This window comes from Ursus americanus, chromosome 33 (genome assembly GCF_024610735.1).
Source record: "Ursus americanus isolate L20-20 chromosome 33, mUrsAme1.1.p, whole genome shotgun sequence".
Classification (NCBI taxonomy): Eukaryota; Metazoa; Chordata; class Mammalia; order Carnivora; family Ursidae; genus Ursus; species Ursus americanus.
The window spans coordinates 366,739-497,001 of NC_142159.1; the positions used below are offsets into that span (position 1 = coordinate 366,739).

The following is a 130,263-nucleotide window of genomic DNA, read 5'->3' on the forward strand; positions in this document are numbered from 1 at the left end:
AGATCTTGAAATCCTAACCACTGGCGTAAGAAAGGGATGTTAGGAGTGTCTGACTCACTTCATTGCTAGCTAATGAAAGTGACTGAGAACCTCACAAGCACAGAGAATAAAGCTGCTGTATTTATAAGAACACACTGCTTTCCTTGTCATCAGACATATGTGGCTCACAGTCCACTGAGGCTCAACACATCCAAAGACCAAGCTCATCTTGGCTTTCCATCCTCTTTCCCCAAATTCATTTCTTCCTTTTGCATTCCCTCCTCAATCGGATGCATCACTACTGAATCTTTCAGTTTTCCTAAAAATATTTTTTTCACCCTCCAAGGCCTAACAACCCTCTCTTTAAATTTCTCACTTTCATCTCCTCTTCCTTGTGCTGCAACTATCAGTATAGTCTCACCAAATTTGCCTCAGATACTTCAACAGTCTTAGTATGTTTCCATTCTCAGCCCCTCAAATCACACTCACGTTATCTACAAATTGTTATTAATTTAACATTACAATTAACATTATCATGTTATTTTGTTCAAATCCTTCAAAGGCTCTCAGCTGCCTGTGGATTCAAGTTCAAACTCCTTAGCATTCGTGGTTGGGTTCCTGTCCATCTATCGCTACAATAATCTCATCCACCTCAATGCTCCCCTTCATTGCAGCCTACCAAATTATCTGTAGTTCCCTGGAAACATCACTGTGTCCATCTATGCCCTTCATGTTCTCATTCTACCCGGACAACTCCTGGACATTCTCTTTTGGAGCTATGTTGACTCTCAGAGTTAATTACTCAATTTCAGAATTTTCTTTGCACAAAAGTTTTAAGACAATAGTCATTCAGAAAGAAGCTTGATCTAAATGGCTTGGTTAGTAAGAAACGAAAAACTACTGGGGCAAAATATAAGTGCACATTCCAGAAAATACAAGTGCAGTTTCAGTCTATGTATGGCAGGAAAACTCATTATGAGTAAACAAGAAATGGGTGAAAAATTGTAATTTATTGAAACTCAACTCAAAAAATATAAGATGCTGTAGTGTACAATATATTACACAAAGCACCCTCAGGTGCACATTCAAGTCAAGTAAGAACTCCATATCCCTTTCCCTAGCCCTCCCACCCTGGGATCTTAGTATTTGTTCCATATACAATCATGCACACTTAATTTGAAAAAGGAAGCCCCAATATATTTTGATGTATTAATTAGCACCAAACAAGAGTACAGTTCCATTTCTTTTTTTAATAAACAAACAAACAAAAAAACCCAATCAATAAACCAACTGGAGAGCTAATGGACTCAGCCAATACTGCTGACAGAGATATTATACATTCATGTAAATACACAGCCTATTCTACCCTAAACAACGGTGTGGCTGGTTCTCAGCCTTTGTTCAAGTTGGCAATTGTCCCCATGTTGCAGTGTTGGAGCCAGTCTGTTTCTAAAACAAAATTGCTATTTAGGAACTTCCTACACAAAGCTCATCTGTCTTTTTTGTTGGAAACAAGTCTAAAATTGGTGTGGAAAACTTAGATCTTTCAAGGACAACCACTGGCCGAAGATAATGAAGCTGTTTTAAGGCAAGCTCTCCACAGTCTGTTAATGCTTTGTCCAATACAACCCTCAGGTTTTCCAAGGAAGGAACTGTTCCTGTCTCCGCTACTATCAAAGGTGGGATTGCAGTCAGGTTCTCATGAATTGCAGAGTCACTGGAAGAATGAGGTATGTCAACTTCAGGGTCATTGTCATTCACCATATTATTTGCCATAACACTCCCTGTTAAGTCATTACTGGGTTGTGAAGAATTACTTAATGTTAAGTGCTCTGAAGGCTCCCAATCATCAAAATCGTCTTCTTTCTCTTCACTTTCCTGAATAAATTTCAGAAATGAAGATTCAAATCCCATAGGTTTATAAGTCTTCAAATCAAATGACCTGGGCTGTGGATGCTTCCTAAAATTTTCTTTTGGGACATGGGTTGAGTTTTTTACAGTGTTTTCTTGCCCTGAACTTTGCTGCCCGGTTTCGGAGTCTTTGAGCCTTGGTAAAGGCAGCTGGAAACTTGTGAAATAAGTCCCACTTTCAGTCCCGCTAGGATTAGGTATGGGATTTTCTATTTTACAAGGAGGAGGCTGAACTATATTACATTGTTCCAAAGAAGTGGTTTCCGAACTATGGTTACATTTCAAAGTTCCTCTGTAGAGCAGATTATCTGCATCAAACACCGGTTTGCTTTCTGTACATCCTTTCTGACCTCCCTCCCTTTCACCTGGATGAAGGGAATCCGTGTTCTGGGCAGGCACGCTAATGTCACCTGGGGAATGGCTGTGCTTTGTGTGCTCTGATTCACAGCTATTTTCTTCTTTCTTTATATAGGGCTCTGCTTCAGAAGGGGGCTCCTCCTTAATTTTGGTACCATACTTAACACAGACGACAAGATTTTCCATCTGTTGCTCTAAATAAGCACTACTCATCTGATGGGTGCGTTTATAATGCCTCACTATGCTGCTCTCCAACTTCACCACAGATAAGCATCCTTGAACCATGCAGGGGTACTGTGTGTGCTCAGACTGCTCCACACACATATGAAGGGCTTCGGCTCTTGTTTTGAAACTAATTGGAGCCTTCTTTTCTTTGATTAAACTACATTTTTTAGCCTTAGCATTAAAGGATCTCCTGGTAGTCTGCTGTTCATGCCCTTGAGCGAGCGCCGTTGGACACACCTTTTCACTCCTTAGTAGCCTTTCATTCGCCACTTTCTGGCTTCTAAACAGATCATCGTAATAGTCCTTATGTCGGTAATATACATGTTGAGAATAATTACTGCGATGGGTGAAAATCTGGCCACAGCCATTAAGATCACAATGAATTTCATAATCCGAATGTATTTCTCCTTCAATATTATGCTGTTCCATCAAGTGGTGCTTCAACTTGCTGAATGTATAAAAAACAGCAGGGCACTGAGGCTGGTTACAGGAAAACCGTGCTGCAGATTCAGCTTCGGAAAGCACTTTAGGCTCTTCAATATGGTCTAGGTTATGAGAGTCACTACAGTGCTTAGCAAGGGCTTTGGAACACAGGAAACGTTTGTTACATTCCTTATACTTGCAAGCAAATATCTTTTTACATTTGACAAGTTCCCGTTTGGTTCTTGCTTTGTCTTTCTCTAAACATAACTGTTCTTTGTTGTACTGATGTACAGTTCTGTAATGACGAATCAAGCCTTTCAGATTGGTGAATGAGGAGTTGCAAGTTTTATGGATACAATGGAATGGTTTGTGGTATTTATTCAAAATATAGCAGAGATTTCCTTTAGCAACAGTTCTCCTGCTACCTCGTCCCTCTCGTCCTTCTCGTTCTTCTCTATGGCTACCTATTGGTGACAAAATATCAGAGGTTTTACTTTCTGTTTCTTCACAAGATGACTCCAAATCTGTTTCGGAACTGCATTCATCCTTTTTAGTGTGACAGTGTGGCTTCTCAGAGTTACTGCTGGGATCACTGCCAAGTTCTGCCGAGCAATCACCTTTCAATCTGTCTACTGAGCATGGGCCTTCATGATCACATTTTTCATTATCTAACAGTTTGTGAGTTACTCTGTCACTGCCAATTTGATGTTTATTTTTATAATGAATCCTCAGGTGTGTTTTTCTTGTAAATGACCTTTGGCAAATATGACACTGGAATGGAGAATACCGATGTTGAAACATAGTTAACTGAAGGACTTTTTCTTTTGAATAATTATGTTTTTTAAGATAATGCATTAACAAAGCCTCTCTGGTCACAAATTCATATTTGCATCCTTGAAGCTCACAGAAAAAAGGCTTAGCCGCCAACTGTGCAAGGTACTGACTTGGCATATTCTCATCTTGATTCTGAAAATTAAGGTCTGAGATAGTAGGTGAAACCGATTGAAGAGACTTAGCACCGCTGGATGGGTACCCCTGCAATGACCCTGAGAAAGATCCATGTGTTATTGAGTTTTTCAAGCTTAAATGTTTCAAGCGTAACAAAAGTTCCAACATGGTATCCTCTGTACACGGCCGTTTAGAAGCACAAATGGAAGCTTCTGAGGAATAACCTTGATATTCTCGCTTGCATTTAGTATGAATATTGTGATCTAGACCTTCATCTGGAGAGTCACTGTTTGTATCTGAGCTGGGTTTAGGTTCTGCATCAAACTTTTCAGCTGTCTGATTATGTTCATTACCCGAACAGGGAAAGAGATCTTTTGTCTTTATCTTTTTGGGTTTGAAATGGTACGGATGAACCTTCCGTAGATGCTTCTGCATCCCTCTTGCATTTTTGTACGTGGAACCACAGCCATCGAAACCACAGGTAAACTTAGTCCCATCAAAACAAACTGCCACATTGGAACATTTTTCTTTTAAACTGGAGGGCACGAAGACTTTCTCATGAGATAATAATATATCCTGCATGGTTTCAGAGTGATCCAGTGTATCAATTAACTCTTCATTCATGGAAGCTGAAGAGCTATGACTTAACTGATCACTAGAATTACTGTCACTGTTTTCTTTCAGATTTTCTGCAGTTTCTATTTGAGAACTAGCTGATCCTGCGCAGAAAAGAAGATCCTCAGGTAAATGTGGTTTATCAGTTTGGTCAAGCAGAGGGGGCTGATCGATACAACCTTGCTTTTCACCTGGTGCAGCCTCCTCAAGTTTCACCGATTTCTTCACATCTCCGTTCGAACTTTCAACGTTATGCATTGAGAGGTGATCCTGGTATTCAATTTTAGAATAATAGAATTTTTTACAGCCAACAAAGTTGCATGTGTAAGATGCATCCCTAAAGTGTTGTGCTTCGTGGTGGTAAAGCTGTCCCAAGTCACTGAAAACAATATTACAGCCATTTAATTCACATTTATAACGCAGATCATCATGTTTTTGTTTATGGTTAAGTAGTTCATTCACTGATCCAAACCTTGCATAGCAATCTATAGATACACACATATAAGGTTGAGGACCACAATGCACTTGTTCATGCTCCCGCAGGTGAAAAGCAGACATGAAATGTCGTCGACAATAAGTACACTTCTCTCTTCTGTTTTTCATATCCAAGTAATGCTTGGCATTTTCATCATTATTTTGGTGTTCAGCTTTAAGATGCACACTTAAGTATTTAAACTGCTTAAATACACGGGAACAGTCTGTGCCAGGACATGGGTACAAATCTCTGTCTTGCAAGTGGCAATCTTCTAATTTGCTGAATGTGACATATTCATGAGACTCTCCTTTGGCTTGTTCATCCAATGACTGGTTTTGCTCCAGGGTTGCAGAGGGGCTCTTGGGACAAATCCCCTTTTGAGAGCCTTTCAACAGTAACTTCTTTCTAGAGCGGTCCCTTCTGCTTGGTGGCATTTTAACATGTTCCATCACATGAGGAACAAATATTTCTTTTCTCTTGAATTTTTTAATACAAACCGGACAGGTGTAAATTCCATCTTCCATATGCATCTTAGAATGATGAAGAATCCTGGCCTCTATACATTCCCGCTTACATAACAAACAGAAAAATTTGTACTGAAGCCACCTCTGGTACCTTTCAGAAGAACCAATGGGTTTTTTGTCTCTTTTCTCCTTATGCTGATCTGTCAAGTCTCTTCTTCTGTATTGTTTATCTTCTTTACCTTCCTCATAGTCACTGAGAAATGACTCTAAAACATCTGTGTCATTAATAGACATTTCATAGCCACTTAGATCATCATCAGAATCGGAGGCTTCTTGTCCTAGCAGTTGGTGGCAGTGTCGTTTTAAAGTTTTCCAGTCCCAAAATTCAGGATCAAAAGGCCAGTGGGCCTTTAAAGCCAGTAAGAGCTCACATCGGAGAGAATTTGGAACTGGTGCATTTTCTTCATCAAATTTTTGATCTGGTTGCAAATACAGTTCTTCCAACATATTAAATCCATCCAAACTGGGTTCAATTAAGAATTCTGTAAGCTGACAAGCTCGTCTGACTTCTAAATCTTCTGGTAAAAGACAAGCAATTGTTTTACAAACTGATGCCTTCATTTCTTCATCCTCACTTGATCTGAGTTGAAGAGCTCTGACACATAGTAAAATTGACACCCCAAGACCAGCATCCTGTGCCTATAAGAAAAAGAGGGGGGGGAGTTATTATTCTTTTTCATTATGGAAATACTACATAACTTTCACTGGTAAGATGTATACTCCTCAAAACTTTTAGAGTTCTTAAATTTTATCTTTAATCTTTCTTCCTGCAAGTTACATTTAGATCCTTCTTATCTCAACATGCAAAGGACTGGATTAGATGTTACAACCATGAACAATAACAATGTACATTTACAGAATGTCCAACTTTGTAAGGCACTGCATACTAAAGCACTCTCTAACCCTCAAGGAATCTGCTTATATGCCAAATGTATAAACAATAAAGGTACATGAATTCAAAGGAATTCAGGATAAATAAGGTCATTGAAGGATTCAAAAAAGAATTGTCTTAAGCTGGTTAGGAAGGACAGGGCTTAAATAAATGGGTATAAGAGGAAACACCTGTATAAAAGTGAGTCTAGGACTGAATTCAATTGAAGAAACACATGTGTAATGAACAGCTGGGTGTTTCCAAAATCTTAAGGCTAAAATAAAAGACTGTCCCCATTTCCTCCCCCGCCTTTTTTTTATAGAGGGGGAAGGGACAGAGGGAGAGAGAGAATCTTAAGTAGGTTACATGTCCAGCATCGAGCCCAACGTGGGGCTGGATCTCACAAACCCTGAGATCATAACCTGAGCTGAAATCAAGAGTCCAATGCTTAACTGACTGAGCCACCCAAGGGACCCTCCCCATTTTCTCCTAAAAGAATTAGTACTTTAGGGGCGCCTGGGTGGCTCAGGCGTTAAGTGTCTGCCTTCGGCTCAGGGTGTGATCCTGGCATTCTGGGATCAAGCCCCGCGTTGGGCTCCTCCACTTGGAGCCTGCTTCTTCTCTCCCACTCCCCCTGCTTGTGTTCCCTCTCTCGCTGGCTGTGTCTCTGTCAAATAAATAAATAAAATCTTAAAAAAAAAAAAAAAGAATTAGTACTTTAGTACTAATATAGTACACTATAGGTGTACTGCATCTCAGCTTCCCATGGGAAAACCAACAGATTTAAAATCTCTCTATAGCAACCGTTCTTAGAAACTAACCAAAAATCAGGAAAAAGATCTGGTCACATGTGATAAAAGGCTAGTGCATACAAGATGACTTATGTAAGAAGTTGAAATGGAATGTGAAAATATTATGAGCAAAGACAAGTGGGATTATATGGCAGAGAGGCTTAAAATACAGTACTTAAGAGCATAAGAGTTTTTTAAAAAAGTAATCTCAAAGAAATAAATAAAATTAAAAAAAAAAAAAGGTAATCTCTACGTCCAACGTGGGGCTCAAATTCACGACTCCGAGATCAAGACCAGTGTGCTCTACCAACTGAGCCAACCAGGTACCCCAAGAGCATAGAATTTTCAATCAGCCTTTTGAACCCCAGCTTCACTGCAGTGCCAAGTTCTTAACTCCTAAGCTGTTGCTGCCTCATCTATAAAATGATAACAGCAGTGGTAATATTAGATTTTCCTCTTAACATTATTATAAAAATGAAGTAAGATAATATAAAGTGATTACTACATTGCTGGCATATCGTAACTATTCATCAGAATACCATATAAAATAACTGAGGATAAATTCTACTGTTCAAATCAGTAATCAATTTGTTAAGCAATTATTCTGTGTTGGGTACCATTCCAAATTCTAGGAACACAAAGAAACAACTACCATCAATTTACAGAACTGTTACTACGTTCTAGGCACTTCTCCAAATACTCTTTTCATACATTATCCTCATTTTATAGATGAAGAAACTAAGGCTCATCACGTTAATTGCCCAATGTCACCAGGCAGTGAGTAGAGGAACAAGGATTTAAACTTAAAGCAATCTCTGTGCATAACCTTAGTTCTTAACCACTTTTAAGCCGGTAAGAATTCCAAAGGTTATCTGACACGGTTATAACCTATGCACCCTGGGTACAATATGCCACACCACTCCTGTTTTCAGCTACCTAGTTAAAAATCAATTTAGTCATGTCCATCAATGCCGTTTAATTCAGTTCTGCATTCCATATCCTAATTCTAATTTATTCACCACTCTTTTAACAAGTACTTCTTGTTATACCTGTTCAGAATGTGTAACAGTGTTTTTAGACTGTCTTTTGAAAAGTGCTTAGTGATTTCCTAGATTTTACCATTTCAACCAGACTTGGCTGTTTAAGAAAGAATGGACATTCTTTGCTGTTTATCTCAGTCTTCCAAAAAGGAGTTTAATAGTAATTTGTTGAGAACCTATGAGTTATTTTAAAACTTACCAGACCCTCCAAGTCCCCTGTGCTCTGATTTACAAATGATAATCTTCTATCACATTATGCAATTTGTCTAGTCCTGACTCTTCTGCAAACTAGGTTGATGATCCTTACAAGTTACATACCTCTAATTTTCAGCTTCTTCATTACTAAAGAGAAGGAATTAAACTAGACAAAGTCTTGTTTTGCAAACAGTAAGCACCATATGTCAAACCAAAAAGGGCCCCATGGCCAAATAAACTGGATTCATGATGATCCCTCTTCTTATTACTTTCACTTCAAAATACAACCTCATCCACATCCATTCTGTCATACTATTTTTAAAGTCTAACAACTCCAAGCACCTTATTTATTTATTTTTAAGTAGGCTCCATGCCCAACGTGGAGCCCAACTCGGGGCCTGAACTCATGACCCTGAGATTAAGACCTGAGCTGAGATCAAGAGTTGGATGCTCAACTGACTGAGCCACCCAGGCGCCCCTACTCTAAGCACCTTTATGTGATGATCTGGTTTAAGCTATTTATAGAAAACGGAAGCCCAGAAAATAAAGAAGTACTATTATAAAGCCTTCTCCATTACACACTCACTGTTGCCTTCTGCAAGAGGCCTAAACCCCACAGCTTTTCAGTATCATTAACCTGTTCCATCCCAAGGGCTATGTCACTGGTTACTAGCTGTCTCCCAATATCCCCTTTTGCTACAAAAACAGAATGCCTGATTTCTATCTGATTACAAAGTAACCTGAAATAATGAATATATCTCACCTCCCTTGCAGCTAAATATAGCCATGCGGGTGTGTATTGGAAGGAGTGAGGAAAAGGTGTATCATAGTGTGGTTTGTGTGGTCTGCCCCTCTCTCCTCACCCCCTGGCACCTTGCTGTCTAGAATGGAGGAGACATGATACCTAGGATTGGACTAGTTAGGTCTCAGATTATGAGATGGAAACCATGTGTTGATGGCAGACAAACAAAAGGAACCTGGGTTTCTGGTATGTGGAGCCACCAACAGCAACCTTGGCCTGTCTGCCTGGATTATCTACCCATATGAGAGGGGGAGAAACTTCCATCTTCTTTAGCTCACTACTATTGTGGGATATCCACCATTCACTGCAGAACTAGATCCCAACTGAAAGAGGCTAGATCATCTCTCTTTAAAAACCCAGAGATGAGTCTCTCAATTTGAAAGGAATTCTACACTCAGTCCCCTTCCACCTACCGGTCCACATCTTTTCTACCCTTCAGGCTAGTTATCATGAATTATTATAGTGGAAAGTACCCTAGACTAGGATTAAAGAGAAATGGGCTCTGGTTATGCAAGTGGACAGCAAATTCCTTCGTCTGTGTCAGAAACCCATTTTCCCTAGTCCTCTAGTAGCTTTCCCATTTTCTGTGGCTCCTCATGGTAATTCTAAGATGACCCCCCAGTGACCCTCACCTTTGTATGATCTCCTCTCCTCAAGTTTAAATGGATCCTGTAAATACAGTATCCATTCCTATGATTATGTCATATGGCAAAAAGGACTGTGCAGGTGTAATTAAGGCCCCAAGTCAGTTGATCTTAAGACAGGTGGATTACCTCGGTGGACCTGACCTAATCATTTAAGCCCTTTAAATTTAGGTTTGGAAGTCAGATTTACAGAAGGTCAGATTCGAATTAGGAGAATTCCTTATACTTCTGCTGGCTTAAAAATGCAGGTATGGGATGAGGGAGGCTTCTAGTAGCTGAAAATAGAATGTGGCTGACAGCTGTCAAGAAAATGAGGACCTTGGTCCTACAATCAAAAAGAACTGAATTCTGTGAGCAATAAGAATGAACTTAGAAGCGGATTTTCCACAAAGCTTCTAGATAGGAATGCAACCTGGTCAACACCTTGATGTCACCTTTGTGATGCTCTGAGCAGCAAACCTTGCCACGCTGTGCTACATTGTGTCCTACAACACCGTAGCTAACAACTGGGTATTGTTTTTAGTGCTAAGTTTGTGGTAGTTTCAATGCAGCAATAGAACACTAATACTTTCCTTAAAGATTACAAAACTTCTTTTTTTTTTTTTTTTTTAAAGATTTTATTTATTTATTCGACAGAGATAGAGGCAGCCAGCGAGAGAGGGAACACAAGCAGGGGGAGTGGAAGAGGAAGAAGCAGGCTCATAGTGGAAGAGCCTGATGTGGGGCTCGATCCCATAACGCCAGGATCACGCCCTGAGCCGAAGGCAGACGCTTAACCGCTGTGCCACCCAGGCGCCCCTAAAGATTACAAAACTTCTTAAAGGCCGGTTCTAAAACTAATTTTTTAAATAAAGCAAGTTCTGTAATTGCTTGCACATGTTTCTGTGATAGGAGATACAACTGGATTCACAGTGATTAAAAATAATTATCACCTAACTTATCTGACCACAAATTTACTTTTAATAAAATGTTCTACCTTTTCCTATCCTTACCATTGAAGACCAGACCAACATATTTCAAATAAAGTACAGGATATAGACGTTTAAAACATTAAAGGAGACAGTATGTATCAAAGATACAACTGTGCCTTGACTTTAGTATAATCAATCCTTGAATGTTGTCAGAGAAGTAACCCCTAAAACATACCCATTAACCATTACATATATGGGTATGTTGAGAGCTCAGTTATTAGCAAATACTAAAAACAACATAAAAATAGAGCACAGTATAAGATTCATTCTGAATCTCTAGGCTGGTAGTGTGTGTGTGTGTGTGTGTGTGTGTGTGTGTGTGTACACACACATATATATGGCTGAACTCAAAACACAAGGCTTTATACATGGCACCTCATTTCATTTTAGGAAATATTTATTTCCTAAAAATATCTACCTTGTTTCCTATTGGTTTGTACAGAAGTTTACAATTTGTATAGAGTTGATTCTGGAACCGTTCTATTATTTCAAAACTTAGAAAATGTATCACTCCATTCTTAAGGAAAATATAAAAAATACAATTAGATTTTCTTTTATAATAATTCAGTTAATATGCAAACAAACACACATGTAAAAAAAACAGAAAACTGTTTTAGTAAAAGTAGATATAGGGTAGTTGAGGTGACAGCCCCAAAACATAATCTTCCTTTCCTCCAATGGTCTGTCACTTCAAATCACTATTTTCCATTAAGAAAAGCTGTGGATTCCAGAAGATCAATCTGCAGAAATGGCTAATTATGTCCAATTCCACAATCTTATTAAAGCCCATTATTTCTCTATTTCCCTCATCTAAGAGGAGTTGCCTCCGAAGTTATCTCCCCACTCATTTCTTCGTTTTAGGACAATCATCATAAAAAAAGTAAAATTACTCACTTCAGTTTGTATAACTCTAATCAGGCAAAATAAATGCTGCTGTGTTTTAGCTATGACACCAAACTGACGACAGCGCTCCAAAAAAGTGTCTAAAGAAGGGTCAATTCTTCTTTGCAGTTTACTCCAAAAGAGAGTCAATTCCCTATGAAAAGAAAGATTAAGGTAAAACATTTAAAGCAACTGGTATTTGCTGTTCACCTCCCCACCCCATTTTGGTGTTTTGTTATTTATAAAAATAAGTTAATAGTAAGCAAAAACTAGAAAAAAAAGGCTATCAATATTCCCTAATTGTATCCTCTCAAACTGGTAAAACTGTTGAGAATCCTCCCTGAAAATTCCACTACTTTTTTCTTCTTTGCGGCGGAAAAAAGTAAAAACAGCAAAGACTACTTCCTTTATGTTGACATTTTGTTTTTTTAAGTGGGTTCCATGCTAGGCTCAGTGTGGAGCCCAATGAGGGGCCCAAACTTACAATCCTGAGGCCAAGATCTGAGCTGAGTGAGACCAAGAGTCAGACACTCAACCAACTGAGCCACCCAGGGGCCCCTTTACACTGACATTTTAAAACACTTAGATCCCATCTTGTTCCAAAAGGTTTTACCCCTTATACTGGTAATTATATTGACTGAATTAAACCTTATCCTAGTGGGCAGGGATCATCTGACATCCCTACACTGCTAACAAAATATATAAACTAATAAATATCCTAACAGTACACTTCTCCACACTAATCTCCTGCCCCTTTCCAGCTCTAAAATGTCATGATGCTACTTAGGCATGTATCTGGGGATGTTTAAATATTACTAATAAAATTAGTAAAATGGCACTCTTGGAAATGGCTAAAATACAAGAATCCTACAAATATTCATTATGGAAACAAAGAAAAGCTTGGAAAGATTAAGTTAATTAAAAGTACTGAATGGGTTAAGAGAAAACTCTTAAGGAAAAGCACTAGAAACTCAAAAATGCCTAGGATAAAAATGTTAACATGAATCAGAAATATGAATGCAAAGTAAGTTTAGAGAGAATGTTACCACTTAAAAAAAGTGACTTTTTTCTGTACACTCCAATATATACAGTAATATCTGTTAAATAATTTTCATTAAAAAAAGTATTTTCACAAGCCAGTTTTAGGACACCAATATCTTATTGCTATTAAAAGACTATTCTAGGAAGCTGGGCACAAATACAAAGCTTAACATACGAACATATCTTTTTTTATAACAGAAAATAAACATATTTAACAGAACTTATTTTGTTATATTTTTAAAGAGGTAACTGGGGTTTTCATATGGTGAAATTCTTACAAACATATAAAACTTGCCTCAAAGACTGGATATGGAAATGGATATATGCCTTAAAAAATAGTGATGAAAAGATAATGTTACGTGATGGCAAATTTGAGTTATAATAAATAAAATTAACTTAAAATTCCTTTAACTATTTGTGTGTGGTGACTAGTGTTGCTTTCCTAACCAGGAAAAGTAAAACTGAGACAGATCACCTTTGAAAATAGCTACTGGCCAGTCAAGTAATCGGGATGACTGTTCATTTTTAAACCCATAAGACTGCTTCTTTTAGATGTGAAGTACCTTAGTAATAAAAAGTTTTGAGAATAGTGCAAAATTCAGAATAACAAAGGACGTGGAGAATTATATATGCTCAGAGATAAAAAAGAGTTCTATCAAAATATATGTATAATATCTATCCTATTTGAAAAGAACAAAATTACCAAAACCAGTAAAACCTGATTATGAAGAGAAAAGCATAAGGAATACCCACAATCTAAAAATTCATCAACTACCTAGATGCTTAAAGTTAGGCAAATCTGATAAAGTGATAAGTAAGTTGAGAATTAAAGTCTCTGCAATAATTTTTTTTTAAAGATTTTATTTATTTATTTGACACAGAAAGACAGCTAGCAAGAGAGGGAACACAAGCAAGGAGAATGGGAGAGGAAGAAGCAGGCTCCCAGCGGAGAAGCCTGACATGAGGCTTGATCCCGGAATGCCGGCATCACGCCCTGAGCCGAAGGCAGACTCTTAACGACTGAGCCACCCAGGTGCCCTGAAATAATTTTTCTGAAAAATTATTTATTTTAGGGTACAGAAGCAGAGGGAGAGGGAGAGCGAGAATCTCAAGCAGACTCCCTGCTGAGTGAGGAGCCCACCGTGGGGCTTGATCCCATGACCAAAAATGATATGTGAGTCGAAATCACAAGTTGGACACTTAACCAACTGAGCCACTCAGGCACCCCTCAAATAATTTTGCTTCTCCCTCTGCTTCTGCACCCCACCCTCTGTGCGTGCACGGTCTCTGTCTCAAATAATAAAAAATATTTTTTTAAAAAGTAAAATAAATCAGAATGTCTAGGGCTCGATTTATTCTAAATTAAGTACTTCAAACTACAATTATCTTAAATCCAAATAACCATGACAAAAAATCATGTATTTTGTTTTTATACATATTTACACAATTAGAATTCAATAATTTAGAACTGCTATTACCCACCCAAATACATAAACTTGCCTGAATGAAACCAAAACAAACAGTATATTATTCTTGAAAATGCCACAATGCCATCCATTCAAATCTGCACACTGGAAAACTGAAACCACCAATAAATAGTAACTCAGAGCCTGCTGGATCATACATGCAGCACTAGGAAGGACAAACACTTCTTCAATTACTACAATGACATGATTTTTAAAAATGGACAGCCATTAAAGAATATACTGAAAATGGGGGCGCCTGGGTGGCACAGCGGTTAAGCGTCTGCCTTCGGCTCAGGGCGTGATCCCGGCGTTATGGGATCGAGCCCCACATCAGGCTCCTCCGCTATGAGCCTGCTTCTTCCTCTCCCACTCCCCCTGCTTGTGTTCCCTCTCTCGCTGGCTGTCGCTATCTGTGTTAAATAAATAAATAAAATCTTTAAAAAAAAAAAAAAAAAAAAAGAATATACTGAAAATGATTCCACCGTATGGATGCTTCCAATGTTCAGATAATTTATTAACCCAATGCCTCAAATTAGCCCCATGCCACCTCAAGTCAACAGATTATATAAAAATTCATAATAACTGGAAAGGAAATTTAGTTATATTAGTAGGGGGGAACACATTTTGGCAGAGATCTAGCTACCAAGCAAGAACTTTAAACTACACTGTATTACGGCATAGCAGGAAGCCTGTGGAGTCCAGCTAATATGTCATACTGATATCCAGAATTTAGGCATTTTGGGAATGAGGCAAAGAAAACTTTGTGGAATTAAGGAGTGACCATTCCTAAAGGTGGCTCCTGCAAATATAGTAGCTGATTCTCATGACTTTTTTTTTTCTTTTTATTTCCAACAAAACTGGGTTAAATAAAACATATATGGACATCTGGTCTTTGAAAGACACTGAGGGCAACATACATGTCGATCCTGGTGTATCACAGTCTAGGCATGAAAGGAGTCTAGGAGAGAACAGGCATGAAATTACATCTGAAGAACACAAATGTACAACATACAGGATTTAAACTCAGTTCTAAGAAAGCAAAGGTCAACCTATCAAATACCTGCTGAAAGCTTTGTGTGGTTATTTTAAAAGTAGCAGTAGTAAAAATAAAATAAGATGAAAACAGAGTGGGAGGCAAACCATAAGAGACTCTTAACTATAGGGAACAAAGAGAGGGTCGCTGGAAGGGGGGGTGGGGGAATGGGGTAATTAATGATGGGCATTAAGGCAGGCACTTAATGTAAGTAAGGACTGGGTGTTATATGCAACTGATGAATCACTAAATTCTACCCCTGAAACATATTAATATACTATATGTTAACTAACTTGAATTTAAATAAAAATAAAAAATAAAAGTAGTGGTAATTACACATCTGTATGTACACTCTCCCATTCAAAAATGGTTATCTTTATCATTTTCGTGGCTACTCTAATATCACCACTGCAGACATCTATAGGAAACTCATTTCTCCAGCACATCTTTGATTTTTGCAGAGAGCCAAACTCATTTGGGGCCATGGTAATGAATAAGCTAAGCGTATACCTTTTGAGATAATTATGAACATAGTGACTGCTATAAGTAATATATTTTATTGTGGTTTGTAAATATCTCTGAAGGAAGTCTCTTTTTACGATTTTATTTGAGAGAGAGAGAGAGAGAGAGAGAGAGAATGAATGGGGGAGGGAAAGGGAGAAGAAGACCCTCCACTGAGTAGGGAGCCTGATGCGGGGCTCAATCCCAGGACCCTGAGATCATGACCTCAGCCAAAGGCAGACGCTTAACCAACTGAGACACCCAGGCGCCTCTCTGAAGGAAATTTCTAAGAAAATAAAAAAATATTTTGGGTGATAGTTACATAGTTTATGCACTTCAAATATTATCTTCTATGGTGATCACGTTTAAGAATGATACTTCCAATAAATAAATTCTAGTATATATTTTTTTAAAGACTTTATTTATTTATTTGAGAGAGAGAGTGTAAGAGAGCACAAGCAAGGGAGAAGCAGGATTCCTGTTGAGCAGGGAGCCTGACATGGGGCTCAATCCCAGGACCCTGCGATCATGACCTGAGCTGAAGGCAGGCAGACATGCATACACACATTTATTTATTTCTAGATTTTATTAATTTATTTGTGAGAGAGTGAGAGAGAGAGTGGGGGAAGGGGCAGGGGGAGAGGGAGAAGCAGGTGAGCCCAACACAGGGCTTGATCCCAGGACCCTGAAATCATGAACTGAACTGAAGGCAGACACTTAACCGACTGAACCACCCAGGTGCCCCTGGTATATGTTTTTAAAAATAAGTGACTGATTTTGTCAGATTCCAACTTTGTCACATTTTTAAAAATATCTATTATAAAACATACCACTTAATTTTTAAAAAATTTCTTTTCTGGACAAATATTCCATACAGCCCACTATCTTCAACACAGGAAATTTCTAGCACAACAAAAGAATCTATCCTATTTATCTGAACAGAATTCCTGAGTTTCATTTTCTTTAGTAAAATTCACTGTTTTATGTTATAGTTATTCTAATTCTAATATCCCAATAGCAAAACAAATACACACCTATGAAAACAACAGAAGGGTAAAAAAAAAATGTTTCCAAATTTGAAAATTTTAGATCCTATTTCTCTTTGAATTGCTTGGAAGAAGCTTACTTTTAACAAAGTGTGAAGTGACTTAATATTTTCTTTCCTCTACTCATTATAGCTCCTCAGGAGGCCAACAAGAGGGAAATCCCTGTTAATCCCTTCCTGCTGCAGGGGAGCAGCATTAATCCTAGAGCAAGTAACATCCTTGGAAGGGCTAATGTGGCTGAGTGAAGAAAGGAAGAAAAAAGAAAGTTATGGGTCACTCTAAAAGGGAAGCTCTATCAGGAATATTAAAAGAACTGGTGACTATACTTTTAAAATTATTTTGTAATCAAGAAAACTCTCAAATAAGCAACCCAAACTTACACCTAAAGGAGCTAAAAAAAAGAATCGAGACCAAAGCCAGTAGACAGAAGGAAATAAAAAAGATCTGAGAAGAAATAAATGAAAAAGAAATTAAAGAATATAGAACAGATCAATGAAACCAGGAGCTGGTTCTTTAAAAAGATCAACAAAATTGATAAACCTTTAGCCAGACTCATTTAAAAAGGGGAGGGGGTGTGCAAGTAAATAAATCAATGAAAGAGAAATAATAACTGACACCACAGAAATACTAAGGATTACAAAAGAATATTATGAAAAATTATATGTCAATATATTTGACAACCTAGAAGAAATGGATAAATTCCTAGACATGTACAGCCTTCTAAAACTGGATCAGGAATAAGAAGAGAATGTGAACAGACCAACTACTAGCAGTGAGACTGAATCAGTAATCAAGTAACCCCAACAAACAAAGTCCAAGACCAGATGGCTGCACAGGTGAAATGCCAAACATTTAAAACGTATTCTTCTCAAACTATTCTAAAAAACAGAAGAGGATGGAAAGATTACAAATCCATTCTACGAGGCAGGCCAGGATTACCTCAACACCAAAGCCAGGTAAAGACATCATACAAAAAGAAAAATACAGGATGGTATCTCTGATGAACATGGATGCAAATTCGACAAAATATTAGCAACCAAATTCAACAATACATAAAAAAAATTACTCACCATGATCAAGTGGTATTTATTCCAGGGATGCAAGATGATTCAATATTCACAAATCAATCAACACGATATGTCACAATAAGAGGAAGGGTAATAACCATAACATCATCTCAACAGAAGCAGAAAAAGCAAGTGACAAAGTAGAACAACCATTCATGATAAACACTCTCAACAAAGTGGGTTTAGTGGGAACACACCTCAACATAATGAAAGCCATATATGAAAAACCCACAGCAGACACCATACTCAATGATGAAAAACAGAGCTTCTCCTCTAAGATCAGGAACAAGACAAGGATGTCCACTCTCACCACTTCTATGCAATACAGTACTGGGAGTTCTAGCCACAGCAATCAGACAACAAAAGGAAATAAAAGGCATCCAAATCGGTAAGGAGGAAGTGAAACTTTCACTACTTACAAATGACATAATACTGTATATAGAAAACCCTAAAGACTCCACTAAAAAACTATCAGAACTGATAAATGAACTCAGTAAAGTTGCAGGATACAAAATTAATATACATAAATCTGTTGTATTTCTATACATTAATAAAGTAGTAGAAAGAAAAATTAAGAAAACAATCCCGTTTAACAGTTGCACCAAAAAGAATAAAATACCTAAGAATAAATTTAACCAAGGAAGTAAAAGACCTGTACTCTAAAAACTATAAAACACTGATGAAAGAAATTGAAGATGAAACAAACAAATGGAAAGATTTCATGCTTATGAGTTGGGAAAACCAATTATTGTTAAAATGTCCACACTACCTGGGGCACCTCGGTGGCTCAGTTAGTTAAGCGTCTGACTCATGACTTTGGCTCAGGTCATGATCTCAGGGTTCTGAGACTGAGCCCTCTGTCGGGCTCTGCGCTGGGTGTGGAGCCTGCTTGAGATCCTCTCTCCCTCTCCCTCCCCCCTTTCCCACTCTCTTAAAAAAAAAAAAAAAGAAAAGAAAAAGTTCACACTATCCAAAGCAATTTACACATTCAGTGCAATCCCTATTAAAATACTGATAGCATTTTTCACAGAACTAGAACAAATAATCCTAAAATTTGCATAGAACCACAAAAGACCACAAATAGCTAAAGCAGTCTTGATAAACAGGAACATAGCTGGAGGTATCACAACCCCAGATTTCAAGATCATACTATAAAGCTATAATAATCAAAACTGTATGATATTGGCATAAAAACCAACACTCAGATCAATGGAACAGAATAAAGAACCCAGAAATAAACTCACACTTTTATGGTCAATTAATCTACAACAAAGGAGGCAAGAATATACACTAGGAAGAAGACAATCTCTTCAACAAATGGCGTTGGGAAAACCAGACAGCTACATACAAAAGAATGAAACTGGACCACTTTCTTAGACCATACACAAAAATAAGCTCGAACTGGATTAAAGACCTAAATGTGAGATCTGAAACCATAAAATTCCTAGAAGGAAACATAGGCAGTAATCTCTTTGATATCAGCCACAGAAACATTTTTCTAGATATGTCTCCTTTGGTAAGGGAAACAAAAACAAAATTGAACTATTGAGACTATACCAAAATAAAAACCCTTGCACAGTAAAGGAAACCATCAACAAAATGAAAGGACAAGCTACTGAATGGGAGAAGATATTTAAGGAAATTATACAATGAAACACACACAAAAACAAATAACCAATTAAAAAATGGGCAGAGGGGATGCCTGGGTGGCTCAGTCCGTTAGGCATCTGCCTTTGGCTCAGCTCATAATCCCAGAGTCCTGGGATTGAGTCCCACATCAGGCTCCTTGCTCAGTGAAGAGCCTGCTTTTCCCTCTGCCTGCCCCTCCCCCTGCTCCCTCTCTTTCTCTCTCTATATCTCTGACACGTAAATGAATAAAATCTTTTAAAAAAAAATAGGCAGAGGACACAAAAGGACATTTTTCCAAAGACATTCAGATGACCAACAGACACACTGAAAGTATGTTCAACATCACTAATCATCAGGGAAATGCAAATCAAAACCACAATGAGGGGCGCCTGGGTGGCTCAGTCAGTTGAGTTCCAACTCTTGGTTTCAGCTCAGGTCATGATCTTAGGGTCATAAGCTGGAGCCCAACACTGGGCACCATGCTGGGTGTGGAGCCTGCTTAAGGATCTCTCTCTCCCCTGCCCCTCCCCTTCACTTGAGTGTTCTCTCTCTTAAAAAAAAAAAAATTAACAAGACAAAACAAACCCCACAATGAGATATCACCTCACATCTGTCAGAATGGCCAAAATAAAAAACACAAGAAATAACAAGTATTGGCCAGGATGTAGAGAAAAAGGAAACTTCATGTACTTTTGGTCGGAATGTAGGCTGGTGCGACCACTCCGGAAAACAGTATGAAGGTTCCTCAAAAAATTAAAAATAGAATTACCATATGACCCAGTAGTTCCACTACTAGGTATTTACCCAAAAAACACAAAAACACTAATTCAAAAAGATATGTGCACCTCTATGTTTATTACAGCATTATTTACCATAGCCAAGACACGGAGGCAGCCCAAGTGTCATTTTATCAGACGAATGTATAAAAAAGATGTGATTGATATATCTATCATATATATATGATATACATAACTCAGTGATAACAAAGAATGGGATTTTGTCATTTGTAACAACATGGATGGATCTAGAGGGTATAATGCTAAGTGAAATAAATCAGGCAGAGAAAGACAAATACCATATGATTTAACTCATGTGGAATTTAAGAAACAAAAATGAACAAAGAAAAAAAAGGCAAAAAAAAAGAAAAAAGAGGCAAATGAAAAAACACTCTTAAATACAGAAGACAAACTGGTAGTCACCACAGGGGAAGTGAGGGGGGGTTGGGTGAAACAGATGAAGGGGATTAAGAATATACTTATTATGATGAGCACTGAGTAATGTATAGAATTGTTGAATTATTATATTGTACGTCTGACATTAAAAAAAAAATCTCCGTAACCTATAACACATCCCATATGTGATTTAATAACATTTCTCTGCCCTGAAAATCTAGCTATCATTAGCAGATACTTTTTCATTATAGGCAAAGAAATTAACTGTTAACAAGAAAAACTGGGGTTTGTTCCTCAAGAAGTACACCTGCTTTACTGAGGCTAAAATCTCTAATTTGTAATGTATGAAAAAAAACCTCCTCTACTTAATTTAATGATCAAAACCCTCATTGCTACTTAATTCTTTTTATTTGTAAAAATAAATTGTACCTCTTTTTTAGTTTCTTAACAAAATGCCCATAATGATTATTACAAAATATATTTAACTCCCTATTCTGCTATAGCCTTTCTCATGGAGATATAAATAACTCTGGCACAGTGGACTCAGCGGTAGAAGACTACAATCTGAAGTCTGGCCCTGTGCCAAGAAAACAACCATAAAAGAAAAGCAATGGATTAGCAGTCAGAAATCCTGGATGTGAATCTTCGCTCTATCACTTTAGCCTTAAGACCCTGGGGAATCGTAAGACTTCTCGGATTCCTCTATCCTCCACTGCCTCATCTGCACAATGATAATTATGAGGATTAGGTAAGATAATTTATAGTAAACAATACAGTAAATAAAAAGAAATATAGTAGCATACAATGCTAGTAACAATACAATTGTACAAATACATACAGAAGCTCCAAAAGGAGATCAATGAAGGTTAAAGTACAGGAAAGGCTTTACTACTGGGTTTTCCTATAATCAAAATGCTCATTTTCAACTTCAAGCCATCCTTGGGTTCTAAAATGCTCAAGGTTTCTCCTAACAAAATCATGCAAATTCAACCCATCCTTTGAATTAAAGCTCTGATAACACCTCCTCCTTGACACCTTTCTTAAACATACAGTGAGAGCACCTTTCTCTAAAATCCCATAGCATTATCCATACTACTACTATGATATTTATTGACAGTCTTACATTCTAGAGGTTTCCTGTGTACCAAGTCTGTGCCTTTGGCCTAAGTAGATTCCATACAGTTAGAATGAAAGAACCGTGGGCTACACTTACTGTTTCCTTTTTAGTAACTAAGTACTCTGTAGGCAAATAAGATATAAACTGAATTAAAACTAAAATAGCGCAATTCTGCTATATAGTACTAAAGTTGCAAGAGATTACTACTCAAATGGATTTCCTTCTCTAGTGAAAGGTTGACCTAGAAACCTACATAATTAGTGGGTTTCCATATAAGAAGGGGAAAATGACTACCAGAAGATATAATAAGTGTAAAGGAAAACGACATAACACCGATTTGTTTCACGTTGCCATAATTTTATCTTCAAAGACAAAATATAGTAAAGTTAACAGACAACCCTCTATAAGATGATTAAGAGGAGCCCAACTTTTACCTTCTCTTTATTTCTGGACTCTTCTGGGAAAAGATTAAACCAGTAATATTTTTAATTAAATGGTTTAGCTTCTAAGCAAGATTTACTTCACATGTCATCAGTTGGGCTTTAAATTTGAAGTAAGCCAATGCTTTACATAAACTCTAAATGCCACACTCTGTGCTGAACAAATAAAGAAAATAAAAAGTAAATATACTTACCAAGAACAATATACACTTGCAGTTTGGAGCTGCTGGGTAAGGTAAGTCGTACAAAGAACAAATGCTGTGTTATCCTGACCCTCGGATTCCAGATTACATATGATGTCTAGTATTTCCTTGCAGTCGACCTTAGCAATCTATCAAAAATGAGAAGATGGAGTCAAAAAGAAAATGGTGATTTTCCTGTAAATTTTGTTATGCAGTATGAAGGTTCTTTTAATGTTTTCTATCTTTGACAATTGATGAGGCAATTAAAAGGATATAATTTTCTTCTATTAACTCATGGCTGAGTCTTCTGGAATATTTCATATAAGAAAATACTAAAGAGAAGAGACTAGACACTATAAGGAAGTTCCACTGCAGTCCCAATGCAGATAAAAACATTTTTGTACAGTTAAAAAAATATTATTCATGGGGCGCCTGACTGGCTCAGTTGGTACAGCATCCAACTCTTGAGCTCAGGTTTCTGAGTTCAAGCCCCACAATAGGTGTGGAGCCTACCTAAAAAAAAAAAAAAAATTCATGAACACTGCTACCATATAAATAAGTCAAATTATACATAATAACTTCAGATTATTTTCACCTGAAGTACCATCATCTTTTTTTTATTTAAAAATTTTTATTTTTAAATAATCTCCACACCTAATGTGGGGCTTGAACTCACGATCCCAAGATCAAGAGCCGAATTCTCCTACAACTGAGCCAGCCAGGCACCCCTATTTCTCTTTCATTTTATTCAAGTCACTCTAGTTACAGATAGAAAAATACAAGACTTACCCTTACTGCCAGTAAGGCTAAAGGAGGCTGGTTAAAAATTTTTTTAGTTCAAATGCTGGTAACATATCACTTTCTCATAGAGTTAAGAAAAAAAGGCTCTGGTGTAAGTGAATTTTCCAACAGTTAAAACACTTAGAATACATCTTTTTCATTTATGCTATTTATAGAAATCTTTTTTTTTTTTTTTTAAGATTTTATTTATTTATTTGACAGAGATAGGGACAGCCAGCGAGAGAGGGAACACAAGCAGGGGGAGTGGGAGAGGAAGAAGCAGGCTCCCTGTGGAGGAGCCTGATGTGGGGCTCGATCCCATAACGCTGGGATCACGCCCTGAGCCGAAGGCAGACGCTTAACCGCTGTGCCACCCAGGCGCCCCTATTTATAGAAATCTTAAAACCACCTCCGGCAAAACAGAATTTTCTGGGGCTCTCTTTACATACTAATAAAACAGGAGAATAAGACTTCTAAAGACTCCTTCTCAACTCTATTTTATCACTTCCCTATCTTAATAAAGAAGATGAAGGATAATGATAATCTCTCTGTCATTTGTCTATGTCTCAGCATTATAAATGTTAATTATACCAGACACCAAATGTACAAAACAATGTTAAACTTCAGGATAAACGAAGCACATATCAGGGCAAATAAAGTATATAAGAGTTAGCTCATCTCTTCCAAAGTGCAATGCAATTCCAACAGGTGGTTCTAAGTCTCTAATTTTAGTCATACCTTCAGGTAGGCATAGAAAGGCTTCTTTCAAAGTTTAGCTCAAATGCCATTTTCTCATAGAATCTTCTCACTTCTAAGACCACTTCAGAATCCCCACCAAAAATTCTGTTCTCATCAATTAAAAAAAAAAACAAAAACCAAAAAACAACTCCTCTAAAAGTCAACTATACTTCAATTAAAAAAAGGACAAACCCACATACAAAAACTCTGCTCTTAATTCTTCCTATGTAACATCTATCACAACTGCAATTCAATCATTAGATGAAGAACTTACTAGCATTTCTCTTCTCTGCTAGAATGTAAAATCAATGAGGTCAGGGGCTATCAATACCTTGCTCAAAACTCAGCACCTAATGGTGTCTGAAACACATAAGAGTGATGGGGCGCCTGGGTGGCTCAGTTGTTAAGCGTCTGCCTTCAGCTCAGGTCATGATCCCAGCGTTCTGGGATCGAGCCCCACATCGGGCTCCCTGCTCAGCAGGAAGCCGGCTTCTCCCTCTCCTACTCCCCCTGCTTGTGTTCCCTCTCTCGCGGCCTCTCTCTCAAATAAATAAATATCTTAAAAAAAAAAAAAGAGTGAGTAGGTGTTGATGAATGGAGTAAATGAATCAAATTTAAACACAGTGAAAAATTCGTGTTTACAAAGTGACCCTCATACGATTCTGTTTTCTAATGTTTTCAAAGACAATGCAATGATGTAATAAGCCGTACAGTATGGTAGTTAAAAGCAATTATTCTAAAACCAGATTGTGTATATTCAACTCTATAGCTGCTAGCTGTGTGACCCTGAATAAGTCATGTAACTTCTCAGTAACTCTATGTATCAGTTTCCTCATCTGTAAAATGGAAATAATAGGACTTCCCTCATGGAGTTATTATAAGAATGTAATATGTTTCATTTAGTACAGCATAGTGACTATAGTTAATATTGTACTGCATATCTGAAAGTTGTTAGAATAGATTGTAGAAGTTCTCATCACAAGAAAAAAAATGTGTGACTATGTATGGTGACAGACATCAACTAGAATTATTTTGGTTACCATTTCACAACATATACAAATATCAAATATTATGTTGTACACCTGAAATAATACAATGTTAATATGTTGATTATACATCAATAAAAATGTGGTATCTGTGCCTATTAAAGTCACAGCTAAGTCTTAAAAAATATGTTCTATCATTAGCCATCAAGGAAATTCAAATCAAAACCACACTGAGATACCACCTTACGCCAGTTAGAATGGCAAAAATAGACAAGGCAAGAGACAACAACTGTTGGAGAGGATGTGGAGAAAGGGGATCCCTCGTACATTGTTGGTGGGAATGCAAGGTGGTACAGCCACTCTGGAAAACAGTGTGGCGGTCCCTTAAAAAGTTAAAAATTCAGCTACCCTATGATCCAGCCATTGCACTACTGGGTGTTTACCCCAAAGATACAGACGTAGTGAAGAGAAGGGCCATATGCACCCCAATGTTCATAGCAGCAATGTCCACAATAGCTAAATCATGGAAGGAGCCGAGATGCCCTTCAACAGATGACTGGATTAAGAAGCTGTGGTCCATATATACAATGGAATATTACTCAGCTATCAGAAAGAACGAGTTCTCAACATTTGCTACAACATGGATGGCACTGGAGGAGATAATGCTAACTGAAATAAGTCAAGCAGAGAAAGACAACTATCATATGATTTCTCTCATCTATGGAACATAAGAACTAATATGATCGGTAGGGGAAGAAAGGGATAAAGAAAGGGGGGTAATCAGAAGGGGGAATGAAACATGAGAGACTATGGACTATGAGAAACAAACTGAGGACCTCAGAGGGGAGGGGGGTGGGGGAATGGGATAGACCGGTGATGGGTAGTAAGGAGGGCACGTATTGCATGGTGCACTGGGTGTTATACACAACTAATGAATCATCGAGCCTTACATCGGAAACCGGGGATGTACTGTATGGTGACTAACATAATAAAAAATCATTAAAAAAAAAATATGTTCTAACAGGAATTGGCTAATAGAGAGCATGTTAAAAGAGCTGTTAAAAACTGTTTTCATGAATCATATAAATTTTAAAAATAAGAAAAAGAAAGTAAACCTTAAGAATACTAGAAAGCATTTCAAAAGATCACTCTCAGATGCAAGATCACACTTGATGCAAATTTCTATCTAAGGAGTACTGGGAGGTAAAGTTAAGTTGTTAAAGCCTAAAACATAAAGTTAAATTCAGTTTTCAGGTAAGGGGGGGAAAAAAGACCTCATCATATTTAATGAAGATGGAATTTTACTGATGCCCTAAACAACCATAATCTCATTCACAGCTAAATGTATCAGAAAGGTCATTCAAAGACAAAAGGCCCACCCCAGGGAGTTTAAAATTGACGTGACTGAGGGACCAAAATGAGAATTCCACAGCAAGTGAAAACAGCTGTTCCAGAGCAGCCATCTACCATCCAGGCCATGTTCAAGCTCCTGTCCAAAACCAAGAATTCTAAAATTTGATTCTGCAATGAAACAGCAATATCACATCTCTACATGAGAAATAACATAAAAAACTAAGTTAGACATTTAAATTAGAATGGAAAGAACATACAACTTGCATTTCTAGAACATTTTTTTATCCTTTTCAAATAATCTGAATGAGATAATTGTATTATCTCATTTTATCAGCATGATAAATACGTAAAATTGGCAAGGCAGGCAGTATTATCTCTACTTCACAAGTAAAAGATGAGCCTAAGAAGAGACTATTTCTCATCTCCGGTCAACTGTGGCTAATAATCAGAAGAGTAAACAAAATGAAAAATGAATCTCATTTTATTCCTACAGGGAAGCTCTTATATTTTAAAGGGGTACAATTCAGAGATAGGAGCTTTCACCTTGGAACCAAAGTGGTAAGAAAAAACGGGACAAAAGTGAAGTAAACTAGAAATACAGATTTCAAGTCAAAATTCACTAACCTAAAATGATGGGGGAGGAGGAAATGATATGAAAAATCCAGATTATTTTATAAAGCATATACAGTTCTATTATTTGCATTTATTACAAATACTCTACAGATTAACATTACCCATTAGTGTATAATAAGCCTAAACAAACAGCTCTCCTCTCTCACGACAAGCCGATCCTCCCTATCCTTCAACATTTAGTGGAATCTTTTTTCGTCATGAAGTCTTCCTTAAAGATGACTCTAGTGTTCAAGATCTCTTGCCGTGCTGTGAATACACAGCATCTTATCAACATTTTTAATTGGGCTATTTTTTATTCCACTTTGGGTCAACTTTTGAACTAGTGACTCACACTGGCCTTTTTATTATTTTCTTGTTTTGAGCTTTTAACTTTAGCTCTCCAACTAGACTATGAATTCCTTGAGGACAAGAGCACGGTCTTATAAATGATATCCAAAATCCTCTGTGCACAAAATCCACAGGAAAAAAACAGCCATGTTAAAATTAAAATGTACACGTCTTTCAAAGCAGTGCTATTTACTAAGTACTGGGGATACAGGCCAGCCTGATTTTTGCCCTCATGGATCTCACAGTTGAGTCACAGATAATAATGAGAAACCAGGCAATTGCTGAGAATTACAATGTATGTTAATTGCTACAATGGGGATGTACAGAGTATTTTAAAACTACCTTTGGGGGTGCCTGGGTGGCTTAGTTGGTTAAGCGTCTGCCTTCGGCTCAGGTCATGATCTCAGGGCCCTGGGATTGAGCCCCATGTGGGGCTCCCTGCTCAGCTGGGAGCCTGCTTCTCCCTCTCCTTCTGCCCCTCCCCCCTGCTCATACGCTATGTTCGAGCTCTCTCTCTCTCTCAATAAATAAAATCTTTTAAAAAAGAAGAAAACAGGACTAGTTTATAGTGGGGTTTTTGTACAACCTTCAAATTCAAGAACCTATTTGCCTCGCACGTACTTACCAATGCTACTAACAAAGGGGCATCCTTCTAGACTTCTTTTCCACTTTAAGTAATGAAAAAAATCTTACCATTCTTACAAATGAAGAAATTGAATCCTTCAATCTGCTACCTACTCTCCCTGATTCTAAATCCTTTGAAAGCTGGTGCCCTATCTTATCTCACACTTCTATCCCACTTAGTGCCTGCTTTAGGATCTTCATGTGACATTCAGTTTTATGTAAGCATTCAGTTAACATTTTTAGTTAAAAAGAGTATTAGTACTTTGCCCCCCAAACCTGTATTTTCTTGAATACAGAGGAAAAAAAGTTATGATAAAGAAACAAAAGTAAATAAACAGGAAAATAAAAAATAGAAAAATCCAGTAAATTAAAATGACATACTTTTAACACTTCAATAGTAAGATGGTTATACTACTGGTTCCAACCTTTTCTAAAAAATACCTTAAGACCACACACTAAAAACCAAATTTATGCCATAAAATACTTTTCAGCTACTGTAAATTAAAATGAGGTCACTGACAAGCTTCTGAGAACTTCAATGAGTATCTAGGAAATACCTGCACAGGTATTGAAATAATTTTTTCATTCTTAAATATGATTCATATCCCTGTGGTTTATATTCTATAGCTATTAAGACGAGTAGGACACATGCGTCAAATAATTAAGTCTTTGTTTACTATCCATCTTGCCTAGTAGAATATATGTTCTGTAAGGGGAAAAAATTGTTTTTATTCACCACTGTATCTTTAGTGCCTACAATGGTACTAGGTACCTGGGGGAACATCAATAAATATTTGTTGTAATAAAAGATAACCACAAGATAAATAACATAGTGACCGCAGGATAAGTAAGTGGGATAGACTGAAGACAAAACTCATGTGGACGGGAGTGAGCAAAGAAGACTTCAAGGAAAACAGCCCTTGGGGTGATATCAGGGTCTAGATGTATATGGGCAGGGATGGCCAAAAAAAAAAAAAAAGCCAGAAAGAGCAAACTGATAAATGTGAGAGTAATCACGATACAGGAGGAGGGGAAAGGTTATGTGATGTAATTGTAAAGAATGATATTTACCACCAAAGCTGGCTAGCATTCAGTGAATAAAAGGCTGGATTAAATAAGGTTAGAGACTCCGGACAGAGTGCAGTTCCACACTAGAAGACATCTAAATAACGCCATGCCCTAGAGTTGTGTGTAGTTTCATGCTACACAAAGATAACCAGCTAAGGAGGTTAATGGAGGCTGAAATTCAATCAGCTTGCCAAGCCCTAAGTTTTGGCATGAGGCTCTTCCTCACAGAAGGGCGACCTCTGGAAGTCAACCATGTGAAAGAGGAGGTACTTTTTGCCAATTTCCATAAAGGTACCATATAGGCTAACAATAGCGGGAGACTGGAGGACATGTGATTGTTCTGTTTCTAAGGGTAGTTCTAAGGGTAGAACTGAAATGGAAGGACAGTGAGCAGAACCAGCCAAGAACTTAAAAGCACCTGAAAGACTAGTCAGGAACATTCATTCCACACCTTACGCTTTCTCAAAATCCTAACTATTCCCTCAGATTTTTCCTTACCAAAATCTGCTTCATAACAAAGTCTGATAAATTTAATGACACAAAAATATAAATCATGCATAAACACTATCAATGGCATCTGTATTTAGAAGAATCAAAACTTTCAGCATAAGGAATAAAGTGCTGTCTCTGGCTCAGGGGTGCCTGGGTGGCTCAGTCGTTAAGCATCTGCCTTTGGCTCAGGTCATGATCCCGGGGTCCTGTGATCAAGTCCCACATCAGGCTCCTTGCTCAGCGGGGAGCCTGCTTCTCCCTCTGCCTACCCTGCCCCCTGCTTGTACTCTCTCTCGGACAAATAATTACAATCTTAAAAATAAATTAAAGAAATCACAAAGGGGAAAAAGTGTTTAAGTGTGAATGGACAACTGCCCTAACTTGCTGGATCACTGTTAATTTCACGAAGAGGCTTGTGTTTTACAACTCATGGATGGGAGATGATAAAGCGTGGACCAAGGGACAGGAAGTTTGGCAGTGAGAGACCTTCTGCATAAAGTTAGAACTCCTAAAGAGCTAAAAACTCAGAGAAAGGGTGATGGCAATCTCATCCTGGGTTCTGCTGGGATAAAAAAAATATCTGAGCATTTATAACCTGTCCTTCAAACTTGGAATATGCCATACTACTACTCTGTTGTCTAAAAACCCCAAAATGAGAAAAAAAAAAAAAAAAAAAAGAAACAAAATAAAAAGAAAGTTCTGGCTGGTAACATCTCTGAATCACCTGGTAGAAGCAAAGATAAAACTGATTTATAGAGACATATGCTAACTAAGGCCTATTACAATTCTCTGAAATAAAGCACTCCTTATTCCCACCCACCCCACCAAAACTGAGTTCACAACCCCAAACTATAAAAAGTACAAATACACCAGTCATTCCAGAAAATGTCATACACAATAAGCAGAACTAGACTCCCAATAACATCACATAACAGAATGTACAACACAACACAAAGACTGAGCCCTAATCATGGACTTTGTTTTTAAAAAAAAAAAAAAAAAGGCAGAGGGATGCCTGGGTGCCTCTGTTGGTTAAAACGTCCAACTCTTGATTTCAGCTCAGGTCATGATCTCAGGGTCATGGGATCAAGCCCTGCTTCGGGATCTGCACTGGGCATGGAACCTGCTTGGAATTCTCTCTCTCCCTTTGCGCCTCCCCCCAGCTCACAAGCATATGCTCTCTCTCTCAAAAAAGAAAAAAAAAAAAAAAAAAGAAAAGAAAAAAAAAAAAAAGAAAGAAAGAAAAGCAGAAGGGATGGAGGGAGGGAAGGGAAGAAGAAAGGAGATATAAAGTCACAAAGTGATATGGAGGAACCTTAAATGCATACTGCTAAGTGAAGCCAATTTGAAAAGTCTACATACTACATAATTCCTAGTATATGACATTCTGGAAAAGGCAAAACTGTGGAGGCAGTAAAAAGATCAGAGGATGCCCGGGGCTTGTGGGGAGAGAGGAAAGGATGAATAAGCAGAATACAGGGCATTTGTAGGGCAGTAAAACTATTCTGTATACACTGTGATAGTAGATACATGTCATTATATGTTTGTCAAAACCCACAGAATGTGTAATATCAAGACTGAACTTTAAACTACGGATTTGAGTTAACAATAATACATTAGCTCACCAAGTATAACAAATGTAACAAGACTAACAGCAAGATTTTTTTTTTTTTAAAGATTTTATTTATTTATTTGACAGAGAGACAGCCAGCGAGAGAGGGAACACCATCAGGGGGAGTGGGAGAGGAAGAAGCAGGCTCATAGCGGAGGAGCCTGATGTGGGGCTTGAGCCCAGAACGCCGGGATCACGCCCTGAGCCAAAGGCAGACGCTTAACCGCTGTGCCACCCAGGCGCCCCTAACAGCAAGATGTTAACAGGTAAAACTGGGGGTTTGGGAGATATATTCGGGAACTCTATACTTTCCAGTCAATTTTTCTTAAAACGTTTCTGCTTAAAAAAAAAAAAAAAGTCTATTAATTTAACAAAAAAGCCTTTAACCATTTTTAAAACTGGATTGCCTTTTTATTGTTGACTTGTAGGAGTTCTTCATATAGTCTAGACTCAAGTCCTTTATTAGATTTTTGGTTTGCAAATATTTTCTCCCATCCTTTATGTTGTCCTTTGGATGAAGTTAGATGAAATATTTTTCTTTTGTCACTCGTGTTTTTGGTGTCAAATGTCAACTGCCTAATCCAAGGGCTTAAATATTTATTCTTGTATTTTCTTCTAAGATGTTACATTATTTTTCTACTATATTTAAGTTTATGATCTATTTGGAGTTAATTTTTATATATAGTTTTAAAAGTCAAACTTCAGGGGCGCCTGGGTGGCACAGCGGTTGAGCGCCTGCCTTTGGCTCAGGGCGTGATCCCGGCGTTATGGGATCGAGCCCCACATCAGGCTCCTCCGCTAGGAGCCTGCTTCTTCCTCTCCCACTCCCCCTGCTTGTGTTCCCTCTCTCGCTGGCTGTCTCTATCTCTGTCAAATAAATAAATAAAATCTTTTTAAAAAAATAAAATAAAAGTCAAACTTCATTCTTTTGCAAGTAGATATCCAGTTGTCAAAGATTCATTCATCGAAAAGATTATTATTTCCCCCACTGAATTGTCTTGGTATGCATATAATCATTTGTCATTAAGTGTGAAGGATTATTTTTAGATTCTAGTCCATTGATTTTTCTGCCTATTTTTGGCTAGTACTACACTGACTTTATTACTGTAACTTTTTAGTGAAGTGTGAGTCCTCCAACTTTGTTCTTTTTTTCTAAAAGAGAGAAGGGGTATGAGTGGGGAGAGAGAGAGAATCTTAAGCAGCCTCTAGTGTGGAGCCCGATGCAGGGCTTGATCTCAAAACCCTGAGATCATGACCTGAGCCAAAATGAAGAGTCAGATGCTTAACTGGCTGAGCCATCCAGGCGTCCCTCCAACTTTGTTCTTTTATAAGATTGTTTTGGCTATCCTGGGTCCCTTGAATGTCCACATGAATTTTAGGACCAGCCTCTCAATTTCTGCAAAAGAGGAAGGTGGGATTTTGACAGAGATAGCACTGAATCTATATATCAATTTGGAGAGTACCTCCATCTTAACAATATCAAGTCTTTTAATCCACAAACACAGAATGTTGTCCCATTTATTTACTTTCTTTCAACATTTTATGTCTTCAGTGGCTATGTCTTACACTTTCTTTTAAAAATTTGTTCCAAAATATTTTATTCTCTTTAATGTTATTGTTTGTTGTTATTGTATTGTTATCTTTTGTGTTATTGAAATTGTTTCCTTGACTTCATTTTCATGTTGTTCACTGTTAGATGTATATAAATAAAGTAATTTTTGTATAGTGATCTTATTAGGATTATTTTTATCCAAGATAATATGTGCAAACAGAGATAGTTCCAATCTGGATGCCTTTTTTTCCCTTCTCTTGCCTAATCGTCCTGGCTAAAACTTCCAGTACAATAGTGAATAAAAGTGGCAAAAGCACCCATCTTGTTCCTGATGTTAGGGAAAAAAACCCACTGAATTTATTATTATTAAATATGTCACCCATAGGTTTTCATAGATACCCTTTATCAGGCTAAGGAAGTTCCCTGCTATTCCTAATTTATTGAGTGTTTTTACTTTTTTATTTATTTTATTTTATTTGAGAGACAGAGAGAGAGCTCAAGCAGGGTGAGGGGTAGGAGGAGAAGCAGACTCCCTGCTGAGCAGGGAGCCCAACATGGAGCTCGATTCTGGGACTCCAGGACCATGACCCTAGCCAAAGGGAGACACTCAACTGACCGAGTCACCCAGGCACCCCTGTTGAGTGTTTTTAACATGAAAGCTGTAAGACCTTGTTAAATGCTTTTTCTGCCTCTCTTGCAATGACCATGTGGCTTTTGTCCTTTATTCTATTAATGTGGTGTATTACATTGACGGATTTAAACCAACTTTGCATTCCTGTGATAAATTCCACTTGATTAAAGAATATACTCCTTTTTGCAGGTTGCTGGATTTGGCTTGTTTTGTTTTTAAGATTTATTTGAGAGTGACAGAGTGTGCGTATGAGCAGCGGGCCTGACATGGGGTTCAATTCCAGGACCCTGGGATCATGACCTGAGGTGAAGGCAGATGCTTAACACACTGAGCCACCCAGGCGTCCCTGGTTTGCTATTTTTTTGTTGAGGATTTTTGGATCCCTATTCTTCAGGGATTTTGGTCTATAGCTTTCTTTCTTGTGAGGTCTTTGTCTGGTTTTGATTATCAGGATTATGATGGCTTCACAGCAAGAGTCTGGAAACATTCCTTTCTCTTCTACTATTTGCAAGACTTCATGTACATATTTTGTACAACTCACTACTGAAGTCACATGGATGTGGGTTTTTCTTTGTGGGAAATTTAAATTACCAATCTCTTCACTAGTTATAGGTATATTCAGATTTTCCATTTCTTTGTGAGTCAATTTTAATAGTTTGTATCAATTCTAAGGATTTGTCCGGGGTGCCTGGATGGCTCAGTCGGTTAAAGCATTTGCCTTTGGCTCAGGTCATGATCCCAGGGTTCTGGGATCGAGCACCACATGGGGCTCCCTGATCAGTGGGGAGACTGCTTCTTCCTCTCCCTCTGCTTGTGCTCTGTGTCAAATAAATAAAATCTTTAACAAAAAATGCTAAGGACTTGTCTATTTCATCTAATTAAATCTAATTTTATGGTATTTAATTCTTCATAGCATTCCTGTATCATCTTTTTTATTCCTGTAGGGTCACTAATATCCTCGTTCATTTCTAATTTTAGTGATTTGACTTTTCTTTCCTCCTCTCAGTCCAACTAAAAGTTTATCAATTTTGTTGAACTTTACACAGAACCAACTTTATTACTGTTTTCTACTGATTTTGTATTCTTGGTTTCATTTACCTACATTCTAATCTTTATTACTCATTCCTTCTGTTCGCTTTGGGCTTACTTTGCTTTTCCTTTTCTAGTTTTTAAGGTAGATGGTAGGGTGTTTAACTTGAGACCTTCTTTTTCAAGACTGACATTTTACAACTGTAAATTTCTAAGCACTGCTTTAGATGCATCCCATAAATTCTGGTACGTCATGCTTTCATCATTCATCTCAACTCTCCTTACTGAAAGTGGGGTATTAAAGTCTCCAAATATTATATTTGAATTATCTATTTCCCCCTTTAATTCTGTCAGCACATGTATTTTGGGGCTCAGTTGTTCCTCAGATTGGATAATCTCAATCAACCTCTTTCAAAGGTTGTGGATTCTTTTTTTCTACTAATTCAGATCTGATGTTGAGTCTCTCCAGCAAAATAATTTCAATTATTGTACTTTTCCATTCTAGACCTTTATTTGATTCTTTTTATAATTTGTATTTATTACTCTATTCTATAGTTGTTGAGACACTGTTCTCATATTTTCCCTTACTTCTTTAGACATGGTTCCTTTGGTTCTCTGAATATAGAGTTGATCTTCATTACTCACAGATTCTGTGCTCACAAATCTGACTACTTGCTAAAATGTATCTCTGACTTCCAAAGTCCACTCATGATGCTTTCAGGGTCATTCATGAACATGCACAGAGTGGTGAAAAACTTGAGTCCTCTGGTGTGCATGTTCCCAGGTAAGGCCGAAGTGACATTCTGCCTTCTCGTTTCAGTTCTCCTCTCTAACGAGTGTCTTTTTCATGTTCTATTTAGTGGCACTTTGTGTTTTTATGTTTTTCACTGGTGATTTCCCTGTTTAAAATAGCCCCCCAGGGTAGTGAAGTGCTGTCTAAGCACAAGAAGCTTTGATGTGTCTCATGGAGAAAATGCATGTGTTAGATAAGCTTCATTCAGGCTTGAATTACCATGCTGTTGGCTGTGAGTTCAATGTTAATGAATCAACAATATATATTAAATGAGGAGTCTTTAACAGAAGCACACACAGAACAAAATTATATACTAATCAGTGACCAGAGCCTTACAGGAACCTAACCACATACTTCTCCCAGGAGCAATGGTTTCAGTATTTGGTAATTCAGTGTTTGCAGTCACTATACAGAACATAACTACCACAAATGACAAGAATTGACTATATTTGTAATAGCTGATTTATAATTTTTGTCTAGTAAGTCCAATATCTGGGTGTTCTTAGGAAAAGTTTCTACGGGCTGCTATTTTCCCTGTGTATGGACTATGTTTCTTTACGTGGTAAGTGGATATTTTAAGTAATATACTGTGGCAACTGTGGAAATCAGATTTCCCCCACCTCTTCAGGGTTTGTTACTGTTACTATTTGTTTTGTTTAGTGACTTTCCTAGAATAATTCTGTAAAATCTATACTCTTTGTCATATGTGTGGCCACTACAGTTTCTGCTTGGTTAGCTCAATGGTCAGCTACATGTCCAATATATTCAAGAGATTTACTTAAATGTCTGAATAAGTAAGTCCCAGCTTTTGCCAAGCGGCTCTGTGTGTTGGGGCATACTTTCAATATTTCAGTAGGCAGCTTAAAATTCTGCCTTGTGCAGAGTCTCAAGGTATACAAGAGGTGAGGGATTAGGGCCATCTTCGGTCATTCCTCACCAGACACACAGCCCTGTACATGCACATTACCTTACATAATTCCAGGAATATATCAGAGGTTTTCAAAATCCCCTATGGTCATCCCATATCCCAGTTTTTCTTTTTAATCTTTTTGGCAGTCTCTTGTTAGCCTGACTGGTAATGCCTCTTCTGACAACTGTCTGAGGAAAATTGTCATGTTAAACAATTACCACTGATTGTTTCTGACAAATACACTGAGGACAGAGCTTTTGGCATGGTGAGCTGGGAGTCAAATAAAGACAAGTCTTGAGAATGGAGCTTTTCAGAAGGATGCCAGAAAGATCAAATACTGACAATTCTCTGGGGCTAGGCTTTTGCAGAGTTCCAAAATCCATTCTGCTTCCTCAGCTGGCTGCTAGGCTGTTGATTTTCACAGCTACTGTAGTTTTGAGGGTGTTTGTTTTCAAGGTTATCGTGAAGCTGGGGAGGACATGAGAAGTATGGAAAGTTAAAATGCCACCAACTTCACTGTTCTTAGTGAGATTAATCTGTTTTCCTTGAATAAAACCTCCTTGGATTGTAGAGAGCCTTTAGCTAATTTCTGGGATTCTGAAAAAGTTAATCTTATTCGCTCTCTGGTTTCAAATGCTGATGACTTGGATCTCTTAATTTCCAACTCAGACCTCTCCCTCTCAGTCTTACAGGTGAATACTGTCTTTTTTTCCCCTTCCGTCTTTTTCATTATTGTATCCCTAGTGCCTGAGTCCTCCAATGAATATATGTTAAGTGACTGGAAAGTAGGTCTATACTATTTCTTACAATAATATCTGAATCTAAAATTATCTCAAAACAAAGTGTCTTTTATTTTTTTTTTAAAGATTTATTTATTTAAGAGAGAGAGCATGCATGCAAGAGCATGGGGGAAAGGTGCAAAGGGAGAGAGAATCTGAAGCAGACTCTGTGCTGAGCACAGAGACCATCACAAGGCTCAATCTCATGACCCTATGATCACCACCTGAGCCAACGCCAAGAGTTGGATGCTTAACCAACTGGGCCATCCAGGCATCCCAATGTCTACTTTTATCTTAAAAAGAAAAGAAAAGAGATAACCTTGGATATTGTAGAAAATGAACTGTGGGGACAAGAGCAGATGCAATTAGAAGACTTTCATAATAATCAGCCAATTAAATACCAATGGTGTAACAGGTAGCCAAGTGGCATAAGAGAAGGTAAGCAGAGGCAGCATATCTGCCTTCTTATTTTCATGATTAGGCTACCAAGGTAAAACAGTATTCTGGCCAGTGCCATTACAAAATGATATTTTATCATTTATCTTTCTCTAGATTAGCGGTTTTCCATCTAGTATTTTCCTGATCAGTTCTGAGGAATAATGCAAATAATTTGTTCCTCATAACAGACTTTTAAAACAGGGGCACCTGGGAAGATATCTCATCAAAGCCATTTAAAAGAACTCTTAGGAGAGAAAATATTTAAATAGGCAAATCCTCAATTTCTTCATACAGCCTTTTGACCTTTAATGTATTTTTTGAGTGTACCATTCATTTCCCATATAATAAAGTATAAAATTATTTAGATTTTAATTTTAAATTTAATTATATACTTTGTTATTATTCCTTGTTCAGGATCCATCTTAATCTTGATTCTTATTTAAGCTACACCTGAAATTTCTATGCTCCTGTTTATTTTTCTTCTACTCCCAAACTGAATTCTCAATGGGTCCTGTTTAAATGTATTTGTCCTGTTTATCATCTATACCTAGTGACTGTGTCAATTCCCAACAGTGTTAGACTAGTGAGTAAATTAAGACCTGTTTGTCTTTTCATTTCCCCATCAAGAGAAGAAACAAACCTCTCCTGCTACGTCTATTAACATTAGACACTGAAGATACAGTTCATTCAGGGATTAAAAATGAAATGGACTCCTATTTTAACTATGCCAGGAGTTCTACTGACAGATTTCTTGGCTCTTCATAATAATACAAGTGTTTATTCTTCTATTATACATGGAAAACTTGATCTCTGCAAAGATTTCTTCTTTCAGTAATGAAAAAAATATAGGAAACATCCACATGGGACACTAGGCCATGGCCACGTCTGTAACTAATTAAAAACCTTTTTTATGTAAAATTAATAGCAATATCATCTCATTCAACTCTAAATGAAACTAGAACTTGAAGATTCCACTGAGTTCTGAATTTGGGGCTCTGAATTTTGACTTTTAAGCTGATCCCCTCAATTAATCTTAATTGTATGTGTCTGGTTGAATCTTCCCAGCAGAGGTTTCCTATTACACACACCCATTACAGTGATACCCACAGGAGCCAACATACAAGTACTTTTATTCCCAGCTGTTGCTCAAGTTAATTTGACTCTCCTCCTGAACTCAGTTGAAGTAGATGGCAAATGTGTACAGAATTCTGTTACCTTAGAACATATGCTGATTTTAAACTCCAATTAATGAACATCTGATTCATTAGTACTTTTCCAAAGCAAATTTTAAAAATTCTCTTTAATTCTCTTGTCAGTTGCAAAAGAAAAACATAACTGGAGAAGAGACTAATTATGATGGTAGCAGTGTTCCTTTTAAAATAATTTTATGATGTCTGCTAAATGTTTTTACATTGGTGTATTTAACTAATTAATCCCAATCATCATAAAACTGTTTTAAATCACACCTGTATATAAATGTATAACTATGAACAGAATGATATACCACTAAGATGTTTCCTATTTGAACATGGCTCATCATGTTTACCAACTGGAAATAAGTTGTACTGTACTGTGCCAGGAAGCAAGATCTCTGTTATAACCTGGGTTTGAACTCTCTAATTAGTTTAATGCAGGGAGGGCCTTGGAAACATTACCATCTTGGCCTCAGTTTCATCACTGGTAAAACATGGAGGGTTACACTAAATGGTATTTACTGTTTGCTATATACTGGAAAATCTGATTCTTGTAGAGTAGGGGCTGGCCAACATTCTTTATAAGAAAGTATCAGAAATAAAATATTTTCAGGGGCGCCTGGGTGGCACAGCGGTTAAGCGTCTGCCTTCAGCTCAGGGCGTGATCCCAGCGGTATGGGATTGAGCCCCACATCAGGCTCCTCCGCTGTGAGCCTGCTTCTTCCTCTCCCACTCCCCTGCTTGTGTTCCCTCTCTTGCTGGCTGTCTCTATCTCTGTCAAATAAATAAATAAAATCTTTTAAAAAAAATAAAAAAAAATAATAAAATATTTTCAGCTTCATGGGCCTGGTAGTTTCTGTTACAGCTACTCAACTCTGCCACTGTAGAGTAAAAACAGCTACAAACGATAAACAGATGGGCATGACTGTGTTCCAGTAAAACTTTATTTACAAAAACATGCAGTTGGGTGGATTTGGCCCACAGGCCATAGTCTGCCAACCTCTACTGTAGAGAATCAAATCACATTTCCTCTAACTCTGTTCCTTACAAAGTCAACAAATTTGTTGATAGGAATTAATTATGTAACTTTGGGGGAAAAGGATTCCTGTTTTGTTTTCTTATTATTAATAAACCAGGACAGATTATACATAAAACAAAGCCGATTATTCTCCCAAGTCCTCCCTGTTGTCCACACCTCTGCCATTCTAGTCAGTTAGTAGAACACTACCATTATTCTGGTCTCCCAGGCCTTATGAGTCTCTTGACAGCGTCTCTACACATTACCTTCTTATTTCTGTCCTGTCAGCAAATCCCATTCTTTCTCCTGCTAAATGCAACCTCTTCTAAACCTTATGTATCCTCTTTCTAAGCTTCCTAAAACACTGTTTCAGTCATTTTACTTCCTACCTTCAAAACCTTCCTTTCTAAAAAAGTATTTATTATTATTTTTTAAAAAGACTCCGAGAGAGAGAGAGAGAGAGAGAGAGAGAGAGAGAGAGAGTACGTGCACGGGGGGGGGGGGGGGCACGGAGCAGAGGGAGAGGGAGAAGCAGACTACCCACTGAGCAGGGAACCTGATGCAGGGCTCGATCCCAGGACCCCAGGATCATGACCTGAGTGGAAGGCAGACACTTAACCAAGAGCCACCCTGGCGCCCCAATATTTATTTATTTAAGAGAGAGAGAGAGTGCATGTAAGCAGGCGGAAGGGTTGAGGGGAGGGAGAGAGAATCTCAAGCAGACTCCACACTGAGCGCAGAGCTCGATGTGGGGCCTGATCCCATGACCCTGACTGATCATGATGACCTGAGCTGAAACCAAGAGTTGGATACTGAATCGACTAAGCCACCAAGCGCCCCTCAAATCTAAGTTCTAATGTACTAGAGTCTCCAAGGACTTCCCTTCTCCCCACCCAACAGGTCTTATTTCTCATAAGACCTCAACAGGTACTCTGCTGTGGCAAGGTGTGCTCTAGTGGGCCCCTGTTAACGTACACGTTCATTTCTCTGCCTTTACTACCACAGGCAGTTATCCCCAAACCATTCTTTCTACCCATCCAAACCCTACCATCATTTCAAGGTCCAACTAAAGGATCAATTTTTTAAAAACTATTTAATTTATTTATTTGACAGAGAGAGAGACAGCCAGCGAGAGAGGGAACACAAGCAGGGGGAGTGGGAGAGAAGAAGCAGGGCTCATAGCGGAGCAGGGAGCCCGATGCAGGGCTTGATCCCAGGAGGCAGATGCTTAACGACTGAGCCACCCAGGCGCCCCAAGGATCAATTTTTATAAAGCTTTATATGTCAGTCTACAAAGATTCTACACTTCTACTGAACTTAGGGGCAGTAGCATACAGCTTAGTATTTACCTTCCTAGAATTGTTTCTGGCAACCAAACTAGGCAATACATATTCTTCTGTTTTTGCCAATGTCTCATACAATGCTACAAACAAAATAAGCTTTAAATAAACAAAGGCTGAGACATTAAAGGAAAAGTTGTTATTGTTACAGAATAAAGAGGAATCAATCCATGGTCTAGTATTTTCGCTTCTTCTGAATTCTTCTGGCAGATATCATATATGCTGAATATAACCATTACTGTAACTTAATCTGATTAAGTTTCCCAAACACAAAATATTGCAGCTGTTATTAGAGGTAAGCAGTCTCCTATCTCCTTACCCTTCCCAACAACGCAAATAAATAAATTAGCATACAGGCTTATAGTTAGTCCCTCATGAATGCCTACTATGCTGCTAAGTATTCTTCTAGAATGTAGGGATACAGGAGTGAACAAACTTATGTCCCCATCCTTACAAAGTTTTCAATCTAGTGGGAGGAAAGAGAGCAGAAGCAAATATGATGTCTAGTGGAAGTAGTAATATAAACATAAAGAAGAAACAGGCAGATAAGGGGACGGAGAATGAAAGGGGCCATTTTAGATGTATCTGTATATACTGTCAGAGATATTTATAGATGTAACCAGAGGCCATGACACACAGAATAAAGACTTCTGGATTTATTCTGAAGAAGATGGGAAGCTGTTGAGTGGTTTTGATCAAGGGAGTGACATGGCCCCACTTAAGTTTTAAAGAGATTACTATTCTAGTTACTTTTGGGAAGAATAAAATGTAAAGGGCAAAAGTGAAAACAAGTAGGCCAGTTCAGAGGCTTGTGGATTCACCTTTGTAACCCCAATGCCTACGACACCATTTGGCATATAAACCGTTAGGTATGTATCACCTAGGATAATATTTATTATCCTGTATCTTTAATAAAATATTAGTAATAGTATACCAAACTCAGGTTTGAATCTCAGCTTAACCACTTTTATGTAAGCCCAAACCTATTACTTGATCTGAGCCTCACTTTCCTCATCAATAAAATGGAGCTACCTACGAGTTATTGTGAGAACTGAATGTGACAGTCTATCTAAAGCATTTGGCATAGTGCTTAACATATAGTAAGGACTTAAAAAAATGACAATTGGTTATTCACTACCTGCCCACCTCTACTTCCAACACTGAGAGTGGACAGCTACAGACTTCATTCAGAAGAAAGCTCATAAAAACAAAGCCATAATATCAGGAAGATCAGGAGCTTAATTATGGACATGTGAAGTCTGAGATGCTATTAGCCATACCAGCAGAGATAGTGATTAGGCAGCTGGATATGAGTCTGGAGTTCAGAGGAGAGGGCGGGGCTGGACATTGTGGATTCTGACCATAGCTGGTATTTAAAGCGATGAGTCTAAAAGAGATCACTGAGGGAATATGTACCGGTAGAAAACAAGACACACAGGAGAGTCCTAGAGTACTGCAACATTCACTCACCAGAGAGATGAGGAGAAGAGTGAGGTGGAACTGAGAAAAACTACCCAGTCACGTGCACAGAAGAGAGTGTGATATCCTAGAACCAAGTGGGAAAACTATTAAGAGTTTAAATCACAAACAAGTCAGACTGAGTAAGATGAAAAGTGAGAAATCATCATTAGATTTAGTGATGTGGTGGACTGGCAGGGGTGAATGCCATATTACAATGTGTTCAAGGAGAGGGGCGCCTGGGTGGCTCAGTCGGTTAAGCATCCGAGTCTTGATTTTGGCTCAGGTCATGATCTCAGGGTCATGGAATCGAGCCCCATGTCGGGCTCTACATTCGGCTAAGAGTCAGCTTGAGATTTTCTCTCTCTCCCCCTCTGCCCTTCCCCGCCTTTAGCTCTAAATGAATAAATAAAATAAAATCTTATAAAGCAAGCAGTGTGTTCAAAGAAAAAATGTCAGAACAGTAAATTCACACAATTCGTTCAATAAATTATGCTGAAAGGCCAGGAGAAAAATGGGGCGGTCTCTGGAAGGGGAAGTGGAATCTAAAGATTCCGTTTTTAAAGATGAAAGAAACAACAGCATAAATGCTGATGGGATGGTTACAGCAGAGGGGTAACTGATGATGCAGTAGAGGAAAGAAGTACTGTAGCATTATTCTTGAGGGGGCGAGAGCAGATGGGATGTGATACTGAGTCAAGGGGATTGCCTTAGGTAGGTGAACAGATACAGTTATCCTTAGTAATGAAAGCAAAGGTGTGCATGCATAGATACAGGGAGGTGAACAGATGTCACGGAAGCAGCTTACGGAAATTCTCTTTCAACTGCCTCAATTTCCTCAGAGAAACTGGGAGAAAGTTCATCAATGGAAAGTACAATGGGCAGAAGGCATTATAATACAGGTTTGAAGAAAAATGACAAAGTATGAAATAGTAATCTACGAAGTGGAAAGAGAATGGCCTAAAAAAATTTAGTGTGACTGATTTCAAGTAAAATCAGTAGGCTGGTTTTCTCCACTCAAGTTGACCCCACTGATACAGGTAAAGATACAGAGGAAGTAAAGATTTAGGGATAATCAGAATGCTGGTTAGTCAAATAAGTACAATTAAGGGAGAAACCAGTAGAAAAACTGAGGGGGGTGATAATATTGACTGACTATGGAAAGGCAGAGTAAGGAGGGAAATGACTGCATGAGAAGGATGAGGGAGGGTGAACAGGTAAAAGAATCAACAGATTTTTGGTCCTGAAGTGAGGGAGGTAGAAAGAAGAGTTGCATTTGGAGTAGGAAATTATATATAAAACTGTAAGTTGAAATTGTCATTGAAGTTTAAGAATTACTACGTCACAAAACCAGACCCCTGGGATTCTTACCCTTAATAAGAAAGTTCAGTATAGAGGTAAAACAAGAATCCACGTATCAGATCTAAGAGAATTTTAGGCAGATGACTGAATATAGCTAGGAATTCCTCGTCTTTCTCCGTATAATTTATTAGAGAAAGCAAATTCCAACTTTTTTAAAGAAAATGATTCATGTTAAAAAAAATGCAATCTGACTGATAAAATAGTTTTTAAAAAAGACTCAACTGCTTTATTATTTTCCATGGTGTCCAGCTCGTCCACTTATTTATAGTTCAAAATGTGTTGATGGGTTCTAAAGTCCTACACTACTCTGCTTACACTTACATGTATGAAGTAACTTAAACTAAAGCTAAGTGCCATTCTGTTAAGTTTATCCCTTGATGTCATTATTAATAATTTCTGCATTTCCCAAACACAGAGAAATCATTACATTAAAAAAAATACCAACTTTCACATTTGAAGATTTCAAAGAAAACACATAAATACCCATCTGCATATTCTTCAATTATCTATTTTTCAAATCCACCTACAACTTTATATTCAATCTGTTGAACAGTTACATGCAATTAAAATGGCACTTTTCAGTAGTCAGAAAAAAAAATGAGTCTTGGCTTTCATCCTGCATGCAACATTTATCAAACTCTATTAAATTCATAGTAAGTGTGAATGACAAGAGCAGTTATTTGCTGTACTCACCTCCTTAATAGCATCTTCATTAGGGAGAATGGAACATAAGCATGTGATATAGGCTTGCTGAAAAGATGACACATTTGAAATTTCTTTAGATTCTGCACAGAGTTTTGATAAAGCAGTGGCCTGAGGGATGCAGTTAGATTTCAACAAATGTTTTATTCGCATTTGCAGAAAGGAAGGTCCTTCTTGTGCAATCAATTTATTGACTAGAAAAAAGGAAAAATAAAAGTTTGATAACATATCTCATAACACATCAAGGTTAAGATGAAATTTTGATATCTTTTGTTGTTGGTTTGTTTTTAGTGAATAAAAATTCAGTTGATATAACTTGGGAAGTTTATTCTGATCTCAATACTCATCTAACAGAGCAGAGAGCAAAATAAATTATTGCTAATGATTCCCACATTACTTAGTAGTTTTATTCTGAACACCAAATCTCTTAATAAAACTACTAACATTTTATCAAAATTAATTATTTGACTTTCTCCTAATACGGAAATGAACTGTAAGCATAAATGCAAGAAAAAGAAGTAACCTATGTAATATTAACAACTACCACTTGAACACTTTCATGAGGTACCAAGCTTTGGGCTGAATGTTTCTATATACCTTTCATTTATTCTTCACACCACCACCAAGGCAAGTATTATTATCCCCACTTTAAGGTTAGGAAAATTAATACTCAGAGAAATTAGGTAACTTGCCAAGGATTCCAAAGCCAGTGGTGTTCCTTCCTCTAAACCAGGCATTTCTCAAAGTGTGTTCCACCGACCAAAAGACCTGAGAGATAGTCCTAGGAAAAAAAAAGGATTCCTTGGTCAAATCTCTGAACAGTCCTGCAATAAAGAAAACTGTTCACTTTTATTTAACCCAATGTCTCCCAAACAGATTTGACCAGAGAACCCTTTTACACATATTATTAGTACAATGTAAAATATTTGTTCCTGGTTCAGTACACACTTTGGAAAACGCTGCTCTGAGCGGTACTAAATATTAAGCATCTGAGCACTGACTTTTACAGTGTTCCAGACAATCCCTCAATTTATGAATAGCAGATACTCAACAAGTATGTGACATCATTACACACCATTATTTAAAGAACAGAGGTGAGAATACTGCATGTCAAGACAAGTCATGAGCAAACTGTTTTAGGTGTTTCATCTAAAACAGTGTTTCTCAAACTTAAAAGTGCCTTCTGAATAACCAGGCATATCTTATTAAAATGCAGATTCTAATTCAGTAGGTCTGGAATGGGACCTTAGATTCTGCTTTTCCTTTCTTTTTCTTTTTTTAAAAAAGATTTTATTTATTCATTTGACAGAGAGAGAGAGACAGCCAGCAAGAGAGGGAATGCAAGCAGGGGGAGTGGGAGAGGAAGAAGCAGGCTCCCAGTGGAGGAGCCTCATGTGGGGCTTGATCCCAGCACCCTGAGCCAAAGGCAGACGCTTAACAACTGAGCCACCCAGGCGCCCCTGAGATTCTGCTTTTCTAACAAGCCTCTCAGATGATGCCCAGGCTGCTATGTCTACAGGCCATATATGGAGTAGAAATCATTAATATTAATGACAAACCACTGGCCCAGTATCAAAACTAACTGTACAGTTTTTTATTTTTTCAAATTTTTATTTAAATTCTAGCTAGTTAACATACAGTGCAGTTACTGGTTTCAGGAATAGAATTCAGTGGTTCATCAATTACATGCAACACCCAGTGTTCATCACAAGTGCCCTCCTTAAAACCCATCACCCACCTAGCCCACCCCCCGCCTACATCCCTCCATCAACCCTCATTTTGTTCTCTACTGTTAGGTCTCTTATGGTTTGTTTCCCTCTCTTTTTCCCCCCTCCCCAGATTCATATGTTTTGTTTCTTAAATTCCACACATGAATGAAATCATATGGTATTTGTCTTTCTCCGACTAACTTATTTCACTCAGCATAATACACTCTAGCTCCATCCACGTCGTCGCAAGTGGCAAGATTTCAATCTTTTTGATGGCTGAGTAATACTCCATTGTGTGTGTGTGTGTGTGTGTGTGTGTGTGTGTGTGTGTGTGACACACGCGCACACACACATCTTTATCCATTCATCAATTGATGGACAACTGGGGTCTTTCCATAGTTTGGGTATTGTATATAGTTTTTAAAATTCTTTCCAAAAGCAGGTAACACTGTACATGCACATGACACAAAATTCAAAAGGCACAAAAAAGATGTACGGTTAAAGCTGTCTCCTTTCTGCCCTAACTCCAGTACTCTAGTCTCCCTCCCCAAAAAACAATTGTTTCCAATTTGTTATTTATCATTCTAGATATATTCAGAGTACAGAGAACCTATTTCTTTCCCCATGAAAACATATCATATAGTTCATTCTATACAGGTGGAAGGTGCCCATTTCCTGTGGTATTTCAAAAAGGTCTAGATTCTAGAGCTCCAACTCTGCAGATTTTGATTTAGCAGGTGAAGCCTGGACCTGGGATAGGGGGAGAGAGGAGGAAGAGAGGGAAAAACAAAGGAGAGAGAGAGGGAGGGAGAGAAGGTGAGGAGGAAGGGGAAAGGGAGACAGAGAGAATGTGTGTGTTGGTTTTAAATTCCATAGATACTCTAATATGTAGTCAAGGTCAAAAAGTATGGATGGAAAACAGATCACTTCCACTTGGATTTTTCCATTTTAGTCCCACAGGCACTAAATTCCACAAAATGAACTCATAATCATATCTCCCACTCAAATAGCTCCTCATTCCTTACTTCTATTTTCAGTAATGGTATTCTCTCAATCATACAGAAATGAAATTTTGGCATTATTCTTCCTTACCAACTCTGTCCCTCAATTATTATCATATCCTTATTGTATCCTAGCAATTCTTTTTTAAACTCTCCAATCTAATTCTTCCATATATTGCCTGCCACATCTGCCACCCCAATATCCTACTCTGCCTAACATCAGATTCTGCTCTCACTATCTGTCCTACCAGGTTGTAAGCATATTCACAATGTAAGCATATTCACCATGAATACAGGCATGTTATTTATACAACCTACCCTCTTCTAAATTTTCACAGCATTTTACCTCTTTCACTACACTTACTTTTCTCTTTAAGTAGAGGAATAAAGGATTAGAGTGTAAAGACGTTAAGATCTCAGGTTTTGGAATCACCAATGTGAGGCTGAATCAGGACTTTGGCACATACTAAGCTGTGAAACCCTTGGACAAATTAACTGACCTCTGAGCCTCAAGTTTCTTCACCTGTAAAAAAGTTAGTCATATCCACCTCACAGAGCTGAATGGATCATAAATGAAATAGCAGTAATGCAGATAAGATACTTAGCATAGGACCAGGCACAGGGTACATGCTCAGTACTAGCTGCTATTATGTTTCTGTCATCTCCCTTACTACACCATCAGCAATTTGTAAACAAATACCATGTCTTGTTAACTTTCGTATTCTCTAAAGCACTATGCACCATGCCTCACATATTAGAGGAATTTAATAAGACCATGTATTTAGCAACTGAGGGCTTATCGCTCTTCAATCGAAAACGTCTAATATCTCCTCACCTGGGTTCAAATTCTGCCCTCCAATTTTAACTACGTGGCCTTGGGCACGTATAATCTCTTACTTGGTTGATGGACTAAATGAGATATGGAAAGCATTAACATGGTGCTTATCACACAATGAACACTCTAAATTATAGCTATTATTTCTATGAGGTAAAACTACTTTACTCAATATACTACAACCAGTTACAGCACTATATCAACTTTGAACACAGAAACCAATCTTATATTTTATTTATTTTTTAAGATTTATTTATTTAAGAGACAGCGAGAGAGTACACACGGGGGGAGGGGTAGAGGAAGAGCGTCTCAAGCAGACTCCACACTGAGCACAGAACCCAGGACAGGGCTCAATCTCATGACCCTGAGATCACGACCTGAGCTGAAACCAAGAGTCAGTCACTTAACCGACTGTGCCACCAGGTGCCCCTAATCTTGCATTTTAAATTCATTTCAAGTTATGCATCTCAACTTTGTTTCTTATTTATTTTTTGAAAGATTTATTTATTTTAGAGAGAGAGAAAGAAAGAGCACAAGTAGAAGGGGCAGAGGAAGAGGGAGAGAACCTCAAGCAGACTCCACCCTGAGCACGAAGTCCAATGTGGGGTTCATCTCACAACCCTGGGATCACAACCTGAGCCAAAACCAAGAGCCAGACACTTAACTGATTGTGCCACCCAGGCACCCCTTAACTTTGTTTTTAAAAAAGGAAATCCAGCCATACATTTCAATTTAAAATGAAAATAAACTGTACACTAACAAGTCTTATTCCCAGTCGTATCCTTTCTGTATTTTTGTCATCTTAGTACAAAATAATTTTTTTTAATTTCCATTTATTTATTTGAGAGAGAGAGTACAAGCGGGAGGGGGAGAAGGAGAGGGAGAGAGAAGCCTAAGCAGACTCCCTGCTGAGTATGGAGCCCTATGCGGGGCTCAATCCCACGACCCCAAGATCACAAACTGAACCAAAACCAAGAGTCGGATGCTCAACCAACTGTGCCACCCAGGTGCCCCTAGTACAAAATAATTTTTAATCATATATCCTTTCTTCCATCTAGATTAAACAACTGAACTGTTTTGTCATATTTCTTTACTCAGCTTTTCTTTTCCTGAACCATTTAAAAATAAATTAAAAACATCATGACAGTTTACCTTGTGTATACTTCATCATGCAAAAAATGGTAACATTTAAGGTCATTAAAAACAGCCCCCCCCCTTTTTTAAACAGGAAAGCCTGTTTTTGTTTTTACTGGAGGCTCAAGTGGCACATGACAATTCATAAAATGGCTTCAGAGGTATAGGGTAGAAGGGACACAAAAAATAAACTGGGGTGTGAAGGAAAACAATCAGGAGGAAGTATAGGCGCTGGTTCCCTGTCAGCCTGATTTGGGGAAAGTAGTTGGTGACTCTGAACAAGGATGGAATCCTTCCTTCAACCCTTAGTAGGGGAGAGAGGAAAAACAAAAACAAACAAAAAAAACCCCCAAGACTGCAGCTTTGGCCCTCCTGAGTCTCAAGGAAAAAGGGGAAAAGCCATTGTTTTGATGTCATAAGTTATGGGAAAGTAGGAGGAGGAGGGTGCTGGGTAGGGTAGAAGTCAATTGGAAAAACTAGCAGATACCAGATGGTAGCTCTGGGTGTCCTTTGAGTTGGAGCTGGAATCACTCCATTATGGTGGTGGGGGATCCCCACTGCTGACTGTGGGCTGAGGTCTGGTCTGTGGGCTGTCTAGATCCAGGAGGCTATTGCCATCAATGCTGCGAGGAGGGGCAGTTCTGTGAGTCCTGGGGCTCAGGATGGGAATCATCAGTGCAGCAGCCTTAGCTGGGCTTGCTCTTGCCATCCCCACCTTCTGTGGTAGGCCCATGGGGATGTAAAGGCCTTCAGTACCTGGGCTAAAATCTGGGTGGGAGAACCTGTTATTTCTCTGCTGACTATGCCAGGCAAAAGTGCCAAGAACTGTACTTATTACATACTTCAGTAATAAACTTTTTTTTTATGGGATGGGGAGGACACAAAATTCAAGAACTCAAAGCAGGAAAAAGAAAAATCTTTTTTTTTAATAATAATTTTTTATTATGTTATGTTAGTCACCATACAATACACCCTTAGTTTTTGATGTAGTGTTCCATGATTCACTGGAAAAATAAAAAATCTTTTATTCATTCATTCATTCATTCATTCCGGTGAGGGAGGCAGGGCAGGAGGGAGAGAGAGAATGCGGGGCGGGGGGGGGCAAAGAGAAGGAGAGAGAACCTCAAGCAGACTCCACTCTGAGCATGGAGCCCAATGCAGGGCTCGAACCCACCACTGTGAGATAATGATCTGAGCCAAAACCAAGAGTTGGAAGCTTAACCAACTGCACCACCCAGGCACCTCAGGAGAAATACAAATCTTTTTTTTAATCCAAAATAAATAAATAAATAAACAAAAGCATTTACTGAGTTCCTTGGAGGCTAAAAAATGTGTACTTTTATGCTTCTGATTAGTATATCATTGAAGACAGGACAATCAATGAGATGACAGTCACTGCTTTCTAGTTTCGAATATATGTTACTACCTGGGCTACAAGGGCAGTGGAGCCATAAAGGAATCTTCCTAATCTCCTAACCAGACATTAGGGTGAGGGCCAACTGAGAAAGCAGGCAGACTATACAGGCTGTCCTCCACATATATGGCAGTTCACAGAGTAATTCCTTAGATATGTAGGTGTTCTGTACCCATTCAGAGTCTTGTAGATAGTGGGTACTTAATTATAATCTTTACTGAATAGACAGGATATCGCAAGACATTAGGAGAACAGTGCTTCTCCCCATTTCTTGATTTTTTTCTATATGAAAAGAAATTAAGTACTGTTAATTCCTGAGGTGGGGTGATGTACTGGATTAGTACATCAAGAAAAAATAAAGTGCGGACATTTAACGCCAATCCACCTTTCCCCTCTTGGGCTTAGGCCTGCCTATAGAGAATAAGAGAGTAAGTATTCTTCTTGGCCCTAGTCAAGCCCCATCTGGACTGAGATCTGCCTAATTCTGGGATTCTTCTGAAACTATTAGGCTCTGTCCTCTAAGCAACTTTTATTAATAAGAAAAGTGATATTTTAGGCTCCATATGCCTATATCTACAAAGGGATGACATGTACTGGGAACCTCAACAGAAAACAATAAAACCAACCTTTTTCTATTTAACAGCTCTTTCTCTTATTCTTTTCTCCCCCTCACCAGTGTGACTAATAAGCAGAATTGGCAGAGAAAAGGAACCAAGAGGAAACTCTAAGTACCTTTATTGCCAGTCTTCTCACTATACAGAAAAACCAAACAGCGTGTATGTAGTAGGTTATCAAACTTGAGGAATGAATAATCTAACTGGAATATTTTAAGGGATCAATATTCAAATGGTCTGCTTAAGACCTAAACTAAAGACATACCAAAAGTATAAAAACTCTTCTGAACCTCATTTTTATTCCAGAAACATACTTAACAGAATGTGATCCTTTTAATTTTCTACTTAAAGCAAATGAAATCACAACTGGTGGTATCAAATGAGATAATTTTTTGTGCCTAAAATGTAAATATCAATTTAAATCCACAAATCTTGTGGTATTAAACTGATAATTTTGCAAATAAAAATTTTCATTCTTTGCATTTCTCTACAAAATGCTAAATTCCAATACTTCATAAGTTTAAAATAAAAAAGCAATTTTTTTCATGGTCCTTAGTTGTAGTAACCAGTGAACGACATATGAGGAAAGCTCTACCACATACCGAACACTAGAAAAAGATTATTTATTTGCATCTCAGGAACTTTATATGACCACTGTTACTCAATGCAACATTTTTAAGTAAGTGCAAGGAATATTTAAAACACTACCTAAAAATGCAGAATACTTAGGCAAAACATTAAATGCTAATGGTTAGTTTTTACTATTCAAAGAAGAATAGACTGGGTATAGATACACAGGTGATATTCACAAAATTTTAACTCATTAATGAATTCTAATTCTCTTAGATCTAAATCTGCCTTCAATATAGTTAGTAAAGTTTTAAGGCTTACCTTCTTCTGTTTCTACTGGCTGTTGAGACAGAATTTTAAGAAGAACTGGGTTTTTCCACACCCCTTCCTTCGTAACATGAACCAATATTTGTAGGTTATTATTCCCAAATTCCAATAATGCATCATGTGACTCCTAAAGCAAAAACAGCACATCCAGAAAACAGGCTAATAAGCAATATAAAAAATAGTTTTGCCTTTTAAATGTATCTGAACATCTACAAAAGGAACTATCATCTTGCATTTCCTAAAAAGAAATAGGCAGAGGGAAAAAAAACTATCCTCAAAGCTTTGTGAACTGTTACTATCTTCTTTAAAAAATGAAACAATGTTGTTTTCACTAAATTAAAGGGCACCTTTAAAATGTCTTCCTAAATTCTCTTAGGTAAAATTTATCACCACAATTCAATTTACAACCTCATATTACTAAATTATTTTAAGGCCATTGTACAGCTTTCTTTTAAAGGATTCTACAGTTCTCATCTATTCTTTCTAATAGAAATATTACTTAATGAGGCCAGCTGATGCATTTTTTCATTGTTTGAATTCTTCTATCAAATTACTTTTTAAATGAAAAGTGGTTCTATATAAAATGTCATGGAAAGCCTTGGTTATTAGCTATCATTCTCTCTCTTCAGAAAACAAAATGTAACTGCCAATAGTTTGTTCTTTAAAATATTTATGTACACAAAGGGTCAGGAGAAAGGGGTCAGAAATTTAACTTGACATGAATGATTAAGTATATGTCTCCACTGTCCTGTATTACTAATGAGGATTATTGGTTGTTCCCATATTCTGAAATTTTAATGTTTTCTCTTATTTTAGAATGCTGAAATTCTCAAGAAATATAAGCTTCCATTTATAGCAATATTCTTTGGAAAATATATGTTAATGATGTTCACAGACCTAAGAATATAATTTTATATTTCACTTAAGTGAAATATAAGAAATAAAATTCATTTTCCCCTTAATTGTAATGTCAAAGTTGTAGGTTTTTAACACATGCACTCCCAATATGCTGAGTTACCTTCTGCAGAGAAAGGATTTAGAATTTAGATTTGACAAAGAAAGTGGCATTCCAATTTCCAAAACTTAGACATACATCTGTGATAAAATTAGGTTTAAAAAAGTTGTAAAAAAACAGGATCTCATTTTTGTTATTAGAAAATCCACTTCAGGGCATATTTTCAGATCCACAGGCAAAAGATCTGGAAGGGTTATACAAACTGAAAACAGTGAATGAGTGTTCTCTCTGGGGCCTGCTCCGATAAAACTATTCTCTTACCATAACTTTCCTCAAAACTATCTGCTGCCTTGTCCATTTATCACTAAAATAAGAAAACTTCAGAGTTTTACCTTTTAGATTTCAACAGGGACCATGTCTTACATTTATTTGTACCTCTACTGCATTTATTTTATTGAACACATATTCAAAAGTATATCCTGTATGATAAATAGTGGGAAAAGTTACACAGGTAGAGGGAAAAGGCAAATATTTTATGCAGGCATACAATCTAAGAAATAATAAAGAAATAAGACAGTATTCTCTCTACAAAGAATACTATTATAAATAATAGTAACAACCCAAACAAGGATTATGAGATTTACCCTTGTAGACTGTTGTATGCCAGGACAAAACCACTGGCAGGCCTCAAAACACAGTGTGACAATATCAGTGTGTTATTTATGAAAGATGATTTTAGCAGCTGTATGTATTTGTGAGGAATTAGGATCACATTACAGGGATTAAAAAAGGCCAAGGACACGACCAAAAAAAATTCTCTTTTCCCCAAAAAGAAAAAGATTAACATTATCATCATTTCATTTTGGGTTATATATCCCAGAGGAAAGAAATTTCCAGATAATGAAGTATGTCTGTTAATATGCAAATCATTACTTGTGCCTACATCAAACAGGTCCAGACTACTATAGAGTTTGTGTCCTCGAAGAGCAGCTGGCAAAAAGCTAGCTCTGGGTATAAATCTGCGTGTAACTTTAGGCAAGCTAATTAACATTCTCTATGCCTGTCTCCCTGTTTGTAAATGGAGATTCAAATGATCCCTACATTATAAGGTTTGTAATTAGATTACAAGACACAAAAAACATAAAAGAGTAGAGCAGTACTTAGTATACGGTGATAACGAATGACAGTGATAACAAACGACAGCTATTACTATTGTGTCTATTTTTTAAAACTGTTTTTCTATCTCTGTCCATAACTCACAAATTTGCCACCTGTTGTATTTTCCTCCTATCCTACTCTATCCTCCAGAACTTGCTACTTTCTGATGTGCTCACCTGATAATCAAGCCAATATGAGAGCCAATGTAGCTCTCCTGTAAGTAAAATAAATGAACAGAATCTATGATGACTATTTTGGTTGTCTGAGAGACTTATGCTAGACACAATCCCTGAAGTGTTAGGGTGAAAATTAACAGATAAGTGTACTTAGAATGATCCAAATACTGCTACCTTATAATCACATACAACTTTACATTTTTAATAGCTTTATTCTGTATAAAACTTTGTTTTTGTTTTTAAACTTTGTTTTTGAGTAATGAGAACTTGTACTGATTCCTAAGCTATATAAAGGCTAACAAAACCACGAAAGACAAAAACAATTTTTAACACACCACTTCATTTGGAAGACCTCTTTCTCAAAATTTCATAAACTTAATAACAATATACAATATACTTGTTTTTCTTTCAAGTTTTCCACTTTAGTTTGCTGGGAGAAATTAACTAGGTGTCTTGGATTTCTAAACAGAGACCTTTTTTCAAACTAAATCAACTCACCTGTAGAGACTGAAGGAAGAGTACCCAGACTTCACATGGCAGTTCACTTTCAGACACTGAAAGCAGTAATTCAAAACAACTCCTATAATGTAAAATAATGAAGTCAGTATGTAACTGTGGTTATAAGCATAATCAAATACAGTATGACAATGATACTGAATACACATTTTACATTTGTTTAGACTATTTAAAATTTGTTTCTTACTCTTTAAAATTTTCTTCAACATAGTTATATTGGCTTTTCAACTTTAAAAAAGAGAAAAAAGAAAAACCAGGAGGCTTTATAATTACACTGTGGCTTTAAAACATTTGGTTATGATACATTCCTTTTAGAAACCATATCCCAAGCAGTTTTATTTAGTTTATTAGGGTTATAGGAGGGTACCCAAACAGGAACCTTTCTGATTCCACAAGACAAAAACAGGAGCTCATGCTATTGTCAATTCAGCTGATAAAAAGATAAATATATGTAACGGGTCATCTATGTAGGTTCTTGTCACTTGCAGAGGAACAGACTGGCAAGGCCATTTCTTTACCTCTAACATATCAAGACCACCCCGACTAGAAGTTATCCTCCCAAACAATCTGTAAGGTAAACCAATCTAAAAACTGAGTAGCTGTTGTACCTTTTCAATTTGCAGATGAAAATTACATTAAAGGTATAATTTTATCTGCTACCAGGCAGCCAAATATTAAAACAGCAGCTAAATTATCATGGACTCAGGGTGGTAATCTTCTATATACCCTGATATTTTCTCCTAGTAAAATTATTCTTAGCTCAAATAATATAATTCAACTGCAGAATTTCATAGTGTTTCCCCTCAGAGTGATCCTCAAAGACCACTACAGTTTTCAGATACTCTTGTTACTTACATTGATCTATACCTAAGGACAGAAAGAAAATAGATAATTCTTGGATACTAAGCCTGAGTAAGAAGAAACTCTGGAGGCAATCAGAGATTATGTTCATTATGTTGTTTGGCTGGAGCTTCACTTGTACTTAATCTCCTGGGAACCAGAGTATGAAGACTCAGGGCAAAAGAAGTTTCATTCAAAGGTATGACTTTAATGGTGTTCTGAATAACGTGATGTCATAGTAAAGAGAAGTCAGGCAAACATTACAACCTAAGGTATTCAATTTTAACAGTGACTTAAGTACTTAAACTTACAGTACTAATCTGCCAAGCACTAAGAGGACATCTTCACATTCAGTAGTTAAATATGGGCGTGCACTGGCAAAGCTTTGGATGGCAAGTCGATATACCTCCAGAAGATACACCATATGTTCTGAGGCATTCTTGTTGCTTGCATATTGCAATAAGGTCTAAAAAAATAAAATTAAAGTATTAATTAAACTGTAAAAACAATTAAACAGACTGTCTTTGTTCTCAAATGCACAGTCGGTCCCTCCCCTTTTTTCTAATAAATGCATACACCTTTTATTTGCCTTTTTAGGCTCTGGTTTGTTTAGAGGATTCTATTTTCATCACTTAATGAATTGATTCTGCTGAGTTAAAGAAAGGCCAGAACTGCTCTTCTGACATGAGAATAAATCTAAGAGTAAAACCATAAAATGTGTATAGCTGTTCTCACTAGAGGTCTGGGGTTTTGATCTCTGAAATTCAATAATGAGTTTCATCAATACATTAAATTGAGCCCCAACCATGTGCCAAGCACTGGGTATCCAAGAATAAGACTATGATCCTTGTATTCTACAAAAAGAGACTTATTCCTGAATATGACCCTTAGCTCTGTAACTCCATAAAATCCATTTTTTCCCCTGCATACACAGAACTGATTAGGTTTGATTTACACTAACCAATATATGAAACAATGATGTTATATGTGTATTTTTAACTAAGTTTCTTTTTAAAAATTAACATATGGGCCAAATGCCAATTTTATAATAGGGGATTATATTATTATTTTATAATAGCTTTATAACAGGGGATAGTCATATTACTACCCAGAGTACCCCATTATCCATATTGTGGTTATCTAAGACAGTATCTGGTGAGTATGGAATCTAGAACAAAGGAAAATGGAATACAATCAAGCCTGATAAAACTACATGTGTCCAACACAAAGAATTTGTTCAAATGATGGTGGAAAGCTGGCTTATGTTCTCTCTAGACAATGCTAGAAAACCACTACTAAATTCTTGTTTGGGGATTCTGTAGGTTCCACAGAGTTGTACTCTCTTCTATTAATATATATCTTCCTTATAACAAGTGATTAGGTTTTGCTTATGGTCAACTGATATATCTAGTTAGGTTACCACTTGAATTATGCACAGGCAGGATGCAACTTTTTCCTCTAGAACACACATTCTGACTGGGCTAGTCCTAACTCTAATTGGGACTCCTTCTATAGGAAAGTCTTATTTTCAGAGGGTACCTTTATCTTGAGTGAATTACATGTGATTTGAATTCATTACCAACCCCCCACCCCGGGGATAATTTCTTCAAAAGGTCCTAACTTCTTGTCTTTAATTTTTCTGCCTGAAGAACTATAAATAGCTGTGGCAGCATTACAGGATTCCACTGCATTTTCTGCAGCTTTAGTTTCCAAACTAACAGTTCCTGTATCAGTTCTGATAATTAAGAATAGTCTTGACTACTTAAAAAAAAAAAAAGAACCTTAAAGGAAATACATGATCAACAATTACACCACATACAGTAAAAACTCTTAGCTAACACACTGGATTATCTGGTCTTTGCATACCTGAATGATCAAGCCATTTATTTTGTATATCAATTCAATTAAGTATCTTACTGCCGTACCACACCAGAGATGTGAACTCCTTCTATATTTTCAGAAGAGCATTATGTCCTCATTTAATCAAACCCCAAATTATAATAAAAAAAACTTAGTAAGAGAGGATCATTAAACTCACCCTGTAACAATCCTTTTTGCAGCTAAATGAGTACAGAGAAGGAATACAGAATATGTGCTTATCTGTTATATAAATAAGAGTTTGCACAATCTCTCTTAAGAAATTTATTAAAATGTTTGTTAGAAACAAAGTCTGTTTCAGGTCAGCAAATTACTTATTGTCTCCACTGGTTAATCTAAAACCAGAGAACTTCACAAATTTATACTTAATACCAGATTTTATACTCCCTGACGTCAGATATTATGCGTTATCAATCTTTACAAGCCTAACAATTCTCCATCCAAATCCACCACCACAGAACATTCTCAAGTCTCACTAAATGTTTGCTGATCCATTCACCATTTTATTCACTGGATGAATATTTACAGAGAGTCTACTCTAACCTACACTGCTACCTGCTGGGGAAAAAGACATGGGGGGTCTATTTTCATGGAGCTTTCAGAATGAGTCAACACAGTCTGACAGTTGAAACCACACATGAAAATTTATCAACTGCTGCCTGAAGTATACAAAGAGAAGGGCACAGTGCATACAGATGAGGTGGGTCTTTCCAGCTACTTTCCCACTCAGAATGCTCCTGATATCAATCTAGTATCTTCTGACACAGACATTCCATTAAGACTTCTACAAGTTACACAATTTCAAAGGTTCAATACCACAGGGGTATTTATGTTTACAGCTTGCCCTATACTGATTTATATATTTTTATATTCCTGAATATTTTCACCTTCATGTGTTAGTCCAATTTAATAGGTCTCCTTTAACATATCCATTATGACATACTCTGAGCACTTGAAGAATCACTGGAACAATCTTCCACACTATCGCCTTTTTTAAAAAATTCAAGATTAAGTTAAATGAATTACAGCCATCCAAATAACATTCCACCAGAAGCAGTAAAGAAAAATAGAGGTCTTATTCCTCCTCAGAAATTTAAATTTTAGACACCAACAAAACTGAAAAGAGAAAGGGAAGATAAATAATAAATATGACTCTGGGGCACTTGGATGGCTCAGTTGGTTAAGCATCTGCCTTTGGCTCGGGTCATGATCTCAGGGTCCCAGGATTGAGCCTCGCATCAGGCTCCCTGTTCAGCAGGGAGTCTGCTTCTCCCTCTCCCTCTGCCCCTCCCCCCTGCTTCTACTCTCTCTCTCTCTCAAATAAATAATCTAAAAAAATAAATAAATATGACTCCCTCAAGTTCATTAGGATTCTACAAGAGACTAAATTAATGGCTCCTCTCTTTGTTTCAGTTAACTCATTTATTCCAGAAAGGCCTACTCTGTGGCAATACTATGCTGAGTACTCGCCCTTTTAGATCAAGGTATACTGAGAGGTCAAATACGTTTATGTCTCTACAGATACCATCTTCATTAATTTTAAACATTTTTACTGGGGTGCTCTCATTCATATTCCAGGCAGATTACCTCAAGTCTTTGTTATATACCTCAACTGCCTATTAGACATTTCCATCTGAATGTCCTTAATTCTCAAACTCAACATGTGCAAAACAAACATCTTCCCCAGCAAATACGCTCTTCCTCCTATGTTCCATCTGCCTCTTTTTTCAGGAGCGAGAGCTAAATAAAAAATATATATATCTTTGACATCACTGCCCCAAAGTTTGTTGATTTAACCTCAGAAATACCTTTGTTTCCTACCCCTATACTGTATTTCTGTAGTCAGTGACCGTGACCAGGCCCCCAACATAGTTTACTATGGACTCACCTGGACTTCTACAATGGTTTACTTCTCTAGGCTGAATACCCTCCAGTTCTGTATATGTGTGTGTGTGTTTTAAAGATTTTATTTATTTATTTGAGAGAGTGAGTGAGCTAGAGAGCACGAGCAGCAGAAGGAGGAGCAGAGAGAGGAGAAGCAGACTCCCTGCTGAGCAGGGAGCCCAACATAAGGCTTGTGGGCTCAGTCCCAGGACTCCAGGATCATGACCTGAGCCAAAGGCAGAGCTCAACCAACTGAGCCACCCAGGCACCCCTCTGTATATGTGTTATAATCACAACATATTTGTACATTGAAAAAAAAAAAAGTAATGCACAGGAAAAAACCTAGAAGGAACTCAACTAAAATGCTAATATAGTTAGCACTGGAATAGTAATAGCGTATGAACAATTTTGTGTTGTCTTTATATTTTTCTAAACTTCCCAAATTTTAATGAACATTACTAGGTTTACGATTAGGAGGAAAAAATATCTCCCCTCATCCGAATTCTTTTTTTTTTTTTTAAGATTTTATTTATTTATTTGAGAGACAGAGTGAGTACAAGTGGGGGAGCAGCAGAGGGAGAGGGAAAAGCAGACTCCCCACTGAGCAGGGAGCCCAATGCAGGGCTCCGATCCCAGGAATCTGGGATGATGACTTGAGCCAAAGGCAGATGCTTAACCGACTAGTCACTCAGGTGCCCCTCCCCTTGTCCAAATTCTATCTATATTCCTCACTACATGGTTTCAAAGTGATGGGCGGCATGCTATTTTCCAAAACCATCAAAGAGGGAGCATTTCTTTTTTCTTAAGTTTATATATTTATTCACAGTAACCTTTATACCCAACATGCTCAAACTCACGACCCTAAGATCAAGAGTCACATGCTCTTCCAACTGAGCCAGCCAGGAGCCCCAAAGAGGGAGCATTTTACAGAACGGTCATATTTTATGTTGAGATGTATCGCAATTTAAAACTCAAATGGTGGGGTGCCTAGGTGGCTCAATCAGTTAAGCGAAGTATCCAACTCTTGATTTCAGCTCAGGTTGTGATCTCAAGGTCTTGGGATTGAGCCCTGGGTAGGGCTCCACACTTAGCAGGGAGTCTGTCTGAGATTCTCTCCCTCTCCCTCTGCTCCTCCCCCTGCTCTCACACGTGTGTGCATGCTCTCTCTCAAATAAATAAATCTTTTAAAAACTGCCATTAAAAAATAATAAGTAAAACTCAAATGGTTCAAGACTAATATTCCCAATTGAATACGCATAGTATTTTTGAGCACACAGTATAAGCTAGGCATTCTCCTAGGAGCTTTACATGCTACTAACACAATTTACAATAACCCCGTGAACTAGGTGATTTATCACCAGCCCATTTTAAAAATGAGGAAACAAAGGGGACCCTGGTTGGCTCAGTTGGTAGAACATGCAAGTCTTGATCTAGGGGTTGTAAGTTCAAGCCCCATGGTGGGTGCAGACATTACTTAAAATAAAATCTTTTCTTTTTTTTAAAAGAAAAAACAAAGACACAGAGAGCTTAAGTTATTTGCAAAGTCACCCAGAATAAGTAACTGCTGGATTCAGGATTTAAATTTGAATTCAGGGTCATGTGGCTCCAGAACCCACATTTCATCGCTTTACTTCAGGTCTTCACAGCATGCACAATTCTACAACTATTTCAAGTGCGCTTTTAAATTCTGCTTTTTTCCCCTATGCATTATCTTTAATATTTTGCAGCAAGTAGTACCATTAAAGTGACTGCTTCTGGGAAGGTTTTGCGGCAATGGTGCTGACTGACACCCCACATACCAGTGGTTCACAAAGAAATGAAAAAAGGTATCTGGTATTTATCGTTAAAGCTACATGTCCTACGGCAAAAGGAAATTATGTAACTTTCAATAATAGAAGAAGATTTGCATTATTTCAAATTTTGCACATAAAGTGAGAAATCTTATTGATTTTAATTTCTCCACACATCAAAATTACCAGAATTAAATGAATTTGAGTAAAATGTGACTGCACCATGACAAACAGGCTTCCAGCAAGACTAAGTTCGTTTTCTGAAGTATGGGTCAAGTTTGAAAAAGCAAAAGTAAGAGGAACAGGAGGACTCCAAATAGACAGCAACGTTGAACAAAGTCAGTAATGACTAAAACAAATGGGGTCATATGGTGACAAGACTTAACATCACTTGGTGAGTAAACACTGGAGGTTTCCCATGAAGAGACTAAGCTGGGTGTGAAATGAAATGGAAGGGGAGGAATAAGGCTGGCTGCTCACACAAAGGTGGGTAAAGTCAACTAAAACCTTTAAGTCTTTCACATATGTTACTATTGGGCCCCACCTCACCCTTTTCATACTGGTTATAGTTGGTTTTTCAAACCCAGAAATATGACTTATTACTCTATCATATCTACCTAATTCATCCATCCTGATTAAATTTCACTGGATTCAGTCCATCATTCCTGCCTACCAAGATTATTTTTAGAGACTAATTCTGCCATAAGATTTAACTATACTTTCTTGCATCATTTCATTTTGAATTCTAATAGAATACCTTTTATTGTTTTTGTCATAAAACTAGTATCACTTACTGTTTAAAAAATAGAAAGATGGAGAAGTAGAAATAAAAATATCAAGAATCCATACTACCACCCAGGTAACAGACCACTGTTAACAGGTAATATTAAGTTTGAGAGGTTTTTATAATGCCTAAATAGAAGCATTTTAGTGGAATTATACTACACACTGTTTTGTAAAATTTTCTCCCACATCAGTATGTTATAGCTGCACAGCCTTGGGTGTGTACCACAATTACCGAATTCTCTGTTTCTGGACATTATGGCTTTAACTTTGCATTATTATAATGTTGAAAGCACTGCTTTAACTTCTTCCATGTATCCATGACAATTTTCTCAGGATAATATCCTATAAATGGAATTGCTGGGTCAAAGGATGCATTATTTTTAATGCTTCACATAGTGCCAAATTCTGCTCCACAAAATTTGTTCCAATTTACATTTCTATTATTAGTGTTAAGACAGTGACAGATTGGAAGCTGTTAAAATTACTGTATATTACAATCTAAATACAACTTTTGAGTGTTAACCGGATAGGGCAAATACAATTACTGTGTTTACTCAATTTACAATCCTTTCATTACTGGTGAAGTTGAATACAATTTTCATGTATTTTTTTTTAAAGAGATCATCTTAAAAATTACCATAGCATCTCTAAGGTATCTTCATCTGAGTTATCAATAACAGTAAAGAAGAGAGCTTGGATGAGGATAGCTCCAACAGATAACTTTAATCTTCCAAAAAAATCAGAGAAGGAAACACTCTCTAAATCATTCTATGAGACCAACATTATTCTGATACCAAAGCTAAACAAAGACTACAAGAAAACTATGTATCAATATCCCTTATAAGCACTGATTTTTTAAAAAATCAACAAAATACTAGTAAACTAATATCAATGGCATGTTAAAATGGATTAGGTACCATGACCAAGTGGGATTTATTCCTGGAATGCAAGGATGGTTCAGCATATGACAATCAATGCAATAACTGCATTAACAGAATAAAGGGAAAAACTCTTACAAGATCACTTCAACTAACGCAGAAAGGACATTTGAAAAATTCAATTTTTCAAGATAAAAAACAGTCAACAAACAAGGAATAGAAGAAAACTATCTCAATGTAATATAGATCCACAGATGAAAAACCCACAGCTAACACTATACTCAATGGTGAGACTGTAAGCCTTTCCTTGAACATCAGGAAAAAAGGGACACGCGAGTGACTCAGTTGGTTAAGCATCTGCCTTCAGCTCAGGTCATGATCCCAGGGTCCTGGGATTGAGTCCCACACTGGGCTCCTTGCTCAGTGGGAAGCCTGGTTCTCCCTCCCCCTGCCACTCCCCCTGCTTGTATTCTCTCTCTCTGGCAAATAAATAAATAAAATCTTTAAAAAACAAAATGCCCACTTTCACCACTTCTATTCAACACAGTACTGGAAGTTCCAGTGAGAGCAATTAGGCAAGAAAAAGAAATAAAAGGCACCCAAATTTGAGAGAAAGTAGAAGTACCACTGTTTGTAAATAACGTGATATGCTGTATATGTAGAAAATGATAAAGATTCCACATTAAAAATAAACAATGAGAATAAACAAATTCAGCAAACTTGCAGGATACAAAATTAACACACAAAAATCAGCTGATTTTTATACACTAACAATGAATAATCTGAAAAGGAAGTTCACTATTCCATTTATAGTAACATCAAAAATATAGTTAGGAATAAACTTAACCAAAGAGACTTGCACAATGAAAACTACAAAACTTTGCTGAAAGAAATGAAAGAAGACACAAATAAGTGGAAAGATATGACACGGAAATGTCCACAGACTGAAAGACTTACTATTGTTAAGATTCCAATGCTACCCAAAGCAATCTACAGATTCAATGCAATCCCTGTCAAAATCTCAATTACTGTTTTTTGCAGAAACAGAAAAATCCATCCTGGGGTGCCTGGGTGGCTCGGTTGTAAAGCATCTGCCTTTGGCTCAGGGAGTGATCCCAGGGTCCTGGAATCAAGCCCCGCCTCGGGCTCCCTGCTCTGCTGGGAGCCTGCTTCTTCCTCTCCCATTCCCCCTGCTTGTGTTCCCTCTCTCGCTGGCTCTCCCTCCGTCAAATGAATAAACAAAATCTTAAAAAAAGAGAGAGAGAAAAATCCATCCTAACAGTGTTATGGAATCTCAAGGGACCCTGAATTGCCAAAACAATCTTGAAAAGAAGAACAAAGTTATAGATCTCACTATTTCCTGATTTCAAAATTTACTACAATGCCACAGTAATCGAAGCAGTGTATACTGGCATGAAGACAGACATAAAAACCAATGGAATACAGAACCCAGAAATAAACCCTTACATGTATAATCAATGAGTTTTCACAAGGGTGCCAAGACCATTCAATGAGAGAAAGGGTAATCTTCTCCATAAACAGTGCTAAGAAAATTAGGTATCCATATGCAAAAGAATTAATTAGACTCTTACCCTATACCATACACAAAAATTAACTCAATACAGATCTAAGAGCTAAAAAATCTTAGAGGAAAACATAGGGGAAAAGCTTCATAACATTGGATTTGACAATGATTTCTTGAGTAAGATACAAAAAGCATGGGTGACAAAAGTAAGAACAAATCAAAACTTAAAACTTTTATACACCAAAGGACACTATCAACATGCTAAAAAGGCAACCCAAAAACAGGAGAAAATATTTGCACACCATGTATTTGTTAAGGGATTGAGATCCAGAATATATAAAGAAGAACTGAATTGAACAATAAAAAACAACCCAACTAAAAGTGGGGAAAGGATCTGAATAGGCATTTCTCCAAAGATGATACACAAATAGCTAAAAAGCACATAAAAACATGCTTAACATCACTAACTAAGAAATGCAAATGCACGCCTGGGTGGCTCAGTCAGTTGAGTGCCTCATGATTTCAGCTCAGGTCATGATCTCACGGGTCATGAGATTGAGCCCTGCACTGGGCTTCACACTCAGCGGGGCAGTCAGCCTGAGATTCTCCTCCCTCTCTCTCTGCCCCTCCCCTCCTCATGCATGCCCGGTGAGCTCTCTAAAATAAATAAATAAACCTTTTCTTATATTTTTAAAAGAAGAAATACAAATCAGGGACACCTGGCCAGCTGAGTTGGTTAAGCGTCCCAACTCTTGGTTTCGGCCCAGGTCATAATCTCAGGGTTGTGAGATCGAGCCGTGTATCAGGCTCCATGCTCAGTGCTGAGTCTCCTTGAGATGCTCTTTCTCCCTCTCCCTCTGCCCTTCCCCTACACTTGTGCTCTCTCTCTTTGAATGAATGAATGAATGAATGAATGAATAAATAAATAAATAAATAAATAAATAAATAAAATCTTTTAAAAAATGCAAATCAAAATCACAATGAGATAACCACTTGGCACTTGATAATAGCCAACCCATTAGGATGGCTATTATCAAAAACCAAAACAAACCAAAACCAAAAAATAACAAGCACTGGCAAGGAAATGGGGAATGTGGAACGCCTGTGTGTTGCCGGTGGGAATTTAAAATGGTGCAGCCATTGTGGAAAATGTCATGGTGGTTCCTCCAAAAACTAAACTATCACCATATGATCCAGTATCCACTTCTGGATATACACCCAAAACAATAAAAGCAGGGACCTGATGAGGTATTTGTACCCATGTTCACAGCAACACTATTTACAAAAGAAAAAAGGTGGAAGCAACCCAAGAATCCATCAATGTATGAATGAACAAACAAATTGTAGTATGAACACACAATGGAATATTACTCAGCCTTAAAAATGAAAGGAAACTTGGGGCACCTAGGTGGCTCAGTTGGTTAAGTGTCTGACTCTTGGTTTCGGCTCAGGTTATGATCTCAGAGTTGTGAGACTGAACCCCACGTCAGGCTCTGTGCTAAGTGCAGAATCTGCTTGCGTTTCTCTCTCCCTCTGCTTTTGCCCCTACCCTCACTCTCTCTAAAATAAATAAATAAATCTTTTTTAAAAAAGGAAATTTGAGGGACACCAGGGTGGCTCAGTTGCTTAAACGTCTGCCTTCAGCTCAGGTCATGATCCCAGGGTCCTGGGATCGAGTCCCACACTGGTCTCCTTGCTCAGCAGGGAACCTGCTTCTCCTTCTGCCTTCTCTGCCTGCTGCTCCCCCTGCTTGTGCTCGCTCTCTCTCTGATAAATAAATAAAATCTTTTAAAAAAAAAAGAAGGAAATTTGACACATGCTACAACATAAATGAATCTTGAAGACATTATGCTAAGTAAAATTAGCAAATCATAAAGAGACAAAAATGTAGGTTTCCACTCATATGTGGTAGCATAGTCAAATTCTTAGAGACAGAAGTTATGGTTGTCAGAGGCTGGGGAGAGGGAGGAATGGGGAATTAGTGTCTAATGGGTTCAGAGTTTTGGTTTGGGAAGATGAAAATGTTCTGGATATGAATGGTGGTGATGGTTTCATATCAGTGGAATATACTTAACACCAGTGAATGTATACTAAAAAATGCTTAAAATTGTAAATTTTATATTATGCATAATTCACTACAATTTAAAAAAACACCCCAAAAAAGAGTCAACTTTATGTCTTGAGATTTTCGATTAGCAACTCAAGAAACATTAAGTGGGTGAGCATGCAACAGGAAGATGAGGAGAAGAGGATAAATTCAAATATCCCCCATTTCTGCTTTAGTGAGTCATTATTACTAAAAGGATTGATCTAGAATACTTCCTAAGTTTGGAGATTTTAAAATTCAAGTTTTCCCACACTAGGGAAAAGTATTACAATTCAGACGTAGCTGTGTAATATAGTGAAATAATACGCCCTGCGGCTGTGCATTCAAACCTCTTACTCTCATCATTTGCCAGCTAACCTCTCTGGGTCTTGATTATTTTAAAATCAGTCACTTGAAACTGGGTATTCATTTTGCCCTGGACATTGTACAATATAGCTTTTAATAAAAGATTATAGTTAAAAAAAAAAAGACCTAACAAAATTTATCGTCTTAACCACTTTTAAAAGTACAGTTCTATGGCATTAAGTATATTTATGTTGTTGTGCCACCATTACCAACATCCATCCACAGAATTCTTTTCAACTTGCAAAACTGAAACTGAACCCATTAAACAGTAACTCCCTATTACGCCCTCCCTTCAGTCCCCTGGAAACCACCATTCTACTTCCTGTCTCTATGTGCAATATTGCTTTCATATTATATTTTCTGTCTGAAAAACAACACAAGAATATGATAATGGCATCAGGGTAGACAAATAGATCAATGAACAGAACAGAGTCCAGAAACACACCTACATACATATGGCTAATTGATTTTCAACAAGGTGCAAAGGCAATTTCTTAATTCAATGAGAATGCAGTCTTTCCAACAAAAGATATGGAACATTTATATATTCATTTTAAAAACACAAAAAACTTCCACCCACCCCACATACAATATACAAAAATTAGCTCCAAATGGATCATAGATCTAAATGTAAAACCTCAAACAAATTTCTGGAAGAGAACATAGAAGAAATTCTTTGTAGTCTTGAGACAGGCAGATTTCTTACATATAAAGTGAAAACCATAATTCATAGAAGAAAAAGCTGATAGACTGAACTTTATCAAAATTAAGAACTTGTGTTCTTCAAGAGATACTGTTAAGACAATAAAAAGAAAAGCCAAGGCCTAGGAGGATATTTTTGCAAAGAACATATTCGATTCCATTGTTTCTGCTGACCCTATCAACTCTGTCGTTATTGAAGGGATCGACTTAATAGAAATTAATCATGGCTTGGCTGCTCGTGTGCCCACCTAGTTATGTAGGACTTTTCTTTCCTGTCTCACCCAGTATTTCCTAGTAGTTCTTAATGGTATCTCACACGAGTTCACCAACAGTTCTGTCCAGAATGTGTGACACCCACATCAGTTCATCCTTGTAATCTGCTCCCTATAATAAGCAGATAGACAGGACCTCAGGCTTTCCCCATTGGCCACATCACCACAGTGGAATCTGTGTCATGGCCAAGAGTGTTCCCTCCAGACAGTCCCAAGTGAACCAGAGTCAGAATGTGTATAACTTACAAGTGATACAAATCACCATCCCCATTCTGCCCACTCTTTGCCATCTAAGCCTCAGCATTAAAAAAAAAAAAAAAAAAAACCCAAAAACAAAAACCACACACACACACAAGACCTAATGAAGGGTTTATATCCAGAAACAGATCCACACACACCTCTCTCAAACCTCAACAATAAGAAAACAATCCATTTTTTTTAATGGGCAGAAGATTTGAAAAGATATTTCACCAAAAAAGATATAAGGATGGCAAATAGGCACGTGAAAAAGTACTCAACATAATAAGTCATTAGTGAGGCACCTGGGTGGCTCAGTCAGTTAAGCATCCAACTCGATTTCAGCTCCAGTCATGATCTCAAAGTTGTGAGATCAAGCCGTGTCAGGCTCCACACTCAGTGGGGAGTCTGCTGAAGATTCTCTCTCCCATTCCCTCTCCCTTTGCCCCTCTCCCCACTCACCCACGCACGTGAGGGGTATCTTTCTCTCTCTCTCAAAAATAAATCTTACAAAAAAAAAAAAAAAAAGGAGCACCTGGGTGGTTAGTTAACCATCTCCCCTCTCCTCCTGCCCCGCACCCGCCCTGTGCTCGCTCTCTCGCTCTCAACTGAATAAATCTTTAAATAAAATAAAAATAAGTCATTAGGGAAATGTAAATTAACACTTATAAAGAGCTACCATTAATTTTAGAATGGCTAAAATGAAAACAGTGGCCACGCCAAGTGTTGATCAGGAGGTGGAAAACTAAAATTCTCATACATTGTTTGTTGGTGGGAATGTAAAATGATACAACTACTCTGAAAAACCTGTCGTGTGACCCAGCCATTCCACCTAGGTATTTACCCAAGAGAAAGCATTTGCCCGCACAAAGACTTATACACAAATGTTCACAGCAACTTTATAATAGCCAAAACTTAGAAATAAGCCAAATGTCTATCAACAGGTGAATGAGCAAATCATGACCGAACCATACAATGAATACCCAAAAATAAAATGTATTAACTAGTAATATACACTTGAATGAATTTCAAAATAATTACACTACATGAAAGAAGCCAAAGACACTGCAGAGTTTTATTCATATAAAATTCTTAAAAATGCAATCTAATCTATAGAGACAGAAAGCAGATCAACAGCTGAGTGACGGTGGAAAAACGGTAGAGAAAGAGGAAATGAAATGGAGTAAGAAGGAACTTCTAGGGGTGATGGATATATTCATTATCTTGATTATGGTGATGATTTCATGGGTGTTTGGATATGCCAAAGCTTATCAAATTGCACATTTTAACTAGGAGCAGTTTATTGTATGTCAATTATACTTCAACAAAGCAGTTTTTAAAGACATATGGGCCACAGGGCGCCTGGCTGGCTCACCTTCCAGCCCCACATTGGTCAGAGAGATTACTTAAAAATAAAATCTTTGGTTTTTTTTTTCTCTTTTTAAGCAGGCTCCACACCCAACATGGGGCATGAATGCACGACCCTAAAATTAAGACCTAAACTGTTCAGAGTGGGACACTTAATTGACTGAGCCAACCAGGTGCACCAAAAATAAAACTAATAAAAAGAAGGCGCATGGGCCCAAAATACACAAAATCATAAAAGGAATTTAAATAAATTTTTGTTTCAATTGTCAGATTTATAATTTTTACTGCAAAAAATACAAAACTTCAGTGCATAAAGGTAATATAAAAAACGAAAAGATAAACTGGAGAGAAGGTAATTCTAAGGTATATGACCAGCAAAAGCTTCATGTCTAACATACATAATTTCATAAAAACGGTAAAGAAAAAAGTTGGGGTGGTGAAAAAAAAAAAAGAAAAAAGAAAAAGAAAAAGTCAGAGAGCCTGGGTAGGCTCAGTTAGTTAAGTGGCCAACTCTTGATTTCGGCTCAGGTCATGATCTCAGGGTGAGACTGAGCCCCACGCACAGAGTCTGCTTGTCCCTACCCCTCCCCGCACTCATGTGTGTTCTCTTTCTCTCACTCTCAAATAAATAAATAAAATCTTAAAAAGAAAAAAATGGTAAAGAAAAAGACAAATAAGGGGCACCTGGTTGGCTCAGTCAGTAGAGCATGCAAATCTTGATCTTGGGGTTCTGACTTCAAGCCCCATGTTGGTGTAGAGATTACTTAAAAATAAAATCTAAGATTAGATAAAATAAAATGGCAAATAACCCAACTAAAAAATAAGAAAAAGCAATTCACAGAAGAGGAAATACGAATAGCAATAAGTATAGCTAAACAGGTAACTCCTTACAAGTAAACAGGAAAAAAAAATTAAAACTACAACGAGATACCACAGTCCACCCACGCGAATGGCTAAGATTTAACTAACTACACCGAATATTGGCAAGAATGTGGGGCAATGCTAACTTTCATACACTGATAACTGGCATAAACAACAGACAACCTGGAGAATAACTTGGCAGTATTTATTATAGTTGAAGGCAGGCGTATATATGAACCCAGCAACTCCACTTTAAGTACATACCCTAAAGAAATTCTCGTACCCATGTATCAAGATGTATTGGAAAAGTGTCCACCCCAAGAGTTAGTGTAAATAAATGCCTCTAAATCCATTAATAAAAGAATGGACAAATGAATTATAATATATTTACAAATTAAGACACTACACACCACTGAACAACGAATGTGCCAAAGCTACACATACCAATGTAAATAAATCTTAGAAACATTGTGACTTTATTTTTCCATTATGTTGAATTTTAAAAGCTTCTAAAGAATATAGTACAGCATTTAAGTAAAGCTGAAAAACACATAAAATAATACTACAGACTGTATTAAAATGCACAAATGCTAAGAGATGCAGGAGAATAATTAAATACCAAAATCAGGGTGGTGGTGGGAGATAAAAGAATCTGTGAAAGGGTACACAGGTAGCTCCAATCATTTAATTTTTTTAAAGATTTTATTCATTTATTTGACAGACAGAGAGACAGCGAGAGACGGAACACAAGCAGGGGGAGTGGGAGAGGGAGAAGCAGGCTTCCTGCTGAGCAGGGAGCCCAATGCAGGGCCCGGGATCATGACCTGAGCCAAAGGCAGACGCTTAACGACTGAGCCACACAGGCGCCCCTAATCATTTAATTTCTTAGGTCATGTTCATTTTATAAATTCTTTACTGCTTTGTATGTTGGAGATATGACTTTTAACATATGCTTCAAAGTTCTGAGCAAAACTGATTTTCAACCTAGATTCTTACACCCAGCCTAACACAAACAAGAGCAGAGATCTCAGAAAGCTACCAGAGGGTATTCTTTCAGACCCAAACTAAGGGAGTAAAAGGAGAAAAAGACACAAGAGCTAGGAAACAGAGAGGAGGGAGAGAAGCAAAGACAAGTACTGAAACGACAGTTGATAAAATGAAAATTAATTTAAAAGGGTAACAGGTGGGGCACCTGGCTGTCTCAGTCGGTGGAGAATACAACTCTTGATCTTGGGGTTGTAAGTTTGAGCCCCACGCTGGGTGCAGAAATTACTTAAAATAAAATATTTTTTAAAATAAAATAATGGGGCGCCGGGGTGGCTCAGTCGTTAAGCGTCTGCCTTTGGCTCAGGTCATGATCCCAGAGTTCTGGGATCGAGCCCCGCATAGGGCTCCCTGCTCAGCAGGAAGCCTGCTTCTCCCTCTCCCACTCCCCCTGCTGGTGTTCCCTCTCTCACTGTGTCTCTCTCTGTCCAATAAATAAATAAAAATCTTAAAATAAATAAATAATAAAAATAAAAGGGTAACAGGTTAAGTACAAACCATATAAAAACGCAAGAAACAAAGTTAATGTCTTATTAACTCATGCAACACATAACACTTTAGTAATTTTTTCAAAACTTTTTCTATGCATCACTGCTTAATATCTTGGATATCCTTTCATACTGATACATATAGCACTACCTTATTATCTGTTTAAATTTAATTTAAAAAATACTGAAATACAACAAAAAAGTAAAATTCACCTACAATCCCACCATTTTAAAATTTTGTATGCAATAAATGGAATATTACTCAGCTATCAGAAAGAACGAGTTCTCAACATTTGCTACAACATGGACAGCACTGGAGGAGATAATGCTAAGTGAAATAAGTCAAGCAGAGAAAGACAACTATCATATGATTTCTCTCATCTATGGAACATAAGAACTAGGATGATCAGTAGGGGAAGAAAGGGATAAAGAAAGGGGGGGGTAATCAGAAGGGGGAATGAAACATGAGAGACTATGGACTATGAGAAACAAACTGAGGACTTCAGAGAGGAGGGGGGTGGGGGAATGGGATAGACCGGTGATGGGTAGTAAGGAGGGCACGTATTGCATGGTGCACTGGGTGTTATACACAACTAATGAATCATCGAGCCTTACATCGGAAACCGGGGATGTACTGTATGGTGACTAACATAATATAATAAAAAATCATTAAAAAAAAAAAAATTTTGTATGCAATAAAGCACCCTTGTATTCCACTCCCAACTCCCCACCTCCAAATAACCCGTATAAATAATTTGGTACAAATGCCTTAGGTACATATATAAAAGATCTCTCGCATTCCTACTCTCCCTTAAATCAGGAAGGTCTTCCCTTCTTAACCATATACTTGCTTCAATTTTTTAGTGTGGCAACCAAGACCAATGAAACTATTGAAAAGTGGCATGGAAAACCATTTCTTTATGATTTGTACCAATTGGAAAAGAACAGTAATGTTTATTCAAACCCATTTATATTAGACCTCAAAATTATTATGCAGTAATTAAGCATGGAGGACAAACTAATTGGAAGGTGGATAAATACATATGATCATCAAACACTGACTATGGCTCTACTGTATCAATAAGCAAACATAACATAAAAATTATTTAATGTTTATCTTCTCCACTAGACAATAAACTAGGAGGGTAAGAACCACATCTGTTTTCTCATCACTGTAGACCAGAACCCAGCATACTGAGTAGTACATAGCAGGTATTCTGTAATTACTTGCTTTTGATGCTTCGTGCTATTATTAAGAGATTTGCTAACTTATTTCTGAAGTTTGATTGAAACAGTTTTTCAGATACATATCTTTGATGAGAGTATACAACTGTATACTAAAGCAAATTCAGGGGTGCCTGGGTGGCTCAGTGTAGGTGAAGTGTCTGCTTTTGGCTCAGGTCATGATCCTGGGGTCCTGGGAGTGAGCCCCGGTTCAGGTTCCCTGCTCAGCAGTGAGTCTGCTTCTCTTTCTCCCTCTGCCCCTCCCCCATTTGTATATTTTCTCTCTCTCTCTCAAATAAATTCTAAAAATAAATACATACATACATACATACAAAAAAAAAAAAAAACAACAAATTCAACTAAGTAGATTTGGTTCCAGATTCTCACTGCTTCATTCAAATCCTATAAAGGAGAGCAGCATAATGTTGACCAAACTGCACCTCTGGGAATTTTTTAAAGGAAATGGTTAGATCCTATTTTTTAGATGGGTGTTCACATCAGATTAATAATACACTAGTCATGAATTTTGTTTGGTGGTAAATAAATATATCAATGTTCATAATTTTATTGATATTATTGCCTACTCTGATCCTCAGCCTATATCCTAGACTGAGAAGGAGTTCCCCCCTTAAAAGTTTTAAGCTGGAAAGGGAGTGAATTAGATAACTTCTATAAAATTCTTCCCTCAAACATACGATTTCGAAAACATGGTCCCTTTTTACCCAGGGACTCAAATCCAATGGGTTGCAAATTAAAATCACTTTTGATATGTATGGATTTCAATAAAGTGAAATACATAATTTAAATGCCAAACAGTAAACTAAGTTAAAACCAATAATCAAATTAATCAAAAAACTGTATATAGAATGCTCTGTTAGTTACAACAGGTCAAACTCATTATATCCACTATATATGGATCCCAAAGGGCATCCATACTGTTTTAACATAAAAAAAATTTACTGTATATTACACTTGCAGTCTACAAAGCTCATCACAGGCTCTCTGAATCTAAAACCATATTGCAAATGCTCTATAAACATCTAGGAAACTTTTTTCTTTCAATGAGCTGTACATTGACAGGAAAATGGTGGAAAGCTGCCCTACGTGAAATACTTCTTTAAAACATTATTCAGGATGGAAAGGAAATAAATTGACACACTGGGTACCTATCTGCTACTAAAAGCTATGCTAACGGCAGTGTTATCCCACTTGATATTCACAACCACCTATCGAGAAGCTTTCTATTACCCCCAATTTTATAGAGAAGAAAAAGATCCAAGGCAAGGTTTAAGGTCACAAGAATGTTAGAATAAGGATTTAGAGTGAAATCCCTAACTTCAAATACACTTTCTATTGGATATGCTATCCATTTCATAAGACAATAAAACATAAGACTGACCAAATTTGATGTATCCACATTTACTGTTAGAATTTTATGGGAGGGGCGCCTGGGTGGCACAGCGGTTAAGCATCTGCCTTCGGCTCAGGGTGTGATCCCAGCGTTATGGGATCGAGCCCCACATCAGGCTCCTCTGCTATGACCTGTTTCTTCCTCTCCCACTCCCCCTGCTTGTGTTCCCTCTCTTGCTGGCTGTCTCTATCTCTGTTGAATAAATTAAATCTTAAAAAAAAAAAAAAAAAAGAATTTTATGGGAAAATTTGTTCTAGATTTCACATTTTCATTTACCAAGTCCCTTAAACACTGAAATAAAGATTTCACTCGGAAGGAAAAAGCCAAATAAGGATAATAAACATAATCAATGTAAACAAATAACTTCAGTTCAAATTAGTAGAGTGGTTTCCACTGGGGTGGGCATTTACACTAGAGGGGTAAGTAATAACCCATCGGGGGCAGAAATTTAGTATTAACACTTTAAATGATTTTCAAAAATTTCATCACTTTTTTTTTAAGCTTTTATTTATTTGGGGGGGGTGAGGGGAGAGGGAGAAACAGACTCCCCGCTGAGCAGGGAGCCTGATGCAGAGCTCAATACCAGGACCCTGAGATCATGACCTGAGCCAAAGGCACATGCTTAACCGCTTAACCGACTGAGCCACCCAGGCGCCCCAAAAATTTCATCACTTTTATATTTTTCTGTGATTGCTTATAACAAGTACTATATAAATAAAACATTTATTATTCATTTATTTTAATAAGGACACACAAATGTTTGGAGACGACTTAGAAAATAATCGTTAGCAAATGTTTTTCAACAGAATTACATAATTTTGAAGGAGAATCAAACCCTAAACATTATCTCATTTAAGCAGCAATTTGAAGCCCCCAAAACAAAGTGATTTGGCCCAAGGCCATACGTCCATTCAGTGGCACCTTATTTGAAAACATATAAAAATAACAATATAAGAAAAAGCCATTAGCTTTCCATTAAAGCACTAGGGTCTTTCCAGTTATTCAGCTATGACTTAGTCTTCCTAGAGTCTAGTAGCATTGTTATATAAAACATTAATAGATGTTTGTCGGAAATGAGTACATGCATATTTCTCACAGCAATGATCAATCACTAATTTGTATAATATATTCCAATGGCTTCAGGTTAGGCTGCAACTAACTTTGCTTCTTGAGAACCTCAGAGCAGCATGATCACACCTGATGATTCAACAATCAAATTTTAATGACTTTCAACTAATAACATTTTAAAATACAGGTATGTAAAAAAAAGTAAAGACAAACCTCAAAGGAAAAAAATTCAAATATCTAATGCATGTGAAAAGCATAGACATGCTGTTAAAATGAAAATTAGTGAAATGGTATGAGAGCAATTATTAGCCACTATCAGACTGGCCAATATTAAAAAGTTTAATAGCACTAGGGTTTAGCAAGGATATAGTCAAACAAGGACTCCCAAACACTACAGATAGAAGTACATATTCAACTTTCTGTAGGCCAGAATCCAGCAAAATTTAAAATAAACATTCTCTTTAATACAGTAATTTCAATTCCAAGAATTTATGCCATAGGTATTAATAACACTGCTTAATGTTTAAGGATGTTCACAGAAACCTTATTTATGATAACAATAAAGAACACCACAATGGTTTAATTATGGTACATATGTAACATATGTTGATATAGAAAATTGTTCTAAATATATTAAATTAAAGTCTAAACTGCAGATTTGAGTTTTTAAGAATACACAGGAGATTTAACTCTTCTGGGGAGTGACTGGAGGGACTGAGAGCAGAAGAGGGCTTTTACTTTTTCCTTAAGCCTTCCTGTACCATTATATATTCTGAGCACTGCTTTTATAGTTAAAAAATTTTTTCAGTTAAGAGTGTTGGGGGGGGAGGGCGCCTGGGTGGCTCAGTTGTTAAGCGTCTGCCTTTGGCTCAGGGCGTGATCCCAGAGTCCTGGGATCGAGCCCCACATCAGGCTCCTCCGCTATGAGCCTGCTTCTTCCTCTCCCACTCCCCCTGCTTGTGTTCCCTCTCTTACTGGCTGTCTCTCTCTCTGTCAAATAAATAAATAAAATCTTAGGGGCGCCTTGGTGGCTCAGTCAGTCAAGTTGCTGCCTTAGGCTCCAGTCATGATTCTAGGGTCCGGCTCAGCAGGGAGCCTGCTTTTACCTCTGCCCCTCCCCCCACTTGTGCTCTCTCTGTCTCAACAAATAAATAAAAATCTTTTAAAAATTAATTAATTTAAAAATTAATTTGCTACCTGCAGAATTTAAAATCAAGGCAGTTTTCAACAGTAATTGTTATTTTTTTAAATAGTAAACGTGTGTCTTCCACAAGAAAGATATCTATAACATATTAAGTTTTAATATATAAGCTTGACACTATTCTCTAAAAATATGTACATATATAGAAATATTCTGTAAGTATACATTCCCAAACTGTTAATCTAAGAAAACTATTAACCTAGAAAAACACAGTACTGAAGTATAAGGGTGTACATGACAGTTTTCATCCTTTACTCTCTTTTCTTTTACATTGTTCTAATTTTTTACAATGAGAATGTATTCATGAATTGCTTGGACAATTAAAAATTCCAATCTTTAAGCAATCTTGAGAAAGAAAAGCAAAGCTGGAGATACCGTAATTCCAGACTTCAAGATATACTACAAAGCTGTAGTAATCAAAACAGTATGACACTGGCACAAATACAGACATATAGAACAACAGAACAGGGGAAGAAAAAAAAAGAGCCGAGAAATAAAGCCACGCTTATGGGATTAATTAATCTATGCTGACGGGGGCAGGATATACAATAGGGAAAAGACAGTCTCTTCAATAAATGGTGCTGGGAAAATTGGACATCTGTGAAAGAATGAAAATGGATCACTCTCTAACACCGTACATAAAAATAAAATGGTTTAAGGACCTAAATGTGAGGCCTGGAACCATAAAAACCCTAGAAAAGAAAACAGGTATTAATTTCTTTAACATCAGCCCTACCAACATTTTTCTAGATGTATCTTCTAAGGCAAGAGAAACCAAAGCAAAAATCAACTCCTGGGACTACATTCTTTTGCACCACAAAGGAAATAATCAACAAAACTAAAAGGCAACCTACTGAATGGCAGAAGATATTTGCAAATGATGTATCTGCTAAGGGGTTAATATCCCAAATATATAAAAAACTTATACAAGTGAACACCAAAAAAAAAAAAAAAAAAAAATCCAATTAAAAAAAGGGCAGAGGACCTGAGCAGACATTTCTCCGAAGAAAACATACAGATGATCAACAGACACATGAAAAATTGCTCAACAGCTCTAATTATCAGGGGAATGCAAATCAAAGCCACAAGGAGATATCACCTTACACCCATCAGAATGCGTAGAATTAAAAAGGTAAGAAATGACAAGTGTTAGCGAGGATGTGGGAAAAAAGGAATCCTTGTCCATGTGGTAATGTAAACCGGTATAGCCAATTTTTTCCCACACTGTGGAAAACAGTTTGGAGGCTCCTCAAAAAGTAAAAATAGGAGGGGAAAAGAAGTAAAAATAGAAGTACATATGACCCAATAATTCCACTTCTGGGTATTTACTCAAGGAGAACAAAAACACTAACTCAAAAAGATAAATACACCTCTACACTTACTACAGCATTATTTACGATAACCAAGATATGGAAGCAACTTAAGAGCCAATCAACAGACAAACGCATATACATACATACAATGGAATATTACACAGCCATAAAAAAGAATAAGCTCTTGCTATCTGCGACAACATGGCTGGACCTAGAGGGTACCGTGCTAGCTGAAATAGGGCAGACTGAGAAAGACAAATAACAGAGGATTTCATTCTCATGCAGATTCTAAAAAACAAATGAATGAACAAAAAGGAGAATAAGACCTATAAATACAGAGAACAGATGGTTGCCAGAGGGAAGGGGAGGGTAAGACGATGGAAAAGGTGGGGTGAATGGGAGATACAGGTTTTCTGTTATAGAACGGATAAGTCATGGGAATAAAAGGCACAGCATAGGGAATATACTCAATGACACTGTAATAAAGTTGTATGGTGACAGATGGTAGCTACACTTGTGGTGAGCACAGCATAACGTATAGAGAAGCTGAATCACTACCTTGTACACCTGAAACTAATGTAACACTGTCAACCATATTCAAAATTTTTAAAATTTTAATACTTACATATACATACTGTCAACATATTTTTCCAAAAATCAGACTAACACACCAAGCTATTAACAGTAAGATTACATGATAGTTTCCCTTCTGCATTTATACATCTTGTCTTGAGCTTTCAGAATGAGTACATATAAGAGTCAAAAAAATTTAAAAATGTAGATATTTAGGTTTTTTAAAAGACTTTAGAATTTATTTGAGAGAGGAAGAGAGCGAGCACGCACAGGAGCAGGGGGGAGAAGCAGAGGGGAGGGAGAAGCAGACTCCATGCTGAGCAGGGAGCCTGATGTGGGGCTTGATCCCAGGATCTCTAGATCATGACCTGAGCCGAAGGCAGATGCTTAACCAACTGAGCCACCTAGCGGCCCCCATATTTAGTTTTATTACTTTAAGACACCTTATGTATTTTAAGCATATGTATTTAAAAAGCAAATTAATGAAAATGAAAGCACAATTAAAAATATGCCTATTTTATATAGCCACGTGTCATAAAAATGCAATTTCCAAACTAGGCCATTCATTCTATCATATCTGGTAATAATTCCTACATGTGTCCATATTAATAAAGCATTATTGTGCTAGCTAATGTGAACACTCAGGCTATTTCCTTGAGAGTAAAATACTATGTAATCAAATGTGAGCACAATAACCTAATAGATCCCACAAGCAAGGCATTAAAAAACATATTATTAAAGAATTCAGACATAGCACAAAAAGGAGAGAAATAGACAAATACATTCATAGTTCCCTAGCTAGCTATGTCGCAGAAATACAGGTAGAACTAAATGAATAACCTTGAATTCAAGATGTATCTGAAATAGAATTCAATCTCAATTTCCAAAAAATTACAGTACCTTGAAATATTTTTCATATGGGGCAGTAAGTATAATTCAAAACCTACAAAAACTCTGAAGGGAAATTTTTTTCATAAAAGGCTCACTGTCCTGTTTTAGGCTAAAACCAGGGAATCAAAATTCAGTGGTAGGCAGACATAAAGCAATCCACTCTTCCCCAGTGATTTACTTTGCTATAATGAAAGAAAAACATGTGATTTGGGGGGTGGTATCAGGTTTAGAACATGGCAAAATGTTAAATGTTCTGCACCTGGTAAGTTTGGTAAATGCTGCACAAAACTTAATGCTCTCTAGGAGACTCACAATGCATCTTAACGTATATAAGATGACACATTAAAAAACACTTATCCCAACATTATCCCAACTTATACGAACATAGAATCCTTAGTTCAAGAAGTACTTACTAATACATAGAACTCATGAAACAAACACAGCTTAGGAAATGCTGATATAGGAAAAAGAGCATGGACTTAGGAGTCTGAAGACTCTGCCATAGCTTAGTAACTCTGTGACCCTGGGAAAGTTACTTAATTTCCCCAAGCCTCAGTTTTCTATTTGTAAAATGAAAATAACACCATCCACCTGAGCGCCTGGCATATAAAAGATGATTGAGAAGTAAATAAATAGTCCCTCTAATTTTCCATATAATGGTTTATACGTCGGCTTTAGTGAGCAATGAGAAGTTTGAGGAATCTATTTTTTTATACCATCTTGCTCAATCCCTTATCTATGTTCAAGTTTTCCAGGTTGATGTCAATCATATTCAAAATAGATGTTTCAATCTGGCTAAGCAAATCCAGGTTAAAAAAAAGAAAGTCTTTAAATATTTGTGGAACATAGACAACCATGGGAAATTCTTAAAAAACATAAATAAAATTGATTTCTACTCTTTAGTAATCAAGATACAAAGAATAAGACAGGGTCCCTCCTGGGAAGCAACATAAACTGGCTAACCAAAAAATGTCCCTATTTCTTAATAATTAAGACAGGTAAGGCCTGTTACTTTCAAGAAGTCTAGTCAGGGATTTAAGGAAGGGAGGACATAAAAGATCAACAAATCTTGACTGAATACCCATTAAGTGCCAGGGACAATTCTAGGCACTGGGTAAACAAAACAGTTGACACCCTCATTATGCTTACATCCAGATGCAGACAGAGAAACAGACATAATTGTCACAGACATCAGATTGCAGTTGGTGATTTAAAGAAACAGAAAGCTGTGTTAAGGAGTTGGAAGATGAGGAAGCACTGTTTTCAGTAAGATAGTCAAGAAAGTCCCCTGGGAGGTGATAGGTGTCTAGAACTAAGTGAAAACAAAGCACACTTTAGTTTACCAATGCCTTTGCAGGCTTGAAATAAATGGTGCTTTCTATTAGATTTTTTATCAACATTGTTCAGAAAAGCGTGATCTTCAGAATTCACTACTATAAGAGAGACTGGGTGATACCACGTAAATGATAGCCTCCAGGGGTCCCACTGCTTCACAAGTCACATTTATAATTATGTTTTGGTCATATGCAGTGCAATGCTAGCTTCTGCCATTATAACTACCTGTCATCTAGTCTCTATTTAGACATCTCCCAAGAGAAGGCAGCACAAAAAGAAAAGATAAAGTATTAAAAATACTTTAAAATAAAGAGTTCAAGAGCTCAAGAGTTTTCATGGCCACCAACCTCAAGGAGTTCAGAAGACTGATCCTGTCCATCGCAACATCTTCAAACTGTTGTCTTATTAGGCTGCTAACTCTTCCTCAATACTCTAATGCCTCCAATCTTCTCCCTCCAACAACACTACTCCTCATTTCACACACGTAACTGTGTACATCATTGTATGAATGTAGGCTAAGTTGACAAGATATGTTTCCAAGAAATGAGCAAAGTGTCCTCTCCTGTTCCATCACAGTAATTTCTTATGATAAAGTTGCTTTTTAACATACCAAATTTTACATCAAGTGTTCCTTTTGAAGTACTCACCTCGAGTATACCATGAAGTTCTACAGGATAATGCATTCAACAAATTAGTCTTGTGTGCCAGGCATTGTATTAATTGCTAGGTACCAAGTATACAAAAAAGACTAAACAAGATGCCTGCTCAGAGTCATTTACTACTCAACACAAGAGACAACCCTAAAAACAACTATCCAGGTACCACACTTACATAAAAGATGCTACTGGAGTACATTAAGTGAAAGGATCACCTCATTCTGTCTGCTGACATCAGAAAACATTTGAAAGACTTAATATCTGAACCTGGTCTTAATGGAGAAATAGGCACATGGGGAAGTGAGGACCCTGAGGTTAATCAGGCCGACTGAGAGATGCATACTGTAGTGAACGTAAACTACCCCCCTCCACACAAAAGAAGCTGGAAAGGTGGGAGGTAGGAGCTGGGAAAGGGAGAGGCAGTGTCCAGATTCTAAAAGGCTTTGTCTGCCAGGCTACGCCAGTAAGTCAGAATTTTATCTTGTCTTTGGGGTAAGAAACCATTTAAGAATTATAGGGAATAAAGTGCCTAATGAGATTATATTTACAATTTAGAAGGAATATCAAAACAGACTGTAGATGAAGCCAGTCAGAAAGCAAGAGAGATTAGTGAAAAGACTGCTCCAATAGGACATTATGAAGCCTGAACTAAGACACTGACAGCAAGAAAAGCAAGAGTTAAAAGCATAGGTATGTACAAAGTGTCAAAAGAATACAAACATCTAAGAGGAAATCTATCCAGTGAAATCAGAGAAAGCTTCACAGGGGAGGTGGTATTTGCACTGGGCCCTGAACAAGGAAAATTTGCCATACGGAAAATGAGAGAAAAGGACAGAACAACACAGTGAAAGGGGAAGACAGAATGCTTAATGACCTGAGATCTTGTAAGAGTAGTAATTCTATCCTTTTGGAGATCAAGCAGTTAGTAAATATTTACTGAAAGCCTAAAATATGCCGTGGATCTTGATGAAACAAATGAAACTTAAGATCACCTTTCCCAAAATAATACACTTGGAAATTCACAGGCAAATTTTAATTACAGGAGTAACTAAGATTACATTTTGGTCCAAGAACTCCAAGTACAGTACCCCCGCATAAGAGTAGGATTTTGGTGATGAGACTGGCTAGGTTAAGAGCTGATAAGTAAACTGGGGGTAAGGTGGTGAAGACTTTTTATTCTAAGGCTAAGAAATCTGGATAACTCAACAACTCCGGGAACACTGTTTTTTACAGATTATCTTATTTAGTCCATACAACAATACATTTACGTGGATAACAGTAAGTACTATTATTATTCTATTTGCCAATGAGAAAACTAAGGGTTAAAGAAAATTACATACCAAGGTCACATCCCAGTATGCCTATCTGACTTAGACCCTTTGTACTCAATCACTAACTTAAGAGAAACTTAAATATATGCCATACTTACTTATTTTTTAACATTTAAAAATCTGTAAGCCACTATTAGTCTAGAATCTAAGAGTATTTCATATAAACAAGGTTTACTCATAAAACTACTTTGTCTGGTATTCTCAAAGTATAACCATTCACCCAATAATTTCAGATTTGTTAATGTTACTTAAAAAGCCTTCGATATGTATACAAAGAAAACTACCAGTTGTAAAACTTTAGGAATCATGATGCTCAAAATATAGCAAAAACTTGAGAGGACATCATCAATTTTTCAATAAAACCAAGAAAGACTGTTTTCTGGAGTTAATCTTATCCACACCGTTTGGAAGACAATGTTTTCAGAAAAAAGAATTAAGGGAAAGGAGGGAAAAGCCACATCCCATAGTCATTGAATACAAATGCTCACTGAATACAAGTTGATCTAAGTATCATTTTCTTAGTAACTATTACTTCTGAAGTTTCATTTTTATCATCTTCACAAACTTCTGAAAATTGAAAACATGCCCAGAATGAGACAAGCTCTCTATCCTTTCATATGTTGGTTTATTTCTTGATTTGGTGCAATTCCAAAGATAGAGCCATACTGCAAGAGCAGGAGGGAATATGGTCCCAGCCTGTTGCAGGAGAGATCTACTTGGTACAATCTAAGTCTCTGGAACACTTCTAAACTAAATACCTGATGGGGCACCTGCGTGGCTCAGTTCGTTAAGCATATGCCTTTGGCTCAGGTGATGATCCTGGGATTCTGGGATCGAGCCCCGAGTCAGGCTCCCTGCTCAGAGGGGAGTCTTTTCTCCCTCTGCCTCTGCCATTCCACCTGCTTGTGCTCACACTCACTCTCTCTCAAATAAATAAATAAAATCCTAAAAAAAAACAACAACAACCCTAAATAACCTGATGAAAATACTTTTGTGGCAGTTAAGTATCCCAGAAAGCACAAGTCAGGCTACCTATCTTTACATATTAAGTGCTCCTAGAGGGCATGTTCCTATCGCCAGCACTTAGTGCAATGTCAGGCACACCACAGTGAGTGGATGAATAAATCATTCTGCCTTTCAAATGTGAAACCAAGAGCTATTCAACCAAATTTGAATGGTGACATTGTTCCTCCTCCATCATAAAATTATGAACAAGGACACCCCGAATTGATTTTATCTGGGCTATTGGAAAAAAGTGACAAAAATATTGTGACAGATATTGTTTAGAGTTGTATATAAACTTTCTATTCTACTGTTTGTATAAAGCACTATAAGGAGAATCAGTTCAGAAAACAAAGTAAATTCCACAGGCACAGTTTGCCCAAGGTTATTAGCTAATAAGTGGCAGAGTCACAATTAGGACCCAACTAGCTCTCAATCCAATGCTTCCTATCATAACATATCATCATCAAAGGGACATCCTTCTTATTTCATTTATTAGTAAAAAAAAAATATTTTGGGAAAAATTTTAGGCCAAAAGGAAAACTCACAAAAAAGACAAATTACAAAAGTACTTTCCTTCTTAAATTCTCCTGTGCCCTTACATTTCTAGGTGTCACCAAGACTCAAGACATCAAGCACTAGGCATAAAGCCAAAAAAAAAAAAAAAAAAAAAGTGAGAGAGAAATACACACACACACACACAGATCAATATATATATATATATATATTGAATGGTATACTCTGACAAGCTTCAATTTGACTAGTTACATCCATTCTTCTTATCTAAGATGACAACACAAGCTTAGAAGGCTTCTCCCAAACCCACACTTCTATCCTCCTCCTCACTCCTCCTCCTTGTCCAATTACTCCCCATTCTCCCAAAGCTTCAAATTTTCCTTCTATCTCTACCTTTGGCACTGAAATGCTCTGCTCCCCTTCCCTCCCCCAACATTCCCATGACTCAATTAATCCTTTCAGCCATAGGGGCTTCCGGGACCACCCTATCTAAAGTGGCCTCTCCCAGTTACTTCTAAGTTCATAACTACAATGCATAGTTAAACGTTTAATTTATTTTTACTAGTTAATTGTCGTTCCCATTACGATGTCCCATGATGGCTTTCCCCTCTCCACTGTCTCTACAACACCTCCTTTTCCATCATTACCAAAACTGTTTTTGGAAATGCTGTTATTTCTACCACCTGCTCCCAACTGTAAGCTCATCAAGGGTAAGTGTTGTCTTATTCATTTCCTCAGCACTTGGTAAAGTGCCTGACATCATCCAACACAGTCAGTAAAAGTTTGTAGAATAAATGTGTGTAGTAAATAGAAATGTTCATTAATAGGGAAGAAGCAAAGAACAATTACACCTCAACACTTCCTAGCGCAGGGAAATGCTGCAGGGTGTAGACATAAAAACTGTAATGATACAATGTATTAGCAAGGACAAAATTCCATTTGAAGAGATGAGGTGTCTCTAGCTCAGTAGAGAGGAGGAAGAAAAGCAATCAAGCAAGTCTACTTTTTATTTTCCACTGGACCAAAAGAGCAAATTGTCCCCTAAAATTACAACTTTGGAACACTGCAATTTATTCAGCACACTCAACTACTCATCAAGAGTCCAAGTACCAACCTACTACTATTATTTTGCATTCTCTAAGATACACCAGGTGAGGAGCAGAGGGCTGGCCCCGAAACTGGCAGAACAAACAGCAAAAGTAGAAGTAATAATGACATATCTTTAAATTTATAGAGGAAAAACCTCGAAGTGGCCATGGAGACCAAACTAAACATACCAATAAATATGTAACCACAGGTTAGGACCCACTATGGCATAGAAATGGTCATACCACTGCCAAAAGAGACCACACTCCCCATCTTTCTCAAACCTCTTCTACTCAAAGACCGTAATAGCCACTACAAGGCTCAATAGCCTCATTCCTGGTAGCACAATTCTCAAAGGACCACAGAAAAGGCGAAAAGAACAGCTTAACAGTCTCCCCCCCCCCCGACCTCAAAAAAATAAAATAAAAATTAAATAAAATAAGAAAAAAGAAAAAAACTAAACAACCAAAGGGCTCCACAATCCCTAATGAGAAAGCCCTAGACGCCTTTCAAAGCCAACTGTCAGACCTTTTAAGGGCCCAGATGACGTTGACTCCAAAGATAAGTCTCTGGCCCCAACACATATCTCCGGATTATTCAAGAAAACCCAGGTTTTCCAGTTTGGAGATCTGCACTCAAAAAAGGATCTCCCAGCAGGAACGAGCAATCAATCTCTCAAGAGGCAATGGCGCTCCAACCATCCGGCAGGGGGACAGGCAACGGCGACAGGGCACGGCCCTTCCAGGGAGCCGCCGGCGCCCTCCGGGCTCTCAGTCTGGCCCAGCGCAACCCGCCCTGGCGGTGGCCAAAGTCGGGCAGTGGTGAAGGGGGGCCAGCGGTCGAGCTTCCCGAGCTGGGCCTTCCCGGCCCGGGGGCGCGGCGAGACACCAAGGTGGCGCCTTTCAGTCCGGCCCCGGCTGCGGCAACGGATCCGGGGCCTCTTCCCCTGGCCTCCCCACCCCGCCGCCCTCAGCCAGCCAGTCAGCCCCTCACCTGGCAGAAGCTCCGGCAGTAGTTCAAAGATGAGACCTCCGACACCTCCTGCTCCCTCAGCTCTGTCTCCAGCTGCCACAGACACGGTCGCAGTCCCGGGGCTCCCGGCGCCGGAGATGCAGGGCGATGACCCCGAGCCATGGACTCAGTCTCGGTTCCGTCTCCGGCTCCCGTTCCCGCCGGAGCCTCAGCCCCGGCCCCGGCGGCGACGGCGGCGTCTCCCTTTCCGTCCGCCATCTTCCCACGGCCCAGCAGCGCGTAGGCAACCAAGCCACGTGATTCAGCCCTGACCCCGCCCCCGGCCGACCGCACGTGGTGACGCACTCCTTGGCGACGCGGGCGCCGGCCGGATTCCGTCACTGGGACTCAGGGTGCTCCTCCTCTCGGCGGCCTTCCCAACAGCCGCCCTGGCAACAGCCTGGAGGCAGCTGGCCTCACTCCTACCTGCCTCAGCCTTTCCAGACTCTTTGGAGTCACGGAGTCACCGAGCCTGACATACATGTAGACATAACCTAGATATGAGAGGGATGACACCTGAGCTGCAATCTAAAGAAAGGGAAAAGCATCCCCAGTAGAATATAAGCAAAGGTTATGAAGCTGAATGAAATGAAGACTAGCTCCGTGAGAAGGTGGTTTCTATCAGTGGGCATTACAAGTCAGTAGGGAAACGATAATGATGCTGAGAAAAATTTTTCCAATAGAAAAAAAAATAATAAAATTAGATTTCTACTTAAAACCATATACAAAAATAAATCCCGGATGGATTAAAGGCCTCGAAATATTTTTCAGAAAATATATCTGTATGTTATCAGAATAAGGAAGAATTTCTTAAATAGGATCCAAAAAGCACAAACCATGTGGGAAAATATTGTTAGATTTGATTGCATTAAAATTTGTTAATTCTGGGGCACCTGGGTGGCACAGCGGTTAAGCGTCTGCCTTCAGCTCAGGGCGTGATCCCGGCGTTCTGGGATCGAGCCCCACATCAGGCTCCTCTGCTAGGAGCCTGCTTCTTCCTCTCCCACTTCCACTGCTTGTGTTCCCTCTCTCGCTGGCTGTCTCTCTCTGTCAAATAAAAATAAATAAAATCTTTAAAAAAAAATTTGTTAATTCTGTAGCAACATAAGTTTAAAAAGATGCAACACAAAGACAAGCCAAAAACTAGATGGTATTCATATATACAAAACCATCAATAAATTAATATCCAAAAATGTTCCCAAAATCAAAAGGAAAAAAGCATACAATCCAGTAGAAAAGTAAATAAAGGATATACAGAGCTAGTCATCAAAAAATGAATATGAATGGCCAAAAACCTATGAAAAGATGTTTACCTTCACTGTAACTATCAAAGTAAAAATTAAAACAGTATATGGGGCACCTGGCTGGCTCAGTCAGAGGAGCATTTGATGCTTGATCTCAGGGTTGTGAGTTCCAGCCCCACGTTGGGCATAGAGATTAAATAAACTTACAATATATATAGATATAATTTCATACCCATTAGATTGGCAGAAATTTTAAATTAGTACTGTCTTAGGATTTTGGGATATGGAATTTATTTCTGGTGGAGGGATTTATTGGTACATCACTTAGAAGAATATATAATATTTAATAAAATTGAAGATACACATGTCCTGTGACTCAGCAATTCCTAATGATAATAAGAGTTGATATTCATTGAGATTTAACATGTGTCAGGCACTTTTTAAGGTTCCTTACATATTTCAACTCATTTAATCCTACTAACAATACCATGAAAAGTTACTTTATTACTTTCATTTTATAATTCAGGAAACAGACACAGAGAATTTAAGTAATGTGACCAGAGTGACAGAACTAGTAAGTTATGGTGCCCAGAATTCAATCTCCAGTAGCATGCTCCAAAATCTGCCTTTTTTTTTTTTTTTTTCAGGTAGGGGTAGGAGAGAGAATCTCTCAGGCATGGAGCCCAATGAGCTTGATCTCATGACCACGAGATGATTACCTGAGCCAAAATTAAGAGTCCATTGCTTAACTGACTGAGCCACCCAGGGGCCCCCAGAATCTGACCTTTTAACCACTATGTTGCTGATGTTCACTGAAACACTATTATAATAACAAAATACCAGAAACAGCCTAAATGCTCAACACTGGAGAGATGGATAAACAAATTATGGTATATTCACACTCGGAAATATACAGCCAGTAAACGAATGAATGAAAGCTTCATATATTAGCATAGTAAACTGCATTTACCAACATTGATTGATTAGCATCTGTTGTGTGCTGAGCACTTTCCCAGGCAATAGAGATTCAGAGAACAACATATTCTAATGGACAAATGTGACTAAATATTGATGGGTTAGATCTAGGTAGTGGCTGCATGGTTTTCTACAACATTCTCTGTACTTTTTTTGGCATCTTTATAATATAAATAATTAGGTTTTAAAAAAGACAGGATTGAGTGGAGAGAAGGTCAGTCTATCTGTAGTGTGGTTAGAGACAGGGAAGATGGTGGAGACGAAATTGGAGAAGGGGAAAGGGCCAGATAATATAGGATTTTATAGCTCAAGGCAAGCAGTGGGGATTTAAAGTATGACAGGGGCGCCTGGGTGATCTGTTGGTTAAGCACCTGACTCTTGATTTCAGTTCAGGTCATGATCTCAGGGTTGTGAGATCTCGCCCCATGTCCTGGCTCCTCGCTCAGCAGGGAGACTGCTGGAGATCCCCTCTCCCTCTGCCCCCCCTCCTCTTGCTCTCTCTCTCAAATAAATACATCAATCATATAAAGTGTGACAGGTAACCACTGGAAGTGTTCAGTGGTTGTATGATATCTGATTTACACCCTTGCTGCCACCATATGCAGAATAGGTGGTGGGAGGCAAGAATGAAGCTATTATAGCAGTCCCAATAGTGAAGGTAAACAGATTAAGGAAACATTTTGGAAGCAGAACCAACAGGCCAATGGATTGGTTATGAGGAGTGAGGGAAAGAGAGGAATCCGAAATGGCTGCATGGGTTTTCGGTTGAATGGTTGGCAATGATGCTTACTGAGAAAAATGAAGAATTAGGAAAGAACAGTTTGGGGGAAAAGGGAGAGAGAACCAAGAGCTCTGGTTGGGACAGGTACAGGTTAATTTTAATTTTCCCACGAGACATCCAAATGGATGCACTTGGACACATGTCTTTGGAACTTCAGGGAGGGTAGGGCTGGAGATGCAGAGCCATCAGAGCATGTTCCCGCTCTAAGACGACAACAACAGAGAAAACCACAAACCTTCTTTGACTCCACCACATCCTCCTCTAGTTTCCGTCCCATTTCTCTGCTCTCTTTTATAGAAAAAGTTCTATAAAGAGCTGGCCAAACCCTCTGTTTGTACTTTCTTCTTATTCTCTCTTGAACACTTTTCACCCAGGCTTTCATCCCCACTCCTAACTGAAACTGCTTTTTTAATTTTTATTTTATTTCTTTTAAGATGTTATTTATTTGTCAGACAGAGAACAAGCAGGGGGAGCATCAGGCAGAGGGAGAAGCAGGACCCTGGGATCATGACCTGAGCCGAAGGCAGGCATTTAACCAACTGAGCCACTGAGGCGTTCCTGAAACTGCTTTTTAAAAAATGTTACCAGTAATTTCCATTTTTGTTGAATCAAATGGCAAATTATCAGTCCTTTATCTAGTCTCTTGGCAGCGTTCGGGCTTGTTGATCATTCCCAACATTGGATTTCACTTGGCTTTCAAGTCTCCACACTCTCCTGGTGTTTCTTCTTGGTTTCTTTTCTTGCTCTCCCTTCTCTTTCTGATTTCTAAATGTCTCAAGCACAGCCCTTCAAACTCTTTTTTTTTAAGATTTTATTTATTTATTTGAGAGAGAGACTGCGACTGGCAGGGGGAGGGAGAGGAGCAGAGGGACAGGGACAAACAGACTCCACGCTGAGCTCAGAGCCCAACACAGGGCTTGATCCCAGGACCCTGAGATCATGACCTGAGCCAAAATCAAGAGTTGGACACTTAACTGACTGAGCCGCCCAGGCACCCCAATCTCTTTTCTATCTGCATTCATTGCTATACTCACCCAGTTCTAATACCATTTACATATTTATGCCCATTAATACCATCCAAAGGCACTCTGCCCAGACAAAAATCTCTGTCTCTCTCTGTACACACACACACACACACACACACACACACACACACACACTCTAACTATATTAAAGAACACAAGTTTCTCTATCTTTCAAGATCTAGCACTCACCACAAAGTACAACCCTAAATATTTGCTTTTGTAACTACCACTATTCAAGCTCCGGAACATCTTTTCCATATCTTTTGTTCTATGTCCTCAACTGAAAGGCACCAAAAGAATTGAAAGCAAGGATTTGAGCAGATATCGGTATACTCGTGTTCACAACAATATTATTCATAATCACCAGAAGGTGGAAACAACCTGAGCATTCACAGAGAGATGAATGGATAAACAAAATTTGGCATATATATATATAAACTCATGTACGGCATCCCGTATTGAGTATTAAGTTAGGAAGATAAAGAAGTTCTGGAGATGGATGTTGGTGATGGTGGCACAACAATGTGAATATACTTAATGCCACTGAACTGTACACTTAAGAATGGTTAAGTGGTGGGTGCCTGGATGGTGCAGTCAGCTGAGTGTGTGACTCTTCCTTTCCACTCGGCCTGATCCCAGGGTCATGAGATCAAGCCATGTGTCCGGCTCACGGCTTAGCACAGGTCTGCTTGGATTTCTCTCTCCCTCTGCCCCTCCTCCCCTCAAATAAATAAATCTTTTTTAAAAAATGGTTAAATGGAAAAATTTACCTTATGCGTATTTTATCACAATATAAAAAAACTGAGGGGTGCCTGGGCTGCTCAGTCGGTTAAGCGTCTGCCTTCAGCTCAGGTCATGATCCCAGGGTCCTGGGGTTGGGTTCCCTGCTCAGCAGGTAGCGGGCTTCTCCCTCTCCTCTGCCCCTCCCCCCTGCTTATGCTCTCTCCTTTTCTCTCTCTCTCAAATAAATAAATACAATCTTTAAAAAAAAAACTGAAAGGCAAATACATCCTAATACCTTTACAGTTTTGGGTGGAACCACTTAAGAGAAACAGGCACCGCTTTGCAGAACCAAGAGAATTTGAACAGCAGAAGTACTTAGGTAAGAGAAAACACAAATTAACTTGTCATACTCTTCCTCCTAGATAGCAAAAACGCAACATATTCTTGCATAACCAAGTATTATTTCCCAGTAGTAGTGAATGTTCCTTTTTAAAAATTGCCTCTTTTCCTGTTCAAAGTCATTTGAACTTTTGATGAGAAACAATTGATGAATTAGCACAATTTCCCATAGTGGCTGAAGAAAATTTTGCAATACTAAACAATTCTTTTGACCCTTAAATTTTACATTCATATGTATATTTGTCTACTGTAACATGGGTGGGGAGACTGAGTCTTTACATTGTCAATAGATAAACAATGAATTGGGAATGTATTGGGAATAACTTTATTTGTATAAAAATATTTAATAAGGCAATTTGGTTTTTAAAGGTTAACTTTCTATTTCCAGCATTGTTTATGTAACTTTGATTTGAAATTCTGATATTTTGGGAGGCACCTGGCTGGCTCAGTCAACAGAGCATGCAATTCTTGATCTCAGGGTTGTGAGTTCAAGCCCCACATTGGGTGTAGAGATGACTTACATAAATAAATCTTCAAAATTCTGATATTTTTGTATTTTATTTTGCATTTTAATAGATAATTTGAATGTTTTAAGACAAAAATAACATTTAAAAACAAAAAACAATTTTTGGCAGTTTATATATATGTATATTTTAAGATTTTACTTATTTATTTATTTATTTATTTATTTGACGGAGAAAGAGAGAGAAAGAGCACACAAGCAGGGGGAGCAGCAGAAGCAGGCTCTCCGCTGAGCAGGGAGCCTGATGCGGGACTCGATCCCAGAACCCTGGGGCCATGACCTGAGCCGAAGACAGACACTAACTGACTGAGCCACCCAGGCGCCCCCAGTTGTAACTTCTAAATAGCTAGACGTATGGCATGCGGACCACCGTTTGTGCTCTTGTTCCCGACCTGACAAAAAGAGTGAAACTGCCAACTATCGCCACTGTCCTGACAGTCTGACCCTGCCTTCTGTCCCCTCTATGTATCTAGCAGGCACGTCACACAAAACGTGCCCCAAACTTCTGCTTTCCCAGTAAATGACAGTGTATTCCTTCAGCTGCTTAAGCCAAAGACTTTGTGGAGTCATGCTTGTCTCCATTCTCTCACACACTCCATGCCCTAGGTTGAAAATATATTCTCAAATCAAGTCCATTCTCACCTGCTCAGCTCTACCCCCCCAGACCTCTTTACTAATTACCCCCCTCAATGCTGTATGGTGCACTGGGTGTTATACGCAAGGAATGAATCGTGGAATTTTACAACAAAAACTAGGGATGTACTGTATGGTGACCAACATAACATAATAAAAAATTATTATAGGGGCGCCTGGGTAGCACAGTCGTTAAGCATCTGCCTTCGGCTCAGGGCGTGATTCCGGCGTTCCGGGATCGAGTCCCACATCAGGCTCCTCCGCTGGGAGCCTGCTTCTTCCTCTCCCACTCCCCCTGCCTGTGTTCCCTCTCTCACTGGCTGTCTGTCAAATAAATAAATAAAATATTTTTTTAAAATTATTATAAAAAAAAGAAAGAAGAAACTTTAAAAGCTTAAATGGAATTGAAGGAGCTCTCCTAGGAAAAGTGTGAATCAAGCGTCACAAACTCATATTCTTTTTTTTTTTAAAGATTTTATTTGTTAATTTATTTGTCAGAGAGAGACAGAGAGAGCACAAGCGGGGGAGCAGCAGACAGAGGGAGAAGAAGGCTCCCTGCTGAGCAAGGAGCCTGATGTGGGACTCGATCCCAGCACTCTGGGATTGTGAACTGAGCCGAAGGCAGATGCTTAACCAACTGAGCCCCCCAGGTGCCCCCCAACAAACTCCTAGTCTTAAACACCTAAATGACCTAATGAATGAAGCAGGCTGGATAGCAGATGTTTGAAATAGTAAACTGATAAAGAAATGACCCAGGCACCAGGTACTCAGCTCCAGCAAATTATTGCTACAGGAAAATGTAGATTCCATTTTCTTAGAGCTTTGAATTCTCCCAGAGAAATTGGAAATCTAGGTTTTTAAACACAATTCCCCATTTTTAAAGCTGCAGGCCATATAATGTCCACCTATGCATTCAGTTTGGATGATGAACCAATAATTTGTGACCTCAAACATAAAAATGGAGAAGGGCCCATGATCACCCCAACACTGACACACAACAGTAGGATCTAACCAGCAAAAATGTTGAGAAGGAGCCACCAAAGAGGCGGAGGGCAAACCAGAAGGGTGGAATAGTCCCAAAGACAAAAGAAGAAGGTGGCAGGAAGGGAATAGTCAGGTGTGTAGACTGCTAACAAGAGTCTGGGTAAGATGAGGGCAGAAAAGTGACCGTTTGCTATGACATCACAGGTATTGTTAACAGCCTTGACTAGAGAAGTTTCTGTGGATCTCTGGTAGGGAAGCCTAACTGGAGAGGGCTGAAGAATTAACTGGAGGTAAGGAAGTGAAAAAGGTAGGATGGGGAGGAGAGGAAGTTTACACATTTGAGAAGTTTTTTTCTGTGAAAGAACATAAAAATGAGGCTGTGCTATAAGGGGATGTGAGATTTCGGAAGGAATTCTTAAAGATAAGGAAATTCTTATCTTACTTCAAAACAGTATGGTTGTACGCATATGGAAATGATACAAGAAAACAGGAAAACTTGTGATGTCGAAAAGAGGACAGGGGCACCTGGGTGGCTCAGTCAGTTAAGCATCTGCCCTCAGCGCAGGTCATGATCCCAGGGTCCTGCACTGGGCTCCCTGCTCAGTGGAGAGCCTGCTTCTTCCTTGCCCTCTGCCCCTCCCCCCACGCGTTTTCTCTCCCTCCCTCTCTCTCTCTCTCTCTTTTTAAAGATTTTATTTCTTTATTTGACAGAGAGAGAGAGAGAGAGACAGCCAGCGAGAGAGGGAACACAAGCAGGGGGAGAGGGAGAGGAAGAAGCAGGCTTCCAGCGGAGGAGCCTGATGTGGGACTTGATCCCAGAACGCTGGGATCACGCCCTGAGCCGAAGGCAGAAGCTTAATGACCGAGCCACCCAGGCGCGCCCCCCCTTTCTCTCTCTTTCAAATAAACTAATAAAATCTTACCAAAAAAAAAAAAAAAAAAAGGTAGGGGGGACAAACTGAAAGAGAAAAGTCCTTGAAAAGGCAAGAGGAGACGGCATCCAGAATACAGGAAAAGGTTTGGTCTAGGGTAGAAATCAGAGACACGTTTTTATTTTAACAGGAGGGACGCTGGCAAAGATGGGTATGGATGCGGGGAGGTGTGGCAGTGCGGCAGTGGGAGGCTCTGGAGTCGTGGCCTGAATGCTTCCTCCTCCATGAAGTACAAGATGAAGTGCTGAGCTGACACTAAGGAGGTGGGGACAAGCAATATTGAACGTTGGAGGAGAGAAGAAACTTTAGTTAGAGCTGTTAGAGCAAGACAGGAGAGAATACTAACTAAATGTGTGCATGGAGACCGAAGGGCAGTGTTGGGGGGCATCCTTCATTTGTTTAACAAATACTCATGGCTGGTCTGCCGTTTCGGGTACTGTCCTGGGGCAGAAACAGGTCAGTAAACAGGGGCACCTGGCTGGCTCAGCCATTAAAGCATGTGACTCCTGATCTCAGGGGCATGAGTTCAAGCCCCACACTGGGTGAGGAGCCTACTTTTAAAAAGAAGAAGCGTCATGAATAAAGGACGTCCCTGGGTTTCGTATTGCTTTTTTTCTTCCCAGAAGTTACAATGCAGTTAACTTATTTGCAACTTTCTTGAATCACACTCTGGTTCTACAGATACTCCCAGTTCTCCTTGATGAAGCTGGGTATTTCTCAATACACCACCAGCAAGACATCTGCAGTGAGGATTTAGGGTAGTTTCATTTTGCAGATTCATCTTTTCAGATTCAAAAAGCACTGTGGCCATCTACCGCAGTGGTGATAACTTCTTTTCAAAACAGGTGAAAAGCAGAGGGTTCTGGAGTTCAGTTTGCTGGGTCTGAACCCCAGCTCCGCTGCGTGTTCATTGTGAGCCTTCAGCTCATTTACTTTCTTTGAGCCTCAGGTTCTTTATCTTAGGTCGGACATAATATTAGCATGTGTCTACAGAGCTGTCATTAGGGGCGCCTGGGTGGCTCAGTTGGTGAAGCATCTCACTCTTGATTGTGTGACCTGATTCTCAGGTTGTGAGACTGAACCCTGCGTTGAGCTCCACACTCGGTGTGAGCCTTCTGAAGATTTTCCCTCACCCTCCGCCCCTCCCCACCTCTTAAACGGTAATAGTAAAATAAAATTTAAAAAAAGACAGAGATATCTTTAAAGTGACCAGAAGAGGGCTGGACACATAATAAGTGCTCAATAAATATGATTACTATTGTATCTATGAGGTTGAGTCTCAGAGAATAACGTTTGCTTCCCTTATGGTAGACTCCCACACATAGTGACTATGGAAACAGTCTATTTTCATGACTGTTGTGTGAGACACAAAATGATCAGAGGACAGACCTATATTGTGGATCATTAAAGTTGCTGATTAGGCTAGAATTTCCGATTTGCAAATTCAAGAACTTGACTCTATCATTTCACCTAGGTGGTGATTAAGTCACAAGAGCCCAATTTACTAATTCACCCTAAGAAATATAATGGTGTCCCTATAGAAAAGTCGACTTGGGAAACAAAATTAGCATCAGAAGGTTGCTTACGGCTGGTACCATGGGTATAAAGGGAGCTAAAAGATCTTGAATTCCCCTGTTCCACACCCAGGCTTCTTCATAATTATTTTTTATGTTTTAATTTTTATTTATTTATTTTATTTATTGTTTAAGATTTCGTTTATTTTAGGGAGAGAGAGAGAGAGGAGACAGAGAGAGAGAGAATGCAAGCTTGAGCAGGGGGAGGGACAGAGGGAGAAGCAGACTCCCCACTGAGCAGGGAGCCGCTTAACCTACTGAGCCACCCAGGCACCCCCATAATTATGTTCTATTCTCTCTTTTTCCTTTCATTAAGATCTAACCAGGTTAGATTCCAAATCCTATCCATTTGTCCTCAGGAAACTTTCTTCCATCCGTCTTTTCTCTGACCCATTCCCACTTATCCATGCCTGGGAACACATACAAGCACAGCATAATGTCCTCTAAAGGTCTAGGAAGAGCTGGCAGGGGGAGAGCAGCTACAAGGTGAGGGAGCAGTGTCTATACTCCAGAACCTCCTTTGAATGCTTAGCCCCCATGACTGTCACCACACCCTCCCATTCTCTCTCATTTGGACTCCTCACCTCCCTGGGATCCCAGGAGCCTAGCGTTCCATTCTGGGAGGCTTTGTTGCTGTGTTTTGATGAAGGGTTGGGGGTCCCAAAGGCAGAGAACCCTCAGAGGAGATGCAAACTCGAAAACCTCACAGATGCTGTTTCAGTCTTCCTTCCTACCAGAGATTCCCCCCCAGAGAACTATTCTTTGCTCTTCCTTTTGGGGGATTTTACATTCGTTGGATTTATGGAAGGACCGACTCCTTCCCTGTACCGACACCACTAAATAAGTCCTACTTTTCTTTCGCTTGAGCTATTGCAAGGGTATCCCAACAGTTATCCCTGCTTCTAGGTCACCCCACTTGTTCCCTGAAATTCATCTTCCTAAATTCACCTCCATGGCTTAAAAATGTTCAGCCCCTTCTTGCATCAAATAGAATCAAAATCTTCAGCCTGGGTTTTAAATCCAACCACTCACCACTTCCTATTCCTAAGAGCACAGGATTCTTGGCTAGCTCCCCAAACATGTCACCATCCCCCCTTATACAGTTTCCTACCTTTGTGTCTTTCCTCAATTTGTCACCTCTTCCTGGAACTCCCTGCCACTTAGACTAAACGGTATAAAGAGATAGTATTATTCAGTCACGGTAGACTGGCCCTTCCTTCAGCCCCTCAAACCCCAATCTTTTTCTTACCTCAAGGGCTTCCTATTTGCTGTTCTGTCTGGAATGTTCTTTACCTAACCAGCTCCTTCTCAATCTTCAGGGTTCTTCTCTTGAAGTAGGTCCCTTTCTTCTACCAACCTGTTCTGTTTTTCTTCCTAGTACTTACCAAAATCTGTAATCATGCATGTAAGTATTAGTTTATTTGTCTAAGACACCCTACCACCACCTCTCTAGATCATGAACGAGCTCTATTTCAGTGCCTAACACAGAGGCCATGGCAAGCATGAACATTTGCTGGATTGCCTGAGCGACCGAATGGGTTATAATGCATGGAACCCAGGGTCTATCATCAGCAAAACCGCCTGTATTCTCAGTCTCTTCTCCGCTTTAATTTACACCTGGGTCTCCCCTCCCTTCAAGCACTGTCTTTCCTCTTTCGTTTCCTTCATGGATTGGGGCGTGGCACAGAGTTGTTATTTAATTGCTTTTTGCTCTGTCCTTTCCCCCTCAGTCTAATGAATGGTCAGGAAGGATAGCCGGACAGAGTGAAAAGCCGTTAACTGTTTTGAAGTCAGATAGACTGAGATCTCATCCCAATCTTGCTACTGACCCGCGGGCAATCTTGACCACATGACTGACCTTCTTTGGGCCTCCAATCCTATGTAACAGAATTCTAACGTGGGCCCAGGTACCTTGTTAGGTTGGGCCAAGGTGTTAAGCTACACTGCCCCCTAGAGGGCTTTTGTTTCTGGAAAAGTGGACGCAGAATCCCAGGAATGTTCGAAGGTCTTGGCCAGCTACCCTGACCCCCTGCAGAGAGAGGAGAGCCCCAGGGCAGCCTTGCGGGAGTTGGCTCGCGCATAGACGCATAGACAGTGGGGCACAGATGAAAAGTTCAGTGGCCTGGAAGAGGGCAGCAATCCTTGAACAGCAGGGTGACAGTGGTAGTTCTACTAATTATTTTTGAGAATTGGGGAGGAGACCTGGTTGAAATACCAGATTTACTACCGCTTAAGCATTTAATGGGCTGCTTAGAGCTTAGAAATTTGGGTTATTGCTACATGTGCTAACCTATGATTAGATGAGGTTATGGGAATTTCTGAGCCACACATTAAATGAAGACAATAATAAATACCCACCTTTCAGGGTTGTTGTGAGGATCAAATGAGAAGATGGATTTGTGTAAAATGTGACTATGGTGCCTGGTACATAATAGATGCTCAATAATTGGCAACTTGTACTATCGTTCTTAGAAAATAGACAGCCTTTCCACTTTTCTTTCTTATGCTAAATGGCAAATTCATTCTCTAAAAATAAAGAGAGAATCAGAAAAAATGGATTAAAACAAAAATACGGTCGGGGTGCCTGGGTGGCTCAGTCAGTTAACGTCTGCTCAGGTCATGATCCCAGCGTCCTGGGATCGAGCCCCATGTCGGGCTCCCTGCTCAGCGGGGGGCCTGCTTCTCCCTCTGCCTCTGCCCCTCTCCCCTGCTCGCTCTCTCTCTCTCTCTCTGTCAAATAAATAAATAAAATCTTAAAAAAAAAAAAGAAAAACAAGAGTAAGCGCGCCTGGGTGGCTCAGTCGTGAAGCAGCTGCCTTCAGCTCAGGATGTGATCCCAGAGTCCTGGGATCCAGCCCCTCATCGGGCCCCCTGCTCCGCTGGGAGCCTGCTTCCTCCTCTCCCACTCCCCCTGCTTGTGTTCCCTCTCTCGCTGGCTGTCTCTCTCTCTGTCAAATAAATAAATAAAATCTTAGAAAAAAAACAAGAATAGGGTCAAACTATGTATTTTTTTGTAGGCTGTACTTTGCTTTTTGGTTTAATAAGAAAACATAGACATTCTGTTAAGTGTGTGTAATTAAATATATTTAAAATCCATTAATGGATGTAATATTAAGTAGTTGTCAGTCACCAGGGATAGGGAATAGAAATCCGCTGAGAAGGGGCAAACAGAACCTTTTGGGGTGACAAAAACGTTCTGTATCTTGACTGTGATCATTGTTACATGTGTACATACATTTCCAAAGTTCATTGAACTGTACATTTATGTGGTTATTTTACTGTATGTTAGTTATACCTCAATAGAGCTAATTCTTTTTAAAAATCCAATCCTTTCGGGGCGCCTGGGTGGCTCAGTTGGTCTAGTGTCTGCCTTCGGCTGAGGTCATGATCCCAGGGTCCTGGGATGGAGCCCCACGTCCAGCTCCCTGCTCAGTGGGGAGTCCGCCTCTCCCTCTGCCCCCCCTCCATGCTCACACACTCTCTCTCTCTCAAATAAATAAATAAAATCTTTAAAAAAAAAGAAAAATTCAATCCTTTCCTAGGGTTTATTATTTTAATACTTCTTTTATTTATATTGATTCAAGTAGTATTTGAATTTGAAATTATTTTTACTATTCATTAACTTCTGCTTGACATTAAATAATTTAATAAATATTAATTTATCTTAAATAATATCACGATAATATCATACTATCAGTAATAGTAATGGAAATGAATCAGCAGGAGGAAATGCTGTTTTTATTATACATACGAACAGGCTAGATGACGAGTCTGACCTGGATACGGTGCTGGGCTTGGCATACAAATTGAAATAGACATGGTCCCCCACTTCAAGCAGCAGCTTACTGTGTAGTGAGGGACCCACACATAAATAGATAATTTCTCTTTCGAAAAACTAAATACTTTTGCATAATTTAAATATGCCCTTGTTTTTTAAAAAATCTACACAGAAAAATAGGTAGTAAAAATAAGTCTCCCTGTGAGCCCTGTCTCAGTCCCCCAGTGTCAATATGGTTTATGTATATGGTAGCTTTGCTCTCTCTTTATTCTGGTTCTTCTCCTTGCCTTTTTTTTTTTAAGATTTTATTTATTTATTTGAGAGAGAGAGAGATAGCAAGACAGAGATAGCAGGAGCAAGGGGGAGAAGGAGAAGCAGGTTTCCCGCTGAGCAGGGAGCCCGATGTCGGGCTCAATCCTAGGACCCGGGAATCATGACCTGAGCTAAAGGCAGACGACCAACTGACTGAGTCACCCAGGCGCCCGCCTTTATTTTTTTAACTTAACACCTCTCCTCCGGAGATAATTCCATAACCAAACATATCAAACAGACATTTTTCGTTCTTTCTTTTCTTCCCCCATCCACCCACTCCAAACAGATAGTTTTCAATATAAGGAGGTAAAGATCATGATAGAGGGATGGGAAGAATGCAGTGGGTTCTGCAGAATACTACAGACTACCAGCTAGCTTAGGTAAAGCTTCCTGGAAGACTCATGGGGCCACCTCATCTCCTTTATGTGTCTTCTGGGATAAAAACACACGAATTCATCAGCTAACCAAACCCTCTGGTTGTATAGTAAACTGAGTGCTTCCGTCTGTAACTGTGGTAGTTGTTTGGTGGGCAGCAAAAGCAGTATGTGCAGACCAAGGATGGAGAAAGGGTGCCTCACAGGAAGTAAAACGGGGCGGGGGGGACACTCACCTGCACCTTTCAAGCAGAGGTAGGAGTTGGATGGGGCTTGGTCCAGGAAGACCTAGAAGGCCAGTGTGTGCAGGGAAATCTGGAGTTACAGATCATGTTTCAGATGACACAGGGACTGATTAGGATTAAAGGAAGTTTATTTGTAGTTCTCTCTCGCTAGGATTGCCAGATTCAGCAAATTAAAATGCGTCTCATCTAGTCAAATTTCCAATTTAGATAAACAACAAATACTTTTTTAGTATAAGTATGTCCCAGATTCAGACATAATTGGGCTTCCTGTATTTTATCTGGCAATCCATACGAATGAATTAAGTTAACTGCTCAAAACCGTGAGCTCAAAAACAATAGGGAAAGAGGCATGTTTAATGGGAAGAGAGACAAAAAAGGAAATGTGAGGAGCTAAAGTCAAGATTTAGCAGATAGTTTAGGGCTGATGGGGTCCAGGCTAAGAAGTCAACTCTGGTGGGTTGGCCTAGGCTGGCAGGGTTAGGGCTGAAGGGTGGCTTGAAAGGTCAGGACAGGTAGGCCCTCAGGGCAAAGGAGGCAGCTCTCTCCCGTCAGAATCAGTGGGGATGGGGCCAAGCATATGGCTCCCATGGTCAGGAGATTGAGTACGAAGTGAATGTATCAAGAATAATGGGAGCCAAGTTTCTCACTGTTGGAGAAGACAAATATGGAAATGGTAAAGACTAGAACAAACTCTGATGTAGAAATAGAATTAAAGATAGAATGGGGTGCCTGGGTGGCTCAGTCGGTTAAGCGTCTGCCTTTGCTCAGGTCATGATCCCAGGGTCCTCAGATCGAGCCCGGCATTGAGCTTCTTGCTCAGCGGGGAGTCTGCCTCTCCCTCTGCTCAACCCCACTGCTCGTTCTCTCTCTCTCTCTCAAATAAATAAATAAAATCTTAAAAAAAAAGAATTAAAGAAGTGTGAGCCCATGGTGTGTGTGCGCGCAAGTGTGTGCATGTCTGTATGTAGACAGAGATAGAGTTAATATTAACTATCATATATAAAGAGAGAGAGAGAAGAGTAGATGTATGCGTGTGATATATATGTAGTGGTGTGCTGGTACCATGGCTTTCTGATTAGAAAAAACCACACCGATACGTAGCCTTTGCTGATTTCCGTGGTATGAATACTCCTATTACGGCCGATTTCAAACCACCATCAGTTTAACAGCTGCCTGCAGAATTCTTGAGTATTCCACACTGGGCTTTTGCAAGCCCATACGAGCTGACTCGGCCCAACACTTTAGAAGGCACAGGAACATATCTAGTTTGTGTGGATGTGTGTCCTTAAGTCTAGTTCCTAGCTGATGTCCTGCTTTCTAGTTCTACTGAAAGCACCTGCAAGAATATGTAGCATCTAAAAAATAAAACAAATGAACAAACAATAAACAGAAACGGACTCATAAGCACAGAGAACAAACTGGTGGTTGCCAGAGGGGAGGGGGTTGGGGGGTGGGGCAAAATAGGTGAAGGGGATTAAGAAGTACAGGCTTCCAGTCACAAAATAAATAAGTCATGGGGATGAAGGTACAGCACAGGGATTATAGTCAATGATATTCTAGCAACTCTGTATGGTGACAGGTGGTAACGACACTTGTTATTGGTAATGTATATAAATGGTGTTCTACACCTGAAACTAATATAAAACTTGTGTCCATTATACTTCATTTAAAACAAAGGTTAAAAATAATTTGACTGTATACACGAGGGTTTTTTCCCAGGCCTTCAATTCTGTTCCTTTGGTCTATGTCTGTGTTTATGCCAGTACTAAACTGTTTTGACTATCGCAGTTTGGGATTAGGTTTTGAAGTTAGGAACTGTGAGACATACGATATTGTTCTTTTTAAGATTGTTTTGGCTATTTGGGGTCCCTTGCGATTTGATATGAATTTTAGGAGGGATGTCTCTATAAAACCAAATAGTTTGAAAGATAATTTTCTATAGAAAGAAATGGTACACAATCTTATAATTCAAAGTTCTCCCTAAAATGGTCATGACTGGCTGGCTCAGTCAGAACATGTGACTCTCGATCTAGGGGTTGTAAGTTTGAGTCCCACCTTGGGTATAAAGATTAACCTAAAAATAAAATCTTTTTAAAAACAATTGTCGTGGGGCACCTGGGTGGCACAGGGGTTAAGCGTCTGCCTTCGGCTCAGGGCATGATCCTGGCGTTCTAGGATCGAGCCCCACATCAGGCTCCTCCACTATGAGCCTGCTTCTTCCTCTCCCACTCCCCCTGCTTGTGTTCCCTCTCTCGCTGGCTGTCTCTCTGTCACATAAATAAATAAAATCTTAAAAAAAAAAAAAACAATTGTCGTGAACTGACCACAGATATGAAAATAAGGACCCTTTTGAGACATGTCATAATGGTACGGTTCCCTGTACGGAAAAAGTTGGAAAGCTTGAGACCACATTTTTTGAGATCTCCCTTCCCTGGTTTGTACCCGTAAGAAAGCAGGCTCAGTAACACTCTGGGTCCACTTTCCTAAGGCTATTACAACAGAAAAGAGAGCTTATCTCTCATTGGTTTGTTTGTTTCAAAGGCCTTTTCAGAGCTATGAGGAATTTAGTGGTTCTTGATAGGATTGCTTTTATCTTACCTCTGGAGAAAACTTTAACAAGTACTACAAAATCACATCTTTCATGGCCCCGTATCACTTAGTGGTAGAAAGTGATCTCAGCTTCATTTGTGCAGACAATGCATTGGACATGCATTCACCATGACTTTTCTCTTTCTAAGACAAGAAAAATAATAAATAATGTATGTTTTACAAATAGGCTTACACAGATTCTAGTTCTGCACTCACTTGATAAGGCTCTTAATCTCTTTGTCTTACATCTTTAAAATGGAATAGTAACGGAAACTACATCATAGGGTTGCCCACGATCCAATGTATTCATAGATGCAAAATGTTTAGGACAATGTCATATCAATGTCAGCCCTTATTATTACTTTATCAGGTGTTGTGAGGATTAAGATAAATGAGAGAACCCTTGTGAAGGTCTTGGTCTGGTATCTGGCACATGGAAAGTGCTAAATAAACATTATTGTTATAAGCCCAAGTTTTTGTGACTTCCTAGGAAGCCCACCCCTTTATTAAGTACATCTTGCCTTTCTTCACAGTTTGGACCTAAGAGGAATTTGTTATCATGACAAGCATTGGGTTTTTTCACAATTATTCTTCATCCAAGCAATTTCGAGGCCTATGGCTGTGTTGTTTAACATGGTAGCCTGTGGACATATATGGCTATTGAACACTTGAAACGTGGCTAGTACAAATTGTGATGAACTCTGATGATAAAGTACACGCCAGATTTCAAAATCTTAGCATGAAAAAAAGAATGAAAAAAATCTCAATAATCTTACATTGGTCACATGTGTAAATTATAATATTTTGAAAATATTGGATTGAATAAATACATTCTTTAAATTAATTTTACCTGTTTCTTTTTACTTTTTAAATGTGGCTTCTAGAAAATTTAAAGTTGCAAACACGGCTCACATTTTCTCTCTATTGGGCAGTGCTGCGTTGTTGGGTAACAATTTGTGATTATTTACTCAAGTCATGACCACAGCTTTAAGGTAGACTTCTCATAATTTGGCTTAATCAGTATATAATATTTCCAAATATTTATAAGCATACATGGATCATTTACCTCTACATTGCAATTATATTTTAAACCTACGTCACATTAAAAAACGAATGAAATAAAAACCAAACCTACTCCATGGTGAAAATCTCTTTTTTTTCATATCATCCTGGATTTAAGGCATTTTTACAGATTTAACTTGTTCCATTTGATGACAGTCATTGATTAACACTCAGCTTGTCATGTTGTAACTGTCCCTGAGCGCGAACATCTGCTTCTCACACTGGCCTGTTTGCTTCCTCCAACACCATGCATGAGATCCCCAAAGAACTGCTGTTTCCCGTCAGTAACAAGATGTACCAGGAGTTCCTCTGCCTGGAGATTTGGCACTGGCTGCCCTCCAAGAAGCCCTGGTTTCTTTTCATTGAGGAGAATGTGAGGGATTTAGGACCTAAGGCTGCATTTGTATGTTTTCAGTGACTGTGGGGTGTCAGCTGGCCCCAAACAAAGAAGATGTTAACCCTCTTATGGACCTAGTGGAAGGCTTTTAGTCATGAGTTCCCTTTAACCCTCACCTCATAATTTTTATCTTAGTCTAATACAAATCATAATTTAAATAGAAATTAAAATTCTACACAAAAATTTGGATCCTTTAACAGTGCGATTCCATCTCTCTAACATTCCCTCTTATCTGATCTATTTTTACCATGGTCCTTAAAAATTTCAATATACCTCTCTCAATTTTCACTTATTTTCTTATCTGAACTGTCAGCTGCTTAATTTGTAATACATGATATAGTCATACCATATACATTTTTTAAAGTTGTTACTTATTTATTTATTTATTTAGATAATCCCAACCCCCTACATGGAGCTTGAACTCATGATCCCGAGATCAAGACTTGCATGCTCTTCCGACTGAGCTAGCCAGGCACTCCCATACCATACACATTCTTAGTATCATGAGAGAGAAAAGCAGCCCCTTCCACCTGGGGCTGTCCTGGTACTCACACCTGGGCCTTCGCACAAGTGGGAGCTGGCCTGGTATTATGGCTCAGGCACGGTGTTCTCTTGCTGAACATAAAACACTTTGCAGAACACAAACATCAGATAAGGCCATTGGGCCTGTGACAGAGGCAGACAAAACAAGACCACTCCACGATCATGTGTGAGCAGACAAAAACGATAATGTCGTCTAAGTCACTAAAGTGACTGAGCACATGCCCTTCTCCCGGATAATATGACTGACTACTGTTCCTTACCAGTACAGCTTGAACTCTGCTTTGTTCCTTCTGACTTCTGGATAAAAATTATTAAGTTACTCTCTCATAGAATTATTCCCGCTTCCTGAAAGTATCCAACCCAAAGCAAAGCCACAATTCCTTAAACCCTTTCCCAAATCATCCAGCCCAAGCTCACGTTTTCTAAGTCCTTGATGACATCTTCTTACAGAGACACCTCACTGACCCCATGGCTTGCTGTCTCCCGGATGGCAATGAGCCAATAAACCCTACTTTGACTACAGGCGTGTTCCTTCTGGTCTCCCACTGACAAACATTGACACATGCCACATACAGCCACACCAAATCATATGTTTAAATTACAATGCAACCCAAATCTTTAGAAACATTTATATTCCAATATAAAATATTCCATATTTTAATATGGCATCTTGCTCCCTTTAAATTTATGCTATGACTATTCATTTCCTGTGGCAAGAGGCCTACTCCTGTAAGACTCTGAATTTAACTTTTCCAGTTTACTCAACTGCATATTAATATATTCATAGTTATTGGATTCAAGATACTCGCAGCAATATCAAGTTCACTAAAATTGATCTTATCTGAGGACATTATAAAGAAATATTCAGGGGTAGGTACATAGGATTCAATAGGATAATTTTTTAGACATTTGAACTAGTGTGTTGAGTCATTTGACAAACAAAATACATTTGATTCAAAAAGACTGCTACATAGAATAAGAAACATTGAAACACTGCATAAAATCTGTGTCACAACAAATGGCTGCCTATAAGCTAGACAAGGTCACTAACCCCGTGTTAAAACATAAATTGAGACATCCCTTAATTTACCATATACCTTAAATTGATGTTATTTTTACCATGTAAATAAAATCTTTTGGGGTGCCTGGGTGGCTCAGTGGGTTAAGTGTCTGCCTTTGGCTCAGGTCATGGTTCCAGAATCCTGAGATCGAACCCCATGTAGGGCTCTCTGCTCAGCGGGAAGCCTGCTTCTCCTCTGCCTGCCGCTCCCCTGCTCGTGCTCTCTCTCCCTCTGTCAAATAAATAAATAAAATCTTTAAAAAAAGACCCTTTCATTTATTTTCCTCTCTCTTTTGAATTTTCATATCAAGGAGATCATATAAAAAAAACCCCTACTTTGGCTATTTCCTGTCAAAAGGGGGAAAATGAGTTCCTTTGCTCATCATAAACAGCTTTGCCAATAATTTAATTTTAAAAAACACAAAAGAAAAAAATAAGCAAGAAAAGAAATAGGATTAATTTATGTAAATTACAAGTTATGATTTGGCTTTGCTGTGAATGACAAGTACACAGTCAAAACCATATTATGTTGTTGACTTTGACTTTTTGAGTCAACTTCTAGACAAGGCACAGAAGACTGAATGTAAACATTTTCCATCTTGGTCACATAAAAGTAGACATACAAATGGTAGAAGTTGGCAGGTGAATGGGGAGAAGAACGCTGAAGGGAAGGAAGGTAGCTGATATCTGTGTTTTACAAAAATGTGGGTCTAGATATCTTTCTATGGTTGACTAGACATAAAACAAATATTTAAAATATTGATTAGAATTATTAATTAAGAAGAGACCTGGAGATGAGGTGTCTTTAAGTAAGCTAAACCTCTATCTGTCATAGCAGGAAGCCAAAAATACATGATAAATCAAGAAATAATGACATTGGGACGTCTAAGTGGCTCAGTAGGTTAAGTGTCTGCCTTCAGCTCAGGTCATGATCCCGGAGTCCCAGGATCGAGCCCTGCATTGCGCTCCCTGGTTAGCGGGGAATCTGCTACTCCCTCTGCGTCTCACTCCCTCGTCCCCTCACCCCACTCTCTCGTGCTCTCGTTCACTCTCTCTCTCAAATAATTAAATAAAATCTTTAAAAAGAAAGAAAAGAAATAGTGACATAATGTATTATTTAGAAATATGAAGATAAGCACAAGGGGGAAAGCTTTTTTTCTTTAGGATTTTATTTATTTATTTGAGAAAGATAGAGAGAAAGAGCAGGGGGAGGGGCAGAAGGGGAGGGAGAAAGACAAGCAGACTCCACGCTGAGTGCTAAGCCCAGTGCAGGGCTCAATCCCAGCACCCTAAGATCATGACCTGAGCCGAAATCAGGAGTTGGACACTTAACTGACTAAGCCACAGGTCCGTCAAGAAAGAGATTTATTAAGGAAAAGGAAAACCACAACACTATTAGAACTAATAAACAAATTGAGCAAGATTTCAAGATAACAAGATCAATATAAAAAAAATCAGGTTCCTTTGTATAATGAACAATCCAAAGATAGAATTAAGAAAACAAGCCCATTTATAATAGCATTAAAAAGAATAAAATACTTGGGAATAAGTTTGACAAAAGAAGTGTAAGACTTGTACGATGAAAACTAAAAATGTCTGGGCACCTGGGTAGCACAGTTGGTTGAGTGACTGACTCTTGGTTTCACCTCAGATCGTGATCTCAGGGTCCTGAAATTGAGCCCCATGTCGGGCTCTAAGCTCAGCATGCAGTCTGCTTGAGATTCTCTCAGCCTCCCCCTTTGCCCCTCCTGCTCATGCTCTCACTCTCTCAGATAAATAAATAAATCTTTTAAAAAAGGACGAAAACTAAAAATGTTGTTAAAAAAATTAAAGATCTAAATAAACAAAAAGCTATCCCATGTTTGTGGATCATAAGACTGGATGTTGCTAAAATGGAAATACCCCCCAAATGGAGCTACAGATTCAGTGCAATCCCTATCAAAATCCCAGCCTGAGGAGCTGATCCTAAAATTCATATGAAAATGCAAGAGATCTCAGGGCGCCTGGGTGACTCAGTTCGTTGAGCATCTGACTCTTGGTTTTGGCTCAGATCATGATCTCAGGGTTGTGAGATCGAGCCCCACATAAGGCTCTGCACCCAGCAGGGAGTCTGCTTGAGATTCTCTCCCTCTCCATCAGCCTCTACCCCGCTTACACGCTTTCTCGCAAATGAATGAATGAATGAATGAATGAATGAATGCATGCATGAATGAATGAATAAATAAATAAATAAATGGTTTTTAAAAAATGCAAGCAATCTAGAATAGCCAAAACAATCTTGAAATGGAAGAACAGAGTTGGAAGATTGACACTTCCTGACTTCAAAACTTACTACAAAGCTGGGGCGCCTGGGTGGCGCAGTCGTTAAAGCGTCTGCCTTTGACTCAGGGCGTGATCCTGGCGTTTCGGGATCGAGTCCCACATTGGGCTCCTCCGCTGGGAGCCTGCTTCTTCCTCTCCCACTCTCCCTGCTGTGTTCCCTCTCTCGCTGGCTGTCTCTGTCAAATAAATAAATAAATCTTTAAAAAAAAAAAAACTTACTACAAAGCTACAGTAACGAAAACAGTGTGGTGGTGTCATGAGGATGGAAAAGTAGATCAATGGAATTGAAGTGCGAGTTCAGAAATAACTCTTATATTTACAGTCAATTGATTTTGACAAGGGCATCAAACAATTAAATCAGAAAGAGTGGTCTTTTTAACAAATGGTTTTGACTACATAACTGTATACTAAAAAGCATTGAAATGTACATTTTAAATACGTGAATTTTATGATATGTAATTATATGTCAGTAAACCTGTTTAACAATATGGAAGATGTCACTCCTCTGCTTACAACCCTCCAATGACTTCCCATAGCATCTACAGTAGTAGTTCTTTTTTTTTTAAAGATATTTATTTATTTATTTATTTATTTATTTATTTATTTATTTAAGAGAGAGAATAAGCTGGGAGAGGGGCAGAGGGAGAAACAGACTACCCTCTGAGCAGGGAGCCGATGTGGGGCTTGATCCCAGGACCCTGGGATCGTGACCTGAGCCGAAGGCAGACACTTAACCAACTGAGCCACCCAGGCACCCCCTACAGTAGTGGTTCTTGACCAGGGGAAGGAAGAAGGTTCTATTCCAGGGGCCATTGGACATTGTCTGAAGATCTTCTTGGTTGTCTCATTGGCAGGGTACTACTGGCATCTAGTGGGGGAAGCCAAGGATGCTGCTTAATATCTTAGAATGCACAGGACAGTCCTCCACAACAACGAATTGTCCTGCCCAAAGTGTCAACAGTGCTAAGACTGAGCCACTTTGATCTAGAGCAAAAAAAGCAAAGTCCTTAAAATGGCGTCTGAAGCCCTCCTTGATCTGGTGCTGGCTGCCCCTATTATCAGATCCCTGTTCCTTCAGGCACACTGGCCCATTCACTGTTTCTCAAACTCAGTAGGCACACTTCTGCCACGGAGACTTTGCATATATTAGTTCCTTTGCTTAAGGGCCTCTTCCCCCGAGAACCACATGGCTAAATTCCTATCCTTATAAAGTCTTTGAAAAAATGTCCTTTCTCGATGAGACCTACCTTGCCCATCCTATTTAAAATTACAACACCCTTGCAGGCACTAGCAATCCTTCTTGCCCTGCTCTATTTCTTAAATTTCATTTTATTTATCACTTTCCAACATAATTTTTGAGTTTGTTTATTTATTATGTTTATTGTTGTTGTCCACTTCCCCTACTATAAGCACCACAAGAATCTTTGTCCTGTTTGCTTACTCACCTATTCCAAGTGCGTGGAACAGTGCCTGGCATATACGAGCTGTCAATAAATATTAATTGAATGAATTAAATGGATGAACTTGATAATTTCCAAAGCCTTTTTTTTTTTTAAGAGAGAGAGAAACAGTGGGTAGGAGGCAGAGGAAGAGTAAGAGAGAGAATCTTTTTTTTTTTTTTTTAAGATTTTCTTTATTTAGGGGCACCTGGGTGTCTCAGTTGGTTAAGTGTCTCTCTTCGGCTCAGGTCACGATCCCAAGATCCTGGGATTGAGCCCCGCGTCAGCCTCCCTGCTTAGTGGGAAGCCCGCTTCTCCCTGCTTGTGCTCTTTCTTGCTATCTCTGTCTCTCTCTTATGTATTTACGTATTTATTTACTTGAGAGGGAAAGAGAGAGAAAGAACGAGTGCACAAGCAGGGGGGAGGGGAAGAGGGAGAGAGAATCTCAAGCAGACTTTGTGCTGAGCGCAGAACTGGTGCAGGGCTGGATCTCAGGATCTTGAGATCATGACCCAAGTGGAATCCAAGAGTTGGATGCTTAACCAACTGAACCATTCAGAAACCCCAAGAGAGAGAATCTTTAGCAGGCTCCACACCCAGAAGGGAGCCCGAAGCAGGGCTTGATCTCATGACCCAGAGATTATTTTATTCTACAGCTTTGCCCTTGCTCTCTTGGTACCATATCCATTTCTCATAAGTTAAAAGAAGTTTCTGTATCAACCATGTATGGCTTACTAAAACAGATTTTTTGTGTCCAAACTCATAAAAAATAAAAATGTTTGAAGCCATTTACAGCAAGAACACATGAAATAAACTAGAAATCGAAATGGAATACCACATTCATGGAGAAGACCAAGCACCCAGCTTGCAGTTCTTGGACACCCTGACCTGATTTCTCTTCCTTCTGTTTCTCTGTTTCTCTTTCAATAGTGTATTTTACAGTCTCCTTTGGAGTATGGAGAATAGTCAGAAAATGTTCTCAGAATTTATCTCCTCTCGGTGTATTGCTAGACACTGGGGAAGGAAAAGCCTGTTACAAAGGTATCAGGCATTCTTAGGGGGTCCATGTGAGAACTTTACCCAGGCTTATGGGAAGGTGCTAGATGTTGCAATATTCCAAGATGCCATGAGAAGATAAGGCAGTAGGAACCGGACGTCTCCCCAGGATAATATCTCTTAATCTGGGACAAATGGCTTCTTCCACCCACCACTGTTTATATGCTACTGGTATGTAGGGCTAGATGGTGACAGAGAAGGGGAGCTGGACATCAGAGAATGGGCTAGCATGTGTAGGCTTAGATCATACAAAACTCTTTGTAAAAGTTGGTTCCTCAGAACTATGACTCCAGGATGCCACTGTGCCTTCTTGTGAATTCTTAAGTCTCGTGAGAACTTGCAAGTCATGGATGGAAGTGAGGTTAGGTGTTTGGGCTCTGCAGTCAAAACTGCTAGCTTCAAATTCTGTTTCTTACTTGTCCTCTCACGTTGGCCTTAACTTCATGTCTCAGTTTCTTCAAGAGCAAATTGGGATGATTGAGCTCATTTCATTGGGTTGTTCTTGATTTAAATTAGATAATCTCTGATTTCGGTTCCTAACACAGAGCTCCTAAATCTCTTACAATTTCCCCAGGCAAAAGGAGTGTCTTTTGTTCTAACGAGGCAACTCTTGGTGACTCTTGGTAGACCCCTAGATAGCTTCCGGATGAGGCTGGTCACCAGAAACACAAAGCCATGATTAGGTACTTGGAACTTTCAGCCCCCACCCATCCTCTGGGAAGAATGAAGGGGCTGGAGATTGAGTTAATGATCAATCATGTCTCTGCAACGGAGCCTCCATAAAAATCCTAGAAGTATGGGGTTCAGAAAGGTTCTGGGTTAGTGAACACATTTATAAGCAGGGACGGTGGTGCATCCCAAATCCATGGACCTCGCCCTATTCTCTTTATCCGGTTGGTCATTCTTTATCATATAACCTTTAGAGTAAACCTTTATAATCAACCATTAAACATAAGGGTTTCCCTGAGATCTGTAAGCCATTCTAGCATATTACCGAACCCAAGCAGGGGATCATGAGAATCTAGATTTATAGTCAGTTGGTCAGAAATACAGGTGATAACCTGGAACTTGATAGCATCAGAAGGTGGGGGCCGTCTTGTGGGACCGAGCCCTTAACTTGTGGGATCTGATGCTGCAGGGTCAGAATTGAGTTAAATTGTAGGGCATCCAGCTGGTGTAAGAGAATTGCTTGATGTGTGGAAAGCCCACACATATGACATCAGAAGTGAAGCGTGGTAGTCGAGTGAGAGTAAAGAAAGACAGAGAGAAGAGTACATTTTCCTTTCTAGCATCTGACAAAGTTCATGGCTCATGATTACATGCTCAATAAATGTTAATGATAATCACTGGGCTTTGTCTTCCCCATGGGCCTCCCAGAGGCCATGGCTATTAACAAATAGATAGCTTTTGGGTACTTTTGATGTGACCTATAGAGGGTGTTAAGAATACCAACAGTGCAGGGCAAATTCTATACTTCCTCCTTCCTGGGGCCACCTTCTGTCTAAAATACTCTCCTGGGGACCCCTGGGTGGTTCAGTCAGTTAAGCGTCTGCCTTTCGTTCAGGTCATAATCTCAGGGTCCTGGGATCAAGCCCCGCATTGGGCTCTCTGCTTGGTGGGGAGTCTGCTTCTCCCTCTGAGCACTTGCTTGCCCACTCTCTCTCTCTCAAATAAATAAATAAAATCTTTAAGAAAATAAAATAAAGTGCTATTCTGTCCATCTCCCACTCAAGTTTTGCAAAGTACACATATCTTTGAGATCACAGCTCAAGGGTGACTTCAGTAAGAAAAGTCACGGACCTCCCAGTCTAGTCATATCCCCTTCCTACACCTTTTCTTTATGAAATTCACCGGAAGTGTAATTTTATAATTTTTTACATAGGTATTTCATTTGTATTGGCTTTCCAACAAAAGTGCGGGCCCCAAGAGGGCAAGGCCCTACTACTCTTTTTTGCTCACGTCTCTATCTCCAGGATCTAGCATAGTGCCTGGCAAACAGCAGGAATTTAAAAAACATGTTTTGAAGATGAATATCACTCATGGAATCATCCATAAATATAAGTTCTTTTTGTTGGACTTTAATATTTATGTATTTTTTAAAGATTTTATTTATCTATTTGAGAAAGAGAGAGAGAGTGAGAGAGAGCATGAGCGGGAAGGAGCAGGAGAAGCAGGCTCCCTGGCTGAGCAGAGAGCCCAAAGTGGGGCTCAATCCCAGGACCCTGGGATCATGACCTGAGCCCAAGGCAGATGCTTAACTGACTGAGCCTCCCAAGCACCCCTAGACTTTAATATTAAACAAATAATAACTTTGTAGTTGACAGATATGCTTTAATGTATTACAATAGACTTTTAATGGGTGTTGGCAGCATAGAGTGGAAGCTTGTGTTCTCTGGTAAAATCCTAGTACTCTGACCTTCTGATCTGCTGGCAGCGGTGACCTTAAAAAGTATGAGTTCCAAATAGAAGGTATATTTGAGACGAGCCACTCTCTCCAAGTTTCCTACCGTGCTAACCCTGAGGGCAACCAGCAAGCAATCAGGGATTGCTGACCTCCATATAGTTTAATTACCTTGTGTTGTCTGCAAATTTTGATAACTGCTCTTATGGTGAAATAATCTTGTGTGCACTTTCTATTTCACTTAGAAATAATATTTTTTAATTGTTCTAAGAAATGAACTATGTCCACTTCAGTAGGCTCTGTTTACTCTGATGGCCTAGTGTTTCTGGCTGATCTCCAATAACACGGAGCCTGAAGCATCCCAGTGCTTTTCAGAGCTAAATGGCTAGCCTTTTATTTTGCTTCTCAGCAGACAAGATTATCTCATCAAAGAGAATATTTATTAATAAGTTGGCATTTGTATTGTCCTAAATGGCTCCCAAATGAGCCAGGAGAATTAAAGATAGAAGAACTTCCAATTCTTTCTAATTCACCCACAAGAGACCATTGAATGGATCCTTCCTAACATGAGGCTATTAATAAGAGGGGGAACGGTGTTTATTTACTGGGTACCAGCAGACAAAGGAATAAGGAACAGCACCAATAACCTCATTCTCCCTAATTGCTCACGCTTCTCCCAGCAGTGTTCTCCCTCAGGATGGCGGTGGCTAGAAGTACTGAGAGTGGCCCCTCCTGACCTACAGACTGTTCCTGGGCTATTTTTAGAAGGAATAAAGCCACTGATTTATGTATGGTCTCAGGATACCATCTGAACAAGCAGGATGCACCAGCAGGAGCTCATGCCCAGAGCACCCAGTCTCCTCTGCCGCTGAACCATCCCCCTTTCCCACATAAACAAACTAACACTTGCACGCCCCTTCTCATCTCTCAGGGCATGACTATCACAAACAAGAACTTTCAGACTTTCTTAATGAAGGCTTGGACTCTTGTGAATTTGGTTATTGTGAGTCAACTCTCGGAGTCTGATCCTCTTTGGTACACTGACAGGGCTTAGACTCTGGACTGGGAGGCCCCTGTTTGGGCATGTGACCAACTTCCCTGCATGTCATCCTCCATTTATTTAGATGCAACCATAACAATGACAACATTCTGTATATTTTAATAACCACTGTCCTGCTAGGAAAAGGTAGTGATGGTTTCTTTCCATTTGGAAATTTATTGTCTCTAAAAAGGGGGTCTTGTCAACCCAAAGCTATCCTGTGAGCACACTGTGGAATTGTTACCTGGAGTAGGCCCCTCAAAGATGGTTAAGAACCTTGCACTTCCCTGAAATAAGAACATGTTTGCCTTGGCAGAATTCCCAGGCCCAATCAGCAGTTGCAAAGATCAAGAAGAAAGGAGCATGTTTTCAAAGAATTTTCTTGTTCTGTCTTTAAAGTACATGCTCCAGATAAAATATTGCAGGTACTTCACGACAGAAGACTACGCTGGGAGAAGCTCTAGTTAATGCGAAGTTCCTCGGTTGATGAGGAAAATGGGTCTAGTGGAAGACTGAGGTGTTCTCTGCAGAGAAACAATGGGCCTCCTTGAAGCTCCCCCTGTTAGAGACCAGCCCATTCCTGTGACCAAATTAGATGTATTAAGGAATAGATTGTTAAAAAGGGATTCAGCTGCAGTAATTAAGAGGGCAAAGAGTTTGAAGAAGAGGAACAAATAGTGAACAATACATGCAACAATATTCTTCCTTGCTAGTAATCAAGAAAAAAAATTCCACAGAAGTACATTCCGTTTGACCCATCTCAAAAAAAGAAAGCTATATTTAAAATAATATCCTCTATTGCTGATGCGATTGTGATAAAATTGAGGTGAGAATAGAAATGAAGACAAGAATACCATTTGGAGGGGTGCCTGGGTGGCTCAGTCAGTTGAGCGTCTGACTCTCGATTTTGGTTTAAGCCATGATCTTAGGGTCATGGGATCAAGCCCCACATCGGACTCTGTGCTGGACGTGGAGCCTGCCTGGGATTCTCTCTCTTCCTCTCCCTCTGCCCTTCTCCCCGCTCCCTGAAATAAACAAATAAATCTTAAAAAAAAAAAAAAAAAGAATACCATTTGGAAAAACAGAGTGGTCATAACTAGCCATAGTCATTCATTTAGTATACAATTCAATGGTTTTTAATATATTTACTGTATATGTAAAATGTTTATATTGTACAATCATTGCAACAATCTAGAAACAGTCTTGAAGATATTAATATCCTTGAAATCATTCCTGTGTCAGTAAGTAATAATACTAGTCGTTATCCCCATTGAGTACTAACTCAGGACCAAGAATTTTACATGTAATGTATCTCTCAATTCTCTCAACAATCCTATGAGGAAGGTGGTATTAATGACCCTATTTTATTTTATTTTATTTTATTTTATTTTTTAAAAAGATTTTATTTATTTATTTATTTGACGGAGAGAGAGAGAGCACAAGCAGGGTGAGCAGCAGGCAGAGAGAGAGGGAGAAGCAGACTCCCTGCTGAGCAGGCCCCCCCCATGCGGGACTCGATCCCAGGACCCTGAGATCATGACCTGAGCCAAAGGCAGACACTCAACCGACTGAGCCACCCAGGCACCCCAGTGACCCTATTTTAGAAAGGAAACACTGAGACAGAGAAGTAATTTGCCCAAAGTATCACAGATAGTCCTAGAACTAGTGTTAAAAAACAGACATTCTCTTTCGAGAACCTGCACTCCTAAGTACTACACTGTAAGGTAATGGTACAATGGAAGTAAAATCTCCATGTAGGAAGAACCAATTGCAAAATTCTGTGAGGTCCAAAAATGAGTACATCATAGATTTCATACATTGTGGTAGGCCTACCACCCATCCACAACAGGGAAAGTAGAGCCCGGAGAGTCAAAGAGAATGTTTCGGAGAGTCTGCAGCAGGGTATAGTGGCTATTGGATGAACCAATGAACCAGCAGAACCCGTGCCATGGTCAGTGTCTGATCCCAAAGGATCATCAGTTGCTTCATAGCCAGGGCCAAGCTCCATGTCTCCACTCCCAGTGCTTTCCCAGTGCCTGTGGGAAGCGAAGGCTTCTCCTCCCTGGGTGAGCCACAGGCAAATGACTCTAGAATCAGGCTCCATCTGAGCTGCAGACCTTGGCCTTGAAGTTGTTCCCCACGGACAAAATTCTGATGGTGCCTTCTGTGTTTGCAAAAGGTTGGAAAGACATCTGCATGTGGACAAAAGCTGGAAGATGGTATGCGAAAATAAAAATATTTGCAATGTTTGCTGGGAGAATTATGAAGTTACTTGTATAAAAAATTTTTTTCAGGGCACCTGGGTGGCTCAGTCAGTTAAGTGTCTGCCTTCAGCTCAGGTCATGATCCCAGGGTCCTGGGACTGAAACCCGCATCGGGCTCCCTGCTCAGGGGGGAAGCCTGCTTCTCTCTCTCCCTCTGTCTGCCGCTCACCCTGCCCGTGCTCTTTCCCTCTCCCTCTCTGTCAAATAAATAAAATCTTAAAATTTTTTTTTCAATATTGTTATACTGACTTTTCAACAACATTTTGTTTTAAGAAAGGGGATCTTGGGGGCGCCTGGGTGGCTCAGTCGTTAAGCGTCTGCCTTTGGCTCAGGTCACGATCCCAGTGTTCTGGGATGGAGCCCCGCATGGGACTCTCTGCTCAGCAGGAAGCCTGCTTCTCCCTCTCCCTCTGCCTCTGCTTGTGCTCCCTCTCTCACGCCTCTCTCTCCCTGTCAAATAAATCAATAAAATATTAAAAAAAAAAAGAAAGGGGATCTTGACCTTCACTTTGACGTTCTTAAGACAAAAGTCAAATCAGTTGAGGCTTTAGCGCTGGCCGTACCCAACCCACACCCTAGACCTTGGCAAGAATTCGTCTTCTAGAGAATATCTTGGTTAGGACTATTTAATTGTTCTAATTTCTGGGGGTACAGCAAAGCATAAAATGAACAAAGTCCCTGTTCTCTAAGAGTTTACATTCTAGAACTGCATTGCCCAGTACAATAGCCACTGGCTACATGAGGCTATTTAAATTTAAATTAATGAAAAAGCAATACAATTTAAAATTTATTTTCTCTGTTGCACCAGCCACATTTCAACTGCTTAAGTCATTTGGCCACTAGTGGCTACTGTACTAGATAGCTTGGATATAAAAACATTCCCTTCACTGCAGAAAGTTCTATTGGTCAGCACTATTTTAGAGAAAGGAGTCTGACAATAAGCAAGTAAACAAGAATGGACAAGAATAGAAATTACTCTGAAGAAAACAAAAGACAATGATGCCATAGAGATGGATGGTCTTTGGGAAAGCGTCTCTGAAGAGCTGACATTTGAGCTGAAAAACTAATAAAAGGAAGGACCCAGTCATGCAAAGATCTGGGGATAGAACGTTCCAGGAGGAGGGAGAGGCAAGTGCCCATGCCCTGAAGTGAGAATGAGCTTGGGGTATTTTGAGAAACAGAAAGATCATTTTGGCCAGAACTTTGTGAGCAAGAAGGAAAGTGGTTCAAGGTGAGTTTGAAGAGCTAGGTGGAGGCAGAAGCTGTGGGGCTTCCGAGGTCATGATGAAGAGCTTGGATTTACCCTCTGCCTATCTTCAGAGGGTGGCTGGTCTTGAGGTTCACAGAGAAGCCAAGACACTTGGCTAGGTTTTTGAGGCTATGAATTGTGCATTCAGGCACCTGAGATCCTGAAGCAGAGCAGAGTTGCAGAGCCCGACCAGGGTTTTAGAAATGAGCAGCAGGTAGTGTCATGAAAGTTGGGCTTGCCAGGACAAACAGGAGTTGCGGGACCCGCTAGCAGCATTCAGAATCCCATTACTGGATCAGGTGCTGGACTCACTTGGGCAAGCTGGTGCTTTCATGGGGCCATAGAGAGATCCTCCTTGCCTTCCTCCTGAAAGGATGATAGATCTAAGGTTATACCCACTTAGTTGATTCCACCCTAAGAAAAAACCTTTTGGTTGTTAAAGGGACAGAGCATGGTTCAGGTGAGCACAGGAGAAGCTGGGAGTGGGGAAGGGAAGTCACATCCCCTCATCCTGAAGCATTCAAAGATACAACTATCTTCTACTGTTATCTGAGACCCATTCATCTAATCACTCAACAAATACTGTTTACTTATACTACTTGTGCCATAACACAAGTCATTGAGTGTTAGAGATACAGCAGTAAACAAGACAAAGTTCTTGTTCGTGAGAAGCTTACAAAGCAGGTAACTAATGGATATATAAAACAACAGGAGGAAAATTAAACATGAAAGGAGATAGACAGTGAAAGCATTTGTTTTGCATATATTGTTTGGGGAAAGCTCTACACAGGTAATGATTGAATGCAGTTTGGAATGAAGAGAGTTTAAGCTAGGCAAATGCTTGGAGGAAAAGCATTCCAGGCAGAAGGAACAGCAGATCTCTGGAGGGGGAAATCTGCTTTGTGGGCTCATGGAAAGGCAGGAGGCCAGTATACTGGAGCCCAGTAAAGACAAGGAGAGCAGCGAGAGCTGCAGCCTCAGACTTGAGGCTGGAGACTAGGTACAGATAATGACAGACAACGATGGTAACAGTGGAGGTGGTGAGAAGTTGTCAGATACTGAGTGTATTTTGCTGATGGGATTGGATGTGGATTATAAGTGAAAGAGAGGAGGGAAGGATGACTCCTGTTTTTGGTCTCAACAACTGGCTGAATGTAACGTCATTTACAGAGACAGAAAACCCTGGGAGAGGCAGAGTTTTTTGTGGGGTAGGGAGGGTTGTGGTAGGTAGTTCATTTTAGACATGTTAAATTTGCAATGACTGTTGAGCAATCAAGTAGAAATGCTGAGGAGGCAGCTGAAAATACATGTTCGGAGTCTGGGGAAAGGCCTGGAAGCATGAATATACAAGTGTTCAGTATAGAGATTGTATTTATTTCTTCATTTATTTTTTTAAAAAGAATTTATTTATTTGACAGAGCAAGAGAGAGAAAGAACACAAACAGGGGGAGTGGCAGGCAGAGGGAGAGGGAGAAGCAGGCTCCCCACTGAGCAGGGAGCCTAACGGGGGCTCGATCCCAGGACCCTAGGATCATGACTGAGCTGAAGGCAGACACTTCACCAACTGAGCCACCCAGGCGCTCCCATTTATTTTTATTATGGAAAAATTTGAAACATATACAAAAGTAGAATAATATGATGAATATCTGTGTACCCATCACCTACCTTTATCAATGATTAATATTTTGTTATTTTGTCCCACCCCTCCTCATTCCTCCTGGGGCTAGAGTATTTTATTTTTTCTTATTTTATTTTTAGGCTTATTTATTTAAGTAATCTCTAACCCTAGTGTTGGGCTCTAATTCACAACCCTGAGATCAAGAGTCACACACTCTTCTTTTTTTTTTTTTTTAAGATTTTATTTATTTATTTGACAGAGATAGAGACAGCCAGTGAGAGAGGGAACACAAGCAGGGGGAGTGGGAGAGGAAGAAGCAGGCTCATAACGGAGGAGCCTGATGTGGGACTCGATCCCAGAACGCTGGGATCACGCCCTGAGCTGAAGGCAGACGCTTAACCGCTGTGCCACCCAGGCGCCCCAAGAGTCACACACTCTTCTAACTGAGCCAGCCAGGTATACCCCAAGGCTGGAGTATTTCAAAACAAATTCTGGATATTTACTGTTCTCCCTGTAAATACTTCAGTATGTAATAGACTGTTTCTAGTTATGGGGACAAATGATATTACCCAGGGAATATGTATAAATAGAGAAGAGTTATGAGGACCAATTCATGACATTTTTCCTTTAGAAGTTAGGAAGAACAAGCTAAGGGGACTGAGAAGGAGCAGCAGGCAGGTGCAGGAAAGGTGTGGGGAGCATGCGGTCTTGGATGCCAAGTGAAAAGTGGGTTTCAAGAAGGAGGGTGGGATCAATTGTGCCAAATGCTATTGAGAAGCTGAGAGACATGAGGACTGCAAGGTAACCCTTGGATTCAGCAAAGTGGCAATTATCAGTGACCTTGATGAGAGCCGTTTAGTGGAGTTATAAGCATTTGAGCTTGATTGAAATGTGTTCAAGAGAAAATGAGAGGAAAGGCAACAGAGACTTGAAGTACATACAACTTTACAAGGGATCTTTTTTCCAAAAAAGAGGATCTGGGAAATAGGGCAATAACCAGAGGAAGGTGCAAAGTTCAAAAGAGGTACATTTTTATGATAGGAGAAATTACAGTCTATTTATACCCTCATGGAAACAGTCAAGTAGGGAGGGACATTCTGATGATGTACAAGTGAAAGGTAAGTCATGGAATAGGTAAGAGAAATGGGATCTAGGGTATGGGATCTAGGGTTTTCGATCACTCATTTCAGTAGCTATTGGAAATTCTGAAGACCCCAGGGCTTGCCTCTTGTGGTTGGGTCCTAGACAGAGGCATGCCCTCTTCCCTATCAACATTGGTTCCAGGGAATGAACATCTTTGCCTGGAAAATGGCTGGGGCTTGTTGTTGAGATAGACAGGTTCCTCTCCCACTAAGTGGGGTCATTTGGATATGTCCCATCCATTATGGAGTCTACATCTACCCAGTGACTCCCCATGCAAGTAGTTCCTGTGCCCAGCCCCAGCTATACAAGAGATGAGGGTTCCCCAAGAATTGGTAATACAGTAGACCAGATATTAAGAATAGAAAACATTTTTGTCTTCCTTTGTAGCATTCATTTTGTCCAAGGAAGCTGATTCTAACTCACAAGTGAAGCGTATCAGTATGTACTTAGCCACAGTGATAGGTCTAGGGGAAGGTTTGTGATCTAATACAATCCAATCATACGCTTTTTAGGAATGCTAGACCAAAGACTCCCAGTTTTCTGCAAGATGTGAAAGAGAAAGTGTGTAACCCTGAAAGTATAGGTATCAATGTTGGGACAACAGAAGTCAGGGTTTTTGTTGTTGTTTTTAAAAAGTATTTTTTAAAAAGTAATCTCTACATCCAACATGGGGTTTGAACTCACGACTTTGAGATCAAGTTGCCTGCTCTACTGACCGAGCCAGCCAGGCACCCCCCAAAAAAGTTAGTTTTAATGAAGCCAACATTTTAGAAGGCAGAGACCAAGGGATGACATGAAATTAGATCTTTGTTGAGCTGTTGGAAAAAAGCCTTGCCTGAAGTTAAATATCAAGTTTTAGCATAGCTCTAAAAATTTTTCAGATATGTGGGATAATACATTTCTTTTATTGCTCAAGCCAGTTCAGGTTGGATTTTCCATTACTTGCAACCAAAAGCATCCTGACTGAAGCACAAAGACAGGCACAGTCCTCTACTGGGTTATTCATTTATTAAACATGTTCATATGCCAATTTTCTATCAAGTTCATGCCATGCACTAGGAAACCCTTCTGTGAAAGGCTGTTGGCCTTTTGTTCTTTGTGTGAGCTCTAGTCTCTTATCTCTTCTCAGAGCTGCCACCTCCTGCCTTCACAGCATGGGACTTTCTCCAGCCAATTTTGTCTGAAAAGTAGGCTTACCTTCCCAGCTTTTCTTGTCTTGGTCACCGTGTCAGTTGGGGATCAGTCAGGGAAACAAACTACTCTAGATATTTTAAGCAGGAAAGAATTTATTTCAGGAAAACAGCTGTTTTACCAAACCATTAGAAGAGCTGGAGGATTGAAAGTCAGAGAAAGTTATCCTTTGCTCTCAGACTTGCCACTAGATTTCAGAGCCAGAAGTTTTAGGTGAGCAATTTGTGGGAAATTACCTGGAAACCACTGCAAAACCTCTTATCTCCTTGCTGCTGCCTGAGGAACAATCATGCATAGCTTCTGCTTCTTGTTTTCTACTCATATCTCTTCTGAATGCCTTTCATTGGCTGGCACTAACCTGAACTTCACTGGGAAGGGATTTTGGAAAATGTAGACTCCAAATTTCCAGTACTTATGATGTGGGATAGCACAGAGGAGGGTGAATTTCCAATAGACAATCTGGCAAAGGAAGACAATCCACCAGAGGAAGAACCCAACTGCTTCCTTCTAAAGGATTGTCTGCTAATGACAGCATAAGAGGATTTGCCTGAAGCAGGCTACTGGAGAGAATATTTAGCCTGACAAAAAGCAGATCAGTTCTGCATAAAAGGTAGTGTGGGTGGGGGAACAACAGCTTTGTTCAGGGATGATTCATGCAGTGTACTCCACCCTCAAAATGGAGTCAGTTCTGTCACTGGACGCCCTGCCTACTCCCCAGGCAACCTACAAAGAAGCCTGCCTGATGATATGATGCATACCTCCTGTTCACATGGATTCAAGGTTAAGGGACAGGTCTACTGAAAAAAGCACACAAGCAGAGGAACCTCCAGTTAGCTCTCTCCATAGCGTATGAGTAGGCAACCCAGCATCCAAAAAGAAAAAAAACAAACAAGCAAACAAACAAGTTCTCCATAAAGGAACGAGACTTGTCATCATTAGTAATGACTGTCTTTAAAGTTGTGAGAAAAAAATTACTGGAACCCAGAATTGTCAAGGAGAAATAGAGCTGGACACTAGTTAAAGGTACAAAGACAGATTTTATTCAGTACTATTGCAATAGAGCAAAGAGGCTTCGGTAAAACAGGAGCAACTCCAAAGGCAGCAAAGAGAGCTGGTGATTTATGGGCAATGAGCAGAGCAAGGGGAGACGGTGGATGGAAAATTACTAAGAGAACCTCAGGGGATTCTTTATTCTTTTTATTTTCTTAAGATTTTATTTTTAAGTAATCTCTATACCCAACTTCAGGCTCCAACTACCCTGGGAGCAACAGTCGCAAGCTCTACTGACTGAGCCAGCCAGGTGCCCCGAGGGTAGGGGGATTCTTGATAAACTTGTCTAACAGGATTCTTTAGACATCAAGGGTGTGGAATGAGGAACTTGATCAAATATCAATGGTAATTGGCTATCAATGGAATTTAAAAAAAAAGATATCAATGGAATTCTTGCCAAACTGACTAAGTAGGATTCTTGCTAAAACTGGACTGTGCAGGCAGAAGACAGATCCCAAGAATGAGGCACAGTCAAAAACAGGGATCAAGGGAGTCTGTCTGAAGTCTGGTCAGGGAGAGAAACTTTATCAGAATTCTATACCTAGCCAAACTGCCAACTGAATGTGAGAGAAAATAAGAAATGTGTAGGAGCTCAAAATGCTTAATATCGAATTCTGTGGAAAAAAAAATTTACTCATAGATGGTGTGGAGAACAAAGCAAAAGTAGAAAAAAATTATATTTCCTTACAACTTGTAGCCCATTGATAAGTACTTGAGATAGGCAGAGTATCTCTTCCTCAAGGGGCTCAACTGCCTCAATGTTAATACTTTGCTAAGGGCAAAAGGCAGCCTTCGCTTGGACATTAGCCTGACCACCAGGATCCTGTGAAAATCCCTTTGGAAACTTCCTTTATCTCTACGCCCCAGGATATATGTTAGCAATCATCCTCCATGCATATGGCCCCCTGATATACACCTGAAAGGTCTCATGACAAAAGTTTTACTAGACAGTCATAAACGACTTGTCCTAACAACAGCTAGCCCCTCAAGGTCCTGGAAACCTTGTTTCCAAATTCCTTAGAGACTGACACTATCCCTATTGCGCTTCCAACATAATCGGTCACTCCTCACAATCCCAGTGCAGCTCTCTTCTGCCCACAGGTCCTGTCCCCATGCTTCAATAAAACCACCTTTTTTGCACTGAATATATCTCAAGAATTTTTTCTTGACCATTTGTTCCCAAACCTGCCAATATTTCACATCGATAGATAAACTCCAGCAAAATGTAAACAGAATCGAAGAAAGATGACCATGGGGGATTCAAGTAATAGAAGTATAAGACCAAAGTTAAAAAAGCTTGGGGAAAAAATAAAAGATCCATAAGATTCTGATACATGGAAGGCTCCCTTTTGAGTTGCAAAGTTTTAATGACCCAGGAATATATTTTCATCACTAAGGTCTAATCATACTACTTGATTCTACAGTTAATATTTATAAAATTATAATATGTTAAGTGTTCAGTTTTGGTTTTCAATTTTTAGTCAATCAATTCAATTTCAATACAAATTTAGTATTTAATTTAGTCACGAAACTAATATAAATGTTGAGGGGCACCTGGATGGCTCAGTTGTTAAGCGTCTGCCTTCGGCTCTGATCGAGCCCCGCATCGGGTTCCCTGCTCAGCGGGAAGCCTGCTTCTCCCTCTCCCACTCCCCCTGCTTGTGTTCCCTCTCTTGCTGTCTCTCTCTCTGTCAAATAAATAAATAAAATCTTTAAAATAAAAAAAATAATATAAATGTTGGGGCACCTGGGTGGCTCAGTAGGTTAAGCATCTGCCATGGGCTGCCCAGGACCCTGGGATCAAGCCCCCACAACCGGGCTCTCTGCTCAGCAAGGAGCCTGCTTCTCCCTCTCCCGCTCCCCCTGCTTGTGCAGACGCATGCTCTCTCTGATAAATAAATAAAATCTTTAAAGAAGTGTTAAAAATAATATAAATGTTATAACTATTTACAAAAATTAACAAAAATTTAGAGGTGGAGAGGAAAAGTAGAAAGAAGGGGAAATTTGTTAATGTCTCTTTTACTGTGGAGAGATACAGTTTAAAATCAACAAATTATACCGATTGAGGAAATCATGATTTAAGTATCCAGAAAACAAAGCAGCAGAAATCCTAACGGAATTGCCTCTAGGGAGTGAGACCTAATAAGAAATGGGGAGGAAGACACACCTTATTTTCTTTTTCCCGTCCTTTTTAGAATTTAAACATTGTGTGTGTGAGTGTGTCTCTATAGGACAAAAAATATCAAAAGCTTTAAAAGTTGTCTCAATGTTACAAAAAAAGGGGATACTAGTCTTTTCCATTGGGCAAGAAGAAAGCATTTTTCTCAAAAGTTTTAAGGTAGATGGCATGTCTAACACAACTTTTTCACTTTTATGAACCATTTTTGTAGCTCCTAATAGTGAATAGACCAAGAAATCTTTTTTTTTTTAAGATTTTATTTCTAAGTAATCTCTGCACCCATCATGGGGCTCAAACTCACAAACCCCAAGATCAAGAGTTGCCTGCTGTAGCAGCTGAGCGGGCCAAGTGCCCCCAGATCAAGAAATCTTAGTGTTACTTTTGTCCATTGCTGCTACCAGGTCATGGTATCAAGATCTTTTCTTACGGCTCAGATAATGGAAATAGATGGTCTCTCAATCTGAAAGTATTTACTACAGGTGGTCACTTAGTGAAATCTCCGTTCATTTTAGTGAAAAGCCAGTAGACACCTAAATCTGGATTATTAATAAGCATGATGTGTTTTTAATAGCAAGCAATTTAATTAAAAAATTTAATTTATATAAAATAGTTTCATCTCCTGTGTGCAAAAAAAAAAAAAAAAAGGCCTATAATAATAACAAAACACAGCTGAAACCTCTGAGCCTTCAGATAGTACTCCATGTTCCCACTGTTCCTTGTCTATTTGGGGAATAGATACATATCTTACTAACTTTCAGTACTCTTTGAAGTCACACTGGAACTCAGGCTTTTCAAGTTCTCACTTACTGTTACAGGATTAATAAGCTTCAGAGGCTGTTTATTAAAATAACAACTTGGCATTGACTTAAACTGAAAGAACTTCACTTGTCTCTCACTAAATGGTTCCTCTTCAAACCAAACCCAGAGGAAGTAAGAACTCTGTTGGTACTTGTCCACATGGATACTTTGAACTACTTGATTAAACAATGCTTGGGTTGGGGGTGATTGTTGCAATCTCTTTGTGGCTTTCATTTGCCTTTATTGTGATTACTTCAAGCCTTCTTTCCACATCAATAATTCCATTTCCAGCCATGTCTGGTCTACTCCTTGCCGTTTTGATGTATTTATTAGCTCTAAAATGATATTGCTTTGCTTTTGGCTTTATAGGATGTGCAATTTCCCTATTCATCTCTTTCAGTTGTTTAATTGTCTCCTTTTTGAGTTCTTACTCTACTGAGCTTATTTTCTTTTTAGGTTATTCTACAGCTCAAAGCACTTGGGGTGATGTTTTTCATTTCTCAACCTGCCTCCTGAATTCCTTGCTACTTTATCTGAAATGGACTTGGTTTTCCAAATGAACTGCAGCTTGAAGATTGCTATTTTATGTTGTATGCACTTTTTCTATGATTTATAAGCTTGTCTGAAAGAGAGGAGGGCAGAACTCCGGGGAAGTGGTATGCAGCCTTTGTTAGAATACCTACATTCCTCCATGTCTTCTGAAGTTCTAGAAGTCTACTTTAGAGTTCACTCAACTAGGGGTTGTTGTATCCCATTCCTGTACAAAAGAGTCCCAATCCTTGAAACCTCCCGCAATTTAGTATGCTTTTCTGGAGTCCTCACAGCCACCTAAAACACCTAGTCTATTCCCCACTTCTCACTTTACCTTCTCCCCAATAGTCATTTTTACTTTTCCAGAGAGCAGAGGTTGAAGATAAAGAAACTACTTAATTCTCTTTTCTCTTGGAATATATGTGCATATGTATGTGTTAATTCCCAGGATTTTGTGAACCCAACAATATGAATTTTGATGGAATGGAGGCAGGATTGGAAGCCTTGACTTACTCCAGACCAGAATCTTCTATTTCTTTCCTGGACTGCCACTCGTTGACATTTAAGATACTGAGTTGTGACCCTTTGTTTGCTGTGGACAAAGTTTTTTTTTTTTTTTTTTAATTTGACAGAGAGAGACAGTGAGAGAGGGAACACAAGCAAGGGGAGTGTGAGAGGGAGAAGCAGGCTTCCCCGCTGAGCAGGGAGTCCAATGGATGCTGGGCTTAATCTCATGACCTGAGCCGAAGACAGACGCTTAACGGCTGAGCCACCCAGGCACCCCTGAAATTTTAACTTTCTTGGGTATTGGCAGAAACAGAGTCTATAAGAAAACTTATCAAGTACCATAATTTTTAATGTATATATACATTACACATTTTTCATTATACATTTGATGTATGTATATTTTAATTTTTTCTGATTATAAAAAGTTATGTACCTATACATATATCAAATAATTACGTTGTACACCTTAAGCTAATACAATGTTGTATGTCAATTATATCAATAAAACTGGGGAAAAAAGCCTGGGGAAAAATAAAATAAACGTTATGTATCTTTTGTTGTAAAAATTAAAACCATACAAAGTATAAAAAGTAAAAAGTGGTGGGGCGCATGGATGGCTCAGTAGGTTAAGCGGCTGCTGACTCTTGGTTTCAGCTCAGGTCGTGATCTCAGTGTGACATCAAGCCCGAGTCAGGCTCTGCGCTCAGTACAGAATCTGCTTCTTGCCTTCTCTCTCTGCCCCTCCTTCCCCCACTTGCATGCACGCGTGCTCTCTCCCTCTCTCTCAAATAAAGAAATAAATCTTAAAAAAAAAAAAAGTAAAAAGTGGTGCTCGCTTCAGCAGCACATATAATAAAATGGGAACAAAACAGAGGACATTAGCATGGCCCCTACACAAGGATGACTCGCAGATTGGTGAAGTTTTCAAAAAAAAAAAAAAAAAAGTGGGGATACCTGGGTGGCTCAGTAGGTTGAGCGGCTGCTTTCGGCTCAGGTCATGATCCTGGGATCGAGTCCCGCCTCGGGCTCCTTGCTCAGTGGGGAGCCTGCTTCTCCCTCTGTCTGTCACTCCCCCTGCTCGGGATCTCTGTCTCTCTCTGACAAATAAATAAAATCTAAAAAAAAAAAAAAAAAAGAATAGTGAAAACTCTGTTTTCTCATCAGTGCTTTAGCCGTTCAGTGAAAATTAGAAATTCAGTGAAAATCTAGAATAGATGTTTTAAGAACAGCTGTATTATGGTAGGTTTTACATACAATAAAATTCACCCATTTCATGTGCATGATCCAATGATTTTTAGTAAATATAGAACGGTGCAACCATCGCCACAACATACATACTTTTTGCAAAAATGAATAGTAGCTTTCTTTGTTCCTATTTAACCTAGTCTCCCAATTCTACAAAAGGGGCGCCTGGCTGAATCAGTCAGTGGAGCATGCAACTCCGGATCTCAGGGTCACGAGTTCAAGCCCCACATTGGATGTAGAAATTACTTAAACACACACACACACACACACACACACACACACACACACACAAAAGTTTGAAGTGCACTTACCGATGCCCATAGCATGCTCAATGTGGTTAGGAGGCTACTATTGAAAGCTTTTGGGTAGTTCTGTTCCTGCCAGTTGAGCTACCTGACTACCAAATGTCAGTTGGGTTCATTCCACTTTCTTATATCAGTAAAATCTGCTATTGTAATTTAATTAAATTTTGGAAAATTTATGATATGCGAGCATAAAGAAAGAGATGTTTCTATGAAAACTAAGATGAATGCTTTGGAAAGGCTTGTTAAAAGCAAATTGCTAAAAACTTGTTAAATCAGGTATAGATGAGAATTCTAAGAACGGCACACATTTAGAAGAACTTTGCATACGGCTTGCTTCACAAGTGCCTTCCAGTTACTGCTCCACTTTAGAAAGAAATTATGGGTGATTTGTTAAAGGCAAGTACAAATCACTCTAAGAAACATTTCAACCACTGGCCCCATGATCGCAGAAAAAGCCTGAGGCTATCTCAAAAGATTGATGATGCAATTTACATTTACAAGTCTTAAGTTTAAAGAAAACAGAGTGGCTAATAATACACCATAAACTTACTTTTCTTTTCTTTTCTTTTTAAGATTTCATTTATTTATTTGACAGAGAGAGAGAACCAGAGAGCACAAGCGGGAGGGGGGAGGTAAAGCAGAGGGAGAAGGAGAGGCAGGCTCCCCAGTGAGCAGGGAGCCTGATGCGGGATTGATCCCAGGATACCAGGACCCTGACCTGAGCCGAAGGCAAATAAATGCTCAACCGACTGAGCCACCCAGGCGCCCATAAACTTAACCTTTCTTAAGATAAACAAAACCATATACTGTATAATGGCTTAAAATTCTGCATTTTAATAGATTTTTTTCAAGTAACAACTAACCATCAGGCCCAACAGCATCAGATAAAAGGGCTTTAGGTTGGTATGCAACCAGCTTTTCCTTTACAATATATTGAGGACATTTTTCTTTTTTTCCTTCTTTTTTTAAATAAGATTTTATTTATTTATTTTTGCAAGAGAGAGTGAGAGAACGATAAGCATGGGGGGGGAGGGGCAGAGGGAGAAGCGGCTCCCAGCTGACCAGGGAGCCCGATGCGGGGCTCAATCCTAGGACCCTGGGATCATGACATGAACCGAAGATAGACGCTTAACAGACTGAGCCACCCAAGCGCCCTTGAGGACATTTTTCATGTAGCTATACAAAAATCTACCTTATCCTTTATAAAACTCGCCTCATAATACTCCATTGTATAGTGGGTACATCCTAATTTACTTACCAACTTCTCTATTTTGGTAATTTTCTGAAAAAATATTTTGAACAGGGAATCGAGAGGATGAAAGTGGATTAAGATAATGAATCAGGCAACAGCACATTAAGTGGATTAAAGAGAAGGGAATGGAAAAAGGAGAAACGGTGAATAAGCAGCTCCTGCATTCATCCAGCTCTGAAATTAAACCAGAAAGTGGCAGTGGTTTACACATCCAAACAATGTTCTTGTCAGTCTGGCTGTCCTTCCATTTATAAACAAAACAAAACAAAACAAAACAAAACACCATTCTTTTCTACCTCTCCATCTTGGCTCATTCCAGTCCTC

The 130,263-nt window shown here is 38.9% G+C and overlaps 1 protein-coding gene and 1 non-coding gene across 2 annotated transcripts; one reads left to right on the forward strand and one right to left on the reverse strand.

The window, feature by feature from the left end:
- Positions 1 to 1,209: 1,209 nt before the first annotated feature.
- Positions 1,210 to 86,432, reverse strand: RLF (RLF zinc finger). Its single transcript, XM_045771893.2, has 8 exons — positions 86,180 to 86,432; positions 55,726 to 55,880; positions 54,557 to 54,638; positions 51,764 to 51,896; positions 44,157 to 44,359; positions 22,360 to 22,496; positions 11,666 to 11,807; positions 1,210 to 6,096 (listed from the first exon to the last, which is right to left on the reverse strand). Exons 1-8 carry the CDS (start codon positions 86,414 to 86,416, stop codon positions 1,447 to 1,449), a joined length of 5,739 nt encoding a protein of 1,912 aa, XP_045627849.2. The 5' UTR covers positions 86,417 to 86,432; the 3' UTR covers positions 1,210 to 1,446.
- Positions 86,433 to 127,965: 41,533 nt separating this feature from the next.
- Positions 127,966 to 128,072, forward strand: LOC123776132 (U6 spliceosomal RNA). Its single transcript, XR_006775283.1, has one exon. It is a non-coding gene; the product is annotated as a U6 spliceosomal RNA (small nuclear RNA).
- The last annotated feature ends 2,191 nt before the right edge of the window (positions 128,073 to 130,263 follow it).

Excerpts from the sequence above, each read along its gene's own strand:
- RLF (XM_045771893.2), bottom strand. The coding sequence starts at position 86,416 with ATGGCGGACGGAAAGGGAGACGCCGCCGTCGCCGCCGGGGCCGGGGCT. Across the intron at positions 55,881-86,179 it reads ACTGCCGGAGCTTCTGCCAG|ACCTTATTGCAATATGCAAG; the intron begins GTGAGGGGCTGA and ends TTATTTTTTTAG. Across the intron at positions 54,639-55,725 it reads GTGCTTGGCAGATTAGTACT|GAGTTGTTTTGAATTACTGC; the intron begins GTAAGTTTAAGT and ends TTTACATTATAG.